The sequence below is a fragment of the Falco punctatus genome (assembly GCF_963210335.1).
Source record: "Falco punctatus genome assembly, chromosome: 7".
Classification (NCBI taxonomy): Eukaryota; Metazoa; Chordata; class Aves; order Falconiformes; family Falconidae; genus Falco; species Falco punctatus.
Window position 1 is genome coordinate 27,351,084 of NC_137587.1, and position 105,909 is coordinate 27,456,992.

At 43.8% G+C, this 105,909-nt stretch overlaps 1 protein-coding gene and 1 long non-coding RNA gene across 3 annotated transcripts; one reads left to right on the forward strand and one right to left on the reverse strand.

The window, feature by feature from the left end:
• The first annotated feature begins 29,639 nt into the window (after positions 1–29,639).
• LOC308066682 lies at positions 29,640–98,490 on the forward strand. Of its 2 annotated transcripts, none has more exons than XR_013929258.1 (3): positions 29,640–30,700; positions 48,811–48,867; positions 93,818–98,490. It is a non-coding gene; the product is annotated as an uncharacterized lncRNA (long non-coding RNA). The 2 variants fall into 2 exon arrangements; XR_013929259.1 differs by lacking the exons at positions 29,640–30,700; positions 48,811–48,867 and adding exons at positions 48,876–72,895; positions 73,327–73,347.
• On the reverse strand, positions 41,289–46,183 carry LOC308067462 (uncharacterized protein; the record flags this gene model as incomplete). The annotated part of the gene is made up of 3 exons (XM_080396337.1): positions 41,289–43,816; positions 44,593–45,505; positions 46,051–46,183. The coding sequence occupies 3 exons, from the start codon at positions 46,181–46,183 to the stop codon at positions 43,744–43,746; spliced, it is 1,119 nt and encodes a 372-aa protein (XP_080252463.1). The 3' UTR covers positions 41,289–43,743.
• Positions 98,491–105,909: the final 7,419 nt, after the last annotated feature.

Consider the following 105,909-nt stretch of genomic DNA (forward strand, 5'->3'; position numbering starts at 1 on the left):
TTTCACCAAGAGGAAGGTCAGATACACCACCACTAGGGTCATGGACTGAGATAATGAATTACAGACATTTCTCATGTGGAGGTGTGGGAGGGGAAACCAGTAACGCAGGTGCAAGTAAATGGAAAGAAGTTCCATTGAGGCAGAAAAAAAGAGCAAAGGCTTTTCCCTGAACTAAAACAACATGCTTTTATCCAGTGTTGTTAACTGATCTACTTTACTTTTATGGTGGCTGATGAATACTTGGGAGTCGCTTAAATATATTTGGTAAGTCTTCCATTTCATGTGCTAGTTGTAGAATGTAATGTGCAAAAACTTCTTTTGGTACAGAGGATCCACCTTACTACTTGGTTTCCCGGTGTATCATATGGTCAAATCAAGTCATTGCCACATGCTGAACTCTGCTGCTGCATTGGTCTCACTGATGATGGGAGATGCAGAGATTTAAATGAAGAGCAATGGTGGTCCTTAAGAACCTGAAGCAGCAATATGTGGAGCGCAGATGCCCATCCTTGGCTTTGACGGAAGACTGATTTAAATTAGACCTTTTCTGGATCACCAAGTATTATGCTCATGGACAGCACTGATGGGCACTTAAAATTAGCCATTAATACTTGTATCAATTTACATCTTGCTTACTGCAGTATTTAGTTAATTTTTATTAAGAAATGCAGCAAGGTGCACTGTATACAGACATCATACAAAAGGTAGGAACACCTGGGGTTTGTGTGCATGACCATACTATAAATCAGTATCACCACCTAGGAGGTAGCAGGGTATTCCTCTCTTTGCTCTGTTTGCATTTCCAGAGAACTTGCGCCTTATAAAATGTTCTTGAAAACTGTAGTAGTCTAACTTTATGTAATTCTTTTCTGAATCTTGGTTAAGTACTATAAGGGAATGTGTACTGCCTTACTCTCATAAAATTTCTGTGTACAGCTGTTCTTTTGCTACTTGGCTACTGTTACTGTATGCTGTTTGCCATACGGCTAATTTTAAAATAGCCCATGTTTCCCTCTTAACAGTATCTTCAGAAATTTTAGGTAATTCCTCAAAGTGTACTGCATAAGCAGTACATAAACCAAAGCAGGGAAACAAGAAGATATGCTTGAGAGCATAAACTTAACGTAACACTAGCAATAGAGTGGGTGTCTTAAAGATTTCACCCATTGATGAATCTACTGGGGAACGCTGGTGCTCGCCCTTGGAGAAGGCAAATGCAAGGCTCTCCTTTCTCATTTCCATGTCTTCCAGCCCCCTGTCTAAATGCAAAGAAATAGTGGGTTTGAGAGGTTTGGCTGCGTTCAAATGTTAGTCAAAGAAAAACTAATTATGCTGATCTTATGAACAGAAGACAAGTTGGGCAGCATGTTGGAAGGGAAGCCAGGGAATTTCATGGAGCAAAGGTAGGATTCCCTGCAGGATGAGCTAGCTATTTAGGGATGATGACGTTCATCTCCTTTCACGTAAGCTATTTTAAAATAAGCTAAGGTAGTTGTCTAGGCTCTGTCTTCAGTAAACAGAAAAGATCAGCATCTTGCAAGGGTGATCCACCCTCCCTGTTGTAGAGGGTGACAAATTGCCTGTTTGAACTGCCTGTTCCTTTCCATTGACTGTTGAGGTACCTTTGATCAACTGAACTTCAGCATGATTTCTGATAATGAGACTTAGTAACTCATTTCATACTGATTGGCTCTGCTAAACAGATCACCACAGTAGTCTAATTTGGGGATGACATAACCATAAGCAAATGGCAAAATCCTTTAAAAAAAAAATGTTTTTCGCAGTGTTTTCAGCACATACCTGGAAATAAAGTATAGATGGGAGAAAAGAAAGACACCGTTTGTTTGCATGCAGATAGCATCGTGCTCCTGACGTACAGGGGCTTTGGGGGGCAAAAAACTACAGGAAGAGAATCAGCTACTTCTATGGCATGGTGGTTTTGATTCACCACTGATGGCTTAGTTGTACTGGTCAGGGCTGCACTGATGCCATACAAAAAAGAAAACCTCAAAATACCATGTCAGCATCCAATGTGACTATAGCATCACATTCAAACAACAGATTTTTAAATGCAGTGGAGGCTGGGATCTTAATTTCCATTACCTGTGGACACTTTGCATCACCTATGATGGCCAATTTTCATAACAAACTAAAAATATTAATCAGAAAAGTTTTCTTATGGAGCTTACAACCTTCTTTCCCTGCTCTCTAACCCTCCCTCCTTCCCTCTTACAGGAAAAAGATTAAAAACAAGCAAAACCCCCATTACTTCTCCCTAACAACTGTATGATATAGCCAAAGGTGCTGTGTTAGCTCTGTTGCAGTATTGTGATGCTTTTGCTTCCTGCGATTTTCAGTAGCTGCCACGAACGTGTCCAGCTGGCAATCTGGGACCTCCTGGGTCTGGACCTGCTTCATGGATAGCGATGTTCCTACCCTTATGGCTGTCCTTCTGTGTGACTTCAGGCAAGGCATTTCCCCTTCTCACTGCACCTCTCCCTCCCACACATAATCTGACGTCTTTTTTAGAACATATGGGGTTTTTTGGAGCTGGAATCCTTGCTGTTTACGTCTTTGTATGAGAAACAGTTGTAGTGCCAGGGAATACAAGTAGTAGCAACACAAATTGAAAACAACTGTGTGGAAACGTATGAAGCAGAGAATAGGAAGAGTTTAATAGTCTCTGTAGCAGCACTGGCAGAGTGAAAATGTTTTAGAACAATATCCCGTGGCATTCAGAAAAATGCAAGCTCCTTCCCTTCTCCAGAGCTACTGGATGTTGTGTGGCAGGTTCAGGGTAGTCCTTCCATCTCAGGCATCACTTAGAGGTGTCCTTCTGGAGTGCCACAGGTTGCCTTCATTTCTTAGAAGACCAGCTGGCCATGTTTGGGTCAAATAAACTTTTCAAGGAAACGTCCCCAAAGAGCAAGCATTGTCACTTGTGGAATTGCTTTTTTTTGAAGGGGAGGGGGGTGTGAGGGTGTCCACTTTTAATTTGCAGAATGTACTCAAGTGTGCTAGTATTGATTCAAGCAAAGCAAATGGGTCTATGAACACTGAGGCTTACAAAACTTTTCTATCAATTTGTGGTTGTCTTGCCGAAGTCTGATAGCTGGTCATCTGTGAGAGCCAGCAGAAGGTTGTCCAGCAAATGACTACCAGGAAAGGACAGGCAGTGAGCTTAAAGGCAATTTATTTTTATTATTATTTTTAGGGAATCTGCACAAGAGTGATACAACCTCTATTCCATACATACAATGTTAAGAAAGTGAAAGTCTGAATTGATAGGATTGTCGTACTTTAAGCTTTTCTCATTTTTAAGTATTGAGAAGCTCAGGATTGATAAGAAACAGTGTTTTGATAAGGCTGACTGCTTAAAAAAGCAGCCCCTTGAACTTTGGCAAGTAGTTGGTATTTTCGACCTTTTATACCTAATGATCTGCTTCTGGCTTCCAGAGTAAAAATAATAGTAATTGGGTTCAACAGTCCCAGAGGAGGTGCAGTGACAGTGCCACAGAAGGAACAGTTTCACATACAGGTGAGTGTGAGTTAGCTTTGTGGCATTTATAATCTAGGGGCATTGTCTTAAGGCAGGTGTTTTGATTTATTGAGGGGTTTTTCTTTAATCTGGTTTCAGGCTGCTCTCTCCACATTCAGTCCTTCAGAATCGGGTTATTCCTAGTCTAACAGAGTTTTGCTATTTATATTTCTTTATTTGTGCCCACAGCATGCCAGGTGTTTCATAGGGTGAAACTATACTGAAGGGTGTACAGCCCCAAACATCAGCCCACAGTAGACTTCCAGTGGTTACAGACTTTGTAGAACTCGTTCCATGGCCAGGGATCACACAGCTGCTCAGCCAAACCTGGCTGCAGTCCTTCCATGGTAACACCACTGCTGGTCATAAATCCAAGCAATCCACATTTCTGGGAGAAGATAGTACTGTCTGCCAGATCGAGCAGTCATCATTCTAGTACAATTTAATGGAAAACTTTCAACCTGAATTTTTTACTATCCTGCCTTTTGATCTAAATCCAATCTTCTCTCTGTAATTGTCTAATTCTATGGTTGTTTTTTTAAAAAAGAAATTATTTCCCAGAGCTTGCAGGTGTTACAGATTACAGTATGATAGCGTGTGTTACCACTATGTCTTATGAGTGCCTTTTGCTGTACTGTCTTGTGATCTGCCTGCTGAGGAGCAAAGATGTAATATTTAAAAGTCATTAAGACTCTAACTTGTGGGCAGATGCAACCTAAACAAAATAAATGGGTGGAGGAAGCCAGTTTTATCCAACTGCTATGTGAGGAGCTAAGGTGGGAAACAGTGTTCTCTGGGAACAGGGACAAGAAAGCAGGCTTTAGTGGTGAGACTCTCAGAGGAGAGAGAGAAAGGGGTCCAGGTTAAGAGCAAGGAAGCGAAGGGTTGGCTTCCAGCATCAGAGACTGTTTTTGACTGCAGGACGAGACAGAGTAGAAGGACAAAGAAGGCCTGGCTGTCTGGAGAAGTCAGAGAAGGAGGAGAAAAACACCTAAGCTGTGAGCCTATGCTGCAAAGACACCGCAGACAGTGGGGCACCTGCCATGGACACAAAGTCCTCTGCACATTCAGATGGGCTTATATCCCTGTAGTCTTCGGAGGTGAGAGCTGCTCAGCCTCCCCATCCAGCATAGGTGTGGTTGCCAAGGGATGAGCATAAGCACAGAAACATCCCCTGGATGATGGGACGGAAGGTTCCAGAGTACCCTCAAATCTACCAGTGCCAAGGGAGGTCCTGGCGCCTGGGGCAGCGTGCCTGAGAGCCCTCCGCTCCACCACACTGCCCCAACACCTGGGTGCGCTGCCATCCCTCCTTTTCAGTGGGGTCATGTAATACTGTGGTGTCTTCTGCCATGACCTTGCCAGTCCGTTTTCTGATGTTTTAGTGTTCATAGTCACCTATGGCTGCAAGTTCCAGAACTCTGTTTAGTTTCTGGTGAAGAACTATCTCTTTGTTTGGAACCTGCTACTTTCATGTGATGCTTCCTACTTCATGTATTAGAAGAGACCATGAACAGTTGTTCTCCCTCACCTTTACCATTACATGCTTACCTAAGACTAGCTTTTTTGAGTAAATCAAGGCCTGACTAGACTTGGTTTGTCTTTTAGCCTACTGACTTGTTTGGGAAGGTAGAACACTTGCTCAAAAGCAAATTTCTATTTTTATTTTTTTTATGAGACCATACAGTGTCTGCAGTCTGCTTTATTTCTGACTTTTCCACCTGGATTGCAAATACTGCTGGAAAAGAAAGGTCTTGATGTGATTCAGGTAACTAAGGTGTTAACACCAGGGTGGCAGCCCATATACCAGATGCAATTCTGACCCACTCACTCTTGCCCCCTTCCTCAGGGCCTTGCAGGTGCAGTGAGGTCTGTGTCGTGTGGCGCAGGGACATGCCTGCCCGTGGGGTCATCTGAGGAAGAGTTTTCTGTGCAAGTGGATGGCATGATGGCATGTATGTCCATCCCTAAGCATGGATGGATGCACTCATTCACATAACAAAAAGTACATGCCGTGCCCTAGCTTATCAGGTTACAGAAAGAGGACACCTGTTTGATGATCGGGCATCAGGGCATACAAGCTCAGTGGGGCCACAAGAAATGCTTTTGTTGAAAGCCCTTGTACTAGATGGCATTGGCTGCCCTACCACACCAATGTCTTTGCATACCAGCACTCGACTGTGTGGGTATAGCGCTACTGAGAAACAACACTGATTAATTGTGACCACGGGGTATAAAATGAATCACTAATTCATTCACTGAGCCAGTCCTATTACTATTAGACTGCCATAACGAAAACTGGGACTAAAACCTTTGTAATCTGTGCATTATCTGTTGATTACAGTAGTGCCTTATGGTCTTTTTCAGTGAACTGAGAGGTCAATGGAATGATCTACCAAACCCTGGTTAATTAATCCCTGACTGTCATCACAGGGCAATTTTAATTATTTGGAGCAGCTTGGTCAGCACATCAGGTTGCAAGAGCTTTGCAAGGGTTCTTATCCTCATGGTAGATTTACAAGGGCCTGCCTTTAAATTTCCATAGTGACGCCCTGCCTTGCATCTGTATATGATAGCCATCCTTAGCAGGAGCACTACTAAAAGCTCTGGAACAACTGGGTGGCTACAACCTGACTGAAGCCCTCTCCAGCTGAGGCAGGCAGGATGGCATTTCCCCAGAAGCAGATCAGGTCAGTGCAGCACTGATGCTGGTATCCTGACAGGGCCCTGTGTCCCTTTCATGAACAGGATATTTTGTGCTTCTAGAAACCCAGAGTGTTTCTTACGAACTGAAAATGGTTCAAAGACGTTTTAATCAGAGGAACAAACAACTGGGCATATTTTAGTGTATGCGTTTTTTTCTTCAACTGGAGGACCTGCAAGAGGAAAAAAAAGGAGGGGGGGGGGAGTGAGGGGGAAAAGGGGGAGGGGGGGAAAGGGTTGGAGTTTCCTTAGAAACTCTTCAAAGGAGAAGCCAAGACAAACCCCTTCTGCACCGACTGTAGTCCCAACCTTCCTCAGCGCTAGGCAGAGGAGTACAGCCTGCCCCTTAGCTACAAGAATCCAGGGACAGGGCTTTTTTCTTTTCTTTCCATCTTTTTATTTATTGGCTTAGCCCTGAGCTTGGCGTGTTTGGGGTTTTTTGTTTGGGTGTTTGTTGGGATTTTTTGAGTGGCTAAGTGGCAGTTGTAGTTCTTTCAGTCTGGATAGCATGTCCTAGCTTATCAGGTTACTGTGATTTGTCTTTCAACGTACAGCCCTTCAAGTTACTGAACAAGAAGAACAAGACTTTCTAATATTGTCAGCATGGCACTAGGAAGTTGGAGGGGGGAATGAAAAGTGTGGATGAATTCACAGTATTAGTTAAAAAGTTATTTAGTAGGGTGAACAACAAGGGCACAGTGGGTAAGATGGAAATGAATTCATCCTTGTGACTCTTTCACTTCGAAGTGCCACCAGCAACCCTTGATTGCTGCCTCATCCCTTGCCTGCACACTATTCCCGAGGGCTACAGCAAAACGGCTCCTGGCTGGCACAGCTTGGGTTTGGAGGGGTCTACCTGTAACTTTTACTCGTTCTTTTTTCTTTCTTTCTTTCTTTCTTTCTTCTTTTTTTTCTTAATCTGCATAGGGTCCTCCCTTACTCACAGCAAAGTGGCTTCTTCTCAGGGCTGTGGTGGTGACCAGCTTTAGCTCTCAGGCAGGCACACACATTTCTCTGTGCTCTGCTTCATCCACGTTGCGCAGCTCAGCCACCTCTGCGAGCACTGCTGCCAGCTCTGGGCAAATGGAGGAGACTGTGAAGGTCGAAGGAAGATGGGGATCTGGAAGGAAACCAGGCAGTGGCAGCTGTCAGCCTCTAAGTACTTCCCCTGTTCCTTACTATCTCCTCCAGCCTCTTAGAGCGGCTGTGTGGGAGGAAAAAGCAGCACCAGCAGCTGGAGGAAGGTGGGAGGAGTGGGAGGAAGAAGAGGAAAGAGCACCTGGGGGGCCAAAAGCCAGCCTCACTGTCTGCTCCCTTCTGCAGCCCCCTCCAGCCATGCTCTTGTCACCCACCTGGTAGCTGAAGGGGCTGAGGAGCAGGTAAGGTGTGACCAGCGGTTTGTGGAGCAATTCCCCTCACCTCCCTCACCCCTGCTGTGCTTCTGCCTTTCTCCATGCCAGGAAAAGGCGTGGACTAACACATTGCCTTGTTCCCTGCACCTCTAAGTTAATGAAAGGGCAGCTGAAGCAAAGATGAGAAAGTGGCCAAGGACAAAATTATTATTGCCTCCTCTCTGGACACATTTGGACTTGGAGTGATGGCCTATCCTACAGGGAGCAGGTAAGAATTGTCCCATCCCGGTACACCTGTCCTGTCCCACTGGACATGTGGATATGTCCCACAAATGACTGTCTCCGTATCTCCCCTGGGGAGCTTGTGTGCTGCAAGGGCCCCGCAGCCCCGCGCCGGGCTGGGCGCATCAGGTGTCCCCAGCTGCGGCCGTGCCACACGCCCCCCTGCCCTGCCCCCCACCGACAGCACTCTGCCGGCCGGGGCCCCGTCCTGGCGCTGCCCGGGAGGCTGCCACCCGCGGCCCCGGGCTCCCCCCTGGCAGTGCTGTGCCGACGCGCTGCGGCGCCGCCGCCTCCCACCCGTTGCCCTCCCCGGCCAGCCCAGCCGGGGGGCCCGGAGCGAGCCCCTCGCCGCTGATCCACGGCAGCTCTTGCCCGTCCCCTGTGTTCCTCAGCCAGTGGGACGTTCGCCCCCGGGGCACCGCTGGCGGTGGCCGCTGGGGCGACGCGGTGACGGTCACGACGACCGCCCCGTACCCCCAGCTTCGGGGTGAACGCGCACCCGGGGCAGGATCCTTCCGTGCTGGGGAGGGGGCGTCGTGTCGCGTCGCGTCCAGACGCCCCGGTCTGCTCCCGCGTCTGGGGCGGGGGGTAGGAACCGGCACCTCCCGCCGGCAGGGGCAAGCGCCGCTCCCGCTCCCGCCGGAGCTCGGCCCGGCCCCCCGGCGGGGGGGAGCCCGGGCCACGGTCGGGGGCGGCGGGAGGCGCCGTCGCCCCGCGCGGCCTGCAGGTGGCAGCCGGCGCCCAGCTTGCGGCGGCGGGGGAGCCGGCCCGGGCGGGGCAGCGCCGCGCAGCCCGGCACGGCACGGGAGCCCCGTCGCGCCCCTGCTGCCGGGCCCGGCCGCGCCGCCCCCGGCCGACGGGACCCCCGTCCCTCGGGCTGCCGGGGCAGAGGTGCCCGCCGCCGCGGCGGCCCGGCTGCCGTCGGTGCGCCCCTCCGCCCCGCTCAGCTTCCCCCCCCGTCCCGTCCCGTCCCGTGTGGGGGGCTTCCCCGAAATCTGTCTCGTCAGTCCCTAGATCTCCGCAGCCTCCAGAGCCGGTGACAGGCTGGTAACCACAGCCGCGATCCGCGCCACGCGTGAGGCACGGAACTATGGGCCCCACCGCCATCTCGCCCCCGCGGCCCGGCGGCGCCCAGCGCTGCGGCCGCCCGGCCCGGCCCCTCGGCCGCGAAGGGAGCCGAGAGCGGGCTGCCCTCGGGGGGCTGCGGGCGGCCGGGGAGGGCCGGCCCCGCTTCCCGCTCCCCTCCGGCAGCGCAGCGGGGCTGCCGGGCGCTCCCCGCCGCCCGGACGGGATGAGGCGGATGGGACGGGACGGGCAGGGGCCGGCAGCCAGGCTGGGAACCCCCGGCTCCGGGGCCGGCGCTGGCTGCGGGGAAGCCTCCTGCCTCGCCCCCGCCTCCCCGCCCGGTGAACGGCACCGGGGGGCTGTGGGGGACCTTCCCTCAGCCCCCACCGCCTGAAAACTGGAGCTTTTTAAGCGGGGAGTGCGGGACCCGGGGTGCCGGGGGTGGAAACACAGAGGCGACGCAGTGTTACTGGAGATCTCCTCCCGGGCAGATGGCGTCCAGCATCTTATTTCTGAGGGGGTTACTCACTCCAGCTCTAGATTCTGCACGGGAAAGCTCTGCCCGTCAGGAGATTTCTCCTGGCGACCCTCCCAGACCACCGACATGCTCCTTTGTGCAGCCGCACGCCGATCCGCCCTTCGGGCTGCGTTGGACAATTCCCTCGCCTTTCGCTCTGGGTTGTTACTTTGGCCCAACCCGTAGTCACAGCTGGGCTCATCTATACATATGTCACCTTTTCTTTCAGATGGACCCTCCTCAGCTCCTTTCCCTGCTCAGTCCCTCACCTCTGCGTGCCCTCCAGCTGCTCACAGCAGCCTGCCCGAGCCGAGGGGACAGCCACCGCAGGGAGTCCCTGCTGCCTTCCCGGCCTCTGGAAGAGGCAGAGGCACTATCCAGCACCGCGTGTCCTGAAACGTCTGTAATTCAGAGCAGAAGCTACCTCAGGCTCCGTCAGCTTCAAACCTTCCGGGCTGGATTCATGCTTGGAGAACAATGATACCACTTTCTTCCAAACTGATTTAAATTCAGTCAAAAATCAGACAGAAGAGTCACGCTCAGGGCCGGGTTTGCTCGGGACCTGGGAGCGACACTTCGGGGCTTCTCGTCGGTCACCGGTCCCGCTGAGACCGGTGACAGCTGCTTGTTTGGAGACCTGGAGGGGCAGAGCTGGTGAGGTGGCACAAGCATCCCTACCCCAGGTCCCACCACCGTTCATTAGTCCCTGCTCAGGCCCCTGGAAGGTGACGGGAGAGGAGCTGGGATTTTGCCCCTGCAGGGTGTGGCACAGGCACTAAAGGCACAGAAGCCATGGCCACGGTGAGGACTTGTCCTGCCCGTGTCTATGATGCTCTTTATAATCTTAGGATACGTAGGGGACTGCATTCTACAGGGTTCTCAGTCTGCCCCCCATTTGCCAGCTTGAAATGCTCTTTAAAATGTGTTTAAGTAAAAAAAATTCCAAACACTATTAAATGCAAAGAAATCATGAAAAACAACAAGGAACAAAAGCTCTCAATCCTAGCTGAGCACTGCACAGACAGGAACCTGCTCTGACGTACATGAGCACCCCATAGGGATTAACTCTTTCCTGCCCAACAAAGCCAGCCTTCTAGTTTCTACTTTGCAGCACATTTCGTGTGCTATAAAAGCATTTAATCTAACTAGATAGGGAGATTAGCAAGTATAGGCTTAGCACCTATCTGCAGTTGCCTCCACCCAAAAATAACCCCACAACCCTGGCCCAGGATTTTTCTGCCTATATGACAGATCCAAAGAAATTTTGCTTGTGAAGCAGACACAAGAAATAGGCAGCAGAAGTCTAAAGCAAAATGAAAAGTAGAAGCTCCCGGAGTAATTTTCCTCTTTGCTTTCCTGTAGTAAATACACAGAAGAGAGGCTATTACGTGTCTACTACCAACCGGTTAATATTTTGCTACCCTCACCCCTTAACCAAGGTTCCTACTAGCCCTTTGCAGCCACTGCTTCATTCAGTCTCGGGAACCTTCAATTAGGAGATAGCTGGTGCTGTTAACCCCCCTTATGCAAAGAGCAGCAGTGAGCCACAGGCAGGACTTGTGTAAAGCCACCTTATAAGGTGGGGCAGTACCTGGAACAGAAATTAGGAGGTGGGATTCTCAGTTTTGACTTCAACCTTCAAGTCACGTTTCCTCCTTTTCCCAAACTTGCAGTGCCAGACCACTGCAGTTACCAAATATCCTCCATCTTCTTGCCATCTTTGGTACCATGTTGGGGCAGAGAGACTTGTAGCCTGCAAGCCTCCAGACCCTTGCTGCCTTTCTAGGAAACTGCTGTTTAGAAAGCTGGCTAGGAGATTCACACTTTTGGCTATCTGCATTATCCTTCATTTCTATAATGGAGCATCATTGCTGAGGAGGGAATTAAACCGGAATGACTTGCTTCAGGAACTGTGTCACTGCATCTGTCCCATGTTTGAGCCCAGTGAGATGGTTTGATGTTTTTCCCAATGTACCGCATACCCCTACTCAATTTTGGTTTTTTTCCCCTGCACCTGTGGGCAGTTCAGTGTCTCACCACAGGACCACCTGTGCAGGCATACAGCCTGTAGCAGGTCTCAGCTGTGGCTGCAGCAAAAAAAATTGGGAACAGCATAGAATTTTTCCATTGCCATGACAATCAAGGTATAGCATTGCCTAAATGAGCTTGTCCTTCTCACAGTAGTCAGCAAATTTTGAGTTCTCTCTTTTTTTCTTTTTTTACTTTTAGGTCTGACTGGACATGACTAGCATCTTGGGGTGCCTGGTATCTGTATGGGAGATGTGTAGACACTGGCTCTCTCTTTCCCTGATAACCAGTTACCATGATACAGCACAGGACCAGAGCAAGAGGTTCCATAGCATCTGAGATGGTGGTGAAATTCCCATGACTGAGGGGAGATCCTTGGAGACAGGTAGGTCATAGCAGGTACGATGTTTACCTTGAGAAAGTCAAATGTATAATAGTTGCTAGTTTTCACTCTACCGTGCTTCAAGAAAATTACAAAAAAGAAATTGAAATTTCTCCCTCAACAGAAAAAGGGGAAATAGCTTCTTGGGAAGAAAGGATTTATGGTAGGGAATTCCTTGTGATTACACATCTGTTCTAGAAACCAAAAATGTTCACGAGCTGTATCCAATCACTTTGTTGAAATCTTTTCCCAAAACACTCTCTCTTCTTTTCTTAATTCTGGGATGGTACCATTCTGAATCTATACTTTGAATTCATCCTAAAATGAGATGACACTAGGCTGAAGATGCCTAGTTAGCATTGCAGGAATGTGGCATGAGACATTCAGGCGTTATACAGTATGAAAAGTATGGTGGGCTGATACTGAGTTCAAAAGTGTGCCAGCAAGTTTCTGCCTGATCTTGCTAATCAGTGTACCTTGTGTTTAATATGTTTGCGCTCTCCACGCACCAGTGCAGTACGGAAGTGTGGGGGAAGCACCCTAGGTGACATCCTGGGCTTTTCCAAGCCTCTTGTCTTCCTCTTGACTGTACCTAAGGCCCTTGCCCTCTGCAAGGATCTGTCTAGGAGCAAGTGCAAAGTTTGGGAGAGAAGTTTCTGAGGGTAATGTGGCATGAGATGGGGGAGAAAAGAGGGAGAAAGCAGGAACTGATGATCAGAACATGAAAAAACCACTAATTTCAGGCATGTGTTGCTCAAAAGCCACTGCTCAGTAGCATTTGACCAGAAATGAGAACTTCTCAGCTAAGATCAAGCAGATATCGGTACTGTTCAACATTTCTTGAGCACTACAGAGTAAGGGTTAAAATCCCTTTGCTGCTTCTAATTGTTTAACATTTATCTACCTCTAGAAAGTCCAGTAAAGACTGGTTTTCATATTAAGTGGCCTGAAGCTTGGGCTTGAAACTTAAAACCTTCCTCATCCATGGCCCCACTGTTAGTGATGAGACCACAGCATCACAGATCCTCTTAAGGATCTTAAGCTAAAATCCCTTTCTTCCAGTGCTGTTCTTCTTGTCTCCATTTGCTAATTGTGAACATGGAAACTCGATAGCCAGAGACCTCATGCTAGAGCCTTGCAGATCTCCAGATTATACAGCCATAATTAAATTGAGAAGAGCAGAGGGAATGGAATTAATATGGAAAGGAAAAAGGAAAGGAAAAAGCAAAAGGAAAAAGGAAAGGGGAATTGAAAGGGAAAGGAAAGGAAGGGAAAGGGAGAGGAGAGGGAGAAAGACAATGACAACATAACCCCCAGAAATCAAATCCATGACAATGAGTTTAAATGTGTGGTGTGCGGCCAGTGACATATGAGTCACTTGAGCCTATCTTTATAAGAGTAGCAAAGTATGAATAAAACACCCAGCTGGCATGGTGCCACTGTCCCTGCAGATACACCAGAGCATACCAGCAGCCTGCATTGTCAGCTAGAGGCTTATTGTCATCAAGGCCAATAGAAATCCTGGTGCTCAGGTAGGAGTCGTCCTACACCTCAGCCTCCTATTGCAAGTCTTCCTCAGAGCTGTCTTCCGTAGCCGTATTTCTCTTCGTTGCCTTTACACCCTAATTTGATTTTCATGATCCTAAGAGAGTTTTCAAAAGAAGTGATAGCAGGTACTGTTCCAGGTCTCTTCCTTTCATAGTTATATTGCCCACAACTCTTAACAGCTCTGCAGTGCAGGTTCAACCTACGTTTGCCTTAATGTTTGTGGGATAATGGGGAATCTGGTTGCTGCCTGCCTGGATTAAGAGTCCAATGCATGGCCATGAAGACTCTTTTACATAGTGTGACCACGAACCTTGCACAGGCCCATCCATGTTCTCCATTTGGGGATGTGAGCGTGGCCAATGCTGAACCCATGTACTTGCTTTCTGCAGCACAGAGAGGTCCTCTGTGGAGTGGAGATTGTGGTACAATGAATAGTGGTGAAGGTTTTAAAAATGTTGAACTGACATCTGTCAGTAATGATGGTTATGGTTGACTCTGCTGCAGCTAGCAGGGTAGATTAAATAAGCAATACAGGTGCCCTCCAGCTCTGCTGCTCCATAACAACCCCCTTAGGGCAGTTTCCACCACCATTAACTTGATGAGCCATCACAACCAAAACATAAAGAGGAGGTAAGAGCCTTTTTAGGTTTGGGAAGAGAGCCTGTAGTAAATTAGTGTACTTCCAAACCTGTGCCTGTGTAGATACGGATATATTAGAACCACAAAAGTTAGCATCCTGCCATAATTGAGACCAGGGTCCATCTCATCCCACCCTCTGTTGCAAAGGAGCAGACTTAGAGGGAGGTTGTGAGGGCAAGATTAGTTTTCCAGAAATAGCTGGTCTTCTTTCTGCTCTACACCGTTCTTTACCAGTGTGCGGATATCGCAGCCATGTTGTGCTAAAAGGTTAACTCCATTCAGTTCCCGTGTTGCGGCTCCCATCCTGGGGGAGCTCACAGCACATGTGCTAACTCACCCTCACCTCCAGCCCCAGGTGAAGCAGCCACTTCCCTTGGGGAAGAAAGCCTGGAAGAGGGAAGAACTTGCATGAGGTCCCAGATAGATGGTAGGAGCACAAGCCTAATTACATCACTCCAGCCACGTTTCTCAGCCCCCAATCCCCAAAGCACAGGATCTCTTCTTAGTGGCTCTAAATGGGAGTAACGCATGAATTCCCAAACAAGTGAGGGAATTATGCAACCATGAGGCAACTGATCTCCTGTTCATAGTGCTGGGAAGGAGAGGAGTCCTCCCCCGCACCTTACCAAAGCAGACGGTGGGTGGGGTTTCCTTAATGGGAATCCCTCTGCTGCTTCTCCCCCAAATCCTTTACAGCCTGCATGTGGGGTGCACTGCCTGTGCATCACACGGGTGGAATGAGGCTGTCGACTCATTTTTCATTCAAATGTTTAGCTGAAGATAGATAAGAACACCACACATATATTTCAAGGGAAGTTTTTTCAGCAACAGTAGTAGACTTAGCCTGAAATGGCCACCTCCATCCACCCCTTTTCCTCCAGGGAAAGGAGGCAGCTCAGTTCTGTTGCCTCTCACTGTATCTGTTTGTAAGAAAGTTGTGAGGGAAAGGCTCAAATATGTGGGCTGAGCACTCCAAGATGAAAAATAACCAAATCATAAAACCACCGAGACACTCACAAGTAGAGCCAACAGCTTGAGGTTCACCCTGATGTTGGTGAAGACCAGCTGAGGAAGAGGAAGGGCTTTGTCCTTTCCTGGTGGTGTGGTGCGTGTGTGTGCAGGGCAAGTTAAGCAAACATCTGGTTGGGAGCTCCCACATTCCCAAACTTTTCAGCATCTTCCATCACCTAACTTTCATTTATTCAGAAGCATTTACAAGCCATTCATTAATCTCACCCCATGGCTTCCCCAGATACTCCTGCTCTATCCTACTGGATAAAGTAGCTCGACCAAGTAGTCAGACCATGGAAGAAGCAAAAGAAAGTCTGAGGAGCACCTGCTCCCAATGCTTTTCTACCTGTTGGGCCAAGTCTGTTCTCTCTGTGCCCAAGTGTGGGGAAAACTTGGTGCCTAATTGGGTTTTGCCAGGAGGTAGGGGTGTATTTGCATGTGCAGATCTGATAATTAAGTAACTGCCATAGCTGGTGAAGCTAGCTCCCTCCTAGGAGGCCACAGAGGAAGAGAACCATCCCCATCTGGTGAGTCCGGGGAGTGGGACTGAGCCCTGACGAGGAGGTGGGGACAGGGGACAGGTCATGGCCCTTCAGAAGTGGATTTCCCCAACATCACCAGGAGACCCCTCTACCCCTCTGGGGGAAGAGCTAAAGACCCCCACACCAGGTGTCTGAGCAGTGAGGCTGGAGCCTCCTCTGCCCTCACCTCCCCAGGGGCAAGAGACCTTTGGGATAAGGCTGACTGGGCTTGGCAGAGACCAGGCGTGGGGACACCCCCTCGGGGAGCCCTACCCGTACCCACATGACCACAAGCATCCACCGCCCGGAGCCCTGGGAGCCCTGCACAGCTGGACCCAGCAGGGGAGGGGCTGTAACTTGGAGGAGCCCTGAAGGCTCCTTGGGGCGTTCCCACCACCACACTGGGCCTTAGCTGGGGAGGGCGGCTCTAACTGGTGTGTGTCCCTTCACAAGAAAGTAATAGGAAAATTACTGGGATTTCTGCTTCTGTAAACCATCCTGCCTGTGAAATAGCTAAGCAGAAACATCTAAGAGGGAAAAAAATTGAAGCATCTTCTTGATCACACGAAGAGTGTTGCACTAAGGTGGAAAGGCTGGCTTTGCATCCTGGCGATGCCACAGACTCCTCCTATAGCCTTGGGTGAGTCACCCAACTTTCATTTACCCAACTGTGAATTAAGTGTAAAGGTGTTTTTTTTCCTTTTGTCTTTATTATTTTCTTTTTCTTCTCTTTCTTTTGTTTTCACAAATTAAGCTTCTTGGGCAGTCTCTTAATACCAGGCATGTGTATCTCCTCACATGTTATGGTGCAGATCTTGTTTCGTTGCTTACCTCCTCCCATACCATAGATGAAAATTCACTATTAAAATCCCTGTAGGAATACTAGGATTGGGAGAGGTTATTTTGAGAACAGGGTGGAGGGGTGGGGGGGCGGGGTGAAGGATTTTGTTAAAATGCAGACATTGCCCTTCCTAAGCCAGGCTGAGTTAGCATCCCAGAATTGGGTAATAAATGATACTTTTGTGTGTGTCCATCCCTGCTTTCAGCCATTCTGAGCTGAACCTTTCTGCTGCAGTGTGATGTTCTGTCCTCAATTAAAAAAAAAAAAGGAAAAAACACAAAATAAAATAAACCCCCAATAATATAATTCTTCTTCCACTGCCTGAGTCTCTGCACCAGGGAACTGTGAATAATCTCTCAGTGCAAACAGCCCCCTGTATAAAAATAGCAACACAATTGCAAACTTCAGGGTAATCACTGCTTGATTTCAAAATATTTGTTCTGCTGCTGCCCTGTCCTTTATCTCTCAGGCCTCTATATGTCACTAAAGCAACATTCGACAGCTCCTCGCCAGGTCTGCCTCCTCAGTGTGTTCCACCATTATTAATGGAAACAATCTCCATCTCGGAGTATTTAAAAATATACCCTTTTCTAAATATAGGCAATCTGCGTGTGCTTAACTACTACAGGGCAGAATGAGAGGAACCAAAATATTGACATGCACTGGGTGTGTATAATTTGTTTTGATTCCTGCATGCACACTCGCTCTTTCTGCCCTCCCCCCTACCACCACCACCCCCCCATGCCAATCTGTATATTACCCACACACCTTGGTGGAATATCTGTTATTATTTAGTATGAGGAATGTGGCTGCCACTTGGAGCCCAGCTCGAATGGAGTTTCCTTTGTTTATTTTTCCATCCTCTGTCCAAACGGTGTCAATGAGAGCAGAGCTTACGGAGCTATTTATAGCCTCCTGCCACACTAGGCTGCACCTTGCCAGCAGCAGCACAGCAGCAGCAGCAGCAGCCCCCGGGGGGATCGGAACAGGGCAGGCCATGGGGCAGGGCAGGGCACAGGGCCCCCGGGGCAAGGAGAGGCAGGAAGGGGAAAGCCTGGAAGGCGAGGAGGGGCAGGGAGCAGAGCACAGGAGGTACGCGAAACAGGGTGCATGGTGTGCCAGGTGGAGAGGAGCAGAGGGCAGGTGCACAAAGGGAGCCATCTCAGACACACACTTGGCAGGGGATGGAAGCTGGAAGCATCAGAATTTGGTTTGGGAGAGATTCGAGGAGGGAGATGGGAGGCGGCTGTTCCCTGGTTAGGATGGGGGCTTTGAATGAAGACATCTTGGGGCAACCCTTGCCTGAGATCTGGGAGTGCTTGAGAGTTGGTCAGAGTGAGACCTGCCTCTTGTGAAGTGTATTTGTGGGATGCAGAAGCGTCCCATCTCACCCTGTCTATAGGGAGAGTTAAAAAAAAAAAAAGCAGTACTGGAGTTTGCCCCACGGGGGGGGGGGGGGGGGGGTTGACTGGTCCAGCAAGACTTGTAACTGGGACTGGGGGCTCTGGGCTTGCATGGCCCATTGCCACAGGGGACTGGGTGCAGGGTGTGCTCCCTGGCCGTTCTCCAGCATCATCCCTGTTTTGGGGTGCTGGGCTGTGACCTTGGCTGGAGCAGAGGGGCAGAGCCATGGCACATGTGCAGTAACCCCCTGAGAGGCTCTCAGCGCCTCCTCTCCAGCCCCCTCAGCCCTCACTGAGCTGAGCCCTCGCTCCCCCGCCACGCCTGGCCCCTCTCCCTGGGGGTCCTGCCTGCTTCCCGCACCCCACTGGGGACATTTCCCTCCCTGCCCGTGGGCGGGTTGGATTCATGCCTGGCTTTATGTGCAGACGTGTGCTGGTGGCAGTTCCCTGACAGGGGGTGAGGACAACCTAGCCGATAACACAGGCAGGCTCAGGGGCTCGGCTGGCGGCTGTGTTTTCTTGTTAGCGTTAATAAGCTTGCCCTTGGTGCAGTCTGCAGGGCTTGAGGTGCTGACTAAGGAGCAAAAATGCAGGGAAGGTGGGGGAAGTGGGAAAGGGAGCACACATTGGGAGTGTGTGTGCATGCTCTCCCCTGAGTACGTGCCCAGAGTCTAGGGCTACCCTATTTTCCTAACGGGGTGCAGGGAAAAAGCTGCAGTTTCTGCTTGAGGCATTGCTTGAGCTGGCAGGGAGAGCTGGGCTGGCCAGATGGAGGGATGAGAGGGAGGCAGGGAGAGAGAGGCAGGCAGGGATGGGAGGGGGGAGAAGGGAGCTAGACACCTACGCAAACACAGAGTGAGAGGAGATCCTTGGATGCAAACACAGACACAGGCGTCCTCCTCCTCCTCACATGCCCCTGATTCATTTCCACATGCCATACACGTGACATGCTAATTCAGGGCTACTACAGAACTCCAGGGTGAGAGAGAACAGGAGAGAGAAATAAAACCCAGTAAGACACCAAACTGCAGATTTTTAAAGGGACTCAGCACAGTTTAGCTGTAACACACCACCCCCCCACACCACCCCCGCACTCTCTCCAAGTGGCTGGAGCCTGGGGGAGTGGGGGAGGCCTCCCCAGCAGCCCCCCCACCTCTTCATGCCCCCACACCCCCACACCCCACTTCACAGGAGCGGCTCCATGTGGCCCCGCACACAAACCCAGCGCGATGCCAGCATGCATCCCTCCCTTCGCCAGCAGCCCCAGGGGCACACCAGCGGCACTCTGCCCTCCACATCCCTGCGGCACCACGGGGCTGGGGCAGAGTGAGCTGCCCTCTGCCAAGCCTCTGCCCTCCCCCCTAAAACCAGGGTCTTCACAAGCTTGAGTCTATATTTAAACGCAGGCACATAAGCCCTACATGCTGGGGGTGAACAAGCTCCCAACAACCCCGTTACAAACCCTAGAGACCCCCAGGTAAATGTGGTTATCCAGCAGTGAGGTAGTAAGTGCTACACACCGCAGCCCCCCCCTTGCTGCAGCCCACTTCCCCAGCGCTGGCCCTGGCGTTGGCCGCCCCTGCTGCCCCCTTTCCCATGGCACGACAGGCTGCGTGCCCTACCTGACTGACAGTCACATCCCCGCTGTGACAAGGAGCTGAAAAGGAAGGGAGGAAAAATCTGAAATACAGCTCCGGCTGTTGGTGGGCTGGTGTAGCTGTGGCAACATGTCTGCTCCAGCCCTGCTGGGGTTTACACCAGGGTAGTGGATAGCGCAGTGTTATCCTCCATACTTGTACCTTGGCCCAGTTTATACGGTGCTTTCTTACCATCCACTGTGCTAATGCTGGATGCAAAATGAATGAACTACCTGGATTCATCATTTCTATCATGCAGAAATAATGTCACTACAAAGAGCTCTGCAAACTGTCACCAGCCAGCATCCTCCCACCCCCTGTTTAAGGCTGCACAGATGCAAAGACCTGGAGAGCTTCTGCCCCTCTGACGTTACCTGGAGTGCCAGGGACATGGGCAGGGGAAAGCAAATTTCCTCTTCAGAGCACCTTTGCCCCAGCATGAGTGGGCACGGACTCTCAGCTGGGCTATCCCAGGTGAACCAAAGAGGGGACCAAGTCTCTGGTCCACACCAGAGTGCATGTGGTGAGCAAGAATGAGCAGCCCTCTGAACTGCACTTGGGAGTGGTGGTGGCCAGCAGCAGTGGGGCTAGGCCTCCTCCCAGCTGATGGGAAGTGGTGCTGGTGGGGGCTGCCAGCACCCTTTGGGGTTAGCCTTGAGCCCCCCCAGCTCCTGTTGCAGCAGGTCAGTGTGATGAAGACTCAGGCTTGAACAGCAGGAAATCCAAGTGAAAAGACGTTCATTCCTTCGAAGTGGCGTGTTATTGCATTCTGAGCAACAGAGTGGAAAATCCCTAGACCTCTCTCCTACACCCCCATTTTTGTTGGGAAGTGAGGCAGGGTACCGGCAACATCAGGGAAGAACTGAATTTCAGCAGAAGCATCTTTGCATTAATTTCTTCATTAATTTAGTGAGCATGAGACAAGGGACTTAGTAGAGTTCATCTCTCTGTAGCACGAAGCACCAAAGATATTTTGGGCTACATTGGATCCTTAGGATCTTTTGCTAACTGGAGCAACCCTCCTGACATCTCTAACATGAGCTCCGAATCCTTCAGCAAGCATCTTTGCCTTCTCCCAGACAGCATCTTGTGTGTTGTACCTTTGAAAAGCACAGAGGAGAAATTCGGGTTGCAGTCCTGGTAATTTTCTCCTGTGAACAGGTGGCGGTTGCAATTTTTTCTCCAAGTGCTGACTGACTCCCCTTCTCTTTTTGGGAGCCACCAAAGCTGGCCCCTGGTCCCAAGAAAGACATTTAGCAAGCTGCTTTCTTCTTCTGCATTCCTGACAAGGAAAGAGAGATGATCTAGTTTACTGGCTGCTCCACACCTCCCTGCGTGTGAAGGGGCTTTCTCTGCAAGACTGAATATTTTGAACCAAGACCTGTGAAGGAGAATACACAGCAATACCAGATTTAGCTGCCATATTTTTTATTAGAGACACTGTTCACTCAGGAGAAGAAACCTGTGTCAGTTCATGCAAAGAGCAAGAGGAGAAGGTGGAAAGCATTCAAGTTAAATATTCCACCTGAGTATTTTTAAACTGACAGCCACGTGAAGTAAAAAAATCTCACAGGCTATATAAGACCGGCTTACTGAAAAACAAGGCTTTCTGTCTAAGGCAGAAGAAACAAAGGTCACTCATGACACCCACTACCATATGTATTTTTAAACTCTTATTATGTTCGTTTTCTGAGGCCCTAATCATGACTGAGGTCCTTGTGCACTGACACACAGGTAAGATACCAACCCCAAAATGTTTTTAATGATGTAGACAGATATTTACGCTGGAAGGGGTCACAAATACGCACATCCACAAGAGTGTGTGTATTTTATGTTTAGCATCCTAGCTCTTCCCAGTATTGCCCATGGGCCCCACAGTGCTAGATGCTCCCCCAAAAGTAATGAGGAAATCCCTGACAAAAGAATGTGCAACTGCAAGTAAAGACCAAACCAGTCTGAGAGTTCAGTCCAAGCCTAACAGGCTGCCATGCACACACACCGGTGTTGCAGCCCAGGGAGTCCTGTTTTTCCCTGTCTCCGGTAACCATGAGACTGCACTCCTTCCCACATTTGCAGGAACAAAGATTTTATTTTTTGTAATTACATTAATACCTGTTCTTCCCTCATGCTAGCAATTTGGTTGATTTCTTGTTTATTGCTTTTCACCTTCTACCATCAATAATTCAGCCACATAGCCCCCAGGAGGTGGAGAACTAACTACTCCTTTTAGAGACTTGCCGAGGAAAGGAGTTATATGATAGCTGGGATTGGAGCCCCAGCATTCCCACTTCCTAACCCCAGCCACAATCCTGGAGATAACAGTCCCATAACCTGTGATGCTGAGGCTTTGGGAGGTTTGTTCTGGCTTCTGTCTCCTTGGGTTTTGCCACAAATAACATCAGAATGTGAGCCTAATTGTAAATGAGGTCCACGAGCAGGTTCTGCACTGTTGGTCTTGCCTTTTCTCCTCTGGTGCGTGTGCTTTGGTCTTGTATTTCCCAAATCACGGTGTTGTACCCAGGTCGCCTCAGGAGTCCCTCTGTGGATTAGGTCATGGGGTTCATTTTGGTTCTCAGTAAAAACTGGTTCTCCTAATTAAATGCTACCATAGCTGACCCTGGAAAATCCCTTGCTAAGGACTGGAAGGGGTGAGGAGAGGAAAAGCTGTGAAGAATCAGCTCCATCCATGCTCTCTAGCAGGTGTCTGAGCCATATAGGTCAGGCAGAAGCCATTTGCTGTGCTGTACCTGCTCCATGGATGAACAGGGGACTGCATTCTGCATACGTGCAGCTGCCTGGCTTTTCAGTTTGATTCAACTAGCTAAACCCTTCTTAAAAGCCTGTAGAAATAAAAATCCCTTTATTCCTCAAGCAACTGCCTTTTTTTTTTTTTTTTCTTTTTTTTTTTTTTTTTCCCTAGCATGCTCTCCTTTCAGTTCCTCATTCAAATACTCCAGCCATCTCTTCGGGTGCCGCAGGCTATTTTTAATCCATGTGCAGGTTTGGGGGAAGGCTGTCCTTGCCAGTGCCCCCCGGCGGGGTGCGGGGGGCTGGCGGCACGGAGCAGGGAGCCAAGGCAAGCCGCAAGGGGGCATGTGCTCTTCTGATTCATAAAATGCGCCTTCATTGACAAAAATGCTGAACAATTGGTGAATGGTGTGTGCATAAGTTAATACTGCTGGTAGATGGGGAGTGACGGGGGAGCTTGGCCGTAGGGCTTGTGCACAGAGAAGCGAGGCGTGGAGGAGCGGTGGGGGCCTAAAATGCACCTGTGGCCTCTCTGCGGCTCAGGAGGGAGCGGTGGTGGGGGGAGAGCCAGAGAGCCTAATCCTGCTCCCAAACTCCACTGAAAGTAGTGACAGAGGCAACACCAAAGCCGGGAGGATGTTAGTCACAGGCTCAAGCCTTAGCTGGCTCTGGGGGATGCTTTGTTGGGTTTTTTTTAAGGTTTTGTAGCAAGCGTGCTCAGCTGCCAAACGTTTTTAATTCCTCTGCTAGGCGAGACAAGAGAGGAGACTAATGGCTGAGAAGAATATTTACACACAGAATATTTATTTCTAAGCAAACTCGACACCCGCCTCCATCTCCTAGCCCAGTATGACTGACTCCATCCTCGCTGTGGTAAGTTCCCCAGCTTCTGCTGTCTCTTCCTGCCCTACAGCACTGTGTCTGGGCTTGGGGGCGTTGCACCAAAAGGCAGCCAGAATAGAGAGAAGAGAAGGGGGATGAGCACTGAACAGAGAGCCTGGACCCCTGAGGAGGCTTTAGCCCCACTCTGCTATGGTCTCTTCGGGTGCCTGCTAGTGCTCTGATGAATTACAAAAATAGGAGCTGCTAATGACCACTGCAAAGTCTTGCTTTCAAACAGATTTCCCAGTGCAATGAATAAAAGAAAATATAAGATGAGCTTTTCTGGCTGGGCTTCTTACAGTAAATAGTTGTTTTACTGGTTTTTTAGAATCCTATCTTCTAAATCCAAAATGGAGCCAGATATGCTGAGAGTCAGTTTATAACTTCACAGGGTATGAGTCAAAATATGCAGTTCACCACCTGTAACTCCAGCGACTGCAGTGGAGTTCAGCTAAGGACAAATTTGGCAAAGAGGAGTGGTCAGGATGGTCCTAAGCAATATCAGGTATGGGTAAACAACCCTCATTTCTGCCTGCCCAGGAAGCCCATCCCCTCTGCAGCAACCCTTCCCCTCCAGCTGCCAGGGCAATGCGTTCACAGCCAAGGGCTCTTCCACCAGTTGTTACAGTCTGCACCGAAACAACGGGCAGGGCTGCAGAGGGCGAGTCTGACCCCGCTCTCTGAATGATTCCTGCCTCCCCTTCCTCTCTTTGATGGCAAGGGAGAGGAAGAAAGCCAGGCAGGAAGAGTAAGTGTTAGCGCTGTACCCACAGTGTGCAGAGGGGAGATGCTGGGTTGCTCTGTGGTGACAAGCCAGTGTCACAGGGAGCACCTCCTCCAGTAACCGTGCTGGGGAGGACCAGGCCTACAGCCACCGCTATCCAGCTTCAGTGATTCAGCCTTCAAGCCCTTTCATCTCACTTTTTAATAAGACAGAAAGCCCCGGTCATGCAGGTCAGAAGACAGCTTTGCCCCCTGCACCATCTCTCCCCCTGCACAGGTACGAGCAGGACATGGGTGCTGTGAGGTTTTATACAAAAGGCAAGTGGGGAAGCAGGATGGGTTTACCTGTGCTATGAAACAAATTTAGCTCTTGAATAAGTTTTCCCAAAATGGTGTCTCTGAGACTTTTAGCTACAATGCAGTGGAGAAACAAACCTGCAAAGGGCTTTCTGTGCTGAATGACACTCTTGGCACAACAGTGATGTGCACTAATGATAAAATTGTTGGGGAGGTAAGCAGAAACACACCCAGCCTGAAGTATGTATGCTAAAGCCTGGAACACCCTATCCAAGGCTGCTGCATAGGGGTGTCCTGTCAGAAACTGTGTGACTATTTCATGATGCTGACAGCGACATCATGCCATTCAACACTTTACGTGTGGCACAGGCAAAGCTTTGGGAAGTCCAGCTCACCCTGGGACATGTTTGGTTAGGTAGCATGCCGGATGGATGCCTTTCACCACGTTACCAGTTTTCCAGGGCTTTGGTAGTGCCATAGCTGATCATGATTTTGCTTTTGTTAAATTCCAGATAAATACCCCATCCCTCAGGCTCCTTGCACTCTGTGCAGACCAGAAATTTCCCTTTGGATTTCCAAGTTGTGAGGGTAGCCCTCCCTCTCATAGGAAAAAAAAGACATCTTCCTTCTAGACTAGACTAGACACAGAGAGCTTGTGTGCTGTGATACCTGTGTACCCTATGATAGCCTCTAATACCCCTAAACCCGTGTGCCGTGCAGCCTATCCAGACTGCAAATCTCCTGCTTCTTCTTCCAGGACTGAACCTTCCACAGTAATTCCTAGCAGTCTTCAAACACAGGATGCCAATTTGATTAAAAAGCTGAAAATAGTTAGATGTTTGTCCCACCTACAGTTAAATCTGGTAACTTACCTTGTCCACCCTCCCTCCCCTTTTCTAATTGCTCTTCTTTGTATGGTTCCTCATTTAGGCTGTAATCTCCTTGTCTACATGCTGCTCTCCTTTACTTGACCATAAAGCACTCTGTGTACTGAACTGCCTTCTTTCACCATTATTTAGTGCTCGGAACATTTGTTGCTGCACAGGTAGTGTGGTGTCTCCCTGCTCTTCTAGAAAACTCTGATATTCACAAGACTGCAATGTCTGAGAAGTCAGCAACGAAAAGCTAAAAGAAATATTCCCCCCCAACACTGTCTTAACTGTGTCCTGCTGGCATTAGCTCCTGGGAATGGCACAGCAAAAATTGAGGAGCCTAATAAATAGACCTGAGACGCTCTCTTTCGGTGTGCTATTATTAGAATCACAGACAACAAATTGGAAATCCAGCATTTATCTGCATCTATTCTGAGTGTATTAGCTGTGTTGACTGTAGCTGTATTGATTACCTGTTGGAGCAGCTTGGAGAAGCTGATATCATGATACAGTGCAAGGTCTGTGTTGAGAGATGGAGTGCAGGTTACTTGGTTTGCTGACAGAGGTTTGGCCCATGTGCCCATAGTAATCTCTTGCTGTAGGAATTGTCCATAGCCTGGTGGTGTACATCAGTGTGACCTCCTGGTTGTTGGAAGAGGTAAGCAAGGCTATCTCCCAGAAGGAATCTGTGTAGAAAGGGTAAAGTCAAGATAACTTTCAGTGTGATGTGTGTAAGTTCATCACTTGAAGGCAGGCCAGCCTAGCTTATGCTTGTTTGCCCTGTGTGACCTACCCCAGCATTTTGCCACAGAAAGGGAGATGTCAGACTTTGGCAAGGAGTCCTCTGTGCTTGTCTCCAGTGCATCTGCCATGGTAGGTGAGGGCCCTGCTGCGGCACAGAACCCAGAGGGCCGAGCTGAAGCCACATTACAAACAGCACGTGTGACACAATTCCACATCTCCAGGGTTTCCATGCTTGTTTTCAGCCACTCTCTGCTTCTCTGCTTCCTGAAAGGAAATAAATGAAATTTAATTCCCTCTAAGCAGGGTTTTGGAACATCCAGTCTTCTTCAGTTCACACATCACCACCCTCTACCCACCAAGATGCAACATTGTCTATATGTCCAAAGCCCAGATCCCCACCCTGTGTTTGGTTCACTGTGTCGCACACTGCTTCCCTTTCCTTCACCATCCTGTGTTTGCAGATACCAGCTTGGAGCCCTGGAGAGGAACTGGGGAAGGACTGGGCAGTAACCTGGAGTCACTGAGCACCCTTTGAAAGCTGGCGAGAACAAGCATGAAGGGAGCGTGTATGATGAGCAGGAGACCTGAAACAAAGCACTCCAAAGCCCTGTGAGGTACAGATGTTGGTTGTGAAGTTTGTGAAGCCAAACTGCTCAGCTTCTGCCACTCCTCTTCACTGCTTTCATCTACCATATTCCTTCTGGCTCTTTTCACTCCCCTATGGTGCTCCAGCTCCTCTGAAATCCCCTCCATTACACCCACACTTTCTACCTCCATGTCTTCTGACACCTCCTCTTCCTCTCCATGCATACACCCTTTGCAGCTCTCCTCCCTCTTTTCCTCGCACGCATCCATCCCAGCTTTACCCTTCTCCTTCCCACCCCACACTTGGAGGTAATTTGAGAGACCTGTGGGCAAGCAGGAGTATGGCAGTGCTGCAAGGGGTGGCTGTACCAGGGGCAGGGTGGCAGGACAGGGAACAGAAGCCAAGGTCTGCTCCAGATGCATTGGGAAGGGGCTTGACAAAGCTGGACACTGAGGGATTCATTCTTGGTCAAACAAAAATGCTGCATGAAGGAAAACACTGTCTGAACACCTCTGAGTGGCTCTGGCCAGAGACGGGCTCAGGGCTCAGTGCCCAGCGGAAGGGCAGGAAGACGACTGTAGATTCCCCCCTGACACATTCTGCTTACGTGGCAGGAAGGGAGAGAGTTTCTGCCTTGCTTTCTTCACTACCTACCTGGCCTTCACTGTCCACCAGACCTCTCATCACACTTCTGGGCTAGGGTCCCAGCTCTACTCCCTTGTCTTTGCTTCCTGCCGCCTTTTAACCCTCTCCCTCTTATCACTTTTGCCTCTCCAGAGCCCTATCCTCTCCTTCCTGTGCTTTCCTTCAGACCCTGCTTTCCGCATCCAGCCAACCCACCTTGCCCCCTGTTCAGTCAGTGCATATGCCCCAGAGCCTTCCCTCTGTTCACCACCACCATCCCCAAAACATAAAACAATTAGAAACTCCAGAACAGGTTGTGCTAAAAGGTTTTTATATCAGTGACTTACTGAGGCAGATGACCAAGTTGCTCCTTTTTCTTTGACTGCATTCGCATTCCTTGCTCCAGGTAACCTAATCCTGTTTTTCTTAACTATCTTCTATCTTCCCTCAGTTAGTCGTTACTGATTTTTCCTGACGATTTATGTTTCTAAAACAACATTGGACTGTTTATTTTAGAGAACTCGCAAATGTTGTTTTTAAACCAGAGATAGTGGAGTTTGGACAAGAGGTGCCCTTGTAAAACACAAGAAAGTGTACATCACTCTGGTCCCAAAAGCTGTCAAAAGAAGAATTCACCTGCGCAGTGCACAGGTGCAGCTCATGTTTAGCCAATGTCCCATGTCACCTGGAATCACTGAAGTTATTTTACCAGCAAGCTGCCTGGAAACCTTCTTGTCTCAGCACGTGCCTTACTGCCCACGTGTGCTTCACTTTCTTTGACTCAGTAGTTTGTCATGAGCTGATGTGGGGACTCAGGCTCAAAGGTCAGTCACTTTTGCAGTAGTGTTACCACTGGGTGCTCAGTGCCAGCAGAAATGAGTACCAAAGAGTAGATTGCTCTGAACAGGACCAAACCATCTTTTGCAAAATAATATCAACAGTAATACAAAGATGGATGGATGCATGAATGAATGATTTATATAACAGCCATGCTTTCATTTTCCCCGTGATTTTCCCCTCAGAACTAGGGGTGCAGCCTCTGCACACAGGGATGCTAAACTTGGAGTAATTGGCAGTCTGCAGATACAGTTGCAGCCATACTACGTGTGTAGCCATTACAGGAAAAAAAATGACATGTGAGATGCCCATCTTAGGCAGGCTGCACATCGACAACTTTTTGTTCAAATGACTCCAGATTTGCCCAAAGCAGCATTAGCCAGGGCCACTGGGAATCTCATCAGCATCACAAAAATAAGATCAAGCATACCACTATCAAGGTGTGTTGCATACTTCCTCATTAAACAGAATACGATGCTCATTCTTCACTACAGCAGAGCAACGCACACTCTCTGGGATGGATCTGAGCACATACAGCACTGAAGTATTGTAAGTAATAAATGGTCTACCCAATAGTGCCTAGCTGCAGTGGTGATTAATCATTTAGGCCCTGATCCTGCAAACATGCATGAGTTTAATGTTACTACTATGAGTAATCCCCTTGATTTCAAATTAGATTAGTCACAGTCTTAACACTTGGCACGTGAATAAATGTTTGCAGGGCGAGAACCCTATTTATGGCCTGATCTTGCAAATTATTACTGTCTAGCACAGTGCCTCTGTTCCTGAATAGTTTCACCGATGGGGAAAAAGAAAAAAACAAAAAAACCCAACCAAAAACCACTCCCTTGAATTGTGAATGTTGCAGGATTAGATCTGCTGTATGGTACATATGCGTAGCTCTGCATAGCATAGGTCATGGAGAGATACAGCTGTATCTTACCCTGGGTGTGTGTCTGCTAAAGGCTCTGGTGCCAGGCACTGGGAAGCTGATCACCATTGATGTTTTTTACTGTCCTTTACCACTGGTTCTAAGATTTAGGTCTTCCATCTACAGTGTAAATGGATTTTTTCTCCTGTTTCTTTTTAAAGAAATAAAAAAAGAGATTAAATCAGTTTTTCTAAGTTAGGGTGAAGACAATAAAGAACCCAATAAGCAGCTTGCAAATTTAAATCACCAGTCTAATCAAATTCCTCTGGGGTGCAGTGTCCTTTCTGTGAAATCAACCTGCATTAAAGGGACTGGGTTGCTGTTTGTGAATGTACCATCTCTGCAAATTACCGCTGCTCCGTTGCATTGTGTTTGTATGAATGGGGGTGACATGTGCTTGCCCACAGGTCCACGTGAGAGAGGTGGGGTGAGGAAGGAAGGATATTTTTAAAATGAATCTAGAGGGAGAAAGTGGAAGCTGTGGCTTCATAGAATGTGAATGGTATCCTAAAATAACCCCTGTCATCTGCCCACCCCCCCACCACCAAAATCAAGGTGCATCTCTTTTCATTTAAAATTAATTCTTGGCCCCAGAGGGTATCGATAGATCAATATCTTGTGCTTCAGATCTCTTGCGGGCCACCCTTCAATGGCTCATGCAGAAGCTAAAAACAGAAAGATGCAACACAAAAGATACCGCAGTCAGCTCAAGCAAGGGGGATATTTTTAGATCAGAAAAGGGAAAGGAGGGGAGAGGGAGAGAGAAAGGAAAGAGAGGGAGAGAGGCTGGTCTAGGGTTTGCAATCTAATTTGGTCTTTCTCTCCCTCCACACCCCCCTCTTTCTTTCTCTCTTTTTTTGTTCCATCGGTGGTATTTTCCATACAATCTGATTTCTGCCTGCTTGGCTTGGGGGGGGGGGGGGGGGGGGGGGCGGGGAGGGGATGGGGCAGCACAGCAAAGCCAGGCTGAAGATTCTGGAGTTTTATGGCTCATTCCAGCTAGTGGCTTCTCTCTGCCAGTTGAATTAATTTGATACTATTTTTGAAAGTCAGTGTTTCTAAGGGAGACCTAATGACGCAATGACGTCAATGCAGGTCAATAGCACACACTGGAGGAACTGGCTGTGCTACCGGGAGCCAAGGGCTGGGAGCCCGCTCCACCGCCACGGCTCCCGCACACGCACCCCCGCCGCCCCACACCCGGGGGCTGTTTGCAAAAGCACACCCCCCCCCGAAAAAAAAAAAAAAAAAAAAAAAAAAAAACCCAAAAAACACACAAACCACAAAAAAAAACACACCAAAAAAAAACCCCAAACCACAACACCCAAAACAACGTGACGAGAGGCAGTGCAGTGAAAACAAAACCCACCCTCGCTACCTGCCCGCGGCAGCGCTCCCGTGGCAGTGCACGCACACGGAGGCAGGCAGGGACACGCATGTGCCCGCGCGGCCGGGCTATAAATAGCGGCGGGGGCGCGGGTCCGCCCCGCGCAGTCACTCCGGAGGTGCCGGCTCGGCCGTGCGGGGGTGGTGCGTGGGCGGCAGGGCGGGGGGGCGAGCGGGGGAGCGGGGGGGGGCTGCTTCTCCCTATCTCCAAGTCAGGCTCTGAACACGAACTGGCTTTTTTTTTTTTTTTCCTCTCTTTCCATTTTTTCCCTTCCCTTTTTTTTTCCCTTCCCCCCCCCCTTTTTTCCCCCCCCTTTTTTTCCCTGCCTTTCTCCTGGAAGAGTGCAGGCACACATTACGCGAAACCCACAGCCTTTCGCGATACACAGCTAAAAACGCTCTAGTTTATTTATATAGCCCCTCCACCCTCGGCTCTTCCCAGCCGTCCCCAAATTCCCTAGAAATCCAGCTAAGGCGTGGGGAAGAGAGAAAAGCGTTTTGGAGGGGAGGGAATCATTTATTTTTGTTTCGTTTGGGAATTGTTTTGGTTTGGTGTTTTTTTTTTTCTTTGCATACAAAAATAAGTGAAGAAGATTTTGCAAGGTAGGTTTCTCTGTGTGTGTGCACGCGTGTGTGTGTGTGTGCAGGTGTTTTGCTTTTGCTTTTTGCAAAGTTTTCTGATTTCAGTTGTTAGATGCTTTTCGAAGAAGCAGACTTTTCTGTTTCGTTCTGCTGCTTGCCTTTGAAAAGACTGGACAACATTGCATTCCCCTCCTTGCAAAGAGTTCTCTAGGCTGTCGTGTCGTGTGTCCTGTGTATTTGATGTTCCTGCAGGAAAGCATGCTAGTTTGCAAGCTCAAACTGCAGCCAGGGAGCTATGTACTTAAGACCCCACACACACTTTTTGCAGAGGCTGCAACTTTCACTTTGTCACATTTTGGGGTGGGGGGAGAAGGAAGGCATCGACTCACTCGGGTAATGAGCTTGCAAATTAAATTTTAATTGCAAACAGTCAAAGTCAGCAGCGTTAAAGCTTAAGGAGGATGGAAGGGAGTTGACATTTCTTGCATAAAGAATTTGCTACCACTGGGAATTGATTGAAAGCCCGGGGTGGGGTGGGGGGTGGAATACGCAAAACAATAAGAAAGTAAATTATGAGACAAAATACTAATTAAAGTGATGCGGGAAAGTGAGAGGCTGTTACAAGCTCTAACCACCTGTAGAGGGAAATCTTTATACGTAGTAATTTCTGATAGCTGATCTATAGAGAAACTAAAGAGAATTACATGTTCCAAACTTTGCTGCTCTGCAATGTGCAAGCCAAGATGCCAAGCTGCTCAGTTAATTCTTGGGGGCTTGCAAACTGCTAAGCCTGTTAGCTCAGGAGAATCCAGGGTTTAGCAGCTACTGAGTCTTGGTCTCCACCTTGGCTGCAGCCATCTGTGGTGCATGTCCTGGTTTTCTTTAACGCTGCTGCACTCGACGTGGTTATCAACAGATGTCTTGACTGAGAAGAGTGGGTTTGATTTATTGCTAATTTCAAGCGGGTTTCTTAATCGGGAAAGGTTGGATGGTCTTTGCTGTCTGAGGGGAAGGTTTCTAAAGCAGCCATGGGGACTGACTGCTCTAACCAGTGGAAAGCCTTTTCCCCTCAGAGAACCCTGCTCAACTTCTGTGTAACCAAAAGAGTGATAACTAATACCGTGTGGTAACTGGCACAGGGCATGATGTGAGTGATGTGCCACACCTTGTGCAGTGCCTTTTCTTCTGAGGAACCTCAGGGCACTCAGTGGAGCAATGAAGCAGCCTGACCTCAAAGGGGACCCGATGTACAACTGCAGGGTGGTGGCCAAATGCCTCAGAAGTGTGAGGTGGCACTCGAAGTCAAAGCCGTGGCAGGTGGTGCAGAAAGTCAAAAGTGAGGTGGTTTGGAGGCAGCATTTTCCCTTTGCATCTGGTCATGCAGGCGAGTATTTCCACTTGTCATGAAGTGCAGATCTGTCAGGAATGGGCCGGGGTTTACAGAGCCCTCGTCTCTTAATTCTCCTGTCTATTGCACCATCAGTCCACCTCCCCTACAGAAATATGGAAATCTTAAGTTAGCTTGGCCTTGAATCATCTCTATTGATTGCCATCTGTTCACCCCTCATCTGTCATTTGCCTATCCAGCTGAGAAAAGGTGGAAATCCTGTGGTTTATTGCTGTGATTCTTGCTGCACATGTCATCAGGGTCATCTGATTAGTGAAAGCTGCAGGAGGTGAAACACCATAGGGCAATGCCACTCTCTTCTTTCCTCTGCACGTCATTACGACAGCTGGAGTCCATCACCTGGGGGTGCTGGTTCAGGTCCAGCATGTGCCTTCATAATATACATTAGTATCTCTGATTTCTGGTTCAGTGACCTGTACCATCTACTGCCAAAAAAGCAGGTTTTCTGAGGTTTGGGCTTCATCTGTTTTCTTTTCTCGGCTCCTCATCCCCACCCCCAAATCTTTGACTGATCTGGATATGTGAGTGTTTTGAAACACCAGCAGGTTTGAACAGCTTCAGGAGCTCTTTGCTTGCCCCTTCAAGGAAGCAGTCTGTGACAGGATGACTCTTTGTAATGAGTTTTCATTAACTCCTTTCACTTCCCCTTCTCTGGGAACTTCTGAGGTCCTACACATGGCCTTCTCAGTACAAACTCTCTTTAACCCAGATATTCTCACATCCACTTCACCTATGAGTCACTGCACTTTCTAGCCTACAATTACATTTGCATAGCTTGTGCAATAGAGGGAATTCTCCAGCTTGAACAAAGCTCATCTACCTTTCTGCAGCATTCCAGATACTGTGTCTTTTCATGTCAGGTCTACAAGGATTCTCTGCGATGAAACAGCTAACCACTGCCTCTTTTTCTGCCCTGTCCTTTCTCTCTACTTCCATTTCCTTCTAGTCCAACAATGAACAGGACTGCATCAACACAGGATCTTAGCCTGAAAGTGCTTATCTAGGTTTAGATGCTTGTGCTGAAGGATATTCCTTACCAAGGCTCCTCTCGCTTCGCATGTTCTTCTGCTGCTCATGATTTTCTCATGTCAAACTATGTCCTGTGATGCCACTTGTCTCAAGGAGGCCGCATAAGCTAGTTGTAAAATGAAGTTTTTATTGAAGACGACGGTATCATATGCCACCATGCAATGTATTAAGAGTGTCAGGTGGACAGCCATGTAAATGAAAATTCTGCATTTCTTCGCACAGTACCTCTCCGGATTGTCTCAATAATTGCATAGTACTGTTAGAGACCTAGGTACAGTCGTCTTCATAGTAAGTAGACAGCTAGACCAGCCCTTTCTTATGAAAAGCCTTCAGAGAGGCAACTCCATGCCGTCTTATATACTCTAGGAATAAGAAGAAAAGCTCTCTCTTCTGCTCAACTATGTCTATAGAAGGACTGGACAAAAAGTACTGGTAAGGTAGAAATATATTTTGTTCTTTTACCAGACACCATATGCTATTTATGACCATTGATCAATCATGCTTCCATTGTGCTAAATATTGTACTTCTTAAGTGGATAAATGAAAGAACAAAAGAGTTTATTGCTTGGACTCACCTTCAATTTATAGAAAAAAGAAGAAGAGGGCACAAGTCCACAAACTGTCTGACAGATGTATTGTCCTCTCTCAATTTCATTGCGGACCTCTCTGAAAGACACTCCAAACTTCATTGACACCCCTGTGCAGTCTCACTGCCGGGTTAGTTCACCTCTGCTTTCTCATTTGAAAAACTAGTGTCAAGCAAGATGAGTAGCTCCAGTCATCCATATACTCCATGGCGTATTTTATACTCTGTGACATTTTTCCCCTTGAAACACCAGGATCACAAATAAGATAAGATTGTCTCACCCCTGATACTTGCCTTATTGCAATGCATTCAGGCAAATTCTTGTGTAGAAGCTTCAGTTTCTTCCATTTTTCAGGCTTAGTCCCCAGCTTCCAGTTGACTCCCACCGTAAGCGTGAGGCTGTGCATCTTGCTCTTGCCACCTGTGACTTTCCACTCCCCTTTGTTCTACCCAAGATCTCCTTCCTATCAACTTGTGTCTGTCTCTTACTGTGATCTTACCAAAATGATCTGCATAGCTGGAATACCTTTCTGCAATTTTAATTTTTCCACGTCTCTTCCAAAACACAAACCCATGCCAGGACACAAGTCATTTTCATGGAGCTCCATCTTGGTTCTGTGCCCTGTGATTTGGGCTGTACCTTCACGGGGCAGGTACTGTGTCTTGCTGATTATTTTGTACAGTACCCACCACATCATGGGTGGTTAGGTAACAATGACACAATCTGTCATTATTCTCCTTTTCTTTCCCCCTGAATAAGGATCAGTTTTATTGTAATGCCCCAACCTCTGTTTTCAGGTGCTGGCTCCTGGCTAGAATGTTCCACGTGATTACTTTTTGATGCTGTGTTTGCACAGCATCCAGTAGAATGGGAGTTTAATCTCTGATTGCCAATATATAATAATAAGGCTCCCATTTGAAAGTTTAACTTGTGACATGTGTTGCTAATGTAAGGAGCAATCAACTGATACAATATTAAAGTAACAGAAATTAACACGTTTCTAAATTTAGCTAAGTACTCATTGTCAGTCTTGAACAACAATTCAGGATAGCTTTTATATGCAAACCTTGAACTACTCAGAAAATCATTACATGGAATATAATTCAGACTTTGTATGTCTATTCATATAGTCTACAATAATTGCAATTACTGCAAAAGCAGCACCAAAACGATGATTGGTGAGGGATTTGCAGAAGTATATGTTTCATCACCTGGCTCTGCAGCAGGCATTTATAGCCATATGATAATAGCCAGCACTTCTCTGTTGCTCATCTATGGATCTCCAGATATCCTGTTAATGCTCAGTAAGTTATGTATGATACTCACTTCCCCATCCAGTTCACATCATGAGCTGGGTAAGTATTAATACACATCTGCTGACATTAAGAGAATGTAAATGCAGCCACAGCCAGGAGCAAGGACACATATACTACCCATCCTTTCTTTGGCAGGCCCAGTGATAAGGGGATGCAATAGAGAAGACCACAACGGTTCCACTGCACACATTTGGCCATACATTGGCAGATAGGAGTGGTGTGATCAGATGTATGCAACACAGTGGTGCTTCTGAAGACTATCTTAAGGGCCTATACTCTTACAAGTATTGAAATGTGTCTTTCTTCCTGTTAATTTCATGGCATGTCTTGTCTTCTCAGTCATAGATGTTAGTCCAGTAGCTGTCACAGTTCTCCCTAGGGGAACTGAAGCATGTCTTAACAGTAGAGACTTATAGATGTGTCCACTCACATGTCCAATCACATGAATTTCCTCCTTGCAATTCATGATTCAATAACACCACGTACCAATAGCCATAGTCATTTATTTGGCAAAGTAAAAGAACATGAAGTATTGTAACTTTCTACAGAAGATTTAGCAGCTAGGAAAATAAAAGCCGTTGTTGCTGCTTGGCCAACTGGTCCTCCTGGGAATTCCAGAAGTTCTGTACACACTGATGGTTTGCCAGTCACAGTCAGGGAACCAGTGACTTAATTTGTAAACTGTGCACAGCAAAGACAGCTTGGATCCAAGCAGAAACAGCTTGGATCTTGGTGCCATTTATAGGGTTGAACTTGCTATTAGCATGTGGTGCATAAATGTTAACTCGTGATAAAAATAGATGTTCAGACAAAAAGTCATATGTGATCTAGATCTTGTGCTCCATTCATGTTTTAATTTTCACTGATGTTATTGGTAACAAGTTTGCCAGGTGTTTCTGCCCTACTGAATGTGGCTTTCTGGAAGTTCAGGCTCTAGCTAGATAGGAATGCCAGAACTACTGAATGGTGTGAATTTGAGATAATTTTTTTTTTTTTTTGCCGCAAAAGGTAAGTAGAGAAGTGACTGATAAAATTGCCATCCTGTCCTTGTTTGAATATCCATTGGATGTGCTGGCTGAGTAGCAATTTTTTGTGTTGTAATTTTCGATAGACAGATTGAACTACATTATAAGGAAGAACAAATCAGAGAAAATAAATTAGGAAAGAATAGTGTTGCAGGAGCATCATAGGTCAGGATAAGAGTTCACAAGGCCATGTCTTCCCAACCCTAGGCATCTCACCTTGTCTTTCATCTCACCATCTATGAAATGTAGTTAAAGGAATGTATTTTCTTTTTCCACTCCACTGTCTTCTTCCTTGAGAGAACTTGATTTTTTTTCTTTGATTGGATCCTTTGGCTTCATGTTCTATTATCTCAATAAATAAATTCTTCCTAAATTACTTTGATATCACCCCACTCCATATCCCATTCTCTCCCATTGGCTGTAATACTGGCTAGCCTGAGGTAAAGACTGATGCAGATTTTTTGCATTTCTTCATCACTGCCTTCTCTTTTTTTCTACCAGTACAAGATCCTGTATAATACACCTCAAAGTGTTGTCTTATCCTTCTGTTCTTGTTTATAACTCTTTCTTTAAGGTGGTTGCCAGATATGTGTTCACGTTATGTTACAGGTCATGGGTCTTATTCATGAAAAGTTCCATTTTAAAGGCTAATGAAAATCAAATTTTAGTGTAAAGGCTCATCAAATTTATAACAGGATTCCTCAAAGGTTATGCTCCTTATATCTGAAGTATGATGCCTATTCACTGTATTTCTTCCATAGGTTCAACTTTCATTAAAAAGTGGTATGGTTTTCTTTTGATGTCATCCTCAAGATCAAGACCCTAGTACTCTTTTTCCACCAGCTTCATTATGCTAATGGTTTTCTTCTTTTCATCCCTGTTACACAGAAGTATGTCTCTAGGGTCTGATTTTGCAGCCATTGGAAGAAGATCCAGTTTCTATCCTTTTATATATTACAGACATGATATATCTCTATAATGTAGACAGAAAAGCTAAAGATAAAGCGACCCAGGTATACTGGCATTTCAACCCAAAACTCTTCAAAGTGTTTATCAACGCAATCTGTGTGAGATCACATTAGCACGTGAGTTGTCTATTTTGTTGGTTTCCTGGTCTATGCATCCAGATTCTCCAAACATTCCATAAACCGAAGTCATAATAAGTCCTTGATCTTCTGACACAGGTGAGATTTTCTTTACTAACATACTGCACAGCCTCTTATTCTGATGTTGGAGGAAAAGCACTTTTTTCCTCCTTGTGCTTCCTTGTATGCTCTGATCTCTCTGATTATTTATAATATTGCTGTCTTCTTACTGATGACTTTTATTGATTATCTCAATGCTATAGATATCTTCAAGAACATCCTGGTTAGGTAAGTAGGTATTGTCCTATCTTTGTTTCATGGGTGGATAAACCAAGCATAAAGTGATGGGCACTTCACCTGATATTTGAGGAGAACCTCAAAAATATTCAAGGAAAAAGCCTTTCCATGAGAAATTTTGGATCAAGACTTGTGGCAAATTTGTGATCTGAAGAGGAATATCTAGATCCTGATTCTCTGTTTTAACTAGCAATTACTCTTCTTCAGGTCCTTTCACTAGCTTATACTTTGCAACCTATAAAAGCCAGTAGATCGTTGAATAGATATTGCTCTAATTTATTTCCATTTCAGTGTGATTGCTCTTTCCTCTGGGTGTCATAATTTCCTTTAACAAGAGTTAACTAGTGTAAGTTATCAATTGCCCTGATACAAGGTTAACTATATTCAAAAAGATGAATTTTTTTGTGAGTTCGTGCTATATCTTGGTGGCACTTCACTCTGTTTCTGGTCATCTTCCGTTCTCCTTATATTTGGAATGTATCACATGTCATTCAGCTGCCCAGGTGAACTAGGCCAAGATTAGACTCTAACTATTTGTGGGAGTAAGACTAGCTTAGGAGAATATAGCAATTAATGAATGGTTCACAGGTCAGCAGAACTCCAAGGCTCTGAGGAGGTAACTCTGGAACTACAGCAAAATATTGTTAGGCTTTTTTCCCGTTGTTTTGCGCTGCTCCCTCTGGCTGATCCTTGTCCTGAAGAGAGAAGTGAAAACCATCTTCCAGGCTGAAATGAGAAAAAGGTGGAGCCTTGAACTTGCTGGATCAAAAACCCAAACAAGTAACAAATACCACTAAAACAGCTTTACTTGCAAACTAAACTACTTTCTAGGTGACAGATTGTAGTTGTTTTGAGCAGCAATTTTGTACAGGCTAATGTTTTACTACAATGACTAATAGTAGTATCCCAATGTGTGCCGTTGTCCATCAGGGCACAGTTTGGAAGGGAAATTTCCAAGGGTGAGGACAGTCTGATACACAGATTGTGTGTATTGGAGACTGCGCTGCCCGCTTTGGCATCTCCAGTAGTTCTAAGTGAAAGGCCACATACCTGCAGCTGATGGGCACTCTGCTGCTTCGGCCAGTATCAGCAGTATTGCTGTTGAATGGAGGTAAAAATACAGAATTCATTGCTCTCATTAGGACTTCATTGGTAGGGAGGCTTAATTGTTTGGAAACGAGGAGGTTGCTGATAACTAAAATATCAAGATAGAAGATAAATGTTCCTTTTAGTGCTTCTAATGATCAGGAGAAGTGGGGACGGCTGTTTGGTACATGATCGCCTGCCAAACATTCTTTCCAGTTTGGATGGTTTCCATTTCTTTTTTTTTTTTTTTTTTTTGATCCAGAGATTCCCTGGGCACTGGACTTTGTTTCAACCAAGCCTTTAGCAGCAGACAGGCAAGACAGGAGATGGTTCTGCTGAGGTGGAGATGAGACATTTGGGTGGAGAGGCAGAGGACAGCAAAGGTGGAGGCAGGCTGCTTTTGTGAAATTGAGACTGAAAGATGGTGCTAAATCTTCCAGAAGAACAAACCCTTTGGCAAAAATATTTAGTTCTTTCACTAAGATTAAAGAGTTTAGGGGAAAAAAAACCCAAAAAACAACAAACACAGATGTGACTGCAAGGAGCTGCTCAATAAGGGCAGCAGGGAGGGAATTCCAGGCATCTGGCTGGCTTGAGAGGGCCCGAGGTCCAGGAGCTGCAGGGCTTGCCACTATGCCTGCTCCTGATCTGCCACAGACATCATCCTTTGTACACAACCATGCCGATACCTTTTCTTTGCAATAGTGAAAAGCTAAAGAGCTTTCCTCTGGTGAACACTACAGAGAAATGCAAAGCTCTTAGGTATGTGTGGGAGGGCGGAGGGAAGATGACCATCCCCTCCTTCCACAGTAGTCTGTGGGTTGTCTGAATGCTCTTGGGTCTGAGTGGCAGAAGGTACTTGAGGTGTGCACGCCTCCATCCTTAAACTGCTGTGCGGCCTAACTTTTTTATTCATCCAGGATGAGCTTTGTTGCAGCTCTCGGAGAAGGTATGTTTCACGTGTGGTTCTTTGCCTAGAGTCTTGAGATTACAAGATCTGTCCTTGATATAAGGTCTTTCCCTACTGTGGTATTTCTTCGTGTCCTGGCTTCTGGGCTACTACTGCTGTAAAGGCCAGCTTTCCAGGTGTATATGGTGAAAACATGGGGGGGGGAGGGGGTCCAGGTCTGACGCACAACACCTCTCCCAGTCCTGGGAAGATGGGTTCATGGCTGGTGTGTGCGGAGATGTGTGAATGACAATGTGCCTGCTCACTTCTACCAGAGAGTGTGTGTCATCATTTTAAATGCCTGATCTATCTCCCCGAGCTTGGCAGTGCCTAGATGTGGTCTTGTATAGGTGTGTGATGCCCCCCTCCCCGGGTGCTGCTGCAGTAGCAGTAGTTGGCAATGGCATCATCTGGCTAAGAGAGAGAGGCAGAAAGAGCCTTACCTCATTGATTGCAGTTTATTGACATTAGGAAATTCATTGTCTGCGGAAGAAGTTGGTAATAATTAAGCGAGTTAATAAATAAGAAATGTGTGTGTACAGATTAGACAGTAAATAACTTACTGTCTTCTTGATTGCCCTGGCATTTTGCTTGTCTTTTCATGCGAGGTGTGAAGTGGACTGATGGTGGGCAAAGCACAGCAGGGGATTCTTGGTGCTCACCTGAGGAAGAGACGGTCCCATAAACCTTGGCTTCCCCTCGGGTGCTGGCATGTGTGTCTGACCCTGTCCCCGGGGGTGGGGAGATTGTTTAATGCTTTAAGTGCCATTTTCCAACAAATGAGAGATGTGTTTAAAAATAGCAACAGCCCTTTGCGTTTGCCTTTTTTTAGGCGTATTAAGAAAGAGCTGTGTCCCTTTGTCTGGGAGACAGGGAAGACGACCTGCTCTTCAGGGTCCTCATTAGCTCCTCTGGGACCGTGGAAGGGCTCCTTGGTAGCCCCCCTCCCCGGCTGCATGTGTTAATTGTCGCCTCTTCACACCCTTAGTGGCGAGCGAGGTCGTTTCAGAGATGTGTTTTGCTTAATGGGAGCTGGGAAAGGTGTGGTGCATAAAGGAAATACTTCTCTTGGCCAGATAAACCTAGCATTTGTCAGCAAGACAATTCTCTTTTGTCTGGTTGCTTTTGATGCCTGGGTTTGGGGTAGGGGGCTAGGGGCCAGGGGGAGTGGGGGTGGGGCTCGGGGAGGGGGCGAGCGTGTGTGTCTGTGTGCCCCTGTGCAAGCTCAGGTTTAGCCATTTGCGTACAGACTATAGCAGCATTATAATTTTTAATTGCAATTTCATTTGATGTTCTCTCCCTTTCCCCCACCCTTGTCTCTGTATAATCTGGATCATTGCTCTCTGTAGCTGATTCCGTGGGAGACCAAGCAGAGTGCGTGGGTGCAGAATATAGAAAGCCAGAGCCATAGAATCTGTTATTTGCGTCATTCTAGGAGACGGGGCTGTTTGCCTGACAAATATACAGAATTAATCCTAGTTTTATCAATATCTGTCTTTTGCTACAGTAGCTAAATACAAGTGTAAGGTGGTAGGGGGACTAGCTGCTGCTGCTGGTCGTATTGGGGGGGGGAGGCGGAGAGGAGGAGACAGAAAGAAAGGATGCTAAAATAGATTCAGCTACCCCCAAGCTGTTTGCCTTACAAATATTCAGAAACCTGAGATTTTTATCCAAATTGCTTTTTGTTAAAATTGCTAATCACAAGAAGGGCGAGGGGGTGGGGGTGTTCCTGCAAGGTCTGGCTATGCAGATTGTTCTCCCTGCCTGTGCTTCTGCATGGGATATATGTGTGTTTTTTAAGAAATATCTCCCTGTCCCCGGCGCATATTTCTTCCCACCCACCCCCCCCCCCTACAAACACACACATGCACACCCCTCAGGATTTTTGTGCAACTCAATAGAGAGCTGCACAACACAAAATATGGGGCTTGCTAATTAACTCTTTTCCTCGAATTGAAGTGCCTTACTGCAAGCACAAAGCTCTAAGCACAGACATCTTTTATGATGAACTAGAGCCTCTGAAGAGGAGAATCTGAACGTGACGTCAATAGCTGATAACTGACGCAGCCTTGCAAAGGAGTCTCAGGCTGGCTCCTTGCAGCCTGCAAGCCCTAATGATTCTATTTTTTCCCCAGTTCCCCCTCGTAGTGAATTACTAGAACGCAAACACACACACAACCTTTTTTACCCCATATATATATTTATAGATCCTTTATTCTCCAAACAAAGGATTTTTTTAAGGGGGGAAAGGCACTGGGCGGGGAGGAGAGAATTAAAAAAAAAAAAAAAAAAACCACACCAAAAAAACAACAACCATTCTTTGTGCTGGGTGCAATTCACTACATGAAACCATCTCTGTCTCTCGGCAAAGCCAGCATCCCTGCCTGAAATCCACATTTGTGCATGATGGCAAACGGGTGCGTGGTGGTCGTGTTTTTTCCAAAGCCCACTTTATAAAGACACCGCAAGAAGACAGGCACAATAATGCTTGCAAGGCAACAGGCAGAGGCACAGAGACAGACTCAATACAACTGTGGATTAGGGGTTTGTGCAATAGGACAGCATGGAAGGCGGTCAGTTGGGGTCGTTTGGTGTGGGTTGTTTTTTGGTTTTTGGTGGTTGTTTTTTTTTTTTTTTTAATTCCCTGCAATGATGCACCTGAGGCAACTGTGAGTGGTGGTGCAGAAAGAAGCTGGGGTAGGGGGGTGCCTGGTTGGGGGTGGTTGTGTTGTAGGGGAGCAGACTTAATGCACTTTTAATGTTTTGGACGTAGCGTTCCAGCGAAATGCCTTTGTGTGTGGATTTTTTTCCCCAGTACCTGCTAAAAATAGCATCAGGGTTTTGATCGCGTTCCAGAAATAGACAGAGGGTTGCACTTGTATAAAAAGCGAGTGCGGGTGGAAGAAAACCTGGACATCACCGCAGTATTTTTTTCCAACTCCTGTCTGGAAATTAATTGTTGGATTCCCCCTCCCCCCCCCGGTTTCCTCGCCACCACCCCCCCCGTCCCCCCTCCCTCCCCTAACCGAGGAGTTCCCGTTTGGGTAAGTAGTGATCTTTCCTGTGCATGTTGCAGAGAGCGGCTGTGAGTCTTGTCTTTATTTTATGCATGCCTGGATTCATTTTCCCCCCTTCTTTTCTACTTTTCTTCTAAAGCAAGAGGGGTATACTCGTCTACATAATGAATTTGGTGCATGCTCGGAGCCCAGAGACAGGGAATTCTTGCAGAAAGGGGAATCACCCTGTCGGTAAATCTCTGAATCAATAGCGAGCTGCAACTCTCTCTCTCTCTCCGTCGGCGCTGTTGAGCCCCTCTCCCTGCCCACCCCCCTCCCCGTTTTCGCCCTCCGAGGGGGGCGAGGCCGGGCCGCCGGCGGGGCCCGGGGGGAGCGGGACGGGCGGCGGGGGCCGGGCGCGCCCCGCGGAGCGGCCGCCCGGAGCTGTCCGCGCCCCGGTGCTGAACCCGCCGCTCGGCCCCGGCCCCGCTGCCCGGCGGGCGGGGGCCGCGCCGCGCCGCCCGGGAGCGCCTCTCCCGCGGAGGCTTCCCCGCCGCCGCCCCTCCGCGCCGCGCCGTGCCGCCTGCCCTTCCCGCCCGTGCGTTTGAAAGAGCCTGTACCTGATGATGGTGCTCCGCAAAATAAGAGGCTATAGGTTGCTTTACTTGGACTCACCCCTTCTCCTCCCACCTCATTTTCCCCCTCTAGGTGCTCACACCTTCCGCAGACCGTGTGTGCGCGAGTATCTAGTTTTATTATTGCCCGTCCTTCGCGTCCTTAGTCATATCCTCACCAGATGAGTTGGTGGAATGACTGAATTAGAGGCGAAATAGTGGGGGACTGTTGTGGTGTGTACGGAGTAGATATGCAGGGTTACCTCGGTGCTGCGAACACCCGTCATCCCCCCATCGCTCCTGGGAGCCGGGGAAGTTCTCGCTAGGCTATGAGCATGCAGGTTCTCAGGCATTCCGGCTAGCAAAGACGTGTCATCAGCTTGCATTAGAAGAGACGCGGATACACCGTCCGGTACTCACATGCACCACCCCGTTATCCCGCACAATGGTATCCCTCCGAATCGGCCGTGGAGGGGGGCTGAGCCGCAGACTCAGACCTGCAAGGGGTGGAAAAAGCACAAGGCAGACAATAGCCCAGGAAGCAGCTTTCCCCTAAGCACGTTTAGCCACAGCCTCGCAGTAAAAGCAAGCTTAGAAAATGGTGCACCTACCACACAAAGCCCAGCAACAATTGCGGATCCTGCAGACAATGGCATGATGCGGCCATGAACATCAGTATAGCACAGCACATTGGGTTGGGGGGTGAGAGCAGCTCCCGGCCAAGACCGCATGCAATGGCTCTAATCTAGGCATACAAAAGACATAATTTCTTGCAATTAATCAAATACCAGCGCCTGAATTCACAGCATGGTACTCCGCCCACGGCTGCCCTTAATGTCTAAACCGTCCCTTCCCCGAGCTTGCGTGGTCGTATTTACAAGCGGACCCGCTGTCTAGTTTGTTTGTTTGGTTTTTTAAGGAAAAAAAAAAATCCCCTTACGACACGTGTAGCCAATCATTGCAACTCTTAATATATCTCTATAAAACAGTCATTAGAAACAAGAAATGCCCTCCTTCCTCGCCCCCTCCCTCGCCTTCCCAGCCCTCCCCTCCTAGATCGTTGCCTCTCTTGGCACAATGCATAAGATTACCCTTAACTGGATCCTATTAAATAATTCAATGGTGGCGGTGTAATTTTGCTTGGAAACTGCACGGATTTCCAAGTCGTGACTGTAAAAGTGAGTAATGTGCTCTGGCTGCGTCATGGCTCCAGTCACAGATGGTTCCAAACTGAGGAGGAATCGTGACTTCGACTTGAGACGTCCCCTCTCCATGAAAAGACCATCCAATCACAACGGCGTCGGGGGGCAGCCGGACTCCGCGGAGCTCGCTTTCTCCTTGCTCTCCCGTCCGTGTGTGTGTGCGTGTGCCCGCCCGTGTGCCCGTGCCTGCACGCGTGTGTGTATAAAATCCTCAACAAGTTGCAGGAGGGGAAGGGAGAGGAGGGGTTAATTCTGGGGAATCTTCTGCACCTAGCGAGATCGTGACCCTCCCACACAGTACAGTAACTTATATACATACCTGGAGGAAGGGACGCTTTGCTTTTGGGCTTTCTGGAAAAAAAAACCAAAAAACAAACCAAACAAAAAACAAAACCAAACCCCCAAAAAACCAAAACACTGTTGGTGACGGTTGCACCCCGCGCGGGACTCCCCGGAGCGGCCAGGGACGCGCCCCGCCAGGTAAGTGCTGGGGGTTTTCAAACTTCTGCTGCCTGCGCTGCCCCGGCCGCCCTGCCCGCCCCGCGCTGCGCTGCGCTCCGCTCCGCGCCGCCGGGCTGGCCGGGGGCTGGGGGGCGCGGGGCGTCGTGCGCCCGGCGGGCAGCGGCGTCGGTGCGGACGGGAGGAGGGAGCCTCGGCGGTGCGGGCTGGGCTGCGCGGGGGTGTCTCGCGGGGGTGTCCCGCGCCGCTCGCGCGGGACCCGGTGCCGCCGCGGGTCAGCGGCGGACTTGCAAGTTCTGGAGTTCGGGCTGCGGTACGAGTGCCCCCCGGTCCCCTGCGGGTCCCAGCCCCAGCTCGGGCGGGAGGCACGCGGCGCGGGCGTGCGTTTGCCTTGCTGCCGCTGCCGCCGGGGCTGGCGGGGCCGCGGGCCCCCCGCAGGCTGCAGCACAAGACCTCTGGAGTTCGGTGACATGTCCTGGAAACTTTTACTGGGCGGGTGTCCCTGCCGGCGGCCGGGCGGCTCAGCGCCCAGCACGGTGTTACGGCGCTGAGGAGCGGAGGGGAGGGGGCGTCCCGCGCCCCCCGCCGCCCCGGGGGGGTCGCGCCCCGGGGTCGGCCGGCTCTCCGCGTTAACGGGGGCGGGGGGAGCAGGGAGCGGCGGCGAGTGCCCCGTGTCCCCGGCTGCCCGCCGGGAGGTGGCGGGCGGCCGGGGGCGCTCTCGTCGGGGGGAGCGGCGGCTCCGCGCCGGGGGGCCCGCGGCGGCGGGGCTGGTCCTTAGCTTAGCGGCGCCCCTTTGGCAGCGGCTTCCCGGAGAGGGGTTTGGGGGTGAGGGGGGTCCGGGCTGGCCCGGCCGCGCTCTCGGACGTGCTCTCGTCGCAGGTTCGGTGACTAATTAAGCATGGAGAGGGCGCTTTTTTTTTTTTTTTTTTTTTTTTCTTCTTCCCTTCCTCCTTTCCTTCCCTCCCGCTCTCCTCTCCTCTCCCCCTTTCGGGAAAAAAAAGAAGGGAAAAAAAAAAAGAAGGAAAAAAAAAAAAAAAGCCGAACTAGGCAATGTGAGGCGCTGCCTGATTGGTGGGTGACGATTTTAGCCCGCACCAATGAGCTGCCCGCCTGCTCTCTATTTATTTAGCGCTCAGGGGGGAGAGTTTTCTCTTTACGCAGCGCCCGTGCCCAGCGCCGGAGCCTCCGCGCCGAGCGGGGCCGCGGACACGCCGCGCTCCGCCACGCTCCCGCGGCCCCGCGCCGCCGGCCCCGCCGAGGGGGGGGTGCGGCGGGAGACCCCCCCCCCCCCCCCCCCGCCACATATACACACACGCACCTCGCCCCGGCGGGGTCCGGGGTTTTCGGAGCGGGACTTGGTGGGGATGGGGGGTGGGGACCCGGCGTGGCGGGGGATGGCGGAGCCGATCGCCCGTGGGTCCTGTGGATGTTATGGTGGCAACCGGATGCATGGATGTAGGAAGCCGCGGGAGACTTTGTCCTTCGCGAATCTTTTTGCGGTCTGGGCTTGCTGTACATAACTACCTACCCGGGAAGCCCTTACCCCAAAAAGCATTCGCGGAGGGCGCATTCGCCGAAGGAGCAGCAGCTGCGATCGCCGACCCTTGGACTTATCTAGACTGTGGGCTTCTATTATTAATTCCTGGCACCTTTCCCTTTCCCCCGTCCAGCCCGACCCCCCACCCCCCCACCCCCCCCCGCTGTGAGTGTATATATGTGTTTCCCTAGATATATATAGTGAGAGAAATAAACACCCTTTCCCCGCTTTCCTACTCCGCTTGGTCCCCGAGACGTTCAAATATTCACCGTCGCCTACTAGCCTAACTTTTTAATCGACTTTTGCCTAACGGAGCAGATCACACGTTTATTCGGATAAATGTATGGTGGCTTTTATTTCATTAATGGAAAAATAAAAATAGAATAAAACTTCCTAAAAGTTCTCCTACCCTCACCTTTTTCCCCCCTCCCCTCCTCCTTTCAGGGCATAGCCGTGTTTAAAAAATATGGATGTCCTGGTTGATCGAGATTAATTCATAAAAAAAAATCTTCGGAGCGATTCATTAAATGCTCTGTAATCGGGAGCCTCGGCTTATTTCGAGGTGGGGAGGGTGGGATTTACTGGGATCACCCCATAAATAATAGGGAGGGAGGAGGAGGGGGAGGCGCACGGATCCGCCGCGGTTTGGGGGAGACCCCAGTTAGCAGGAGATGCACCATGGAAGCGCTTGCCAAAGGCGCCTCCCTCCCCCCTGCCCACTTCCAACCTGATTTTAAGCAACTTGCAGTCCGGTGATCTCTCCGATTACTCTTTCCCCAAAAGCTAGTGCCCCCGAAAAGGGTAAAAAAGGCAGAATCCGGAGGAAAACCCAGGCGAGGCGATGCTTTTGGACGAGGTGATTGCAAGCGAGCAAAGCAGCATCAGCACCAGCTCTCTGGTTCTGAAACTGCCTTGTGCATGCACACAGCACTGAGAGCATCTCAGGCAGGAGTTGGGAAAGCTGCATTTTCCCTCTCTTTGCAGTAATTACCAGCCCGGATTCCGTGGGCAAGAAATAAAGAGCAAAGAGAAATCCTCCCTGCTTGCCACCCCCCAAAAGAAGGAGCGATTAAGAGCAGATCTGTCCGTGCAGATCAGCTTCGTGAAAGAGACAAGATCTGAGCAGCAAGTTGGTAGCAGAGTGGTCGCTTGACGCAACACAGGGGCCTATGGTTTGCCCGGCTGTAAAATAAAAAGGAGGTGGGGGGGCAATCTAATGCCTCAACTGTTAGAAACTAGAAGGGCTTCTCCCCTCTGCTCCCCCGACAGCAGCACGGAGAGCGATCCGGCTGAGAAAGGGCTGATCTTGCACTTCAGAGAACCCTGCACTGGAGAGATCGGGCGAGGACCACAGTCGAGGCTAAGAGTTAACATTTCTCGAGAGATAAAAGAGATTTTGAAGCCCTGCCTGCACTTTAGAAAAGAGTAAAAGGCCAGCTAAGGGATAGGCGAGGGAAGGCGGCGAAGGAAAAGCACCTCATTGCTCCCCTCCCTCCATTCTTTCTTGCTCAGGACACGTAGCTTGAGCACCGGCTGGCTTGATGAAAACAAAGGTGGAAGGGTCACAGCATCTTTCACGTAGGCTCGCATTTTCATAATTATTTATCCTTTACTATTTAGAGAAAAAAAATGCATTTGTCCTTTCCGGTCGCCAGCAAACCTCTTTACGGGGGTTTTATTCATGTGAGCATGTTTTAAAGGGAGAGACAAGGTACTAGAGGGAACTTGGGGAAAAAAAAAAAGAGAAGTGATAAGAGGGATCAGCCAAGCTAAGGCTAAAAAAGCATCCTCTCTCTTCCCTGCCTACCGTCGTCCCTCAAGAGGATTGAAACCAGGCGTGATTTGGGGGTGGGGGGGCAGCTCAGGCGCTAGTGGAAATCCGAGCCACGGTGGTGCAGCTCCACGTCTCTTTACCTTGCCAGCCAACTGTTGCTGCCATGCTGTCGGCGGCTGCTGCTGCGAGCGGGAGCGGGCACCGCTCCTCTCTGCCCGGGGGCTGCTCCCCGCTGGGCCCGCGCCGCCGCAGCCCTACGGGGCACCTGTCCCCCACCCCGCCCGCCGGCCCCCAAGGTCTCTATCCGCAGCCGCAGAGTTAGCCACGTCGGGCCAGCCGGGCCGCTGCCGCGCCTGCCCCTGCCCACCGGGCGCCCAGCCCCGGCAGCACCCTCCGGGCCGCCCCGACCCTCTCCTCCTCCCGCCGGGCCCTAGCCTGGCGCTGCCGGGGTCCGTCCCGGGCCGGCCTCGCCTCCCCCGAGGTACTGGGCCGGGGCCGGGGCGCTCGGCCCTTTGCTGCGGGTCTGGGGCAGCTGGGGGGGCTCCACGCTGGGGCTGTATGTCTGTGTGTGTGTGTGTGTTTGTGCGTCCCACGGGTGAAAGGGGCGGCCGGGTGGGGCCGTGAGCCCGTCTCCGCTCTCCCCCCAGGCACCAGGGCGAGTCGAAGCCAGGTGAGTCGGGGAGGAGAAGAGACCCCAGCGGGTGCAGGCAGCGGCTCCGCCGCCCCCGGCCCAGTTAACCCTCCTCTCCCTCTGCCTCTCCCCTCAGGTGCGGCCGCGCCATCGAGGCCGAAGGCACAGCGGGAGCAGCGAGGGCCGCAGGCAGGTGAGAGCAGCGGCGCAGCGGGTTCCTCCTCCACTCCCGGGGCTTTGTGGCGTCAAGGTGGGGGCCTGGGGACCTCACAGAGACCGGGGAGCCGACCCGGGGGCTGTGGGCTCCCTCCCCGCACGCTGGATAGGCGCGGGGACGGCAGCCCCCCGGCTGGCTCCTCGGCTGCCGCCCTCCCCTTTGACCCCGGCGGCGGCTGCGGCCAGGCCCTACATAAGGCCACACTAGACGGCGGCTCAGGAGCCACCAGCCCAGGCAGGGACCCTGGCCCAGGCAGGGCCCTGGGCAGCATCTGCCGTCCCCGGGTGCAGGCAGCCGCCCCTCGTCTGCACAGGGAAGGGCACAGTCTGGTGGAAGGGAGATCGGGGCATTGAAAGAGGCAGGCAAACCTACATAAAGTTCATATAAATTATATATAAAAAGGCTGTTGCATTGGTTTTGAGTGAAACCTGTCGTCATAAGGAGGCAGAGAAGGAAAAAGTTAGTGGGCTTTGCCTGAAATCTCATTCTTTACATCAAACCTTGTTCTTTACCTCATCTTTCCTTCTTTGCTACTTCACGGTCTCTCCCACTTCACAGTTAAAAGCATTGTCCAACATTTGCTATCCTCGTAATTTTTGTCGTGTAGATTTCTTCTTCTGTTATTTTTTTTTTTAAACACACGATCCTTGAGACAGCTAGTACAATTTCTGCCTACTACTAATTGTGAGGTAGAAAACTGAGGTAAATGAATTAACACCACGTTTTAAAAGCTGAAGGGACCCCCTACAGTAAAACAATGAAATAAGTTGTTTTCAGTCATTTTTAGTGATCATCCCTTGCCAGACCTGGCAACCTTGGAGACAGAGGAAATATGTTCCAGTAACAAAATCAAAAGTTTATAGATAAGTAACTACAGCAAAGTCTCTTTACATTTACTGTATTTTGAATTTTAAATTCCATTTATGAGTAAATAAAATATATAGGAAGGCTTTTTGCACGCCCATTTTTGTCGTTTCATTTTGGCATTTAATTTCTCAACATCCGTTATCCGTCCACAAATTGTGAGGTAAGATTTGCTGTAAAACAGCAAAAATGTCTTCCTTCAGAAAGCTGCCATTATGGGCAGATGTCTTCAGAGGTTAGGGGCTCAGTTGCCACCTGACTTAGGTCAAATGTTTCATTAGGCCCCATAAAGCTTAGCAGCACTTTACTGCTATCAGCTAGTTTACCACCAAAATAGACAAACTCTGCTTATTTGAAGATAGGAAAGAAAAGCAGATCCTTGTAGCCAAAGACGGAAAGGGCCTGTTAGGGCCTCAAGTACATACACCTCCTATACCAGCATTTAATCTCCCCCAAAAGAGGACGTATCAAATATTAAACTAGTACTACTCTTGAGGTTTTTTAAAAGGTCAAGGCATACATAGCTAGGAGCATGGGGTCAGTGCATGTTAATTTAACGTCTGTTACTGCGCTTAATACAATTATATAAAGGCTAAGGGCCTATGAATAGAATTGCTGCTTAAGGCCTCTGAGCCTCCTGTATTCCTGTCAGTTAAGGGTTGAGGAATACCTCCAACCATCTGTAAAAAAATGCTTTGTGAACATGGGCCTCATGAAATAATGATTAACACTCTTACGCTCCCCTCCTTCTACCCTCCCTCCCCCCCAATTTGTATTAGTATTTGAATCTTTTACAGATCATCTGCATATCAGTTCTCATTTTTTCTCATTAAATCTGTCACCACAAATACATTTGGCTATAATATTTGCATTAGCTGTGGTATGCTGCCATCTCATTTCTGGCTATAGAAATCGCTCTAATAAAGGACACAAGTAAATTAACTTTTATTTTTATTATTATATTTTCAGGCAAGTTTTGTGGTGGTGGTTGTTTGTGTAGCTTTCAATAACTATCAGCTCTTGCTGAAATGCTAGTGTTTTTTAAATATACTTTTGAAGGGCCTTTTTCTAAAAATTAAATTAAATACCTTTTGTCTTTTATAACACTAGATGTACCCCAGGTTCAGTGAGGGCTGGTTGGCTAGTTAATTTGGTTAGTGTTATCATCCTCTGTCCCCGCTGTCATCCCACCCCCCACCCCCCCACCCACCAAGGACAAAAGGTTATTATTTCTCTTCCTTTCTGTGAAATATTTTATGGGGACTACTTAGGGAATGCTAAGTAACATTTATTGAGTCACTGGCAGTGTCCACACAGGCCTGTTTTGCCAAAATATTCCCACTGTTATTATCACCTGTTTAGCATGACCACTGGAACTGCTCTGATAACCAGTAATGCAGTTAGCCATTCTTACAGCATGCTTAGCTGGCACTGCATTTATTTAATGTAGGGAGTGTAAGAGTGAAAACCCTGATGAAGCCTAATTAGCAGTAGAAGTTGTAGGAAAGGTTAGCAGATTTATGGTACTGCAGACATGATAAGCAGTCTGGGGGAAAATAGAGGGTGTAGACTTATCAAACTTCAGAGAGGAGCACTACAGCAGCCAAACAGTCTGAAATGAGACTATGCTGTTTCACTTTAATTTCTGTTTGTAAATATAATCCATTTCTTTTTGTAAATATAACAGGGAAAGAGATGCGTTTGGACCTGCAGCATTGTCTGTGGATATTGTTTGGAGCAGGGAGAAGTTGCACCTTATTTAAATACAGGCCGTTTTCTGTATAAGTGACCTAGTGTTGTTCAGAATAATGTACAGCGGCACAGGGTTGGCTGCACACATGCATGTACACATGCACACAATATACATATATATGTGAATATAAAATGGATTTTTTCCTAGCATTTTGTTTTAATTCTGGATATTCAAACTTCCTGATTTGTAGAAGAGAGTTGCAAAACTTGTCCTTGTGAAACTCAAAGTTTCCACTTAAAAAATAAGAAGTGACACTTGTGTTTTAAAGTGTATTTGATGCTATTGATCGGATGGGTTTGGAAGGATCACAGAAGGTGCTTTATCAGTGATGGTATTTGCACATGGAAAAATGCGTCATGGTAGCAGCATGGCATGAGTCTCATTTCTAATACAGCTTTAGTCTTGGTAGAACCTCCCCAGGGTTGGTACACACTGTCTGCTCTGCATAGCCACAGTATGGCCTCTAGCACAGATCAGGTGCTTCCTGTGACCCATGTTCCTGTCCCTGTGCAGGTAGCCACGGGCTGAGCTATAAGTGCAGTCATAAGGATGTGCATTCCAGTACCAATGGTACCCGTGCTGGTCACCAGGATGCAGCATTAACCTCCTCAGGAGAAAAGGAATGATTCCCTCAAATCCAGCCAGAGGCGAAATGTGACCGCTATGTTTGTGCAACGTTGCTGAGTTACGGCATTGTTAGCCCTAATGTCTAGGAACGACATTGTTCTCTTCCAGGCTGGCATAGATGGGAGACGTGCAGGAGGAAAAGGGACGTAAGTTTAATTTTCCATTTATTTTCTTAGGGGATTCCCCCATCCCCAAAGCTTTCTGAATCTGGCAAATCCCTGTTTTCCTCCTGTTCTTGCTCTCCCATTGCAGCAGCTCTGTCTCCCAGTAGATGGCCAGACTATCTTCTGAAATTGCCCCCTTTGCTAGCCAGTGGAGGTACTGAAAGGGTTATTGTCAATTTGTCCCCACAGCTGAAAGTGGCCACTTCAGTTGGGCACATATTTTTTTAAAAAGGGCTTGGAGTAATGTGAGTTTCTGGGCTGAGAATATAGTAAACAATTTACTAAGAATAAAGTCAGGGTGTGCCCAGGAAAATGTGTTCCATCATCCCGTATTTTCAGTGAGCTGTAAGTAAACAGTATGGGATAATGCCATGCTAAATAACGTAAGCTATCATGGGCTTCTGCCCAAGCGGATGAGGTTCAACTGCCTGGGAAACCTGAACATTTTCAGTTTGTGTGCAAACCTTCCTGGAAAAGAAATAGCAAAAAAAAAAAAAATTCTTTGGGAATTTGATTGTTTTAAATGATGCATTTTCAAAATAAGTGCACGGTTGATAGGGGAAGAAAAAAAAAAAAAGCAGTGGGAAACTGCCATGGAGATATTACATCTAGTTTTTTTAAGGGATGTGATTCTTCCATTTTTCCCCCTTGAATTATCTGCCCTCATATGAACAGTCCTACCAGATCGGTGTGGGAGGCAGAAAGCACTACTGAATCAGTGCCCACCGCACCCTTGAGCTTATAGCTTTACTGAAGCAAATGAGGTTCTTTTCCAACACAGGAATCGGGACAAACCCTGAAAAAACATGTGGTGTTGTGCAGCTCGTCGCATTACAGTCCCAACTGTACAGGTGTAAGTCAGTGCCCATGTTGGTGTCCACCCTCAGCAAAAGTGAAAGGGGGGAAAGGAGGAAGCAGTTTAGAAGAGAGTGTTTTTGATCTTGTGCTGAGTGAATGACACATAGTGTCCACTCCCCAAAAAATGTCAGCATTTCCTGGGAAAGGAGTAAAGATGAAAAAAGCCAGTTAATTAGTAGAAGGGTTGGGGAGAAGTGGCCAGCAGCCATGACAGTATCAGTTATTTAACCTCAATATACAGAATATATAGTCAGCAGTATTAATTTAACATAAATACCATGAACTACAAGCATCCAAAGCAAGACACAAAAGCCAACACAGAAACATCTCAGTGCCCTTGCCTTTCACTGTCTGGAAAGCCTGGCTGGGTGACTTGCTAAAATCCTGCATGTCAGGCATAGCTGCCCATGTCCTTAGTGGCAAGCTGATGCCAGGTCTCTTATCACTTTCTGGCTTCCTTTCTAAATCTCTTTAATTATGTTGTTACATTTTAGTTAATTTTCAGCATGTGTTCTTGTGCTGTTTTGTTACATTAGAAATGGCCCGTGATTTAAGAGAGGAGAAAACCAGTAGGAGCAGGGCAGGCAGGAAGGCAAAGACCGGGAATGTACATAAGCTATCTATCTGTTCAGAGAACGTGAATAATCTTGATATACCTGTTAGAAGTTCCTGCCTGTGCCAGTATGTTTCCCAATTTTGATTGAAACAGATACTTATTGCTAATTTGCTGTTTGTTGGTACATCTCCAGTGCAGGGATGGTGCAGCAAGGGGTTCCCTGCCCAGGCACAGTTCTTGGCCTTTGCCATAGATCTGCTTGTGCAGCCTCTTGCTTCTCAGAGAGTCTCCAGCCCATGTGTCCCAAACATAGGGCTAGGTAGAATTCCTGGTTGGAAAAGGAACTTAATTTCCTCTCAAGGAGGTATAAAGGGAGGGACATCCTAAAGTACGGGGAGAGATGACATGGCTTTGGGGAGTGTCATTTTTTTGGCAATGTATTTGGTAATTTTCCAAACCAAATGTATTTGGTAACCTTTCAAATCAGGACTTAAGAAGCCAAAAAAAAGGAAAAAAAAAAGAGAGAAAAGAATTAGCAGAGTGACCCACAGTTGTTTTTTTTTAAATAATTCTGTTTACTGTTGGTTCCCAGACTCACCCTCATCAAAGCAATGCTTCTCAGTCACTCTCCTTACCCTCACAGGAACATCTGCTAGGGAAGTATGATACAGCACAGGTAGAGAAATGACTAGATGCAACTCATGATGTGAACGTGGCAAGACAGTTCCTATTTCTCCTCTTTCAATCCCTACCCCTCACCTTTTTTTTTTTTTTTTTTCCCTCCAAATTTCCTGTTTTCCCCTTTTTTCTGTTTCACTGTTCCTCCTTCACCTTTGTCCTGACTCAGGCATACATGCACTGTCTCTCTGTTTTTCTTCCACTGTTTCCCCCAGATTTTCACCCACCTCTGTGGACACCTGTCTGTGGAAAGGGCCCTCAGCTGACTCCCCTGCTACACTGCTCCTCCTGCCTTGTTTCCTACAATGCACAAAATGAATGCTCCTGGTGAACACAGGACGTGAAAACTGGGAGGCATGGCAGAGGGCAGAGTAGTGAGCCTGAGTCTGAGCAGCCAGTTCAGCAGACGTGACCACTAGCTGGGTTGGCCACTGTCTTCTGGCACTTGGATAATCACAGAGTTCATCACGGAGCAGAGGAAGCCGATTTCAGGGCCTGTCAATGTAACTGCGAGAAATCTTCCTCTCAGCTGTGGAGTTTGGTGTAAGGTTCCTTGCCTTAATTAAATTGCTTTGTAGGTAAATTAGTGTGGTGTGTGCTGCTGTGCCTGTTGCACAGGGCTGATGCAGCCTTTGCAGGCAGCGTGGCTAGGTCAGAAATGCCTTACCCATCTGCAGTACATTGCAGATGATGACAGAAGTTACAAGGTATAGAGGGGAGCGTGCGCTCCCTACTTCATGATAAACTGAGGAAAGCAAGGGTGGGATGGAAGAATCTACTACACAAAAATAGGATTTGTTAACATGTATACCACACTTTTATAGAGATTTTTTGTAAATAATTGTTTGTGTATGTCCATATGCATGTGTTTTCATCGTGCAGTTGTAGGAAAAGGCCAACCTAATTGAACCGAATGAGAAAAACAGGAGCAACAAAAAAAAATCCCAACTTACAATACTGATTTGTGCACCAAACTGTTCTAGTCCATATACTGGCAGGTCACCCACACTTTCACCTCTAGGTTTTATTAAGAGGCTGAAGTATTTGGGTATAGTGTGACATAAAATAGCAGGGTGCCAGATCACTAAGCTGAAACATTTGGGAGCTCTGCTCAGCAGGCTTGTGGTACAAGGGATGTTATGTTGAAGTGTGACCCTAAAAGTCATCCTGAAGGACCTGTGGCCATGACTTCTTAAAGTCCCATGTTTTTCTTAATTAAAAAAAAGGTATGTTTTTGAGAAGGAACAGAAAAAAAATCTTTTGTTTTTAAATTAAAGGACTTCATTTTGTATTTAATGTCAAAAAGCCGAATTAACTGATTTGTGTTAGTACATGACAGCTAGGAGGTAAAATAGCTAGGATAGGAAAATAAACAATTGATTTTTTTAGTATTGGTTTTTTTTTTTACTGGTCAGACTGCCATGCTGAACAAAATACAACAATAAAGAGCCTATGAAATGGGAAATTAGCATTACATTTTTTTTAAAAAAAATATTTCTCCAAGTGCGTTCTGGTTTTCCTCTTTATAATAAATCTAGTATCAGAAACCATGACATTTTTTAGATAATAACTCAATAGTTCAAACTTATTGTAACAATTATACAAGGTGCATTTTTTAGTTCTTCATGGTTTTTTACCTGGTATTTGTGAATATACAAGTCTTTGTATGTGCAGACTATTTTATGGGTGCATGGATGGATGTGTATCTGCACGTGTGAATATATCCACAAATACATGTGCATGCAAATCCATAGCAGAAATAATAAACACAAAATGTCATCCTTTTCTTGATATGTGTAGGTTTTACAAAAATTTAAAGATGGTTTCCTGAGTCACAGGTTTTACTGTACACTATGAAAATTATGGTTCATTTCATAAATATTTACTAACTTTTTTTAGGCCTATTCAGTATTAATTATGCTGAAGTATGGGGCAGACTATCTTACTATGTCAGTTTCTGGAGTTGAGAACATTTTAAAAAAAAAAAAGGTCTTACCTGCATTTCTGCAAATTCCATTCAGTTTTTTAACCCCAGTTTTAACCATATAGTCAGGAAAATATTTTATGGCTGGCTGTATTCACCAGCAGTCTGTTGTGATACAAAGCTTTGTACGTTATTTGCAAACTCAGCAGCTATTTCTTGAGTAAAGTAACTACGTCCTGATCCAGCAAGGGCTTTCCTCTTCCAAGCAGTCTTCTAACAGGACGTAGCCTGACCACAGTAGGGCTCCTCACAGCAGTAAGCACTGCTAAGAGAAGCAGATGCTTGCGGGGAAAGGCCTTTTGTCTTGCAGTACTGCATCTGAGATTTTTTTCCCTTCCTTTTACACAATGGGTAAAAATACCTTGATTGTCTTGAAAATCAAGCTCTTGCTGATTTTTGCTTTGCTTTTAATTGTCCAGTCGCAGAAGTGGGATAAAGACCTTACAGCCCTCCCTGAAGGATCCTGGTTCCTGTCAATTTCTATTTGTTCTTGCTTTGAACAGTTTCCATAGGATGTAGTTCTGGCACTGAGTGATGGGGTTTCTGTTCACATGCTTAGTAAACCCATTAGCAATAAATATTCTGACTTTATTAATTCACTGTCCCATGCTACATCTGCTCCATGGCAAAGGGATGATTCAAAGCCTGACAGGAATATTTCTTTTTCCAGGTTCTCTCTGCTCAGGTTGTCAAAAGATGAGGGTGGGGGTATTTGTATTTTTATTTTTATTTTTAACACTAACAATTAATCCCTGGCAACTGAACAGAGACTTTCCAAACTTGTATCACACAAACAATTGATACTTTGTTAGCTTGTTTGCTTGTTTCCTTCTCTGATTATTCATAGTCAAACTAGGCCTTTCTCTATGTAATGGATTTTAAAAATACGTGTGTAATGCAGCTGCCAAACTGAGAGTGGAGATCCTGAAGTTTAACACTCAGTAAACAAAATGTGACCAAGTACTTCCATGCCAATAGGTTTAAAGATTCCCAAATGAACATGAGTGCTGAAACACTTGTAACCTGCTATACTGTATCTTTTTGAATAAGACCTTCATTTACTCTTCTATAAGGTTCATGAGATTATGGAGTCAGTTCTGTTCCTACAGTGAGGCCACTAGCAAAACTCCTTTAGACTTGTATACAAAAAGTACTGGTTCAAGAGTGATAATTTTTTATTCTGAAGTTATTTGACCTCTTTTTTGAGGCATATTAATCTATTTAATTTATTTTGTTCATTCAATATATATTTATATACAATAGAAACATCATGATTTAGCTATTTTATTTGCTGCACAAATTTAAGAAAATATTGCAACCAAGAAAACAAATCTTTTAAAAAATCAGCAAAATCTGATGAGATTTAAATGGAAGAAAACATTGTTCTGCGTAATGTTTATTGCATTTCATCTTTTTTTTTTTTTTCAGATTAATTTGGGTGTTCTGATCTACAAAAAAAACCCCCAGTCTGTCTGCACCCCCAGTCATGTAACACTCCTGAAACACTCCTGAACTCACTGGTACCACATAAGCATGCCTCCCTCATATTTCCTGCACTTCATATGTGAAATTTCAGCTGCCACTGTCCCAATTAAATAATGGTCATAGCTTTTCACTGTTACTAAACTAAATTTGTCCCTTGATTAATTTCTGTTAAAGGAATTTCTTGTATAAATTCAAACTAGTATAGTAGGACTTTGTATGTGGGGGTCTGGTTGTACGCACATCTATGTAGGCATATGTGCATTAAAAAACTAGGAAAAGTATAGTAACCAAAAATAATAAATAGAATCAAATTTATCTGTCCTCAGTTCATTTAGTTGTAAGGCATCTGTGTAGGTTAATAGAATTTTAAGTTGTTCATGAAACTGCAGTATAGTTCTTCTATATAGTGAAACAGTTATGCTGGAGAGGGATTTCACAAATGCATTGTTCCAATGGTTGACTTGAAAATGTGTTTGAAAATACATGTCGATAAATTACATACTGCTCACCTAGTTTAACCAAATCTGATCCAAACCCCACTGAAATTAAGAGCTATTTTTTCACTGAATAGGAATTGTGTATCAGTCCATTCTGTAGCCTTGTTTATTTGAGGAAATCAGCTGTCATGACTTCTTTGTGTGTATGGGTGCACATGTAGCCATATATATTCTATCTATCTATCTGTTCATATACAAAAAAGTGTATGTTTTGTGTAGTTCTTACTGTGGCTTTGTGCATGCGTTAGGTAGACATGTGCATGAGGTTGTACATGAGAGAAGAATTGTGTACCAGTGGTCTCCTCTTTATGCACAAGTATGTTTTGAGTTTTTTATATATCTAGGGGAATAGGCATCATCTGGACTTCAGTGGGAAGAAGCAGATTAGTTTTTGCTGCTTTTTTCCATTTTAATTTGTCCTTGAAGGTCAAAATTATTTTGGTGATCACTTAATGTCACGATTTCTATTTGGAAACAGACTGCAGTGTCTCTGTCACAGGGACTGAGAAGTCATGAACATGTATCTGAAGTGTCTAACACACCAAAGGAGATTTCCTCTCTCCTCCCCTCACCGTAGTGATGAAGCAACTGTGGGCCAAATCCTTCTTACTTTATTATCCAAATTTTCCTAACAAAGTCCGCTTACTTAATTACCAAGTTAAGAATACTGGTTGCTTTCATAGGTGGGCTTTTGCATCTGCATGTGTCATAGACATTACACCAAATAGTTGTTCCTTGATTTAAAAAGCTTTTATTTATTGGCTTGCCTTTCCCTGCCACCTAATTTAGGAGCCTAACCTCAGACAAGCAAGTTTGAAGTTTTTTAACCTTATGGATAGTCCCCAAACTATATAGCACTTAATCTGTAGCAGTTTTAAGAATAAAAGTATATAGAATCTAACAATTATGAGATATTACTTTCTGGTATCCAGAAGGTAAGGTTAGGTCTAATGGAGTTTTGGGAAAAGATGTCAAGAAGGATACCAGTGAGCTTGCTCCCTGTCATTTCTAGCAGCCCTGAACAGTACGGAATTTGAATAACAGAATTTCAGTGGAGCAAATAGAAGGTCTTGGATATAAGGGAATTCTGAAAGGTGCAATCGGTGCTAATGGAGCACAGTGATATGTGCCCATTTGGTCATCTAGGCATCAGCTTTGGGTGAAACTTGTCTATGCAGTCAGTCCCCTACCCTCTAAGGCCAGCAGATGCATAAGGCTGTGGCAGTGCATCCGATCAGGTGAGTGGGCAGGAGAGGGGACGTGCACCGTCACACTGAGGCCACGTGCTCAGCGTGCAAGCCCTGTGGTAGCTGCAGCACCAGCCCTGCTGGGCTACCCACTGCTCTGCTGCAATGGTAGCTCAGCCTGGTAGAACACCTGCGTCAAAATAAAAATGGAATATATTTGGTCCTGATCTTTAGTCCCAGATAGTTTTTAACCTTAGTGGGCTTCAGTCTTGTAAACCAGTAGGTGTGTAGTGTGTGAAGTCCTGTGGAGTTGCAGTGGCTGATACCAGTCAGCTGAGCCAGCAGCCTGCCTCAATGCTGCAGTGTCAAGGCTTAAGATAATCTGTCTATTGAAGAGGAGCAAAAATGAAGAAAACGGAATGCTAAAAATGTAAGAAGGAAACAAAGATCAAAAAGATACCAAGAATACTTGGAGTCTCATTTTGAAATTAGAAGTTAAGGAGGCACGATGAATACAGGCTTGGCTTCTTATTGGAAGGAATATTTGTAGTAATTTTGGTTTATTTATTCTAAAGTTAGGCAGCATTGTAATGGAGACCTTGAGGATGTTTTACATTTGTGTAGTAGAAGTAAGCCTTAATGAAAATTTTACTTTGTATATGCTTATTCAAGGGTCTGGTATGTGAGTAAGACAATGTTGGGGGTACGGGGGGAGAAAAGTGTGCCTGTTAGGCATGATACAGGTTCCAAGCCCATGTGCGTAAAGGCCAAAGACAGCTCACTTTCTGCACATTATTATATCATAGTCTTGTTTTCAGTAAATGAAGGTATTTATCTGAGTGGCCAGAGCAGAAACTGGCATTAAAAATCAGCCATAAGTATGATTTCTTTGCATCCTTTGGGGAAAAAAAATATCCAAATTTATAATGAAACAGAGAACAAACAAAAAATTAAAACTTTACTCTGTCATTCTTGCTATAGCTAGTCAGGGGGTTATTGATATAAAGTGCATAATGACTGCTACAGCTAAAAAACCAAAAACTAATTGCATGTTTAGATAACAGTCAAATCCATATTGCTCTGTCCCATGAATCTAGTCCTATTATATGTAAGCAGCATCTAGCCCATTGGCTTCATAAGGGCAATTCAGACATATAAAGCAAGCATGTTTTGGCTCAGTCGAATGCAAACAAAAGTCTCCTGCACATTTACAACCAACAAAGCAGGTTTAGGATGAATTTTTTATATGAATGTAACCCAAAGTAGGAAAGAAAAATAATTCCACTGAGGTAGTAGTGGAAGCTAAATGTTAAACAAGCTTGGATCAGAAAAAAAATTGTCAGAGCAGCATGCTGCCATTTTATCACTCTGTCATCTGTTAATATAAATGTTATTAAATAAATATGAATATTAAAAATAAATGTTAATCCTCTTTTCATATTTACTCCATAGTAACAGTCATTTTTCCTTCTTTTTTAAATTTTGACATTAAAAATATAGAAAAAAGCTTGCTGTTGAGAATAAAGGCTGGAGATTTTTATTTTTTTTTCATTTAAATTACCGATTAACAATTTATTTACTTGTCATTTACTGTTGACCATCCTGGTCATTGCTTTTTATTTGATATTTTACTTAATATTTCTTTCTGGGCAGATATGAAGCAGATTTTAATTTCTGTATGATTCTAATCCTCTATTTCTATGTATATTACTAGTATTTTCCTTGTCTTTCAAGTATCTTGTCTTTCAAATGAGGATTTACCCTCTGCACTAAATACTCTATACTGAAGTTTTCTTGTTTTGAGCAGTCACTGTTTGGGATAGTCCTTCTTGCAAGCTTGGGGATTCAGGTTTGAGGTTATAAACACTTCTGTACGTATGAGTAAGCCTAATTTTGTGAGTAGTCTGAGCCCTGCTGGGCTCCTCAAACAAGTATGTGTTTGCAGGCATGGGACCTGCAGATATTTGGATGGAGAAGAAGACAGGGAAGGGCTACAGATACTAAGTTTTATTTTTAATTACATATGCCTGCCAGGATCATCAAGAAATATGACAGTCTATTTTGTGAAATTGGCTGGATTGTTTGGGACATGTAATGCATAAATGAAACTGCTTAATTTGGTACCATAAGATAAAGGTGACTCAAATACTTGATAATCAAATATAATCATTGTGATTGTTGAAACATTTGGTCCTGATTTAGTTAAATCTATAGGTATTATTCTAGCATCTAGAAATCTTCCCATATGATAATACCTGGTTGAAAAATGTGCAAAACCAGGCATCAGTCTTTAAAATTTGTGTGTGGGGTTCAAAAGGCTTACTAAAGATGCTATTAGATTAACAGCTTTTTATTTTATATATCTAAGTTGTTACAGTTGCTGTGTGTTTTCACTAAGAATTTTGTTTTGGTTTGTTAGGCTTTTTTTCCCATTCACCCCATCCCTTCCAAACTGCAACCAGAAATTAAAAACCAGCTAAGAAAAAGCTACATGCCTGGTTCTTGATACTGCTCATACTGAATTTAATAGAATCAGTATCAGTTTTAGAGTTGAGGGGTATGGTGTAAAAGCAGAAGGACAGAGGTGCATAAAAAGTGTATTTCACAACTTGGGCAATATTTATAACGTAGTCAGAAGCTTGTGCAATGAGAAAAAAGGGATCTGAGGACAGAGTCAATGGTAAATCAGGAGGCCAAAAAAATATATGTTTTAGAAGCCATGTTTGCAACTGTGACAAATATATCTACCTGGTAAATGGCAATTAAGATTTTAAACAAGACTTTTTTTACAGTAGTGAAAATTAAGGAAAACGATGAGGGTCAAATTCTGCCCTTAGATATACTACTCATATATTGCCTGTTGACATTGGTAGGGAAGATTTTAACATTTCACATTTGACTTGGAATCAAACAAAAAAGATTCTTTTCAGATGACTCTGGAGTGACTTCTGGATCAGAGGATCCCAAGTGGATCTGCCAATGTGTAGAGATACGATTTCATCAGGCAGTGAGGGTGGTCTCTTTGCAATCAAACATGATAGGTATTTGACTGTACATAGCAATGACAAATAGCAATTTTGGCTTTTACAGGAGAGATTGAATTTGCTCATGTGTAGAACTGTATACTACAGATGACTGTCTCCACTAAAAGGGGTGACAGCAATATTGGCCATTGTTCCTTCTTCAAACTACTTTGTAATGGCTTCACTCCTGCGTCCTGTAAATGTGAGTAGCCCAAATGGATTGCTAGGTTCTGTGATTCAAATACAGCAGTAATAAGCAGGACTTCCAGGTCCTCTTCTGGCTCCACCAGCTTTTCAGTATAAGCCTGGCCAGATGTCTGGTTTTCAAATGGTATGTAGTATTTATGAGAAATGTTTCAGCAAAATGGAGGCTTCAACAAGCAGACACAGTTTTGCGCAGACTGAACCTAGGCAGCTGTTACTGAATTGTGTAGACTGGTATACACTGACTTACTCCACTTTCTTCACTTCTGAGTGTAGCTTGGTGATCCCATCTGAATGGCCTGGTTGCTGATCATTCCTGAAGGTTCCTGTCTGGAACAGTCGTTTGCTCCCTCCCTGTTGTTAAAAATTACTGAGAAGAAGGAAGGCAGCCTGCTGTGTCAGAAGGTGACGTACAAAGATAGGTAGAAAGGTTTTGGTGGGTCTTCCCAAACCACACTGACCAGAATTCATGGTCCTTTTTTATCTGGCAGACCTCAGTCAACACTTAGTTTTCCTCAGCTATTTTGAGAGGACCCAGCTAAGCTGCCTATGATGTTTCTTGGCCCTTTGTTGAAGAAGGTGGTCAGCAAATCTTTGATTCTCATTTGCCTTGCAAAACAAGTCCTAAAAAAAATATTAAAAAAGTTAAAAGTTCTTGTCTTCTTGCTGTCAATCAGGATCAGTTTCCTGAAGACCAGCAGTGGGAATGCCCCTGTTAACTTTCACCAGGAAAAATAGGGAAGGGGACAGCATCTGAATGTCTTACATACCATAGCACCAGAACTGACAAAGCTGATTTCCTAGGGTTGTTTCATGCTTTGCTGCAAGTTCTGATGGATGCTTCTCCTGCAGCTGGGATATTCATAACTGCTCTCCCCTACGTGGATTCTCTGGTGCCTAATAAGATGTGCTCACCGTGCTACCTTTCCCTCCAACCTGGGAAACTTACAGGTCTCTGTAGTTCTGGTGGCCACCTTCTTCCACAAAACTCATTGGATCTTAATTATCATTGAGAACTGTATCTGAGTGCCAGGTCTGACCAAACTAGCAATGCACGCAACAGTTATTGAACACCCTGATGGTCACCTTCTGTCTTTTACATGCACATGGATGCACACATACACATGCACACACACAGCATGATCACAAGCCTTGTTGCCATAGGAAACCAGGCTAAAAACAAGCAAGGTCAGAAGGCATGAGCTCATTGTTTTTCCTTTCCAGCTCCTTTTTAAAACTGCTAGCACAAGCTTTTCTAATTTGTTACATCAGATGTGTTCTTGGATGCTAGGTAATGGAAATCATACTAGCTGCGTGCCAGGCTCTGTTCTGCATGACACTGTGGTGTCTGTCATGGAGTTTGTCCAGTTCCCATCTTTATGAGGCCTTAGCTCATTCCCTAGTCATTCTCTGCTTGATTCAGCAGTCATACTTGCTGCTTTGGCTTGCAGGTTTCCTTCCTGGTCCCCTGCTTCTTGTTGAGTATATATCCAGTATTCACTTGGATCTCACCGCAGAGTCTTGCCCACCTTGAAAAAAGTAGCAGCATCACAAGGATATTCTCAAATGGATTTCAGTGGGCTGCACTGTTTGCATAAAAGCCCAAAGTGGGGTCATCAGTAGTTGAATATTAAGGAAAACTCTAGTCTGGTTAGGACTAACTCAGCTGCTACCATCTTTGCTTTAGCATAAATATGTATAGTGCATTATGGCTAAACCTTTATAATAAAGAGGTCTTTATGCTGCCTAGCATTTGTGGATGTGGGCCACATTCATCCTGTGACCAAGGGGATGGCCAGCCACCCCTCCAAAATCATGTCTTGGTGACAGATTTGAGCAGCTGTTGTGCATGCCACCAGCTGGCAAACCTTCCCTTCCCTTGCTACACATCACGTTCTCCACTTTTGAGGGTATTGTGGACTGCAGAGCTAATCTTGGGCAGGAGATGAGGTGGATACCAGAGGCCCCTTATCTGCAGACACTGATTACCTTTCTGGTCCTTTACTTTTAACTTCTTGCAAGGTTGGGGCAACTGTGACCAGAGGAATGTGATGTTAGTGAAAACAGGTGCGGAGCTGTAGAATTTGAAGAACTTCTCTCTGTAGGGGAATGAAGGCCATACTTTTGGTAGCTGTTCATGTATAACCCTTCTTTCTTTGTTTCTTTGCCCTCCAGTACAGCAGCACAAATGTCTGCTCTTTTGATGAACGTGGTTACTTGCAGAGACTTAGCTGCCTTTTCAGCATGAATTGTTGCATTCTCCTCCACCTCCTTCTTCTAGCAAATACAATTACAAAGTACAAACCATAAGGAGCAGGAATTCATCTGGGTGTGAATGTGTAAACCAGCTTAATTAGTGATAAAGCATAGTACATATCCCTCTATTTATCTCTTGGAAACATTAAATTAAGGTGCCTAAATATGGGCACAGTTATTTGGTCATACATTTGTCATGTAAGAGTAAATCCAACGTCTTGTTTTCCTAATAACTGTTTGAGGAGTTCAGAAACTGTGGACCTACTTGGTTATGACTGCCTGTCCCTGTGGCCAGGGTAAGCTTTTTCCTTGCTTGTGATTTTCAATACTTTCACATGTACTTGCCCTTACAGAAGTTCTTTTCTTGGGTAAAATCAGAGATATTTTAGCCTTGGAAAATACTTCCTCTTGTCTTGTCTGGATGGTCTTTCACTTTGATGGATGGAATTTGTATCTTAGCTGTATATACTGTTTATTAGTGATTCTTTTGCCTTCCAACTTCCTACTTGGGTCGGCTGGCATTTTGACTTAGTGGTGATTAGTAAATCGCAGTGGCACATAGGTCACCCAGATCCTGTTTGCATTTCTACATCTTCTTTCCCTGGGTTTGTCAGTGCTGCAGAGACAGAAAACCTGAAGTCACTCAGCAGTGGCCCCCAACCACCTCAGTTTTGTTGGGCCTTCTAGGGACAAAAGCTCTTGTCATCAGCAGGGGTTTATTGGGGAGTGGGAAGCCTGCTAGACTAATGGTGGGAAACTAAAACTTGGAGTACTTCTGGCCACCAACAAGGGCATGGAAAACCTATTTTCAGAAACTCTCTTTTCACCACCCTGTTCCCATCTTCCTTAGAGCTATATTGCTGTCATTACTGGTAGCACCTGTGGTATGGGATGTTCCTGGTGCTGAGCCACGAAACGTTTGTAGTCTGGGAGCTGTGCTGATGTTCTGGTTGATGTTATCATATCAGCAGAGAAAGACGCTACTAGAATGCAGTTATTTTCAAGAGCCATCTAGGAGATTAAAGTTGCCACAGAGTATGTACATATCTCCCTGTATGCCTCTCAAATCCTGGGCACATAGCTTTAAAATCCTTAAAGAAAAGGGATCTGGCAGCTCACTGAGAGATATCTCAGAGCTGGCACCATGTATCTTGAAGGCTTACATCACTGGCTGTGTCCACACTAGTAAATTAAATGCATCCTGGACCATTCTCTGGCATTGAGGTCAACTGGCACAAAATAGCCAACATCCATACCATTAAGCTGTCTTGAACTTCAAAACAGGCCAGTCATATACGAAATGTCTATTGGGAACAGTCCCTGGCTCGTGGTCACTCCTAGCCCACACCCAGGAGCATTTGGGAGAGTGCTGTTTGGCCCCAGCCTGGGCCATGCCAGGGATCTTCTAGAAACTGGAGAAGAGGTGCCAGCGGTAGTGTCCCTGGCACCATTTGATGGTGGTGTAGCCAGCAATCTTGCAGGTGACTGAGCCTTTGCCACAGCAACAAGATGAGAGGGTTAATCCTTTTTGTAAGGGCCATGATTCCCTCTCTCTGTCAATCCCTCTGTCTTCTCTGTCAAACCTGGGATTTTATTCTGATTAATGCTGGAAGGGCTTACTGTTTTCAGCTGTTTAATAATTTGCTGTTGTGGTTGTATTTGGTTGTGTCTGAATTTCTACCTCCCCAAGAATCGGGGAAGGGATTCTATAAATATTATTTGATCTAATTAGTAAGTGTCAGCATCTTTTGTAGTGTAGTAGGGAGTGAGGATGTGCACTGGGAGAATGACATCTAAGGACAGAAAGACATTTCTGGTTTTATTCCTGTGCCACTTTCACTGTAGTCCCTGTGCCACTGTTGCCAGAAACTCTTAGTGCCACTGTAAAGGATATTATCTATTATAAAAACCTTTTCTAAAGTCCCAAGGTATTGAAGACAGAGAGTAAATCACTTACTACCTCCTTAGGTATTTTTCTGTAACTCATAGTTTGCTACCACGATCCTTGGAAACCGCATAGTACAGATCCTACTGAAATGATGCTCCTGGTCAACATGTTTTTCTTGATTTGGGCATTCAGATTCTTTTGATCCACTGTAGGCTCTTCAGCAGAAGGCAATTGTGATTTTTTTGTGTTAGTATAGTCTTCCAAGGCACATCTTCTTTCTGAAATGTCCTCTGTAGCCTGATTTAAGCCCTGGTTGAATTTGGTCAGGTGTGCTGATAGGGCTTCTGGTTACTGAGTCAGAGCATTTGTCAGCAGTGGTCTAGGAGGTGTGCTGTTAGCCAGGGAGAAGTGGCTTCCTTTTGCTGATTATTTAGTTAACTGAGAAGACTTTAAATTTCTTGTTAATAATATTTTATAAATATATAGATAAAAATGTATGTCAAAAGATTTTAATCCGATGCTGGTATGTCTTGGGGCAAATTAGTGATGGTACAGTGCCATGCAGATTCATGGTAGTCTATTAAGGTTGTGCTTACATTCTCAAACTGGTGTATCTATTCCTAGAGCTATGTTGGATAAGTAAATAAAATGTCTTTGGTACTTTTGCTGTTCTGGGGCATTCCGATAGGTTGCTGGTTGGGTGAAGTGGGCCAAATGCTGTTTGCTTAGCTTATGGATCTAGTCTGCTTATTTCAACAAGTTAGCAAAGCAAACTGGATTTTGTTGTTTCCAAATTATTCAGAAAGCTGCACTGTATTTTTTCTAAAGATCGTCCACTAATGTGGATGCCACAATATGCTTAAATCAATGGGAAACCCGTGGGAAAGTTAGAAGTTATGGCACTGAGTTTGCAATGTTTTAGGATTTACAAGCAGATCCTTAGAAGGGGAGCATACACAGGGCAGATGGTACCAAGGTCCAGTACAATCCAAATGGCATTAAGTAATATGACTATTTCTTACCCTGTGTTGTATATGTGGGGCTTCTGTGGAAAGAAGGAGTCATGCATATACAGTGCTGGAATTACGATGTTCTAAACCAAGAATTTCAGAGTAGTTTTAACAAATGTTCTATTCATCTGTAAAATCTTGAAATGTATTCTGTCAATGGAGGTTAGTACATAAAGACTGATGACTGTTAAAAAAAATGTAAACTTTTGTTTGAATGTAACTATTTGTTTTGATGGTAATTGAGGCAATTCCTTCACTTTCCACAAACATTCATTAGAGTGATATTCTGCAGAAAAACTGTCACATGCAATGATGCATTTCTGTATCCATATGAATTCCTGAACTGGAAGTCTGCGTGCAGCTCTTAGGAAAGCATTTGATGGGTTGTAAATTTACCAACCGAGGGTAAAAAAATGATGTCAGGTGATTTGGGTGACCAACAACCCCTTATAAATACTAATCTATGAGTGGTGAATTCCTAAAATACACAAAGCAGTCATTTTAGTGAATAGCTTGTGAGCAATCTCATGGGCAGAAATATGTTGGCAATTACTCATTCAATAATTTCTGAAAAATATGTCTGCTCATTGACATTTTGAAAAAAAAAAAAAAGATAAATCTTATAAATGCATTGCGGGAAATATCTTGCCAGCTAACAATGCAAATTACATGACTCCACTTACAAATATTTAACCTTCAGAACTTCTGATATTCCTTATTGGAAGAGGTCTGTCTAGATGTACAGACTGCACCAGTTCCCTGAGCAGCAGAAATGTAACCACAGAGTTGCAACACAATTTGAAAAAAACCCACAAATCTCTATGTATGGTTTGGTCCCAATCTAAAATTTGCAGTTGGCTTATTTTCCTAAACAAAATTTCAAATTCTTGTACATGGATATATTTAAAAAAATTGATTGTGATTTGAGCTTTGAAACAAAATTCACTTCTATAGGCAGCTATGCATGTGCATTAGGGATTCTGGCATGTATTTGAAAAAACAGTTATTGGCAGTCATTAAACACCTCCGCTGACCTCATAAGGCATGCAGGTAGATCCAGGACAGTTCATAGCTCATGATCTGTCACCTGCTGCAGTGGTAACATTTATAAAGGTCCATTCCTGCATCATTCCCTTCTCATGGGCCATCAGGAATATCAGTTCTCCCACGCTGCTCCTCTGTGACATGCTTTAGAGGCTCAAAGGAGGTTGATTTTCTGTGGCTTCTTCTTCCTTTTATGTCTTTGCCGAAACTCCCAACAAGGAAGGTCATTTTTAAGGGTATATTTTTGTGACGGGGACATGGGACATGAATTGAGGCTGACAGATTAATTTCCTGCAGGATGTATGAATAGTGCTTGCAACTAGTGGTCCATATGTGCCTGCACTGATTTCAGATTGGTAGCTTAGCTGGCATAGCTACTTCCAGTTTCTTTTTTTGCAAGATTATTTGTACCATTTAGGCCTCAGCTCAGGAGTGACTGGACAACAGATCCCATCATGTATAGACATGGAGCCCTTCATATATTCCTTTTCTGCTTTATTAATATAGTTTGCTGACACAACTATATGACAAGTTTTTTTACAACTTTATAATTAAAATCCAGTTCCTAAAGCACTCGTATTACTAAAATAATTTCATATTTTACTAAAATTTCTTCTGGTTCTCAAGTATGCAATGACTACCCTAGCACAGTCAAACCGATATGCTTCCATTATAACTTGATGGTACGTCAGCATTAAAATGACTTTGCTTTGACTGTCCATTTATCAAAATATTCCAAAAGCAATTTATGATGTTAGCAGATTTTACTTTTCTATTTTATACAGTTAAAAAGTATGGAGAATTTTGAAACCATTCACATTCAAGACCAGTTTAATGAAGATACAGCAAAATGCACATTCCACAATAGGTACCTCTCAAATAATTTGTTTGTCTGTCAGTTGCATCTGTCTTGCCATGGAAATGATAGTTAAAAGGGGCAAATGAATGAAGTTGTTTCTAGTTTTAGATTTTGTTTAGAAATAAAACAGCTGAAGATGGGTAGAGGTATTTCATAGGTTTTCTTCCTGATACATACAATGCTTTTGTTTATATTTTTGGATTTCAGCTTTCCTTGGAATGATTTGCTATCCAAAATCAAAATAAGGCTTTTCTAGTAGATGCTAATTAAAAAATGAAAACTAACAAGTACTGGAAAATGAGCCTTGTTCATTGAGGACTGGTGACCTGTACTGCGATGCAGAAGAGGAACGATGACCTGAAAGTCAGAGAGAATGGAAAGAGTGAAAAAAATTATTAAAAAATTATTAATGAAATTGTTAAGGAATCTGTGTTTTGAGGCAGCCATGTACCTTTAAGCTTGTCACGATTCGATTTAACTTTATTTTTCCTTTTTTTTTCCCCAAGCGTTCAGTGATGAGACTGATTTAAGCATTCCCAGCAACTCTGGTAACGGTGTTGCTGGCCTGAAATATTCTGCCTTTTGTCCCAGCTCTTCTTCCTGCATGGCATGCATTAGTACACCCTAGCCCTGTTATCAAACGTCCCTCTCGTTCTGGCCCCATTCTTCTTCAAGTCAATGGAAATTACAGTATAGGTTTTTGTGAGATCAGGGGCTGGCCCTTTCTCAGGATTTCTTTCCTCAACAAAACAATAACTTTGCACAGTGCCTGATTGGTTTTGGGGGGGTTGTTTATGGTAACTACTTGAGTTCAACAATGTTTTTGTATTTTCTTTTATTGTTGCTAATTTGAATTTATTTTAAAAAGGGGAATTAAATTACCCAGACAGGAAGATGTTGATGCAAATTTCCTAACTGCTAAGATAATAAGGTTGAAATTAGGAGCATGTACATATCTTCAAGAAGCATCAAAAATGCATAACTACAATTTAGGGACCTTAGAAAGATTTCAGTTTTAACAGAAATGTGATTTCTTGACTTGCTTAGTTCTAGTCTGTTTTTTAAATGCCGTGACCAAGACTGAAAAGCTCTTTGCTTCCTCAGTGATTCAGCAGGATTGTGTTGAACCCTTCCTGAGAACAACATCCTGCAGCAAACTTCTCCCCATTTTTTTCAGATGATCTCAAGACTCCCAAAACCAAGCATTGTGAGAATTATGCTTTACAGTCCAATCCACCATACATCTTCTGTATAATTTTATAATTTTACCTGGAAATTTTGTGGGGGGGTTGAGACAGCAAACTCATGCTATGGGACAGTTGCTACATGCACTTCCATACACATACATGTGTGCAATTATTTTACAGCTCAAGAAGCCTAAAGTCCATCTCCAAGACTAGCACTTTTTAACCAACTGAATGTTACAAAAATATAGCACATCTATTATTTATTTCTCTTGTGTACAGCTAACAGTGCATATTCAGCCCAAAGGATCTCGCAGTGCTTTACAAATGACATACGTACAGGAATTCCTTCTACACTGAAATTCCCAGGCTTAGAGGGTGAGCCACAGCCAAGGAAATAATCAGCTTATAGCACACTGCATAATGTGTGTGAACTGCACAATGTGTATAAGGGTAATTCTGGCCAAGGGCGTATCAGACAGTACATCTCACCAGTGCATCCTGCTGGAAAAGGTGAATGTTTAAAAGCTATATTAAAAATAAAAACCTACCACCAACATTGTTCATTGACAGCCACTGTGATCCATTAAGTTTTTTCTTTTATTTACATATGTGTGAATATTTTTTAATATATACACATTCAATTAAAGTGTTGATTTATCATTGGCATCCCTAAAACTTGTCTGTTTTCACAAGTAATTTCCTTTAAGCACCAGGTTTTAATAACTGATGGTAAAGGGAGCTAGAAGAAACTTGACTTACCCTCCTGAGAGGACAGTATACATCAATATTGAGTGATGATACTGACTTACAGCTCGAAGTACCAGCCCATACACAGGCTGTCTAGTATAAACTGTAAGCTAGGCAGTGAAATGTGTGCATGCATTTATTTTTTAATAATAGAGTGCCTACTGCCTGCTTCTTATTACTTATATACTGCTGCCAGCTTGGAGATCCCCAAACATTTTACCAAGATTAATTAAGGAATAATCCTATTTAAATGAAAAAAAAACCAAGGAAAAAAACCCCTCCGACAAAAACCTAAAGCTTTTTTCCCCCGTTTAACAAATGAGAAACCATCATACAGTTATACGATATGGCTTTACTAATAATGCATGGTGACCCATGAGTTAATACTTATTATTATAATACAAAACTGAGTGCCATAACTACACCTGCCAAGTTCTTTCTCTGGCTGGGCTTATCCTTCTGATTGCTTTTGGGGTAGCAGCAAACAGTTGTGAGACTGTACAACCCTACCACAGTGAGACTAAATGTGGTTGTCCCTTAGCACCAATGGCAGTTTTAGTGTTGGTTAGTAACTATAAGAAAGACAGCAATGCTCATAACCATGCCAGTGGCATCAGTCTTCTATTACAAAGTCTTTCCATAGGAGACCTTCAAAAAATGCTCCAGTGTCTTGAGGATAAAAATATGTTGACTACTACCTTAGCCTTTGTACTAGTGTGAGGAGAAAGGGCATTGTTAACCTTCGTCTTCACCATAATTCTTGCTGTCTAGGTGATTTAACTTAGCTTCTCTAAGGTGTTTCCCTTGCTTTCTCTTCTCCTTTCATTCTCCTCACCTCCACGCTGACTCCCAGGATGCCTCTGCTCTCAAATGACTACATCAACTCTCAGTTAATTTTGCTATTCAGGTACTGTCTTTTTCTGCAGATTCCTCAGGACAGGTTTCTTCTGCAAGTCCTTTCAGAGGAGGTCTACCAGTGAAATGTCAATGAGAACAGGTTGAAAAGGTTGATAAAATAAAATGGAAAGGAATATGTGGAACCAAACAGCAACCCCTGGCTGTCTTCTGCAGAAAACCCTTGTACTGCTCAAGCATCCCCACTCTGTCTCTCCCTTTTCCTCATATCCCCTAAGGTATGTTTTGGATTAGTCTATTTTAAAAATTAGCTTTTCAGCAACAGATTTTATTTATATTTTTGTCTGTACTGGGATATATGTATGTATGGCACCATATCAGTAGCAACAGGAAAGGCATCAGCACAGTTCCTTCAGCTCAGATTTGTGCGTGCTAACCAAGGGATCCATTATTTCTGCTCTTCCATGCTTTGATTTTCAAGTTAGATCATTCATGACGAGGCTGCAGGTGGAAAGCCATACTTTGGAATAAAACTTGAGGTAGTAAAGTGGGGGTAAAAGATCTTTATAAATGTAAGCTAAGCAGTTATTATTTAATAGCTGGTATTTTTGCTTCTCTCATCCCACTTAGTGCTGAAGGACAGAAGGAGTTCGTAAAGAAAAAGAGCTTGATGGGGAAAATAGCTAATTTTTTTTTTTCTGAAAAATAGGGACATCTCTCTGGAATATATGTAAGTGGTGGTATGTACACACTAAAGTGTGCCTGCATTTATTATAATTGGTGTCTTTGAAACATTATGTGTACACAGTCTCTCTCTGCAAGAAAAAAAAAGGGGGAAAAAAAGATGGTTCAAGCTCAAATAAAATTCCAGGCTGATGTGGGGAGACAGACAGTAATATGAGAATGTGTACACAGGGTGCAAATGCCTACATAATATGTATCTTGTCTGAGTGTAACTGTGCATGTGTTCTTTCTGTGTGTCTGCACATGTGCACTTAACCTTATTAATATTTGTATGTGTTTATGTCACATAGTTGATTACATATTTTTGTATGTATTTTTATGTGTGTCTGTTTGGACACACATACAATCCATTGTAAAGGTTTTTCCACGTCAGTATAAGGCATAAATATATCCATTTAGCTGTGATGAAAAGATGCATATACTTCAGTTCATATGACATGTACTCATCAGGACCTGTGCTTGTTCATAAAGTATGTATGCATGCATTCATGTCGACATGGTTAACCTGTTTTTGCCTGATCTGGAGAGCCAGTATACCTCTGTGCAGTAGTGTGTGTGCAAGGGAAGTGTGTTTGTGCTAGTTTGCAGACATTTAACAAGTTCTCAGTGTACAGAACGCTGGCCACAGAGTGCTTATGACAAGGTCAGGGTCAGTAATAATTGCTAACATTAAAGATATTTTAATTTATCAAGTCAATAATGTCCATATTCTTGCACAAAACTGACTCTATTTTCTCTCACCCTCAAAAAAAAAATAATCAGAATTACAACACTGTGAGAGAAGCTACCTTTGCTTTTTAAGGGAACTCAAAATATGGCCAAGACTGGTTTTGATAGTTTGGGGTTTTTTTAAATTTTTGCCTCATGCTTAGAAATACAAATCTTTAGATTTCTGATCCCAGGTTTGGAAATTGCACCCCTAGTAAATGTTTTACAGGCTACTGGTAGCTGTCTGGTGAGCAGAATTGAAGGATTGTGTCCATCAGTTGTTCTGTCTAGTTAATTTGTTAAGTGAAACAACCTTCCTGAAGATCTTCTTGGGAGCATTTCGTACAGTTTGTTAAAGAACCAGGAACTGGGTTTTTTATGGTAACAGGAAAAAAAAAACCACAAACATTTCAGTCTAGTACCCTGAATAAGAAAAAGTCCTAATTTTTCACTGCTTCATCTAATAATTAGGCCCATGCAAAGTGAGTGCAGAACAGGTGTAGATGCTCTGTTTTGCACGTACTTTTCTTATCTGAGTCTTGAAACATGATTCCCTAATATGACACAGAGTACCAGTATGGTAAAACAGGTCCACTTTGCTTATGCAGAACTGAGTATACAAGGGGCAAGACAGCAGAAAATTAGGGCATAGGGGCCTATCCCAATTCCCCTGAAACAAATGGGAGCTGGATTAAGCCTAAATCTCTAATTACATAGGGGTAATAGTCTATCAGAACTCCCACTGAAGCAAAAGGGAGTTGGAGCAAACCCAAGACTCTAATTGCATTTTTCCTTGCCATTTTTGTTCATATATTTTGTTTAGTCTGGCTCATCGTTACATTATTTTGTAATTATTATGATGGGATTAGTGGCCATTAAATATCTGATTTCTGAATGGTATGACTTGTTTTAGTCACTGATGTCACTGATGTATGTCAGAAAGGTTTGTATATTCTGGTGCACATGGCAAGAGATAGATGAATTTATCTAATGATTGAAATTAATTGAGGCTTATATATTTCCTGCCAGCACTTCAAAGAGCCATACTACTTTTCTGTGTGCAGAAAACAATATAGTGCAAGGCCACACCAGGATTTTTTTCTTTCCTTTTTTCGTCCTGGTGTTTATACCAGTACCTTTGAATTTCCACTGTGAGGACTGGATTTATCTAAGGAATTGGATAAGAACAGAGCATTACTGACTATGTGATAGAGAGTTGTTATTATTTGGAGAAAGTTTCCATGATACCTGTCATTTTGGAGCACCCCAATACATTTGTTCAGTTTGTTCAATACCAGATTTCCTCCTGCTCTTCTGAGATTAACTCTGCAGTGGTACCCACATGTCATCTGCAGTATAGACATTGAGGTTTTTTTTCCCATCTTGAATGCCATTCCCAAACATGACCGTTCTACAGTAAGAAGAGAGTTTCAACACATACCAGGCAAGGAGAAGTGTACTCATCCTTCCAGCGGTATACTGACTGCGCCATACTGGCAGTATTAAAACTAAAGGACTGTATAGAGGCCCTGGTACATAATGGGAATTCTCACTGACGACAGGAGAAACTGCATTGTTGATCTAGGCAGGACTCCAGGTAGATGACGTCAATGTGACTTGGAAAGCATCGAAGTAGGAAATACATGCTGGAGCAAGGGGCATTTCAGCAGTCATTCTTCACGACACAATTCTACTTTGTTGCCCATTAATAGTGTCCTAAGACAGGTGGGCACTGCTTTATTTTGGAGATGTTATTGAATTGTCCTAATCTGTACTTCCAATTTGTGACCCTAATAAACTCAAAATTAGGGAAGGGCTTTACCCCACACAGGTGTAGAGTTCTGGAACAGCTTTCTTACAGGAACAGTAGAAAAAGGCAAGCAAATTAGCTATGGATTTTGATTAATTAATGAAAGGGTTTATATAATGAGGTTGTTCAGAAAAGGAGGGCTTTACTCATCAACTCAGGAGATCCCATCCATTGTAAGTTCTTCTGTATCTATTTGGGGAGCTGCGAAGGAGATAGTTATCAATGCACTGTGGAAGGGCATAGGGAATTACTGCTATATCTATTCATTACTTTCTGGGACTTTGACAAATTTGGAGGTATTTTGTTCCCAATTAATATATTTTTGGCTACAGAAGAGGTACAGAAACTTTGAACTGAATAGTAGAAGACATGTCTGTCAATTAAACTATCCATGAGATGTATCAGTAAGCCACCTTCAGTTACAGTAATAGGAAGTCTAAATAACCTCAGTCACTTCACCGGAGTCATTCAAGACTTAAACTGACAGAAAAGAGGAAGCAAAGTCTTCCTCCCCTTTTATCCTAGTTAGAGTAACACAGCCTCACCATGTATCTTCTAACTGCAGTAAGGGACATGGTTTTCTTTCAAACTGAACAGTATTTTGGTGTTGAGCTCACTTGACATGGTCTCTGTCAAAGAAGAACTTTTTTTTCTTTTTGAGTTTACAAGCCTGGTTTGCAACATTTCCAATATGTGCATTAAAATCCATAGGGCCACATGACGTTGTAGTCCTAGCATGCCATTGTCAGTATCAAAAGCGACATTTGCTTAAGACCCAACAGGGTGAAATAGTTAATGATAAACAATAACAAAATGTTCAAAAATAGATCTGACTATCTAGCTTAAAACTGATTTGTTCCTTTACATTCATAATGAAGATTAGTTAGAACTGTTTACATGATTTGTAAAAAATAGTATCAGAAGGCCATTCTAGCTGTTCGGTGCTTGCTGCTCTGGGCTCTGTAGAGCCTGGGAACTCAAGGAGGTGGAGGAGTAAACTGGCTAGTCCAGCTTCACCATTCAACATGACCAAAGTGCACTGACAAACAGATACTACAAGCTGTGAAATGCAAGTGAACTTGTAAAAATTGTTCTCTAGCAGTTCAGTGTGATATTGGTAACAAAAGTAAGGAAGCTATTTAAAACATATACCTCAACTAAATCATTTACCTTAACATTGCTTTTGAAAAAAAGCTATCTAAAAATACCTGTCAAATCCGTTTTAAGAGATAGGTTCTGTTTTGCTATAAGAGAGGAAACCAGGTACTGTATGGGGAGACAGTTTAATCAGTGGGGACTGACATAAAGGTAAGGAAGTTTTCTCTCTATAACTTCAATGACAAGGTGTCATCATCCTGTCCCCCCTCCTCCCTCCATTACCCATAGATGCAAAGGGCAATGCACCTCCAGTCACTGAAGTTGTTGGGAGTTTTGGGTGGCTCATAGGGGCTGTCTCCTGCAGAATTGTGCTAGAAAGGGGAAAAGTGCAGGTTCTGTGGCGCAGCTTTTGTAAATAAATACCTAAATTATGTGTAATTCAGCAGCTAAGCATTTCCTTAAACACTAGTATCAAGATGCTGGCTAAACGGTAAATAATATGAAAAAATTGTCTTAGTAAAATCTTCTCTTTCCTAACATAAAAAATTGGAGAAAATATATTGTAATGTACCTGCAAAATGTTTTTTGCTTTTTTGAAGGAAAGAGTGTGTATAAAGAAAACTGTTTGAGCTAAGTTTAAAAAAAAGAAGTCTGAATGTAGTAATGGTCAAAAAGATGACTGTACAAGATTTTGCATACATCTGTAGTTCATCATAAACAGGGAAAAACTGATTCTTCTGCAGAGCGCAAATAGACAGACAGCACTCTGCAGGTTTGGGCTGGGGCTCTGTGTAGATGGCATGCTGGTTCTCAGCACAGAGAGTGATTTCACAGAGTTAAGCGGTAACTTTTTCAGCAGGTTATTACCCACATTTTAGCCCCTGAGATCTGAAAATCAAGGTACATCTTACTGCCTCTCATAATGTTTAGTGCAAATCTCTGTGCTGCAGTTGTAAGAGGTCATGATGCTTTACCAGGCAGACTGAAGTTCCACTCTCTGTGTCTCATACAGGTAGTGTGACAGTTAGAGTGAGAAAAGTACATGCAATGGACACAAATCCTTAATGGCATACATGAGCGAAATTGCTAAAATCATTGCATCTACAGATGTTCACATCAGTAACTTTGGCTTTAGTTTGTCAGCAAGATGTGGAGATCTTTGCTTTTAAAATGTTTGGGAGTTTTCTGCTGTGGGCCAGTGCTGTGTACCACGTAACTCTTCTTTAACAGAGTGCATTTATAGATAGGGAACTCAATGCATGTGCTAGGAATTGGTAGTTTTTTGCAGTCACTTTTCTGGAAGACACATGCTGTAAACCTGTAGCAAAGAGTTAACATACTGGGGGCTAATCACAGAACAGCTGCTGACCTCTGTGGATTTCAGCAGATCAGACCCCAAGAGGCTTTTGTGATCAGACTCCAGGAGGATATTGCTGAAGTCATGCACTGGGGGTTGTGTTGTGGGTTTTTTTAAACTAGTTAATGGCTGTTGACTTTAGTGGAAAAAAATGTAATAAAAAGGACATTTTCTGCTCAATGCTTAACTTTTCAGAAGGTGGTTCTTACTCCTCTCTTACCCATCTGGTCCTTTGTCCTGGCCACTTTCACGATAGGCTTTTTGGCAGCTGAGGACACAAGAGCACAGCTAAGATGACATACTTGAGACTGCAGTCAGTGGGACAGCTACGCAAAAGAGTCCTGCAACTGGCAACAGACCAAACTGTGACCATTAGATTCCAGTTAAGTTATAGACCTTTTAAAAAATAAAATCTGAGAATAAGGTGTTTGGTTAACACTTCGGAAGTGGGGACTTTTAAAAGGAAGGGTGGTTTGTCTAGGGAAACACAAATATGTAATGGTCTACCATGAAAGTGCTAATAAAGGGTAAAATCAGCAAGTCCATGGGTCATAATACCTGTGGGGCAGGGACTCCTTTAAAGCAGACTAAGTCTTTTCATATCTTGTAGTAGTTACCTTCCATGTATAAAAGCACTTTTTCTCGTTTAAATAATTGTCTTTATTAATTAGTAATGGGCTCAGAACTTGAACTTGCATTGTTTGCAATTGCAAGAATATTCAAAATCACCTGAACAGCACTAATTTCTATTTATTAGTAATGCTTTTTTTCCAGACGTTAAAAATAGGACAAATTATGAATTACATTTTAAATAAGTTTCACACCTTGTTTAATTAAAAGTTTGTTACACATCAAGACTGAAATTTTAGATGTCCTGTTTAATTTAGTGAGACAGGTTTTGGCTCAAAGAAAGGTAATTCTGAATGAAAATGTTATCAAAGATTTATTTTTGGCAACAGCTTTACAAAACGGCACGGGGTGTAGTCTCCTACACCTTGTGAAATTTCAGGCTCTTGCTCTGCTGAAAGTGCTCCCGATTACCTTGGATCAGTCCCATAACTTTCTTTGTCACCTCAAATGGAGCCATCAGTGTCTCTACATAACAAAAACCTTGTTAACCCTTCCCTGCCCAGCACCTTCTCAAAGATTTGCTTCAATTCCAGCAATTCAAAGAACCAGCAGTGGAAAGCTTTGCTGCTTGGTTTGGTTAGTCTTTACCAGACCATCCTGATTTAACTCCCTTTTTTTAAGAAAGTAAAGGAGTTTTCACCAATTTTCTCTCTCCTCTCCAAGTTCAACCCTTTCTGTATTTGCTGGGAAAATTTCTTTCCAGTTTGCTGGGGGTGAGGGGAAGCCTATGGCTTAGCAGCATATAGACCAGAGGCATCAAGGTCACAGGTAAAATAGATGAAACTACTAATTTTTCACAACTATACACTAGCAAGGGTGTGCACCACAAAGGCCTGATCCTGACTAACCTTTCATGCCTTTCCGTTGCCCTCTCTGTTTGACACCTGCAGGTCTGTGGATCAGAAGCCGACTTTCAGCCCTGCTTTTGCTAGTGCCCCAGGTCCTGAGCCTGCAAGGGACCTGTGTGCACCCACCACCCAGGCCCGGGGGGCTCCTGAGTGTATTGCTTCGTCTCTGCACCATGCTCCGCTTCTTGGGTTCAGAGTCATTTTTATATGAGGCTAAACTGCCCTGTTTGCTGAAGAAGTTTAGATTTAGCCCCCAGAATTTATAAACGATTCCTGAAACTATTTTGTCATGTTAAAATAGCTTCTATAAACATCAAAACTAAAGATGCTCTCTGCTCTTTGCTGAAAAAGTAAGGAATCTCTGCTAGCCATTTGGAGGCTAAATCCTACAACCTTTAGTGAATATTCATGCATATTCATGAAAATAATCTGAGAGAACTCAATAGGAACATTCCTGTGGAACAGGATTGTTCCTAGGAGTGCAGGTTAGCATAATACAGCCCCGGTAGAACCTCTGGTTGATAATGCTCCCGTGCTTCCTCTCCTAGTACCTGGCTTTTAGAGCTAAATTCTGAAAGCAGTAAATAAAAAGAAAAAGTTAAAACTTTTAACTGCAGGTTTCGGAATGCAGTATACATCAAACAACATTAAGTATTTCAAATGAATTAAAAAACAATTCATCAAAAAAAGCCTTTATCTGTGGCTTTGTTTGGGTTTCTTTTCTTGGACATTTGGGATCTGCTGTGATCAGTTCTACAAAAATTAAAATCTCCAGGACAAGCAGCTTATGTCTTTAACTACATAATCAAAATATTGCAAAGTACTAAAGTTTTTAAAGGAAAGATATTGGTGGTTGGATTTGTAACAATAATTTGCAAATTTAACTTGGAAACCAGCTTTTTTTCCAGATAAGGGAGAACCAGAACTAGCCAGAACATTCAGAAAAGGTAACTATATAAGCTTTCAAAGCTGCTTTGATAACATACTGTCTAGCACAAACATTATTTTCACATAATCATAAACCATATTTTTAATATTAAGAGAAATTACATACGGCCCTTTTGACTTCCATAGTTAATTTAGGCAAAATACCTACTGTCTTTAAATGTACTGCCTGAAATTACGTTTGGGAAAAAAAAAAAAAAAAAAAGGTTGAGCTTTATATAGCCTTTGTTTGTATTTATTACATTTTGTGAAAGATTGACATATAGAGACAGGTTCTCTTATTAATCTAGAATTCAGACTTGAAGGAAATTAGAAATTAGAATAGATTAACATTTAGGGAAAACACTATAGGGCTGCAGCCATCAACCAGATAATTTCAGTGGGCAGGTTTTCTTTAAGTGAATATTTATACTAAATAAATAACATCCACTTGAAAAATCATTTTCAGGGAAGATGTTTTCTTATATTATAGTCTGGAAGTTAGACTCATAATAGCCAAAGTGCTATGTAGTATGCAGCTAAATGTAATACAAAGGAAGCTCAGTTATCTAATATAGATATAAATACAAGTATTTGTGAAATCTATTTAGAGCAAGGGTGGGGTGGTTTGTGCCTTAATATACAAAGGAAAAAACTGAAGTGGGAATATTGTATACTTTAGCCAAAGTACCAACTAAATATTTTTCTCCTTTTGCTGGATTTATTTTCTAAAAGTAATTAAAAATATTTTAATTATCAAATATGTCCAAAGAGTAAGCATACCTAATTGTTACCAAATTCATATGGTAAAAGTTAGAAGACAATTGGATTTAAAATTCCTGTGGGCTGATCCTGCTGTCCTGAAATCAGTGGTAAAATGCTCTTTGACTTCAAAGGGAGCTGAATTTCATGACAGCTTTTTAAATAGATTTATTAACTCTTCAGTATTCTGCTAAAGAATAAAACTTCACTGTTTCTTTAAAACCAAAGTAACAAAATTTTAGATTAAAATCTAAGCAAACAGGAGTAGCAAATACCATAAAAAAAGCTTTTAGGTGGTTGCTATTATTAGCCTATCAGCTGATAATTTGATAAAAAGAATTCGATCTTATTTATCTACTGTTTTTCAGTGGTTCATAGGACTTAGATGTTTTACTTTCTCCATTAACATATATAGGATCTGAAACAAATAAAGCCCTGCCCTTGCAGAGTAAAGGCAGAAATATGTTTTGGCAATTAGAACAATTAGACCTAGCTGTTGAATCTAAAACTTAATTACTTAAGTATTGACATTTTAATGTTATCAGTAGAAAATAAAGCAGAGAGATCTCCGCATCAAGAAAAAATCCTTTAATAAAATATACAAACTTGATATTTCAGACATAAAAATAAATCTTTATTTGTATTTGTGAGTTTAAATTTGTTGTTAAGTAAATACATTGTTTAAATAGGCAGGGACAACCTGCAAAGAGGGGTAATTGGTAGGATTAAAATTTACAATTTGTACAAAGAGAAAATACTCTGATAAGGGCAAACAATAAACAGAAGTCAGTTTAGAGCTCATCACTATCCTATGTATTCATACAGTTCATACTAATTTGTATGACTTAGAATCATTACTCATCCTTGCTAAATATATTTCTATTAAAAAGTTTTCTTCCTCTTTTGCAAAAATTGCTATTGACTTTTCTGCAGAGAAGCTGGAAAAAAAAGTTGGTAAATTTGATCATAATTCACAAATGCTCCTTCTGTTGAAGCAGATTTTTTACTTTGAAATTACTACTAGGAAATTATTTGAACAGTTTTTTAAAGTTAATTTAGGTAAGAAGCTTTTTGAAAGTTATAGTATTATCTTATAACTGACTGCAGTTGGAATACAGCCCTTTTTCAAATTGAATACTGTACATAATAATTAACAAAACATGTGGATGTAGATTCAGTTACAATTATTAGGAACATTAATTTGCATTGTTGAATCTTAGTGGGGGGTTTGTTCTTTCTTAAGGCTTTTAAGCAGTTAGCAATGAAAATAAATCAAGATTAAAAAAATCTGTTTCAAATCTTCCTTAAAAAACTTTAAAACCTTTAAATGTGGTTTGATATATTTTTGCCTATTATGTATAGGTTATTTATAAATCTTATGATAAAAGATTTCTATTTATACATATTTCATACCTCATTAAATCGACTGAGCAGACAGCGTTGCATCATACTTGTTTGTACGTTTACCTGAGACTTATTAAATAGAACAGTGAGCTAGGTAAATATTCTACATGAAGTTTTATCCAAATAAAAACATTTGTAATAATTAATATATGTTAACAATCCCACATTGATCGTGTTTCTGGAAGCTGTATTTTCAGTTTCTACTTAGTATTCTTGAAATTTTTTTCCTTTTATGGCTTCCAGAATAATAAACATGATATCCCTGTTGTTTTTGGAATTTATAGTAAAGAATAAATATTGATTTTATTTTGACGTCTAAAGAAATTACTGACAGAAGGAGATATATAACAATTTTGCTCAAGTAACTTCATGCAATTGAAGTTTTAAAGTCCTTGAAGTAGGGGAAGGAGTTTAAAGGAAGAAAAGCAAACCACATCCCACCCCCACCCCCCAATTGAATAAAATTGTTTTTAAATGTCTGCTGCAATTTTTTTAAGAGAGGAAAAGAGTTTTCATGCTTTGGTAATGTATCAGATTCAAAGAATGCCATTAAAACTCATGATGAGACTTCGACCACAGAACTTAGCTTTTCAACAGACTAGTCAGCTCCTTAAATTTAATTGAAACTATGTTAAAATAAAGATTTTTTCATGTACTAAGTAAACTTAAATGTTTATCCTGGAAAAGAATAACTGCATGTATCTGATCAATGGAAACATGCACACCGCAAAGGTGATTTTTTCGAAGAAAATAATTATTTCTACATAACTTGTAAGTCAAAGGGCATCTGTTTGTGACCATATTAGTGCTAAAATCAGTACAATAAGCTAGACTTCACCAACTAAATGGAAGGTAGGTACAGTATGATCTGGAGTGGGAGTGAGCTCAGAGTCAGCTCAATGTAGTGGCAGCACATAAATCTAACTGTCAGGAGCAAAGTCAAACTTCTTTGACTACAATTTCCACTAAAATACTACCTTAAATTTGAGTTTGCTAATTGTATGTGCTTCAATGAAATCACATGCTTTTAAAAGACGTATTAATAAGCTTAAATATGATTATGTTATTAAATATTTAATTAATTAGAAAGTGAGCTGTGTAAGCCCAATATGGAAAACAGAATTGATGTATTAGTCATATGCTTTTTTCTTTATTTATTAATGAACAGTTTTAGAGGTGAATAGTAAATTCTCCAGAATAAATTCACAAATGCATACCTCTCTTAATTTTTTTGGAAAATGTTTTATTATTCTCTCACACAAATTATGTATTCTTTTTGCTCTCTAGAAGTAGTTCCAAAGTTGCTGAAAGGGTCAAACATATTACCAGTTTGGTTTAAGTCCCAAAAGAAGTTTTCCAAGATTTTCATATTTCACGTTAAATTAAGGCAGATGTGGAAGATGATTCAATGTAATCCATTAATTTTAAAATTCCCAATGATGAAGATTCAGCTATAAAGTATTATTACAGTAAACCATTATTATGTAAATTGATATTAATTTCTCCTGTTGGACACCATAAATATGAGACAAAGTCCTGCAGTCAAAACTCCTGCTGCTGATGATAAAAGATTAGGCAAGGCAGATACTGCAGGATTTGGAATGCATATCCTCATTTGTGCCTGTAATCTTACAACCAGGGTAATATCTATATTAAAGGTTCAAATTTTAATACTTTTTTTTTACCACAGCTATCTAGATTTCTATTCTATTTACTAATACTAATACTTTTACCACTGTTTTCATTGTTAATGTATTTCAAACAAGAAGATCGAATTGCTTGGTCTCTGGTCTTTAAAAATCCATCCTGTCAGGAAAAGAATTAATTAATACAGCTTTAACTTTAGGTTTTCCTTTTCCTTTTTTTTCCCCGGTTAATTTGGGGGAGGGGAAAAATAGGACTCAGATTCATATAATTTCCCAACTCACATCAAATCCTATGTTTCTATAAGACAAATTCATAGGGTAATAATGACAGACTGCCACTAGTATGTATTTTTTAACCTAAAATATGCCATTAATTAAATCTATTTCTCTGGGGAAAAAAATATTATTTAATTGTCCTCTATGTTTATCAGAGGTAGCAAATTGTAGTTTTAGTTATTAGCTCTTGGGTTTGATGGTCATTATACTTACAGTATAGAATATTATTTAAACAACCAGGCCTCATGCTTTTAAGATTTAAAGCAACCATTCAAATCATCTTTACCACGGTTCTGTTATAATAATGCAGAAAATCTGTATTTCATGACATAGGGATATAAGATGAGATGGCACTACATGCACAAGGGCACCTGATGGGAACCAAAAGAAAAGCAGTCAGAGTACAAGGATATTTGGATTTAAGTAGGTTAACGCCAAACTGTAAATTGCTGAAGATGTAACATTTCAATTCATATAAAATTGTAGGTGTTAAGATGTGAAATTATATAGACTGTCTGATCTATATAAATCCAGCCAAAAGGTTGTCAGTGATCTTTGGGCTTATGTGATAGCAGTGCCTAGTTGTACTGCAGCCTCACTCCACACTGAAATGGAGTTTGAAGTTGAGGTGTGGATGAGCTAGAGGTACAGGCTGAACTTTGCAGCTGGAAGATGGGCCTGCCTACCCTCAGAGCTGCCCAGCACCGTGATGGGGACAGTTACAGGTCTGTGGTACCCAACTACATTTGCTCAGGCCTCCAGAAACTTTGGGTCAGGCCTGTTTCTGAAAAAATTATTTGGCTACATACATTCTAGTACACCTTGCAGTTGGTTTTAATCAAGTTGTATTTATCAGAAAATTTCTGTGCGCTGTATTCTATGTTTATGGGTTGGGCTTTGTGATTATTCTGTCTGGTTGCTTAAATGAATTTGAAGCTTTAGGAATAGAGAGCTACTAATTTTTTTTCAAATAAAAAAATATTGTTGTGTCGAATGGACTCTATATGAAATAGATTATATGTCACCTAGCTACCGGTGCATTTATTCCTTACCCATATGAGATGGAAGGTAACATGAAGCTAGAAGGTATTAATGGCTGCGTTAAAGTAACGACTGGTAAAAAGCAGGTGGATGCTGATAGATTCACTTGCCTTCTGTGGGGGCTCCACATGTGTGCCTCATTTTCCAAATTTAATTACAATTAAGATCTTTTCCCATATATGAAGGTCATTCTCTGGAATTTCGGAGTTCACTGGTTGCACACAGATTTGCAACAATAGACTGCTATGGGTCATGTGCTATGTAAGTAGTACATAAGCTCTGAATGTTCAAAAGGGGAAAAATATCTTAGCTAGGTTGTGCCAATTAACAGTGTTCTCCCCATGTTTAGTTTAATTTAGAAGGATAATGGAGTGAAGTTTGAATTCATCTGCTTGAACCTTCTCTTTTGTTTGATTTTGGCAGCTAGCTGGGTACCTTTACAGAACACAGTAAAACCAGCTTCAGTACCATTATGGTGGGAGATACAAAACCTCAGCAGAAATACCATACCTGAACCTATACTAAGTAGCTACTTCATACTGCTTTGATCGGGAATAAGTACTGGGGCCCACAACCACCATTTACGGATAGGTCTGTAATTAATAGATGATGTGTGGATAAGTATCAGGCCCAAATTTTCCTTTTCTGTGTCCTTGCCTATTTCCTGATTATTTTAACTATGTTTGGGCAGCTGGAAAAGACTAGATTGCTGTTAGCCATGATTGAAATGCCTACAGTATTTAGACAAATAATATATAACTTTTTATGAAATCTTCAACCTCAGTATTTAAGGGCTGCAAAATCACATAGGACAGTAAGAAATGTCCATGGGAAAGACTGACAGGTTGTCATTTTTCATAAAAATCTGCAGGATTGTTGGTATAACTTTGTGTGTGTGTGGGAAAAGATCAGTCATACCTAGAATATTTCTGAAATCAGAACACTACTTCTGTTTAAGAAATTCTGTTGGATTTTGTTTCATTTCATTCCATTTAAATTCTTACGTCACTGCACTATTGGAAAGCCCCACACTTGCTCAGTGCTGAGTGTGCTTTGCTCTTTAGGAATGGCTAGACTTAGTGCCCAGGAAAGGAATGGCTTTACCGTATGTCCAGGTTTAGCTGGACACAGCTTGGTTTACAACCTGTGAATATGCTTTCTTGAGGACTAGATACAGTATGTTTTCGGGTGGTCCTCCTGAAGATAAAAATGGATGTTCTGGTTATCCTCTGTTAATAGATGGTTTCTGATCCTCATTATAATACAAAGCAAAAATGTCTTTTTTTGATGAGAGGGTGTTATTTATTATGCTAGCTTGTTAAGAGAGCAGAAGAAATAAGGGGTATTTTATCTTTTGCAAGCAGTTTAATACAATGAGTTGAATGTATGCCATTTGCTGAGGTGCACTGGAATGTCAAATAAAATGTAGAAATAAGGAAAATATATTATTGTCAGATTTGCTGTAGAAGAAATGTCATACCATCTTCCCCAAGCCACAGCTGGGGAAGAACTTTAGGAATTTGAGAACTTTGTTGGAAAAGTTCTTGATCCCTAATGTTTTGCAAGCAGAAAGTAAAGTTTTGTATTTGAAAATGAAAGGAGACTACTACCATGTGCACTACTACCATGTGCAAAACTGGTCTAAGTGCAAGAAAATAGAAGGGCTGTTTGGCAGTAAGTTGTTTTCATAAAAAAGACAGAGGGAAATAGAACAAGCTCATCAGCTGTCTCCTTACAAGCCAAAATAAATGACAGGTACCAAGGTCACGATACATTTGGAGACAATCAGAGTCCACAGGAATTTTAGACATGCTGAGCACTTCTTCCAATGGAGACGGGTGGTGTGTAGTTCCTTCCCATTCTTCCACTAGTAACTCATTCAGGAGGACTATGCTTTTGGACTATTACGATCATGCCTCACTTTTTCATTGTAGGACACTTGAATATATGGCAAAACGGTAGTCACTAAATGAAAAGCTTTTAATTGATCAAATCCGACAAATCTGTTATTGGTCAGCCCACCATCAGGAAAAGTTCGGTGGTTTCTTTTTTAATGTCATAGGGATCAAGTGCTCAGTACCTGTCGTGCAGTTCCTCCTCCTGTTAGCAGGCAATATATGTACTTCCTTTTTTGCAGTCTAGTCTATGCAATGTTGTTATGTTCATTAATGAAGTATATGTCCAACTTTCTGGATCTGTGACCTCCTTTTGATTCACCTCTCTCCGTTATGGTCTTGAATTCTTCCCTTTTTTGACAATAGAGACTAAGACTTTATAATTGCTGCCTGGAAACTTGCTCACTTTTCCAGGGAGTCTGGACTTGCTGCCAGTGAGCCAAGGTTGCTAGCAGGCTGGGGGGTACCCTAGGTACTTGCAGGAACTTCTCAGTCCCCTGCTGTCAAAAACCGAGCTACTGCTGATGAACTTTGTTTATTCTAACACTGAATATTGTTGTGTTATTTTGCAACCCATACTTTGAGAAATACTTGTTTAGCAGAGGTGAAGGTCCCATCTAGTGATGAATTCCGTAGCAGCACAGTTTGAAAAAGTGACAGAACTTGGATTAGTTGAACCTGGATGCAGCAAAGGTAATGGCAAAGGACTTGCATAATTCCATGATAGTGCAAAGTAAATATGATCATCTGAGTTACAGAATCACAGAATGGTCGGGGTTGGAAGGGACCTCTGGAGATCATCTAGTCCAACCCCCTGCTACAGCAGGTTCTCCTAGAGCAGGCTGCACAGAGTCATGTTCAGGTGGGTTTTGAATGTCCTCAGAGAAGGAGACTCCACAACGACTCTGGGCAAAGACAGCTGTCATCTTCTCATGTTTCCTTTCAAAATTATTCTTGGTAAGGGATATGGGCTATAGAAAGAGATTTTGATGTTGGTGTACTTGCTTTAAATTTAAGGGAAAAATGAAAGTATTTTTTCCCCTATGTTGTGTACATATTGTTTTAGATCTCTTGATCAGTTACTTAGAAGTTAGAAAGTTGGAAAAGGTCTTTAGTTAGAAGTTGGAAAAGATTGTGCTGGAAATCTACAGGGTTGCGTTCTATTGTTGTTTAAAATGAGGCCAGATGACATTTATAATACCCGTGTTGTAGTATCCATTGTATCTCTGTCAACCCCCTTGTGCAAACAGTGAGGACGCTCTTGGCTCACGGACATAAATAGGGGCCCTCAATGCAATTGGGATGCTCTCCACTGACCCCCATCCATGGCAGTTAGCCTGGCTGTTCCTGTGCTCATCTTGCTCTCTCCTGTGTGAATGTCTCATTGAGTTAGGATCAGGGCACCGTTTAAGAGACGAGGAAAAAGTACAGGTAGCTAAAGTCTGGTGTATTTGAGACTGAACTGGAGTGAAAAAGAGGTGAAAAGATGGCGATCCTAGGCTGTGCTTTCTACACCTGTCAGATCGTTTGACATGTTCACATCTCTGTTCCTCAGTTTAACCTACCTGTCACAACAGTTACTCTCTGCTACAATTAATATTAACAATGTGACTATTGCATAACACCGGGGGTTAGGCTTGATGATGCCTTCCAAAACAACTACATTAATGAGTATTTGTTAATAGTTGCTCCGCGCTTTGTTTCCAGATGGGAAGAGGAGAGAGGAGCATGCTGCCCCTGTGATAACCTCTTGTAGTACAGCAGAACCTGTCAGGAGAGGGCTGGGAACCCCAAGGGGAGACTGCAGAGCCCTTCAGAACTGCTAGTGTGGCTAGGCAAGGCACCTCATGGGGAGTTCCGTTCTTTGCACTTCAGGAATTAGTATAACACTAAGTATCTTTGAAAGAACATCAACTCTCTTTCCATCATCTTTCCCATGTAACTGTCTTCTGCCTTTCTGCCACACTCAATATTTTGAAAGGTTCATTGATAATACTTGCTGTGAGGTGGAGGCCTTCATATCCTTAATATCACAAGACAAAAGTTAATTTTAGCTGTGTGATTGCTATTTATCTGGTTCGTTTAAGTAACATGAAAAAAGTAGAGTAAATATTTATATAAAAGCCAGGTAAAATAGAGGGCAGAATGCTTCAGATGGAAATAATTTCTACAAGTGCACCAAGAGCAGCATTTAAGAGCCAAGGCTAAGTTATGAAACACGTCCTTTAAAGGAACCATTGTGAAACAGGCCATTTTATTTTCCTGTAATTATTTCTTTCATTGGTAATGATCCACCAGTATTAACTGGTGGATATTTACTGATTTCATGAGTATCCACTTAAGTTAAGCTTCATCATATGTTAAAGAAATTGGTACAATTTGGGGTCTGCCCTAAAAGCTAAAGTGGTGAAAGCTAGTGGTAGCAAAGTCTTTCTCCCAGGGCACTTTATCGCTGGGGGAGATGCAGCCCTGGGTGAAAGCCTGATCCAAAATCTGTGTGATGGTGAAGTCCCATCAAAACACGGGATCAGCAGCCCTGTTGCAACTTAGGAAATTAGGAACAAACAAGTCTTAGACATGGCAGTTAGGAAAGAGTGGATTTTGGCACTTATGAGGAATTTGGCTACAGTGGGACATGGAGATAGCATGTTGTGAGTCTCTGAAAGTCAGTGTTGTGAGCATGCTTTCTGGTAAACAGTTTTCTGTGACCCAGGTGATTATAGTGGTCTGTCTTTGTATGGCACTGAAGCACTTCAAGTTGGGTTGACCTAGGCAAGTGAATAACCCCACTGAACACAGTGGGTGTTAGTTGTATGCTTGAAAGTAAGTGTATGTGTAAGTCTTATGTTGAATTGGCCTTGGAAACACAAAAGATGTCTTCTGGGGAAAGGAGAGGAGAGGTGGAGGTAGAGAAGGAAGGCAGAGAGAAATTCTTTGAGAGTGGTTACTCCTCTTCCCTGTAGTGGCATCCAGGAAAAGAGGAAAAAGGCAACATGTACTACATAATGCTGTGGAAGCTGCTCGTGTCTAGACGCGTGACATGGTAATATAAGTCAGATATATAGTACCACAGTCTACTGGGACAGAAAGGCGTGCATCTATGAAGTGGATGAGTACATGATCACAACGCAATTCCCCGTTTTTATTCATGTTTCATATGGTGAAATAAAAGAGTAAGGTAAATAAAACCAAGATACGGGTATTCTCACAGGAATTCCATATGTGAGCTTTTAAGATTTAACTTTTGGCATGTAAACAGGTCAATAATTTCTGTAAGCAGCTGGGGACAGTTTCTGTGTGTGCTTGTGGGACACAGAATTTCTAGGAAAGAAGTTGAAACAAGTGAATGTTGCATGGCTCCTATAAACCCTTAAGTCTTTCCGTTAAGTCTCAATGTCTCAGGAATCCTTGTGTGTACAAAGCCAGAAACTGCAGTGCTTTGGCAGCTAGGGGAAAATTTAATTGTACGTATATGTGCCGGCCTACACATGTGTGAGTCCACGGCTGTGTTTTGGAGTCTGTGCCATAGGGAGGGGAAGGTTATACAGAAGAGAAGATAAAGGTTTTGAAAATAAAATGGAAGCCATTTTATTTTTTTCTGCTGTTGATAGTTCTAGTTTCTGAAAGCAGTGTGGTTTATCCTGAAAAAAATGAGGGTTACACAAGTACCTGCTTTGGAAACTTTGGTTACAAACAAGGTCCTGGTGCAAGACAGTAACAGCTGTGTGGGTTTGAGTGTCTTGTATAGCTTGCACAGGGCACAAGTAGGAGAAACAGTTATTTGCAGTTGGTAGCAGGGAGATACAGTGTTTCCCTCCCCATGCAAACCAAAGTGGATAGGTGCCCTCTAATTTCCTAAGGCCTGTGTCCAGAAGGGCATTTAGCACTAATTTAAAAGCCTACAGAAAGGTAAATGCTGGAACTGTTTTTTTCCTCTTGAGTTTGCATAGGAAAATAATTGAAGGCAAACACTGCATATTGTAAGGAATATATTGGTCTATGTATGGCATTCTTTTGTGCCAGATTACAGAACCAGAGGCCTGATCCTGCTGTCAGTGAAGTTAATGGCATTTCTTATTGATTTTAGGGAAAGGAGGAGCTGATCACAACCTGACATGAGACAGGTGAAAGCTGTTCCTTTAGAAGGATGCTGCCCATTATATTTGGGCCCCAAATTATGTTTTCTTAGTGTCCTGGGAAAGAGATGGATATGAATTGTTCATATTATAAGTGTAATGAGGATTGTTTAAAAATGTAAATGTCTTCTTTAACATTGCTGAACTGAAAATATAAAAAATTCTGCCAGTGCATGGAAGTGAAACTGGCTGAGAACAAAAGTGAAACCAATAGGCAACTTTCACTCCCCAGGCTGAGTGAAATGCAGAAAAGTATATCTTAAACAGGTGATGCTGAATAGTAAATCTGAATTTTAAAATTTTTGTTATTTTTATTAGTGTAGAAAAGTGTTGCTAGTGATCTAGATAAAGATAAATCTTTTCTTTTGATGGTATCTCTGTAAAAAGTCAGAATCAGTTAAAAATCTCTGTTTTTTTCTTTATGATGTTAAGGGGCATCTTTACATGTTACCCCCTTTTCCTTTTTCATTCTTTGCATCACAGGCTTGCAAAGTCATTTACACTTAGTATGCTGACAGGAGCATGTACTAGAGCAGGACAGGGCTCCCCTTGCTTTGCAAAAGTATGGATGACTTATCAGCAAGTTCGTTGAGAAGAAAAAAAAAAGAAGTATCTTTAAAAATATATGAAAATGACATTAGAATGTGTTTAATCTGTAAAACATTAAAAAATGAGACAGTGTAGGAAATGGGAGAGAGAGACATTTGGTTCTTCCTGCCAGACTAATAGGATCAGCAGGAGGCAAATGTACAGAGAAGTGGGCAAAGACCAAACAAAGCAACAGCAGAGGGTAAAAAAAAAACCCAAAAAAACCCAAACCCCAACAACAACAACAAAAAAACAACACAGGGTGCCATGGAGAAAAAGAGAATGGAGGAAAGAAATGGTTTAGATAAGTTAACATTGTGCGAAATTCTTCCTTGGATCACATTTGTCAATGTCTAGGAAACTGGGTGGAAAAATAGATGTGCGGCAACAGTCCACTAGGATCTAAGCAGTATGAGAAGGGTAAAATATGTGGAAGGAGAAGGGTAAAAGATGGAAGAAAAGAATTCAACACAGACATGTCTCTTTTTTCTTTTTCTTTTTTTTTTTAAGAAAAAAAAAAGGCCATTTAGTCATAAATACTACACCCTACAGTGCTGAGGCTTTCTGACTATGATTTACTTTGATAATGCTTATTAAATGACAAACTGAAACAAGGGTTTTTTTGGGGAATGTAGTACACTGTGGATTTGTACTTACCATTAACTTTTTTTCCCCTCTCACATCTGTTTGAAAAAGTGTAGAGGGAAAAAGGGCATTAAAACTTGTATAGACAGTGATTTTAGCTGGTATCTTCTTTGCAGGTAGAGGGAGGAGATAGGAGTCTCAAAACTACAGGCCTGTGTAAATTCTGCAGTGTCACAAAAAAGTACACAATAACACAAATCACAGAAAAATAGATAAAGCAAACACCATGTTCATCTGAGAAGGTATTTAGCTTTTAAAAAAGGGGAGGGAAAAGTTGCTGTGGGAAGGAATATCCCAGGACTCTGTCCCTCATGAAAGTGGCTTTAAAACAAAAATTAAATTTCAATATATGTAAAATATTTTTTTCTTTTTTAATATAAGATCATGCCATTTGCAGATTAAATATTGTTAATGAGATGGAGCACGCAGCAATATACAGGCTTCTAAGAACTGAAAACCAAGTCTGGAGAATCTGGTACTTCGACTGACCATTTATGGAGCTAATTACTGACATGTGTACCTGACTTATCAAAAACAATTTTGAGAGCTCTAATTAGAGTGTAATAGTAGTTTTTAAAATGCTTTCCAGACCAAGAGATACAAAGCCTTGTGAGGGCCAGATAATTTGAATGTGCAGAAATGGGTCTAAGCATATAATAAACTTAATTTATTCTCTCTTATGTAAAAGTGAGCACGGCACAGCCCCTGTCCTGGACAGAAGGACGGCCATCCAAGGGACGCGAGCATCACTTCTCAGGTAACATGCTGTTACTGACAGCTTTTGACGTAAAGAGAAAATAACTTTTCTGTTCAGATTAAATAATACCTGACCTTTTGGCCTTTTCAGTTTGGGAGTTTATTGATGTTTCAGACAAATGTAAATATTTTTGTTTTATTTTGAGAGTGGTGAGGAGGCAAAGTGCTGTGAGGGAGGGAAGTTTAATGCCAAGTCCTTCTGAAGTCCAGTCGGTTGCAGGAAAACAGCAGTGCTGACAGTGGTATACTGGATTTTGCCATTAAAAGATACAAATGATAAGATACTATAGAAAGATAGATGTATTTGTGAGCTGTGGTATGCGTTTCAGTTCATCTTATATTAGATTAGCAAATAAATTGGAAGTGGATGCTGTAATCTGTGGCTGGTCAAAGACAGGGCTAAAAAAAATCAGTTCTTTCTAATTGCACGTGGCTTTATTGTATTGACAATTTATTTGATGTGGTAGTAATTAAAAATAGTCTGTTTTGATTAAGTTGAAGGAATGATACTTGTTTTTAAAGCATGCTGGTTAATTAAGCAACAGTCAGTAAATGGCATAAAGCTGTAGATAGGATGCTCTTTGAGAAAATGTAATTCCTTGAGGTCAAATTGGTCAATAACTAAAATTTTCTGACCAGGAAAGAGGCTGTATTTCTGAGATATTTTATACTTTGTGTAAGCTTATTATACACTAACAGAGAGAGGAGCTGTGTTATAGTGTTGGACTTGCTATTGTATTATGGTACATCACTTGTTCTTTCTGTTTTGAATTGTTGATTCAACTCTGATAATTTAGACAAGAGAGAAATGTAAATTCCATTTACCAAATGGGAAGTTTGTAGCATTTAAAAGAGAGAGAGATTTAAAATGGTTAGAAGTCTCTAAAATCTGTAATGTTGCTCTGTAGCCTTCTAAAAGGCAAAAATCTAAATAATAATATTTCCACTGACAAAATATACAATATCTAAAACCAGTATAAACAGCTGTTAGAAGAGCTTTGAAATAAACAATACGTGTAGATAGGTAGTTAGGATTTTGCAGTATTTTTCTTCCCCTAGTCTCCCTCCTTTTTGGCAAGGAAAATTGAAAGATTTCTTTTAAATATTAAATGAATAAACAAATACAATTGGAATGAAACATTATGCTTGGTATTTGGTGAAATTTCTTATAAGTATTTTGGGTTTTAATTGTAAGTGCTGTGAAATCGTTCAGATCTCAAAGTTTGTGGGGAGAAAATGTTTTAGCATCTTTGTTCATACCTGAGGAATCCATTTTAGAAGTCCATTTTCCCTGTTTGCAAAATACATTTTTATTAGATCTATGTATGTGGGTTAAGACTTACTTAAAATTACTTAATTAGGTTATACTGAAATTCTAAGTGATTTAAAAAGAAGGATTATGGTAATATGACAAAACAGAACACTATTTTCATTGAAATCCTTAAATAAAGCCCTTTTAACATGCCCATTTTAAAAGTCTATAAATTTGGGGTGTTAAAATAGTACAAAATATAAAAAGGCCGAGCTCATAATGGAATGTATAATCCTGTACCAGTGAGCAGGGATTTTGTAGGTACGTTTGGAACATGGGAGGAGGTCATTTACACCTTCAGTTTGTTTTTGAGCATTTCTTTTATGGTGTTGTCCTTTTTATGACTTTATTATATATATGTAAAATATTTATAAAATGCTTGTGGTTGATTTGTAAAGATAAAATGTAGAGAAAGAGGTAATAGTGTAGGTGCGCTAAGCTAGATGGGAATTGATTGTGTTTTCCCGGGAAATTTTGAAAAAGATATCAAAGTAAAAATTGCTACAGTAAGGAATAAATTCTAGCTAATTGTATTTGTGCTGTTTGGAATAGCGTGGCTGTGAATTGTCTTTAAAAACCTCCTGTAAGTGTCTGAAAAACAGTGCAACATAAAAAGGCTTTCCAATTTTGTTTTCTCTAGATAAAGCTATTGGCTTGTAGGCTGATTTAAGGGACAAGGTATTAAAAAATAAGCTTAAAAAAAAAGAGCTATATATGTGCTTTTCTTCTCGATACTTTTTTTTTTTAAAAAAGGAAAACGTATATGAGTCTCCTCTGTGTTGTTTATGTTCTGAAACAAGTAATAAATTTGTAGTTATTTATTTTTTAAAAAGAAGTATTTGTATGAAAAATCTGGCAGTAGGTTTGTTTTACTTGTGTTTTAATTATGGAGAAATAGCAGAATGTTTCTGGATATTTACATTTGTTTCAGAGGTTGGAGCATAAGCCAGATTTCTGTGTAGTCTGTCAGGCAGTTACACGTCTGAGCATGTTACAGTTTGTAGCACTGTACCACTACAAATTAGAGCCATTTGACTTGTATTTGCTGCACGAGGTTTTCATTAAAAAAAATATTGCAAATAAAATAGGTGTGTAGGGGATGAGCTCTGTGTGTGCGGGGGGCATCTCAGGGGTCGGGTGCTGAGCTGTGGAGGGGGGCCAGGGAGACCTAGTGGATTTTGCTCTGAGGTGCTGCTTCTGCATGAACTTGTGCTGTCTGCCCCTGTCCCTCAATTTAAAAATAGATTCTAACTCTCTGGGCTATTTTTTAGTTTGCAGCGGGTTAGTTGTATGCCCATCATTTACCACTTATTTTAAGAGAGGAACTGAGAAAGTGCTCTATGTGTTAGTCATGCGTATACTGAGCACCTGTATGAATCACATGGGAAGGAGGACAAAACATGCTAATGTGACAGAGTTTTCACTTTACTTTCACTGTAGGATAACCCCGGATTTCCTGGAAACTTTGTCCCAAAGTTTTCTGGGTGTTGTAAAGCCATTTTTGAATTAATTTACTTATTACAATTTGTCTTTCGAAACAAAAAATTAAAAACCCCCACGAGAAGGTGCTTCACCTGCTCGTTATTAATGGCATGGAGCAGGCAATTAATGCCACTGCCGCCAGTCACAGACAGGAGCAGCTGGGACCAGCAGCCACGCTGCAGGAGGACAGGGACCTGCCAGGGCGGCCGCAGCGGGCCGGGCCCGGGCCGCTCCGCTCCGAGCGAGCCCCGCCGACGGGCCGGGCGGGGGCGGCCCTTCCCCACGGGCCGCGGAGCGCCAGGCCGGGGTCCCGGGCGGGCTGGCAGTGCGGGCCCGCCGCGAGGAAGCGGTGGCGGCGGGCGGGGGGGGCCGGCCGGGCGGCGAGGGGCCGGCGGCTGCGGAGGCGCCTCGGCGCCGCAGAGGGTTAACGGCGGCGGGGCCGGGCAGGCTGGGAGTTGTAGGCGCCGCGGCATGCCGGGAGCTGTCGTAAACGGCGCCGCGGCGCCCGGCCGGCATGGCGGGCCGCCTCTGCCTCGCCAGGCGGTAGCTCGGGCGCCCCGGGCCCGCCTGCCCGACCGGCATGGCTCTAGGAGCGCCGGCTTTATCCCCCGCTCTATGAGGACCGGCGCTGCGGCCTGGCCGGGGTGCCCGCTTCAGGCCCCGGCAGGTCAGTGCCGGGTTTACCCCTTTCTCCCGGAGCTGGCCGGGCCAGGCTCGTCCCGCCAGCCCTGGCGCCGGCCCGCTGCGGAGCTGCGGGCGGCCGGGGCCTCCCTCAGCCACTCGTTGCCTGCCAGCGAGCTCTCCGCCGCCGTGCCGGCCGGGTGCTGCCAGGGGCCCGGGCTCCGGCCCGCGGGCGGTGGGGCGCTGGGTGAGGCCGTAAGCCGGCCGCGGGGCGCTCGGGCTGGCCTGGCCTGTGCTGCGGGGCGGCGGGGCCTCCCTGCGGGCGCGCCCCAGGCCCCTTCCCCCAACGGGAGCCCGCCCGTGTGACACCCCTGCGGCTTGTCCGCCTGGCGCCCGCTGCGGCTCCGCGTTCCTGCGCGTCCCCGCCGCACCCGTGGCTGCTGCGCGCCCGGCCGGCAGCGCGGGCTGAGCTTTGCTCCCGCGCAGTGCCGGTTCGGCATGAAGACGAAGAGCCCAGCCTGGCTGCGGCCTGCCCGGGCCGGCTCCCCGGCGGCAGCCGCTGGCACGTGGCAGGAGGGGTCCCAGCTTTTATCTACAAGTTTGGTGTGGTTTGGGGCTTGGTATTGTTTGGTTTGTGTTGGTTTTCTTAATGTGGAAGGGGAGAGTTAAGGTGCTGAAGTGTGTTCGAGCAAACAGGACTTGCTGGTCTACCTAACAGCGAGGTATTTTCTCCGAGGACGAAGCGAGAAGGGATGAAAAAGGAGGGAAAATGTTACATGTTAATTTAAGTTGTGCTAATAGTGGACCCAAAGTGCAAAGTCAGCTGCTTGAATTAATTCTGTATTCTGATGTTTTAAAGGAATTGGCTGGAAGTACCTTATGTATGAAAGGAATGACAAATAATAGTATGTGAAATAAATCAGTCTGAAGAGAATTTACTGAAGTTTGTTTGTTTGTTGTTCCCCTCCTTACTTTTTGAAGGCAAATCTTGAAAGATAGTTGGTGCCCTGCATCAGTAGTTAGTGGAACTTGGGGCTGAGCATGCTTAGACTTCTCATAGGAATGAAATGGGAGATTCTTGTTAGGTGTTTTTTTCTTGCTAATAGTAACCCTTTTGAAATGCAAAAGAAAACACAATTTGTTAATGAATAAATGAAGATGTGCGAAAAAAAAACCACCCCAAAAAACAACTGTTGAGATCAAACAAAAAAAGAGAAATGTGCTGTAATAGGTTTGTTTTCTATTGCACATGTTACAGTTAAGTTCTGAGAGGATGTATTTGAGGAGCTCTACAAACATTTTTGTGTCAGAAAGTACATCACATTGTGCCAGGGATCATCACCTGAAATGTAGTCCTTACAGTATATACAGGTGGGTGTAATTCTCGGAAGAAAGCAAAAAAATAAATTGTATTTTTTTGTTAGGGAAAGTGTTGATCTAGTGGAGGAAAAAATGTTGGCTTGCTTATAAAAGAAAATGTTGGCTAGACAAAAAAAGAGGCTAAGTCTCTTAAGTGCCTGCTTTATAACCTAGTGGTTTGAACTTGCAGATTTAACCTGTTGAAGATAACTTGAGATACAGAATGAAGAAGTCCAGAACAAAATAAAATAAAAAAGTTCAAGAGAAGGGAAATGTGAATAATGTATTGCAGTGTGTTTTAAACTTTGTGTATGGCTCATTCTGTTACCATCTGAAAAGTACCATTGTTTTTCCAGTGCTTCAATGGGAAATTAATTTTACTGGATTCGGTTTTCTTATTTCGGTGGCAATGGAAGTACATTAGCACAATAAATACAATATGTCCCTTTTCCAAAAATGTACAATGTAACTTTAAATACTGTATAAGCAGTGAAAGCTACATCTGAAGGGGGCCAAATAATTGAGGGTACCCCATGGAAAGACAGGTTTTGTAATATGGATGATCTGATAGCCACGGTATACTGTAGAACAGCTACACGTAGTAGCTGTAGAACAGTTTTTGAAGGGCAAAATAAGAGAAAAAGGAAAGGTGGGACAAAATGCGGTAGAGTTCCAGCAAAAACAGACTGCACCAGGCAAACTTCTTACCTCATGCTAGGATTTGCTAGACATAGGAAATGCGCTCAATCTAATATGCATCGTCAGGAAAGTATCTAATATTGTACCATGTGAGGAGATGATGTAAAATGGAGAAAATTTGGATTAATTTTGTTGTAAGATGACTTGAAAATGCACGGACAGATAATCGGGTGAAAGAGAATGTACTGATGGAAAGGAGGCTGCAAACTGGATTTTTCAGACTGTATTGGAAATTTTTTAATCTTTTCCTTAGTGACACTAGTGAAAAAGTAGAACTGTGGTGATAAAATCTTACGATGCAAAACTGATGGACTCTATTGATAGAAAGGAGGTTGGAATATCCATGTACTAACAAGATGAATCAAAACTGAGATTAAGAGAAGTAGATGAGATTTAGTGATGCAAGTAGAAGCTAATTAAAATTTATTCTAGAAGAGCTCATCACTAGTGGTGAATTGACGGTGGTGTAGTCAGCAGCAGAACGATAGTATACTGCTGTGTGATGTGGCTGAGAAAATAATAAAAGAAAGGTGGTATCCTAGAAAGTATTAGGGGAGGGATTTCCTATATGTTTAGAAAATACTAGTGTCAAAGTATATGGCATTAGTGAGACCTTATCTGGAGCCTAACTATTGCCCACATTCAGATAAATGTGTTCAAACAGATGGATGGAACAGATGCAGAAAAGAACCACATGGATGTTAAGAGGAATAGAGAGACTTAACGGAAAGACACAAAAGTGACAATTACACGTTTTTTGTATAAGGGAGGAAAATAATTATGTAAGCTCAAGGTTAGAGTAAACAAGCAAAAAAAAAAAAAAAATGCATATAAAGGGGATAATGAACAGTTTGCTGGAAATTACCAGAAGAGTTCTAACTTAATAGACCACCGATATTATGGTGTGGTTTCAAATGACAAAGTAGTTTAAGTTTCTTTTAAAATGAAGTTTGATAAATCCTGAAAAGAAGATCAGTGGGAAATTTGACTTGGGAATCCTGGATATCCCCTCCCTTAGTTCTGCATTCTTCTATACCAATAAAATGGATTCTGCGATGGATAGGTACGTTTGCAGTGGGCCCATTTTGAAAGTGCTGCTGGCTTTTGTCATCTTAATTTCCTTTTCTATTAATCAAGATCTTTTCTTCAGGCCCCTTACTAGAAGCAGAGTAGTTTGGTTGTATTTCCTATCAACTGCTTATCACCTGCACACTCTGAATTGTGCTGGCAGAAGAGAAGCAATGTTCTTTACGTCACTGACTTTAACATTGGGAGTAGACAAACCGTATGGTTTGGACAGCATGGTTGAAGGTGTGCACACGCGGTGCTGCAAGACTTCTTGACTGTGGATGGGTAATCGGTAGAAGTCTTCATGGAACAATTTTTAGGAAAGTATTTAAATAAAAAACTTAAAGTCATCTAGGGCAAGATAATACTGCATTCTAAGATGTATGTATAATCAGCTCCCTTGAGATGTTACCCGAGACCTTGTATCTTTTTTCTGCCTTTTAGACTGTACAGGTTTTGACTTACAGCACTTAGTGTAGCAGTGGAGAATTAACAAAATAACCTTAAAATTAAAGAATATTGCTTTTCAGCAAGTCTACCATGCTCTAGGTAGACATTTTAGGTTTTTACTTGGCGTTTCTGCTGTTTAGGAAATCTCCACAAAAGCAGGGAGTTAATCATTGCTCAGCCACCCATTTTAATTTTATTTTTCAGTCCACCATTGTTGCAAAGAGAAAGAATTTGTTTTAAGGAGGTTAACTTCAGTAGTCAGTAGAAAATTAAGTGATGGGAATCAATCTAATCATCTATGTATACATTAAGTGCTACCAGTGGCACTTTCATTAGCTATTGAAGCAGAGGAGTGAACAGATTATAAGGATTAAACTTCCTTCATCCCCCTAGAAGTGAACAAGTCATGTGAAAATAGAAGGCTCGTTTGGTAGGAGGCAGTGTGAAAGACTTGACAAAAAAAGAAATATATGTTATCTCTAAATGGTTTCTTGCACACTTTTTTTATAATAGATGGTGGGATTTGAGCTACAGACAGAATCTCAGAGCTTACAGGGCAGAAGTGTGACTGTAAAGTGATTTTATGATTATGGACTGAAACATGCCTGGTCATTATTTAACCTGAAATTCTGAAAAATATTTTTCTTTGCCATCATATGTCTGATTCTTTAAAGAAAATTATTCCTATTCATAGCAGATGCTTTCTTTTGTTCTTTTCTTCACCTTTTTGAATTGGAAGAAAGTCATGGACTTTCCCACTGAAATGGTGGGAACACAGTGTTAGGACTACAGCAAAGGGAAATTTTCTGACCTGATTTGCCTGTGTCATCCTACAAGGCTTTCTGCTGCAAAAAGAGGCACTGCCACTAGCATCACCAGTTTTTTGTTTTCTTGTGCTGTATTATGCCTCTTGAAATACTTCTTATTGGAGGAGCAAATTTATGGAAGTGAGAAGCATTCATGTGATAAGGTTGATAATTACATTTGCATGATTCAATAACAAAAAGTAAAAACAGCTGATATTTTAATATTAAACAAAAATAAGGTGTTGGTGCTGTTAAGAGTAGGACAAATCCATTCTTTTGCTGGCTTGATGTAAACAAGTCTGGGAGGAATGTGTACGTGTGTATACTCACATATGTATATATACACATACACTGCTTTGCTGCATATGCTGGCTGATGAGTAAAAATAGCAGAGGATCAATATATAAAAAGCACTGGGAATTTACACACTGTGTATGCCAGGGCTTGGTTTGGTAGCAGTAGACTGAGAAAGGGATGGTTTACTGCAGCCTGCAGTAGCATTTTTGGGATTTTTATTTTTAGTTGTTGTTGTTTGGTTTTATTTTTAGTTGTTGTTGTTTGTTTTTAATTACTATTTGTAGGAATGCTTTGGAGCCAGATCATTGCTGCTATAAATCTTCACATTTTCATTGATGTCTTCAGAGGGATAATGATTTACACTCCCTGAATAGATGGCCTTATGGTTGTGGACTTTATGGCGTCTTTGGTCTAACATCATTTACTTCCTCTTATTCCCAGAAAGAAATAACAGTCAAAGGAGAGGTAATGATAAGCTCCTCAAAGGCTCCTCCCTTAGGAAGGAGGAGAAAAAAAAAAAAAAAAAAAGGCCAGTGCCTCTAAAATGCTTGGACAGTTGATACAAAAGCTGTTGGATGATGCTGTTACAGCATCATTTATAGGAGTAGAAATAGCAAGGTGGAGAAAGAGCAATTTTGGCATTCCCCAGGTCTTCAACTTGTGAAAATCCTGAGATAGAAGGAAATGCTTTCTTTTGGAGCTAGTTTTGTTTTCTGCAGTGCCTTCATATACAGAAACTTTTCTCAAAATTTCATCAAGATAGAATAAATAGTAAAATAAACTATTGTTTGTACTTGTTTCAGAGCGGCAGTGGTCATTTCTGCCTCAAGGGTTTTTGTGGGAAGAGAGTCCAAATGAGTGCTAGTATTCTTGTTGCAGTATTTGGGTAGATGACAGCTTGGTTTAAATTACTGAGGCGAAATGAGTTTTGCTCTCCCACCATCAAGCACAAAGAAGCATTGAGGTAGAGAAGCCAGACCTCACCGCTTGAGCAAGGCAATATTCTACTGCCGTGAATTCCCCGACATAATATTGACCTTCTTTTCCTATTACCATCCAGAACACCTAGGCACCTTCTCGGCTTCTAAAGATAAAGCTGAGTCCTCCCAGATCACCTGCTCCGGTGCCATCTGTCAGAGGGCTTCTGTTCCTGCTCCTAGATTTGTCTGCCTGCCAAGGTCTCAGTGACCTTAGTGCTGGTGAGCAATACACCTGCGCTGGGCTGTACCAGCACGGCATTCTTCTCTGCCCCCTGCAAAGTTAGTGGAAGTCTGTCCTGCCAGGTCTCCTAAAGCAGGTCGGTTGCAGTTGAGCCTCATGAAGCAAGACACAGCGTGTGTCACTGGTCTGCCAGTTCAAGTGTGTGAGGCACGGAAACCTGAAGTTCAAATCCCAGGGCTACCTCAGCAGATCTGTCTCCTAAGAGCTCATGCTCCATTGCTCTCAGGACCTCTGAGGTACTTGGAGAAGACAGGTATGGGTGTGCATGTCGGGCAAACAGTTACTGCTTGGGCAGGAGAGAATGTAGTGCCACATCGCTGAAGCTGATGGTTAGGGTAACCATCTGCAATGATGGGTACAATGTAAGGATCCAAATCCTTGTTGTAATGAGGAGCAATATACAATCCTGGGAATGACTGACTCTCCCAGGGTGTTTTTAAAATGCCAGCTTTAATGGTTAAAACCTTAATGGTATAGAACTCTTTAGAAAGCCTGGAAGCTGGACATTTTAAAGAATTACAGTGAATTTGAATTAAAAAACATAGAGCATAATTGGGTGTTAAAGACGGGAACCAGATTTTTTGCTCTCAACTTCTGTCTCTGGAATAGTCCTAGCTGGAACTGTCTGCCCTCACATTTCCTCCCTTGCAAACTAGGAGTGATACACTGGGCATTCTTCAAAGCATGGTTGGTGTTTGTGAAATACTGGGAGTGGCCAAGACAAAGTCTTCCAGAAGTACCAGGTTATGACAGGGGCACCAGAACTGTCTGGCAAGTGGATCTTTAAGGAGACACTCAAGGAAGACAGAATTTTTTGAAAGGATGTGATGGCAAAGCTAGTCCAGTGGGATATGGAAGAGGTGAAGTAGTAATGTGGAGGAGAGGGAATGCTGCATGATTCCTGTCCCATGGATCTGAATGAGCTTGTGCTAGGTGGACTCTCTCAGGGACAATAGATGCATGGGAGGGGGGTGGAAGAGGGGGCTATAGACAGTCTCACATTCGATATGCTCCACAAAAGGATGCAGTGAAAGAGGGTTGAGTGTATATAATACAGTGCAGTGGATGAACAGTAGGTTATAGATGAGGAGACAAAGCTTCATTATCTAATGTAGTCCATCATCTGGGTCTGAACATGAATGCATTGTGCAAGGTGATGCTGAGCGTTGGCAGTGGCATGAGGGACACGTGGTCCTGAACTTTGTTCATTTTATGTGGGCAAGTATCTGTATTACTTATCTACAGTTACGAAACTAGGTAGCAGAGACATCAAGGATTAAACAATGAGAACACAGTATTTCGTTTCTACAGATGATATTTTCAGCTCAAAATCAATACTTTGCAGTGGGCTGTAGGATTGGGAAGGTTAATCTTCTGTTGCTGTGGCCCATATTATGCTTCTCCACTAAACACATGCTGCACTTGGATTTGCACCATGCATAACTATTAGAATTTCTTTGGAGAAGTACTTGATTTCCAGTGCTGCTGGTGATTAAAAAAATAACAAACAGCCAAACTTTACATGCATGTCTTACTCAAGCCTTTCCTTGGTTTGCCTGATGAGAGGATCTGGAGCTCCCCATTGTAGTACCTTCTGAGAACTCTAAACAGGGAATGGCAACAAAAAGAGGGATTTTGAGATTTTAGAAGAGACTCACCTGTTAATCCATAGTAAGTAAAAGTGAAAAATCCCTGTATAAAGTTCTAGAAGTTTGTAGTGCCATTGGTATTGCTTCCTGTTCTTAAGGGGAATTGAATGGACCTTCTCGTAAAAAGCAGTGTGCATCTGTGTGGCATGTTAAACTTACAATCTGTAGACTCAAGCAGTTAATATGCCAGCTACTGTCTTGCTTTAGGTTCTGTTTAGCTTCTATTGCTACATTTGCCTGGAGTGATTTGTTGTTGAGAAATTTGGGACTTTAATCCCTGAAGCAGAAGGACAGGCTGCTGACGCCCAAGGTTTATTTAAGAAACAAGGAGTGAATAGCTGTTACAGTGTGGTAACCTAAAATGCCTGGGTGACTCAGTTTCAAGCTAAGACTTGTGTTTCAGAGCTGACTTGGGTTGCAGGTTCTTGTCCTTCTCGTAGAAACTATAGTGAAAAGGTTACAGTTGCAGGATGAGAGACACGCAAATCAACATTTGTGCTTGCTTGCTTATTATTATGGAACTTAACGGTATCAGTTTCATCCCTTTCAGCCTGCTGCTGTCTGGCTCGCTTACCCCTGGAAGCTTTGCAGAGCAAGGGCGATCAGCCTTTACGTGTTTGTTCAGTGTCTGGGTGAGTTGGGTGCTCCTTCTTCACAAGAGCTGAGGTGCCTTGTGTTAGGCCCACAGCAGTACTGTAGGGGCTGAGAGCGAGAGCCAGCTAGCTGCTGCTGTCTAAAACATAGATCCCCAAGCCCCTGCTTACTGGTGAGCACATCAGGAGTGAGGAAGGTTACATAAATACTTGCATCCAGAGTTGCCCAAATACACAGCTTTGACATATGCTTAGGGTTTATGCATGGGATGGGGATGAGAATGCCTGCCCAGCCCCTCCAGTCCTGCTGGCTTTCCCTCCCATCATTGCAGCTGATGGAAAACCAGTTATTCTGCATGCTGTGCAACAGCTTCAGCCGAGAGCACCTCACCCAGCCCACGTCTGTGCCATGCTGTTAAGACACTTCACTAGTGCAAGTCCTTTCAGGCAGAGGAGGGAAAACTGGG